General features: G+C 45.9%; 3 protein-coding genes across 4 annotated transcripts; 1 reads left to right on the forward strand and 2 right to left on the reverse strand.

The window, feature by feature from the left end:
* The first annotated feature begins 11,631 nt into the window (after positions 1–11,631).
* ALG1 (ALG1 chitobiosyldiphosphodolichol beta-mannosyltransferase) lies at positions 11,632–28,854 on the forward strand. 2 transcript variants are annotated; one of them, XM_084818894.1, is made up of 13 exons: positions 11,632–11,865; positions 14,458–14,535; positions 15,100–15,203; positions 15,867–16,015; positions 17,395–17,484; positions 18,397–18,513; positions 20,918–21,072; positions 22,299–22,337; positions 24,454–24,513; positions 24,817–24,927; positions 25,563–25,677; positions 26,461–26,536; positions 28,605–28,854. In XM_084818894.1, the coding sequence occupies exons 1-13, from the start codon at positions 11,652–11,654 to the stop codon at positions 28,755–28,757; spliced, it is 1,461 nt and encodes a 486-aa protein (XP_084675020.1). In that variant the 5' UTR covers positions 11,632–11,651; the 3' UTR covers positions 28,758–28,854. The 2 variants fall into 2 exon arrangements, with proteins under 2 accessions (XP_084675020.1, XP_084675021.1); XM_084818895.1 differs by having other exon boundaries at positions 20,948–21,072.
* Positions 28,855–35,629: 6,775 nt separating this feature from the next.
* On the reverse strand, positions 35,630–57,764 carry EEF2KMT (eukaryotic elongation factor 2 lysine methyltransferase). The gene is made up of 9 exons (XM_084817879.1): positions 57,607–57,764; positions 54,533–55,064; positions 49,316–49,378; positions 47,996–48,076; positions 47,032–47,133; positions 45,907–46,040; positions 44,256–44,563; positions 42,417–42,569; positions 35,630–39,364 (listed from the first exon to the last, which is right to left on the reverse strand). The coding sequence occupies exons 1-9, from the start codon at positions 57,762–57,764 to the stop codon at positions 39,264–39,266; spliced, it is 1,632 nt and encodes a 543-aa protein (XP_084674005.1). The 3' UTR covers positions 35,630–39,263.
* Positions 57,765–58,189: 425 nt separating this feature from the next.
* On the reverse strand, positions 58,190–98,007 carry LOC146336747 (ectonucleotide pyrophosphatase/phosphodiesterase family member 7-like). The gene is made up of 5 exons (XM_084819217.1): positions 97,704–98,007; positions 87,686–87,831; positions 80,442–81,068; positions 72,685–73,010; positions 58,190–60,413 (listed from the first exon to the last, which is right to left on the reverse strand). Exons 1-5 carry the CDS (start codon positions 97,957–97,959, stop codon positions 60,374–60,376), a joined length of 1,395 nt encoding a protein of 464 aa, XP_084675343.1. The 5' UTR covers positions 97,960–98,007; the 3' UTR covers positions 58,190–60,373.
* Between the last annotated feature and the right edge of the window lie 45,749 nt (positions 98,008–143,756).

A 143,756-nucleotide genomic window follows, 5' to 3' on the forward strand; every position in this document is an offset into this window, starting at 1 on the left:
GTGGAAGTGTGAACAGTTTGGATTTTTACTGCCAATTAAGAAGGCAAAGTGAGCTCTGATGTTTATAGAAACAGCTGTGTGTTGTGTTTCATTGTGTAAAAAGAAGTAAATAGGGGTTAAGACATGTCAGCCAAGAATCTAAAAATTAGATGTGTATTATGCCTGATGCAGGTATATCACTGACCCAGCTCCTAACCATCATTCGGAGACCATGAGCATTTCTACACGAGTGATTTATTGCACACTTGTGATTGGCCGCTCACAGAGGATTGCAGGTCCTTTACATGATGTCGTCAACCTCCAGGACATCTCCCACGCTTTCCTCCCTTTACCCTGCTTTCAAAAAGATCGGAGATAAAGTGACAAGGGACGCTAATCTGTTCTATTGGCTGTGTGTAATGATGGCAAAACACTATTGTCACAGTGCCATGTAGTGGCTGTAAAATGAAATGTATAGAAAAAATATAGAACTTGCCGAGGAAGGACTTCCCTTGATTCAAACCATGTGTCCGCCCGTGTAAAGGAGCCGGGCGTAATCCTGCAAAGAATCTGGAAGCAGAAAGCCCTGGTAAGGATGTGGGATTTCAGCCTCATGTGAAGAACCTCTGTGAGTCATCTCACCTTGATCCTCTCCTTTTGCACATAAATCCATGACGTTCCACTTCATTTCTGGCACTAACCATGGTTAGCATTATGCCTGTGCATTTACTCTAACCATGGTTAGCCCCAAACCACACTTTGCGACACCCCCCTCCTCTCCATTGCTAATTCAAGTAGGTGAAGGCACAACGGAATTCCTGCACCCCAATAAACCATCCTACATGTCACTCAATTTGCCCTCTACTGGAGTACTGGCTTCCACCTGTCTCTCATGTCCACCTGCCTCAAAGTTGGTTGAAGAATTCCGTGACTCTACAGTTGCTTGAACTTGTTCTCACTGCTTCAAGGTGGTGTGTATGTTTACCTGGTACCCTCCAGATGTTTGGGGTAACAACCCCCGTCATCCCTGGCCATTGGCCATACTGGCTGGGGCTCCAACCTGATACCCTCCAGATGTTTTGGATTATAGCCCCCATCATCCCTGACCATTGGCCATACTGGCTGGGGCTGATGGGAACTGTAGTTCTAAATTTCTGGAGAGTCACAGGTTGGAGAAGGTACACAAATGCCACTTTTCAGATTTGTCTAGCAATGAGGGTTGTCATGGACCCAACCATTCCTGACCAGAGATATTATCAGCCCTCCCAATGTAGAAATACACGAGGAAAAGCCCCCCAGAGCCTGGGTCAAATAACCTCATGTTCCCTGTCAAGCCAAAGTACCTCCCAAAAAGTATGTGTTCTGACTTAATTTATATGCATGAGTTCATAGCATTCCCATAAGCTCTTTTATATATATTGACATTATAACTCTTAGCGTCCAATCCAATTACAAGCCAGTAGCATAGCTGGGAAACAAACAAAGTCTTACGGTTACACTGATGCTTGCTCAGTGAAAATTAGTTGTTGTTCTCCTCAGATTCCATAGACCTCAGCCAATATTTTTTAAATCCCATCTTCTTAACTCTTGCAGGCCCAACCAAAACTAACAGCCCAAAATTCAAGCACTCCCCCTTATTCTGTCTTCTTCCCCTAGTCCTTTTTTAAATCCTCTTTTCATGGCTTCAGTTCCTTTTTGCAATTTGGGGAACTCCTCCAAGTCATTATCAGAGAGTTTTCTGAAGGCGGTGAGAAACTCAGGGTGTTTTCGTCTTCCACAAGTCATAATAACTGAACTGTCTCCACACACACACAAGGCCGAAGTACATCCCAGAATATCAGGGTCAGTTTTATGAGCAGGCCTGAGACCGGGCAAGGAACAAAGAAAATGCTGCGGTGCGCGATTAAAAGTCAGGCCAAAAATCAACAACATGCACCGCAGTGTGTTTTAGGTTATGTGTACACCAAATCTCTGCTTTCTAGCTTATGGAGAATGTGCCTTAAACAAGGAGATTGCTAATTAATAGCTCAAGATAGCCACCTTTGCAGGACTGAGTCCGGTTCTGGGCACCATATTTTATGAAGAACAACCGACAAACTGGAGCACTTCCAGAGAACAGCGCACCGCAATGGTGAGGGGTCTGGAAACCAAGTCATATGAGGAGTGATTGAAAGAGCTGGGTATGTGTAGGCTGGAGAAAAGAAGATGAAGGGGAGACATGAAAGTTTTCTTCAAATATCTGAAAGGTCGTCGTGCGGAAGATGAAGCAGACTTGCGGCAATAGCATGGAAGCAGGTTCTGGCTAATCATTAAGAGAAATTTCATGAACGGACTGCCTCAGGAGATGGTGGGTTCTACTGTGCTGGGGGTATTTAGACAGAGGCTCAATGGCCATCTCTCAAGAATGCTGCATATTTTATTTCTTTGCTAGATTTAAATCCTGCCTTTCCTCCAAAGAGCCCAAGGAGGACATTATCTTCCTCTTATCCATGTTATCCTCACAACAGCCCTGTAAGGTAGGTTAGGCTGAAAGTCAATGATCTCCCTCCTATGTGTAGAAGGGGAAAAAAGGCAAGAGATCAAGAGACAGTGGTTCAAGCTTCAGTGCTTTAGTTCAGGCTTTAAGGGCTGCTAGGCCTTGTTGCTGGAAAAGCAGTTTGCAATGAAAAGGAGCAAAGGTGGAAGAAATTTGCTCTGTGTTAATAATATTTTTAGAAGAAGGCAGTACAAATAGCGGTTAGCAACGTGTGAGTCTGTGACAGGCAGCCATGAAGGACAGCCTTGTGGTGATTTGCCATTTTCTATAATTGTTGCTTGACCCTTCTGTAGCTGCTGACTCCGCATTATCACTTGTTTGGGAATCAGTTAATCAGCTGATCAATAAGTCAACAAGAGAGCAATCCTGTGGGGATTGACAGCCGCCTCCGAACTCAGGGGCAACTGTCTATCCACTGCAGAGTGGGAGGAGCGGTGAGAAGCACATCTCCTCCGCACTCCAGCCGCCCTACTTTCGCGGCTAGACAGCTGATATCGGCTGTCTAGCCACGGGACCTCGGAGTGTGGGGTGGGGAGGCCGGACAACGCATAGGAAGTGTCGTACCGGCACTTCTGACCTCCCCGCCCCCCCAGGCACGCCCTTTCCCCCACTCCACGCTGCTCTTCCAAGTGTGGAGCGCGGGGCTGATCCGTGCTGCCTACGAGGTGGTGTGGGAGGGGGTGGAGGTCTGTTGTCTGGGAACCGACCAATCCTATGGCCATCTAGCCACTGACTAGCGGCCATAGGATTGCGCCCCAAGGCTATGACTCATATGATAATTGTAAAGCTATATAATGTGTTGCTTGGGAATGGAAGGGAAGGAGCTTTGTACCACAACCTGACCATTGTAGAAGGATGGGTTTCCTCCCCAACAGCTGTTGAGTTGTGATTTCCTTCGGCCAATAAAAGTCTCTGAAGGAACTGCACTCCGAAGCACATGAGTGGATTAATTTTTCTTCAGCATATGTTTCTATAGTTGGCAGATGTTTCTTCAACGGGAACTACAGGTTCTAGCCAACTGTGTTGTCCACTAGCACATCGCTGCTGGAATGGATTCGCCCTCCCACACAAATCTGCTCTGGAGGTGAGCTATTGTGAGCATTTCTACACCAGGCTAAAATCCCACAACTTTACCAGGGCTTTCTGCTTCCGTTTTAAATGCCGGATCATACTGGGATCCCTTTACATGTGCTTCCCCCCCCCCACATTATCGCTGTGCTCTAAAGTTTTCATTATACAGCCACTAGATGGCGCTGTGGTCTAGCTCCTCTTATCACACAACTTCCTCTTTTCAGGAGGAAACTCAACACACTATAATTTGATAGCTCATTATCTCCGATCTTTTTTTTAAAACGAGAGACGCCCTGGAAGTTGACAACGTCATGTAAAGGACCCACAAACTTCCATGAGCAGCCAATCTCAAATCTCAGGATAAAAGCTCTACTTTCTGCTCACCCTGGCTTAGAGGTGGTGGTGGTGGGATTTACGTCACTGGAACAGTGCAAGAAATAATTACGCCCTCCTTCAATGGCACTGTCTGTGGCCCCAATCCAAGTGCCTTCCCATGTTCTTTTAAAAAGAAATTAAAGAGACTGGCAAAATTAAGGAGACTGAACATAGATCTCCATTGTCTACTCCAGGGATGGGGAACCTCTTTCAACTGGAAAGGCCAAGTTCCATTTCAGAGAAGAGTTTGGGGGCTGCATTCCAGTGGTGGGCTGGGCCAAAGGCAAACAGAGGCCAGGCTGAACAACCATCATATTTTATCATGAAGCAGTTACTGCCACTTACTTAGCCTTGAAAGAGGCATCTCAATCTTTCAGAGTGGGAAAAGAACCAGTGCTAACGTAGGACAACTACCAAATGAGCAGCAGTCAGAGGAAAGGGGTGTGACCAGGAAAAGGGGGCATGACCCTCAAGATAATCCCAGAGGGCCAGTTTGGGACCCCAGGAGGGCCAGATTTGGCCAGTGGTCTGGAGGTTCCCCACCCCAGGTCTACTCTAATATGGCCCTTACAAAGTTGTGGGTATGAGTACCTGGCCAAGGAGCTTATACAAGATTTTAGTGTGTACATTTCACCAGCACCTTGGATAGCTCCTTTAGGGTTCTGACTGGTTCTGACTGAAACCTGGTGGGGATTCTTCACCCCACCAACATTGGAGCCACCAGCCTCTGCTGCATTTCACCCTGACAGCCTGGTCATATGTACGATCAATTGGAAATAAACCCCACTGTTTCTGTTCAATGAAGCTTTCTTTCCGGTTAAGTATGCACATGATTGCAGCCTGTCGCTCTTTACATCCATAAGGAATTAAGCAAGACTCAGAGGTTGCCGTAGAAGGCCTAATCTCTGGATACAGAAGGCTATTATTTTTGCAAGTTTTATTCTTTCTAAATTAAACAGACTTGATGCATCCTGCAAGTGGCAGCATATTGCTTGGGTGAGCAGACCGAATTGCCTTTAGGGCCCTTCCAGGTATACTAATTTGAAGATCTTCTGCTCTGCTAATCTTCCAGCCAACATAATTTTTAAAAATTTTGGTGTAGGATGAACAGAAACTTATCATTCCTCACCTCTAAAAATAACAGTTGCAGGTACAAGCACTGTGCAACATTAGTAGTAATCACAGGTTAAAGAGATATAATTAGTTTATTCTACTCCTCCTTACCCTGGTATTCTAGAAGCCCACAGGCACCATAAAACTAAGGGGACGTTCATAAATGACATAATGGACAATTCCACAACATGCACATTGTGTGTTTACACACCATTTTATTTATTTATTTCATTTATGTCTTGTGTGAAGGTTTGAGGCCTACCGAGGCAAGGAAAAGCAAAAGGTCAGGTCTAGAGGCCTGGGTTCTTTTGTTGGGAGGGGGTAACCCTGAGAGGAGCAGTTTCATTTCCCTGGTTAAGTTTCATTTCCCCTGTTAAGTTTCATTCCTTCAGGTTTGAAACAGTACTTTTGTTTTTGAGGATGGTGGGTATATAAAGAGAGTGAGACAGCCCGTAAGAGCAGAGTCAGAGAGACCAGAGCAGGAAGAGAGAGAAGGAAGAAGCAGCTTGAAGTGCAGCTAGGGTAGAAATACTTTTGTTTTTGCAACTTTTGTTTTCTCTTAATGCCTTTTGTCACTCACTCAGCTCTATTGTGTAAATACCTTTAGTTGTGATTTACTTGCTTTAATTTACCAGTAAACTGTTGTGGTTAAACTTGGTGTCTAGAGTGTCAATCACCCCACGCCTACAGCCCAAACCCCACGTTATTGGGAAGTGGAAGTTTAACAGGTACGACTCTTAAGGAGGCAAGGGATCCTTAAGGAGGTGCTCAGGGGGTCCAGCTCATAAGGGGAGCCCTGACATCCTGCCTTTCTTCTATGGAACTCTAGGCTTTTGAACTTGTGAATACAATTCTCATGGCAAAGTAGCAGGTTAAAAGACAACAGATGTAATGTGCTTATAAGGGTATTTTTCATTGGATGCATGAAATGGGCGGTGACATTTTTTAGGGAATATCTGTCTATCTATCATCTATGTATCTAGTCCTTTTCGGCCATTTGCTTGAACACATGAGGGCTAAATGTGAGTATCCTTACATGAAGATCTGAAGACGGTTTCAGCATGTAGGTCTGGAAAGGGTTTCTAAGGGTGCAATCTGATGCATGTTTAGACAGAAAAAGTCCTACAACTCCCAGCATTCCCCAGCCAGCATTTGGGGGTGTGGTAGAGGCAGAAAACTTAAGAACCTAAGAAGAGGCATGCTGGATGAGGCCAAGGGTCCATCTAGTCCAACATTCTGTTCACATGGTGGCCAACCAGATGCCTGTGAGAAGCCCACAAGCAGGACATGAGTGCAACAGTGCTTTCCTAGTCATGTTCTCCAGCAACTGGTATGGAGAGGGATACTGCCTCTGATATGGGAGGTAACACAGAGCCATCATGATTAGCAGAGAGAATTCTCTGGAGTAAGAAGTTAGAGGACAAATTTGGGACCACTGAATGCATGTTCCCACTCCTACTAGCTGAACTGCGCCCTTTCCCACAGGCCATCTAACACCAATGTTCCTGTGGGGAAAGAACATCAAATGCCGGCCGGTAGTTTTTGTTTTTAAGCCTGTGGTTCTTGCTGCATCCACAGTATATTTATAAATGTCATGAGCTTAAATTCAGGACTGGCAGCTAATTCCAATTCTGAGCCTTCTAGTGTGATATAGCAAGGCATGAGAAAGGGAGGGGGGAAGGTATCCCACACACCCTGACGGTGGCCATGTGTCAGTCTGATAAGGACTCTCTAGCCCAAGTCGAGTTGAAAGGGAAAGCAGGTCTGTGAAGTTGTCCATCGACATGGACAGCAGACTGAGCAGGCACACAGGTCACCTGGTCACAGCCTTCCTCACTATGGTGAGATGTCTTGAATCTCTAAAATAATTATATCTACATGTACATCTATACATAAAAATCCATATCCGTTTTTTTTTAATGCAAACCCACGTCCACTCGTATCCCCTTTTCTGGCTATGTGCTAGTCCTGAATTCATTACAAGGGCTCCTGTTCCAGGCTGGCTGGATTCCTGGACAGGAGTACTCTTCTAAAAAGACAGGTAGGCACCCTGGTGCCCTCCATATGTTTTGGACTACAACTCCCATAATTCCCAAACATGGGCCATGCTGGCATGGGAGCTGTAGTCTAAAACATCTGGAGGGTACCAGCTTGCCAACCTGTCTTTGGTGGTGCGTGTGTATGTACAGTATGTGATATGCTGAAACATGTCCTGCTTTAATAATAGTGATAGTAATGGGAATAGTAGTAGGACTAGCAGTAGTAATAGTAGTAACAATAATAATAAAAAAATACCTCCACTTGGTTCAGGTCAATAATAATAATAATAATAATAATACTTAACTAAAACTGCACTTCTGCCTTTGGATCATGTTGATGATAATAATAATAGATAACTTTAATAATAATAATAATAATAATAATAAACTATTAACAATAGCTAACTAAAACTGCACTTCTGCCTTTGGATCATGTCAATAATAATAATAATAATAATGATGATGATGATAATTTCATGCTGCCGCTGTTTTACTGTTGTTTTTTTTATTGTATTTCCCAATTTTGCTGGTTGGGTAACTGTTCTTGCATATGTTATTTTAGACTGAAGGGATCGCTCTCTCCCTCCCCCCCCACCCCTAAACCAGCCTTCTCCAACCTGGTACCTTCCCATCATCCCCAGCCAGCATGGCCAATGCATCTGAAGGATGATGGGAGCTGCAGTCCAACGCATCTGGAGGGCACCAGATAGAGAAGGCTACCCTAAATCTCCCCTTCATGGATCACTGCCTTGTTGTGGCGAAGGGGCTTGTGTAACTCAGTGAAGCCATAAGCTATGCCGTGCAGGGCCACCCAAGACGGACAAGTGCAGGGCCACCCAAGACGGACAAGTCATGGTGGAGAGTTCTGACAAAATGTGGTCCACTGGAGAAGGAAATGGCAACCCACTCCAGTATTCTTGCCAAGAAAACCCCATGGAACATATCACAAAGATAAAAGAGATGACGCCGGAAGATGAGCCCCTCAGGTCGGAAGGTGTCCAATATACTACTGGGAAAGAGCAGAGAGAATTTCCAAGTAGCGCCAGAAAGAGTGAAGCCGCTGGGCCAAAGCCGAAAGGACACTCAGCTGTGGATGTGTCTGGTGGTGAAAAGAAAGTCTGATGCTGTAAAGAACAATATTGTTTAGCAACCTGGAATGTCAGATCAATGAATCAAGGTAAGCTGGACGTGGTCAAACATGAGATGGCAGATTGAACATCGACATCTTGGGAATCAGCGAACTAAAATGGACAAGCATGGGCTATTTAATTCAGGTGACCATCATGTCTACTACTGTGGGCAAGAATCCCTTAGAAGAATTGGAGTAGCACTCATAGTCAATAAAAGGGTGGGAAAAGCAGTACTGGGATACAATCTCAAAAACGATAGAATGATCTCAGTACGAATCCAAGGCAAACCATTCAACATTACAGTAATTCAAGTCTATGCCCCAACCACTGATGCCGAAGAAGCTGAGGTTGATCGGTTCTATGAAGACCTACAACACCTTCTAGAACTAACACCAAAAAAAGATGTCCTCTTCATCATAGGGGATTGCAATGCTAAGGTAGGAAGTCAAGAAATAACCAGGATAACAGGCAAGCATGGCCTTGGTGTAAAAAATGAAGCAGGACAAAGGCTAAAAGAGTTTTGCCAAGAGAACACGCTGATCATAGCAAACACTCTTTTCCAACAGCACACATCACCAGATGGTCAATATCGAAATCAGATTGATTATGTCCTTTGCAGCCAAAGATGGAGAAGCTCCATACAGTCAGTCAAAACAAGACCTGGAGCTGACTGTGGCTCAGATCATGACCTTCTTATTGCAAAATTTCGGTTTAAATTGAAGAACGTAGGGGAAACCACTAAACCATTCAGGTATGACCTCAATCATATCCCTTATGAATATGCAGTGGAGGTGATGGATAGATTTCAGGGATTAGACCTGATAGACAGAGTGCCTGAGGAACTATGGACGGAGGTCCGTAACATTGTTCAGGAGGCAGCAACGAAATCCATCCCAAAGAAAAAGAAATGCAAGAAAGCCAAGTGGCTGTCTGATGAGGCTTTACAAATAGCTGAGGAAAGAAGAGAAGCGAAAAGCAAGGGAGAAAGGGGAAGATATATCCAACTGAATGCAGAGTTCCAGAGCATAGCAAGGAGAGACAAGAAGGCCTTCTTAAATGAACAATGCAAAGAAATCGAGGAAAACAACAGAATGGGAAAGATTAGAGATCTCTTCAAGAAAATCGGAGATATCAAGGGAATGTTTTGTGCAAAGATAGGCATGGTAAAGGACAAAGAAGGCAGGGACCTAACAGAAGCAGATGAGATTAAGAAGAGGTGGAAAGAATACACAGAACTATACAGGAAAGATCTCAATGTCCCTGATAGCCATGATACTGCAGTCACTGAACTTGAGCTGAACATTCTCGAGAGTGAAGTCAAGTGGGCCTTAGGAAGCATTACTAACAACAAAGCTAGCGGAGATGACAGTATTCCAGCTGAGCTATTTAAAATCCTAAAAGATGATGCTGTTAAACTGCTGCACTCAATATGCCAACAAATTTGGAATACTCAACAGTGGCCACAAGACTGGAAAAGGTCAGTTTACATTCCAGTTCCAAAGAAGTGTTCAAACTACCGTACAATTGCGCTCATTTCACATGCCAGCAAGGTTATGCTCAAAATCCTACAAGCTAGGCTTCAGCAGTATGTGAACTGAGAACTACCAGAAGTACAAGCTGGGTTTCGAAGAGGCAGAGGAACTAGAGATCAAATCGCCAACATTCGCTGGATGATGGAGAAAGCAGGAGAATTCCAGAAAAACGCCTATTTCTGCTTCACTGACTACGCTAAAGCCTTTGATTGTGTGGATCACAACAAACTCTGGTAAATTCTTAAAGAGGTGGGAGTACCAGACCACCTTACCTGTCTCCCGAGAAACCTGTACGAGGGTCAAGAAGCAACAGTAAGAACCGGACATGGAACAACCAATGGTTCAAAATTGGGAAAGGAGTACGACAAGGCTGCATATTGTCGCCCTGCTTATTTAACTTATATGCAGAGTACATCATGAGAAACGCCAGGTTGGATGAATCACAGGTCGGAATTAAGATTGCCGGGAGAATTATCAACAACCTCCGATATGCAGACGATACCACCCTAATGGCAGAAAGCGAAGAGGATCTCAAGAGCCTCTTGTTGAGGGTGAAAGAGGAGAGTGCAAAAGCTGGTTTGAAACTCAACATTAAAAAAACTAAGATCATGGCATCTGGCCCCATCACTTCCTGGCATATAGAAGGGGAAGAAATGGAAGCAGTGACAGATTTTACTTTCTTGGGCTCCAAGATCACCGCAGACGGTGACTGTAGCCATGAAATTAAAAGACGCTTGCTCCTTGGGAGGAAAGCTATGGCAAACCTAGACAGCATAGTCAGAAGCAGAGACATCACCTTGCCGACAAAGGTCCATCTAATCAAAGCTATGGTTTTCCCAGTAGTAATGTATGGCTGTGAGAGCTGGACTATAAGGAAGGCTGAGCGCCGAAGAATTGATGCTTTCGAACTGTGGTGCTGGAGAAGACTCTTACGAGTCCCCTGGACTGCAAGGAGGTCAAATCAGTCCATCCTAAAGGAAATCAACCCTGAGTGCTCATTGGAAGGACAGATCCTGAAGCTGAAGCTGAAATATTTTGGCCACCTAATGCGAAGAGAAAAGTCACTGGAAAAGACCCTGATGCTGGGAAAGACGGAAGGCAAAAGGAGAAGGGACGGCAGAGGATGAGATGGCTGGTAGCATCACCGACGCAATGGATATGGACTTGAGCACGGTCCGGGAGAGAGCGCAGGACAGGGACAGGGAGGCCTGGCGTGCTCTGGTCCAGGGGGTCACGAAGAGTCGGACACGACTGAACCACCACCACAAATTTTTAAAGAATCCACTCCTTTGTTTTCTGACTCTGCAGATTTGGGCAAGTAATTTCTGAGCACTCTACTGCGCACACAGAATATAATGGTACGTTAATGAAAACATAACCTGCGCCAAAGCATAAATAATGCCTGTCTTGATTATCGGAACGGCTGAAGAACGACAACCCTAAACCTGGGGTGGGCAGAGCGTAGGTACCTCGCCAGACGGTGCCGACTTCAACTCCCAGAAGCCCCCGCCAGCACGGCCGGTGGTCAGGCATGCTGGGAGTCGAAGTCCCAAACACCCGGCGAGCTGCTCCCTGCCCTGCCCGGCCCTGCTCTAGCCCATTACAGGGCGGCCGCCCCCCTCCTCGACCGTCCTTCCCGAGCCAGGCATATCGCTTCAGTTCGTTTCAAAGCGGCGGGGGGGGGGGGGAGATTCCGCCCTTCGCGCCTCGCTCCCGCCCCAAGATGGCGGCGGAGTCGACAACGGCCCATCGCCCTCACGGGGCGACCCGAGGAGCCGCGCGTCCCGGGCCCGGCCTGCAGAGGGCGCGCGCGGGCGGGCGGGGGACGCCGCTCTAGCCCGCCGCTCTAGCCCGCCGCTCGCTTCCCCCGCTCGAGATGGCGGCCGCGGCTTGGCTGGCGCTCTGCGGGGCGGCGGCGCTGCTGGGGCCCCTGTTGCTCCTGTTGCTGTGGCAACGGGCGCGGCCCGCCGGGGCCGAGGGCCGGGCGGCGGTGCTGGTGCTGGGCGACCTGGGCCGCAGCCCCCGCATGCAGTACCACGCCCTGTCGCTGGCCCGCCGCGGCCGCCGCGTCGCCTTCGTCGGCTACCCGGGTGAGTCCCGCCGCCTCCCGGCTCCGGCCCTTCCCGCTGCTGGGCGGCAGGGCAGGAGAGGTGCCGGGGCGCAGGGGCCTGGCAGCCACGCCTCTCCCTGCCCCGCCAAGGCTCGCTCCCGAGGCGGCGCTGGGCGGGAGCCCTGCGCTCTGCGGCGGCGGAAGGCGCTCTGCATGCGCTCAGAGGCGCCCCGATTCGTTATGCGTTTATTACACTTCTGTCCTGCCTTTCCCCCTCTTGCGAGGAGCCCGAGGTGACTTACATAGCCCTCCTCCTCTCCTTTTTATCCTCACAACAACCCTGCGAGGTAGGCCATTGGCTGGCCCAGAGTCTCCCAGTGAGCTTCCTGGCTGGGTGGGGACTTGAACCCAGGTCTCCTGACCCCCAGTCCAGCGCTCTAACCACGACACCACGCTGGCTCTCGATGTGGTTTTTTCAGTCTTGATCAGGCAAGGGAAAGCGATGGTCAGTTCTAGATTCCTTTTTCTTAGAGGTTTTGCTGGGTCACCCCAGTCCGCAGCCACTGTTGCCCCGCAGTGTGCTTGTGGCGCTCCTGACCGTGTAGGGTTCTCCGTTCTCGTCACCGAGTGGCTGGCACAAAGTCACCCAGTGAGCTTCATGGCCGGGTGGAGACTTGAACCCTGGTCTCCTGAGCCCCAGTGCAGCACTAACCACGACACCACGCTGGCTCTCGATGTGGTTTTTTCAGTCTTGATCAGGCAAGGGAAAGCGATGGTCAGTTCTAGATTCCTTTTTCTTAGAGGTTTTGCTGGGTCACCCCAGTCCGCAGCCACTGATGCCCCGCAGTGTGCTTGTGGCGCTCCTGACCATGTAGGGTTCTCCATTCTCGTCACCAAGTGGCTGGCACAAAGTCACCCAGTGAGCTTCATGGCCGAGTGGGGACTAGAACCCAGGTTTCCCCAGCCCCAGTCCCAACACTCTAACTGCTACACCACAACTGGGGCTTGCCCTGTAGTGGTTTATTTCCTAGCATGCCTGCAGGGCCTCAAAGTTCTGTTCTAGAGAGGAGGGTTCTCTTCCCCGGGGAGGTGCTGAGCCTTCTTGGGTCCAGTTTAAGTTTTCTGCTTGCCCTCCCGAGGACAGACAGACTGGCTCTTTCTTTGCCACCCTGGACTAAAACAAAGTGATGCTTGAATAGCTGCTGAGATATGTTAGAAGACCCTTCCGAATGGCCTTCAAAATACTTTGGGTTTCTGAATGGTAGACCATAGGCCACCTGGTGCCCTCCATGTGGACTACAAGCCCCATAATCCCCAGTAACTAACCATGCTGGCATGGACTGACGGGAGCTGTTGTCTAAAACACCTGGTATGGGGTGAGATGAGCTGTCCTCAACCTGGTGCCCTCCAGATGTTTTGGACAACACCTCCCAGCATTTCATGCTGTCTGGGGCTGATGGTCTAAAACATCTGGAGGAAACCAGGTTGGAGAAGGCTGGTTCTCTTGATAATGTAATTTCCCTTGTTCATGAGAAGGAAGAGGTCCGCTTTTAGATATAAAATGAAGTAATTTATGCTGCTACTAATACATTTACAGACCTTTGTAGCCTTCTAGACTCTCTGCTGCAGCAGGGCTTACATCCCCCCCCCCCGCATCGCTTTCATTGTGGCCCCAATATTCACTGTCCATTGTCTGACCTTCCTCTTTACAACTGTCTCAGATTTGACTACTGCTATCTTTGTCAAATGCCATAAAATCCTTGTTCTTCTGCCCACAGTGTCCAGCCGTCCTGCCTATCGCATGTTGATTGCCGATTCATTCCATGTATGGACATTCATTGCCCCCACCCACATTTTGGTGGGCTCAGGCTTCTAGAAAGCTAGAACGGTTTATTTCAAAACTGAGGAGGAGGCTGGATTTTACAGTATTATGAAATAACAGGAGCAATCCAACTGTAGTATTTAATGCTTTTTGATGTATCAAGTTTGTCAGAGCCCCACCTGTTTGGGATCTGTGAAGTGTAAATTAAATTAAAATAAAATAGGTTGTTGGCTCTCTCAGGTCCAATATGCCATCAAAATAAGTAGGACATCTAGTTCACACATTGCGGGTGCAAACCTATTGAGATATATGTCAGCCTCTGAACTCTGAGGCTGATACCTATCCAATGCAGGTCGGGTGGAACACAGAGGGGAGCCTCTCCTCCATGCTTCCCCCGCCCTGCATTCTTGGCTAGATGTGTGATTTCGCTTTGGAGAGGGGCAGGAACAGGCCTGGAGACCACATAGGAAGCAACATAATGTGGCTTCCATGGCCTGTTCCCCTCCCTGCTCCTGGGAACGCCCCCCTTTCATCCTCTTCGGGCTTTGTTTTACAAACACAGAGAGGCAGCCACTGCAGTTCTCCCTGTGCAGGCTATGAAGATGAGGAGGCGGGGAGCACAGTTGCTGAGCGCTGTCTACAAGCTCAGAGCTAGTAAACAGAAAAATCCTGTGGCTCTCTAGACAGAATCTACTGGCCATAGGATTGCTCTCTGAACTTGTCTTTGCATATCTCTCGTATCTTGGTTTCGCATTTGTGCTTACGTGGGTCCTGGATAGACGTTCTTAGAATTGTTTGCTTCTCTTCCAGGCACAACACCACACAGTGAGATTATCAGTAATGGAAACATAGAGATTGTTCACATTGCTGAGCTTAACATCTGGCAAGGTATGGTGAATGTTGCAATGTTACTTTACCATTTTCAAAATAAGACTATTTTGATAGAAAAGGCTAGGGGTGGGACAATATGTGTACTGTATATGTGTACAGTATGTGTACTGTACAACTACAGTGAGGGGCATGGGGACAATTATATGGGAGAATTGGGGGGATGTTTAACCCTTCCTGAGTTCACCAATCTTTTCCCTCCCCTCCACACCCTGTGCATTTCCCCTTTTCTGGGCTCTGAGGCCAGAACAAGCTCAGCAAGGGACAGACAGACTCAGGAGAAAGGACTATTGGTAAATGCAAGAAAGGTTAAGCATACCCAGTCCCCCTCCGACCAGTTCTTCCTTACAAAGATTTGGGAAGCTCCCATGCAGCAGAAAAACACGCTGTGCCAGACTGTGCATTCCATAGCACCATATTTCAGGAGATATGCTTGTCAGCTGCCAATAAGTTAGAAAATGTTGATTCCTTCCTTGCTTCTCCCAGTGTCCCCTCCCCCGTGGAAATCTTTCTGGTTTTTACGCAAGTTGCTTCAAAACTTGACAACAGTTTTTCCTTTTCCAGTTGGGCCCAAGGTTTTCCAGTATATTGCAAAAGTGATTATGCAGAGCATCCAGCTGTTGTACACAATGCTGACGATAGCTAAGCCAGGCTATGTTCTTCTCCAGGTATATATGCAAGATAGATATACATCAAAAAACAGAACTTCCTTGCTTCCTAAGTCTGTTTAAAACATAGCACTGTATTTGCTTCCAAAGCAGCAATCATGGAAGTTGGGAACTGTTTCTTTAAAGCAGAGGTGGGGAACTTCTTTCAGCCCAAGGGCTGAATTCAGTGGTGGGCAGAGCTGAAGACAAAAGGGGGTGGGGTCAAAATCCCCCCCCCTCACATATTGTATCTTAAGGGTGCAATCCTATGCATGTTTTGACAGAAAAAAGTTCTTCAATTCCCAGAATGCCTCATGCTGCAAGGATTGCACCCTAAAGCTATTACTGCCAATAAGTCTTAGGAGAGGTGTTTCAAACTTTTAGAATGGGGAAGAACTACTCAAAAGCTGGGAAACAACCATCCTGTTAGTGATTTGGGGATGGGGTAGGGACAGGGGAAGGGGGCATGGCCCTCTGGAGAGCACTGGAGGGTTGGATTTGGATCTGAGGTTCCCCATCCCTGATTTAAAGTATGTCTAAGGCATTGAGTCAAAGGCGTTGGGGGAAAGGTGGTTTGTGAGCAAGGACTTAAAGTGGGGGCGGGGGGCGGGGAGAAAGCAAGAGATCTTCTCTATTGGTATTACTCTGATATATGCTCTCTTCTCCCCTGCATTTAATGACCAGAATCCTCCAGGTCTGCCCAGCATAGCTGTTACCTGGGCATTTTGTCTTTTGCGAAACAGCAAGCTAATAATTGATTGGCACAACTACGGGTATACTATAATGAGCCTGACACACGGAAAGAGACACCCCATCGTTCGGATTGCTAAATGGTTTGTACAAGGGCTTTTTATACTTATGGTGCATGCTTGGCTAGTGTGTTAGTAGACCACGGGGATTCTATTATTTAAAAAAAAAAACACGGCTGAAGTTGCTTCTGTCCCAATCACATCACTCCCCCACAGTGGTTTTGAAAACCCTAAGAAGGTGGCTTTGGACCAAAGCTCTAAGAACAATGTTCTATAAAGTCCTGTTTGATATATGTCCTTTATGCCCCTTTGTGACTGTTTCAGAAGGGCTAGAATATAATGAAGGATGCACTCTGCCTGCTTAATGCTGCAGGCTTATGAAACTATCCATTAATAATTGTCCTCATGTCATGTATTTCTGAATATGAATATTTAGCTAAATTTCTGAAAGCTGCTCCTGTATTTATACATAGCGTGCATGGCTTGTAAATAAAATTGCTGGGCACTTGGATTTCTTTAACTTCTGTTATAATTAACATGGGCTCTGATCCAGTTACAGTTAGTTGTGCCTAAGTCTCCAACCCTATTTACACTGAACTGGATCCAGACTAAGTTAATGATGGTGAAAAATTGGTCATGACATAAGCTCCGTTGCTTTCCATGGGAACTAAGTGCAGCTAACTTAATCTGGATCCAGTCCACTCAGTGTGTCTTGCTTCCGAGTAGATATACATCAGCCTTTCCCAACCTGGTGCTCTCCAGATGTCTTGGACTACAACTCCCATCATAGGCTACAGTGGCTGTGGGTGATGGGAGGTGTAGTCCAGAATATCTGGCAGGTACTAGGCTGGGGAAGACTGGCATAATATAATGGCATGAATCCCATTAAAAGACAGATTTGGGCCATGGTAAGGGGCGGGTGCCCTTCCAGGTTTGAATTTATTCTCAATTCTGTTGTTATTATTTTTTTTATTTCAAATATTTTCTCAGTATTTTTTTAAAAAACAAACAAGTGGGTTAGCCAGCAACTCATACTTCTGTCTTTTATGAGTATGTCAAGCCATTACATTCCTAGGTTATAAGAAATACTGTGTTGTTGTTGTTGTTGTTGTTGTCGTCATTATTATCATAATTCTCCTCCTCCGCCTCCTCTGTTTATTTATCCAAAGTATATATTGGCCACTTTTTAGGTCCAAGACTTCACAAAGTGACATAAAAACAAGAATGATACAAGCTGTGGCAAGAATATGAACATATATTGCCTTTCTGTGCTTCTAATGGGATTGAGAAATGAAGGAAAGCACAGACCCTAATGTTTGTAGTCATGTGATTTTTATTTTTGCTTTTTTAAAAATAAAAAATAGCATTGCAGCTGCAGGGGAAACATATATTTCTGTGCAAATATATGAAAAAAATTAGTCAATTCAGTATTCAGTAACTGATGGGAGCTCCATTTCTTTCAGGTATGAAGAATTCTTTGGCCGTCTATCTCACTATAACATTTGTGTGACTAATGCAATGCAAGAGAATCTTCAGGTGAATTGTAACATCAGGTAAACTAGTGGCTCAAAATTCGCTATGACCAGATGGGCAGAATATGTTGTGATGGAATTTACTAGGCCATTTGCCTCATGGTTAAGTCGATTGTATAGAAATATCCAGTGGAATCACAGATCCGGTTTGCACGAAATGGTAATTGTACATTAATTAACCAACAAATTGCTGAAATCTAGCAGGAGTGAGGACTCTGCCTCCGATGCGCTCGTCGCTTCTGCTTTCAATTAACCTACGATAGCCCGTATTGTAGATTGTGAGCATGACATCCGTACCTGGATACTTTGCATTTTTAGGGGTTAAACAACCCAGAGTTAACCCAACAACAAATCGTAGGTTAACTCTGGGTTGTTTAACCCCTAAACAACTCAGAGTGTCTCGGTTCAGATGTCACACTAACAGCCTACGAACGGGGTGGTCATAGGTTGTTAACTGAAAGTGGAATCAACGAGTGTGCCAGAGGCAGCGTATTTGTTCCTGCTTATGCCCAACAACCCATGAGTTGTTACGTGTGTACCAGCTCATGCCTTCCTCTAGCACCTAATAGTCATATTTTGGGTGTTAGGTTTGTCAAGGGGGTTATTCACATTAAGCCTAGAGGACATCAGCCTAATACAGGTGATCTTGTACCACAAAGTTGCAGTGTACGGACTGGTCCTGTGTGCATTGGCCTATTGAAATACGATGTCCAGTTTGTGAATATTGAGTGGGGGTGAGCCCTGGGGCATAACTTTGCTCTTTTACCACATGTGCCTTCTCACCTCTGTAACATAACATCTGCCCTGAGCTTTCCTGTCTTAGTGAAAATATTTTTCAAGGGCACTTTTTACAGGTGAAATCATTCTTCCTTAGCACCTTTTTACTTTCAGTTGTTTTATCTTGATTGTCAGTTTGAACCCATTGCATTACAGAGCAATAACCCTCTACGATAAGCCAGCTTCTTTCTTTAAGGAAACACCTTTGAGCAATCAGCATCAGATGTTCGTGAAACTCGCCAAAGACTACGCTCCATTTAAAGCCCAGCTTGTGTAAGTTAAAACAAGTTGCTTGTTTGGAACTGGGGCATTTGTGATGTATTCAGCACATGGATTGAGGACCTGAGAAGCCAGTGCAGAACTTTTCCATCCTTGCATCTTTTAAGATGCGTGTAGGGAGGCAAGGGGAAAAGGTAGCAGAATATGTGAAACTTTAGATGTATGAATCACAGATGCATGCTTGCTTCTTTATCTTTCAATGCTTGGCCTAGTTGACATCCCTTACTGTGATCCCCATTCCTCCTTCACACAAATGAAGTAACTTATATGAGCAAGAACATTTCACAGACATCTGATTGCGCAAATGTCTCACAATCCCACCTCCCCCTTTTTAGGAGGAAGAATCACATGAGTGGAGCCTCTATATAAACAGGTATTGGTCTGGTGCTCATCTGTGTAGTGCAGGGGTGCACAACCTTCTCAGCCCCACCAGTCCTATTGAGCATCTGCCGAGGTTGCAGGTGCCACCCACACACTGACACCACTCACTCATATCCAACTCCTGACCAGGAGTGTTTCAGAGGCCCAGCACCTGCTTTGGTTCTGTGGCAGGAACCATAGAGCCCATTCCTAGAGCTGTTTTCCTTTTTTCCCTGGAGGGCTGCCAGACAGGGCTTGGGGGGCTGCCTGACACCTTTGGGCCACACGTTTTGCACCCCTAGTGTGAAAGGAAGCAGCAGCAGGTTTCTTCTCTGCCTTGCAGAAGCTTAGTAATCTGTGCAGACTAAGGCTTGAACTCTCATGCCCTACTTGGTATTTTAGCCTAATTCAACCTGGTCAGTAAGCCCACCCAAGTTACTAGCCTGCAGAATTTTTTACTAGCCAGTTAAGCTAGCAACCCACATTTTTGTGCTCACCATAGAGAAGCCCCCTCTTCTAGGGCTGGCATGGAAATGCAGGCAACTTGTCTTTTAGCAGGCTCATAAAAGAAATGGCCTTCTACCAAGCATACTGATGGAGGAGAGTCAGAGCAGTCTGTCACTCCTCTGCCAGTCCGCTGCATTTCCGGGACGGTCCTGGAGGAAGAGACTCTTTGTTCCACAGCTAGCACAGAAACCTAGGATGCTGGTAGAGGAGGGATGGAACAATCTGTCCCTTCTCCACCAGAATGCTCACTTGCACACAATGGGCTGCTGTTAACCTAAAGGGCATGCTGTGTGAATTCCGTGAATTCACCTGACTGGAATTCCTGTCTGCCCATGGCTCCCAGGAGACTTGTGTTAAGTACAAAACTGGCCTCTCTTGGGAAGTGTCTCTACCTCAGAATGTGGTGACCATATTCTGAAGTAGAGACATTTACCAAGAGTTTGTTTGGTATTTGAGTTGATATTTAGGGATGTGAGAGTTAAACTGTGGTGTGTTGATTAGTGGTGGTTCATTCAGACGTGCGAGTCATTGCTTTATGCTATGCTCAGCAAGCAATAAATATGCACAGTTGTATTTATTTATTTCTATACTGCCCAATAGCAGAAGCTCTCTGGGCAGTTCACAAAAATTAAAACCAAAGAGCACACAATGAGACAATACAAAATATATAAAACATTAAAACCACAGTAAACAATAAAACCAGAATAAAACCTAGCAGGGATTTAAAATACAGATTTAAAACAGCAAAGCTAAAAGTTTAAAGAGCTAAAATGCCTGGGAAAATAAAAAGGTCTTCACCTGACGCTGGAAAGAATACAAAGTAGGCGCCAGGCGAACCTCACTAGGGAGCTCATTCCACAGCCGGGGTGCCACAGCAGAAGTGAACTTACCCTTTGTATCATTGTAATGGTCAAAAGTCTTAACTCGGAGTGGACAACACACGGGCCGCATGCGCCCCCAGTGCAGTCTCTGCTGCCCCCCCAGTGTAAATAGAATTCTTTAAGGGGGGAAAAAAGGCATCCGTAGCACTACAGAGTGCCAAAAAGGTCAAATTTATGCAAGCTACATTTGACCTTCTGAGCGCTCTGCACGCCGTAGTGTGGATACCATTTTTTCCTTAAAAAAAAAAAAAAGTTTTCAGGTTTCCTGCCGGACCGCGGCCTGTGGGGAGGGGAGGTGTCCGGGGGGAGGGGGGACAAAAATGGCCCCCGACCTCCCAAAGTTGCCCACCTCTGGTTTAACTGGTGGATCAGCTTTAATATTTTACTGCTTATATAGCAATGTGCTGTGGGTATTTGTCTTTTACAACTGAAGAATTGAGGTTGGAAAGATGTGGACAATCGTTGTTTTTTTCCCCTAAATATGGAACTCACTGTGTTCTTTATACCTACCATTATCTCATTTTGAGAGCCATGCCTTTTGGTCCAGCATGTGAATGAACGCTTTTTATTTTTGCTGTCACAGACCAAAATAAAAACGTGTAGCCAGCATGTGTATGTGCATGCATGTCTTCTATGCTTGTTCCTTGAAGGCTAGTCTTCAGAATACCGTTTCTTCTCAGAGCAGAGTCCATCCTCCCAGATAATGTTGAACAATCTGCCTTTACGCAACTTGACATCAGAAATGGAAGTGTGATGCAGTGCACAGGCCGGCCGGCCCTTCTCATCAGCAGTACAAGCTGGACAGGTGTGGACTCTAAAACCGTATTTATCTTTCTACACAGTATCTTCGAGACGACCATACATTAAGCAGTGATCCTCGAGCTAACTCTCAACCATACAATGTGTAATGAAAGAAGTGACAAGGCCTGGAGCAGAGTATGCTCCAGAATGGCTGGGAATCCTTTCTTAACTTAGTTGGAAGAATTTATTTTATTTAATTATTATATTTCTATACTGCCCAATAGCCAAAGCTGTCTGGGCAGTTCAAATACAGTTGACCAGTGGTTGGTTAATTGTGGTCACGCAGCAACAGTGGGAGATGGTTTTCTGTGGTGTTTGCTTATGTTGGGAGGAAAACTTTCACATCCCCACTTCCTTGGATTTCTTACTAGATGCGAATGTGTTGTAAAATTCTTCTTGTCATGTGGGCAGGCAGTATGAACATGCAGGTCCCCATGTGGGATGTACTGGTGACTTGTTCTGTGCTAGAATTTCACTATTACATCCCTTGTAGGACCACTGACAAACCCTTAAACAGCCTTTTTTCCCAGTTGGTAATGTTACCAAAAGTAAAGGTGAGAATTAAAGAGACCAGTTTTGAAATTGACAGAAGTAAGTAAGTGACCTCAAGTGCAGGGCGGTCTCATTAAAATTGGGTACAATTTTTGCTTTATGCCAGGGTTATATTTTCCCTGCCTACTCAAGTAGAAGACTTTTAACACTAGGTAGGATGAGATGGGAGATGTTTGGGTACAGTTAGTTATTTAGTATTACAGTTTTACTGCTGTGGTTAAAGGACTACTTGGATCTTCTTCCTTGGGCATGAAAATGACTTGGGCCATGTCTAATGTATAAAGTGCTATTGAAGTAAAAGTGTGTAGACTGTCAAAAAGCCTAAGGGAATCCAGCAAGGGCACACGGTGTCTTGCTAGCAGCCTGATTCTGTGCAGAGTTAAATTTCACAGTTTATTTCAGTGTACTTAGGCATGGCTAATGCTAACACAGAGTACACTGCATTTGAATTAATTTGACAAATATAGGGGGGAAATTACTTGACTGCCAGCTTCTATTAGCTTCAGTAGCTGTGAGCCCCTTTGGTGGTACAAGGAAGAAGCTCTGTGTCGATTGCAATGCTTGATCTATGTTATTACAAATGTGGCACTCAAAAGCACCTATAATAATCAGACCTTTTAGATGAAACTGGACAAGCTGTGAGGCTTGTAACTCTGGATGTTTTTGTTTGTTTTCTAGAAGATGAAGATTTTTCCATCCTGTTAAAAGCTTTAGAAGGTAGGTCACAAAGGACGTTTTCTGGATTTCTTACCCAACAAACCATTAGGTCAGCCCATGAACTAGTGAGGAGCAAATCTTGATTTCTCCTACATTGTTACCATTAGAAGGGGTTAGAAGAGCTGGCAACATAAGAACATCGGAAGAGCCATGCTGGATCACACAAAGGGTCCATCTACTCCAGTATTCTGTTCACATGGTGGCCAACCAGCTGCCTGCGGGAAACCCACAAGCAGGACATGAGTGCAGCAGCACCCTCTTGCCCATGTTCCCCAGCAACTGGTGTACATAGGCTCACTGCCTCTGGTACTGGAGGGAGCACATAGCCATCAGGACTAGCAGCCATTGATAGCCTTCTCCTCCAGGAATTTGTCTAACCCCCTTTTAAAGCCATCCAAATGGGTGGCCCTCACTACAACCTGTGGTAGTGAATTCTGTAGTTTTAACTATGCGCTGTGCGAAGTAGTTCTAGCACTTTCTTTTATCTGTACTTTTATCTGTCCTGAATCTCCCACCAGTCAGCTTCATAGGATGACCATGGGTTCTAATATTTTCATAGAATCATAGAATAGTAGGGTTAGAAGGGGCCTACAAGGCCTTCGAGTCCAACCCCCTGCTCAGTGCAGGAATCCAAGTCAGGGAGGATCCAAGTTCAGAGAGGGAGAAAAATGTCTCCCTATCCACATTCTCCACACCATGCATAATTTTGTATGCCTCTGTCATGTCTCCCCTTACCTTCCTTTTTTCCAAGCTAAACAAGCCCAGCTGTTGTAACCTTCTCTCATAGGGGAGATGCTCCATCCCCTTAATCATTTTAGTTGCCCTTTTCTGCACTTTTTCCAGCTCTACAATATCTTTTTTTAGGTGTGGAACCAGAACTGTACACAGTATTCCAAGTATGGTCGCACCATAGATTTGTATAGGGGCAATTTGATATTGGCAGTTTTATTCTCAATTCCTTTTCTAATTATGCTGCACATAGAGTTTGCCTTTTTTACAGCAGCCGTGCACTGGGTTGACATCTTCATTGAGACTCTTTCCTGGTTGGTCACCGCTAGCTCTGATCCAATCAAGCTGTACTTGAAGTTGGGATTTTTTGCCCCAACGTGCATCACTTTACACTTGCTTACTTTGAACCGCATTTGCCCTTTGGATGCCCATTCTCCCAGTTTGGAGAGATCCTTTGGGAGCTCTTCACCATCCCTTTTTGTTTTAACCATCCTAAATAATTTGGTGCCATCTGCAAGCTTGGCCACTTTACTGTCTAGCCTACTAGCAAGAAAACAGGAATACCAGTCTGGTCTCTTTTTTAAATGCTGGAGCTCATGTATTCTTAGGTGGCTGAAGTTGGGAACCCTGCATTGAATAGAGATGTTGCAAGCACTTGAGAAGAGGTGCTTCCACAGACAAACACCCCTCTTTGAATACCTGTAAGCAGAATTGTGACCAGGGCTGCATTTGGCCTGATCCTGTGAACCTTTGCCCCCGCTTTCCAAAGGCGAAGAACTTCCTTTTAGGCAGGCAAAGGGAAAAGCATGAGTGGCGGTAGTTGCAGGCTGTTAATCTTTTCTTGCAGAGGACTGGGACTACTAGTCCCAGCATCCCTGGTGGAACAGTGATGCAGTGCAAGGTGTTCCCACTGAGGAAAAGGTTCCCTAGTAGGGAATGGACTTGTTCCATTTGCCAAGCCAGCAATGCAGTTCTGGTTGTGTTGCCAAAGTACATTCTATGCCTATCTGTGGGGTTGGACTGTTTGGTACAAAGCGTTCCGTAGCTTGCCTTATTCCTATTCTAAGCTGTCCTGAGAACTTGGTAATAGGGCAGCATAATAAATACCTAAAATATTAATTACAAAGGGGGTGACCAGGATGTCCACTCTCTCCCCGCCCCGTGCCCCCTGGCCCAGTCATTTGTTGTGCAGGTTCACTTTAGGATCTGACTGAAATTAATCTAGGATGCAATTTCTTCCCACCTCGGGCTTTCTGTGAGAAACTCCTGTAGTTTTAAAATCTTGAACTTGCTTAAAATGCAAAGCTGTCTTTTGTGGCCCGCCATTTTTCTTAAATGATGGCTGTGGGGAAAATTGTAACTCTCACTCTTCTTGTTTGTTCCCCAGAATATGAACACTATTTCAGTGAAGGAGCAAAACTTCCTCCTCTAGTGTGTGTGATCACAGGTAGCAACTTTTAATTCTTCATTTCCTGTTCCTCTTGTGTCTTCAAAGCCGTTTTTCTCTTGCATTGAAGAAGCACGGAAGTCTCTATTTGCTCCAGAGCAGTGTGTGTACACTGGAGCCCTGCGGGGAGTGTGTTTTTCTTTCAGCACCCTGGTTTTACTGAGGTGCTGGGCTGCTTTGAGCTGTTCATGCTAGGCCACTTGCAAATTGTCAAGGGCCCTCTTTGAGTACTTACGACTCTGAGCATACAAATGCCCTTTTGGTTAATGATGGCCGATTGCATGCATTTTTTGTCTCCTGAAGGCAAGGGGCCTCTGAAGGAGCATTACAGCAAACTGATTGCTGCACTGCATTTCAAGCATATCCAGATCTGTACTCCCTGGCTGGAAGCGGAGGACTACCCCCTTCTGCTAGGTAAGGAATTCCTTAGAAGTGTTCACTGCTTCAGTGTGCTGAAACCATCTGAATACTGTCAGGGGGAGGCTCGTGTGCTCCTGGGGGTAGAGGATACTGCTGTAAGGTTTGGCCTATCCAGGATTCTGATGGCAGGAGCTGCCTTTGCTTAAACATCTCTCTAAGTGTGCCTGTTTAAAGTAGAACAGGAGCTTAGTCTCCGGCTTGCCTCTGCTTCCCTCTGCCTCCCAACCAGGAAGGAGAGGACAGGCTGGGCAGAGGGAAAATAAGATATTGCACCAGTCTTGACAGGCTGTTGTGTGTTGGCTCGAGCTCATCTATGGCCAAGCCTTGACAATGTTTGAACAATGGTTTAAATATTATAAGTGGGTGCTGTTGTTAGAGCTCGTTTACTGTTTCTGTCATTTGTTTAACCATGCTGGCTTTATTCAGTACAAACTCCTCCTGGGTAGGTATCATTGTGAAATCACGGTGCCTCCTGGTTTGAACCACAGGCACCTTGGAATGATACGCAATGAATTTATGTGGGGTTTTTTTCATGGGCAGCTAAGCAGGCTGCCCATTACTTCAGCAGCTAGTAATGCTTCGAAGAAGCATCTCCACAAAATAAGCCCCAGGCTTAATTTCTCTTACAGGCTCAGCGGATTTAGGTGTTTGTCTCCACAAATCCTCCAGCGGCTTGGATCTACCTATGAAGGTGGTGGACATGTTTGGCTGCTGCTTGCCTGTGTGTGCGGTGCATTTCCAGTGGTAAGAGTGCACGTACATGCGTGTTCCAGCTTGCCAAAACAACTTGCACGTGCATGGCTTAGATAATTTTAGAAGAGGATTAGACCAATTCATGGAGGGTAGATCTGTTCACAGCTCTTATTCTGGATAGCTTAATGAAACCTCTGTGTTCAGAGGCAGTGTGCTAGTTGCTTGGGGCCAACAGTAGGTGAGGGTTATTGCCCTGCTTGTGGGCTACCCGGAGACATTTGGTTGGCCATTGTGGGAAACAGGATCCTGGACTAAATAGGCCTTTGGTCTGATCTGACAAGAGTTTGTCCTTATATTCTTAATGAAGCTGCCTTGAGATTTGATCTAAAAGCAGTATCTAGGTATTCTGAGTGGGGAAAGCCACAAGAAAATAAACTTTTTATCGGCTCCCCCCTCCAAAAAAAAACACCAATTGGGGGGGGGGGAGTGATGTCCATGGTGGCTATGGAGTGTCAGTAGGGTCAAAATTAGCTGAGGCAATGAGTTAATAATGGACTTCCATTTACCACTGGATGTAATAATGATGGCTTTAAAAAGAGGAGCACAGAAACATATTCAGGGTAGGTCTAATCAACTTATCATATTAACCAGGAATGGAACCTTCTGTGGCTAGAGGTCCCTCTTAGTGTTCTTCTGCCTGTGTCAGCAAAGCATTCTAGGAGGAAAAGGCTGACAGACACAGTCTGATACACCATTAGGCTGGTTACTTGGGTGAACTGATTGCCCCAACCCACTAATGTGAGGTTCTCTCCATGCTGTGTTGTGTCTTCGCAGTTTACATGAACTTGTGAAGCATGAAGTAAATGGCTTGATATTCAGGGACTCCAGTGAACTGGCAGAGCAGCTGAAGGTAATGAAGTTTTGAGAACACTTCTTAAATTGATTCTTTGAGTTACATGATGGTGCTTTTATGGGTCAGACACATTTATTGCTTGGAAACATCAAAGAAAATGTGAAGCTGGAATGTATTTCCCAAACTTGCAGTACTGTGCAGAGTTTGTCAGTAAGATCTGTTGAGCCCAGTGGGACTGACTTCTGAATAAATGTGTATAGGGCTAGGCAGTCAGTACAGTCAAAGCACTAGAAGGAAACCTTTGTAGGAGGGAAGGAAAGTGGCACAGAGGGGAGAATGCTGGGCTACATGATCAGGCCCTCATGATTCATCTGTTGCTGGACTGTACCACTTTAGGTTGCAGAACAGAAGTCTCATGTTTGAATACTGCCTCACATTTAAAAAACGAAACATGCATGTACAAAATTAACGTGTTGAGAAGTTTGAAGCTAACCTTCCTGACACACTAGTTTTCTGGTTGCAGGGAGTCCTTAAATAATGGGGAACATTCAGGCATTCAGTCTGAATAGTGTAAATCTGTGCTTTTTAAATAAATAAAAGTTCACACAGGCTTAACATAGCCCGATGTTGTCTAAGAAAATAAATAAAACACAACCATGTTTTAAATTTTAAATTCAAATGTTTTAAATTTAAAAGTTTTAAATTTTAAACGTTTGCACCGCTGCTTCGTTTTATTTTGGGTTTTATTGCTTTGGTTTTGGTTTTATACTGTTGTTTTAAACTTCTGTATTATGTTTTATCATGTTGTGTTTCATGGTTTTAATAATTGTGAACAGCCCAGGGAGCTTCTGCTATTGGGTGGTATAGAAAGACAATAAGTAAATAAACCAATTTAGTTTGGATGCACTGAGTACAGAATCCCAAAACCTTCAAGCTTAATTATTTTTTCTTAGTACATCCTATATTTCCGTGCACCTCGTTCCGTGCACCAGCGTTCCGTGCACCTCGGTGTTCAGTCATGCTGGCCACATGACCACGGGAGCGTCTTCAGACAGCACTGGCTCTTCGGCTTAGAAACGGGGATGAGCACCGCACCCTAGAGTCGGACACGACTGGTTGGGGACACCTTTACTTTTTTGGGCCGTGGTGGCTTAGTGGTTAAGACACTGAACTGCAGACTGGAAGGTCGGCAGGTCAGCAGTTCGAGACCCGAGTGCTGCGTGACGGAGTGAGCTCCCGTCTTCTGTCTCAGCTTCTGCCAACCTAGCAGTTCGAAAGCAAGAAATTGCAAGTAGATAAATAGGTACCGCCTCGGCGGGAAAGGTAACAGCATTCCGTGCACCTCGGTGTTCAGTCATGCTGGCCACATGACCACGGGAGCGTCTTCGGACAGCGCTGGCTCTTCGGCTTAGAAACGGGGATGAGCACTGCACCCTAGAGTCGGACACGACTGGTTGGGGACACCTGTACTTTTTTACCTTTACATCCTATAATCTATAATATTATAATCCTATAATGATCCATTATAGGGCTGGCATGTATGAGTGACATACGTCAAAGTGGCACAATGCTGCGCAACATGTTTTAGCCTTTGCATGATCTCTAACCACCTTGGTATGGTTGGTAAACTTGTCTGTTGATAAATGGTCCCAGAGCCTCCAAAACCAAGCCTTGATAGATAAGTCCACTAAACTTTTCCACTGGGTTGTCATTATTGCTCTTGCTGTCGCTAAAAGGTGTAAAATATGCAGTGCAGACTTACAGGTGTAGAGCATTGGGGAAAAATGCCCGGCATGGTAAGTCTTTGGGAGCCTTGGAAATGTTTTGTTTTGGTGATATTTTTAATTTCCGAGAAGATCCCAAAATGTCTCTGCCAAAGGGCACGGCCACCACATGTGGACAAATGTAAGTAAACTCTTAACAATACTTACTGTGCGATTTTTTTAAAAAAAGCTGTTGCACCCAGGTAATCCAAATTCTGTGGAATTCTATGACTTGTGTACATTATGTCCACTGTACCTTTAGATGATTGCTGGTACAGGAAGTACAATCTTTTGAAATACAACATTTCCATTCTCTCACATGTTGTATTAATCTATTTCTCTCATTCTTTCTAAACTTTCAGATGCTTTTCTGGGAATTTCCTAGTGTTGAAGGCAAGCTCAATTTATTCCGAAGAAATCTTCGCACAGCCAAGCAGCTGCGGTGGGATGAAAGTTGGGAACAGACAGTATTTCCTCTGTTTAGCAACGGTTCAGCTGATGAACGTGGAAGTTAATTTATGACTTGTGCATTCCCAAATTTTGTAACACTCTGAGAGTGTCATGAATTAAAATTTCTTTACAAAAGAAAATAATGGTTTTATATGGTAAATAAAAAAAAAAAACTATTTGAAGCTTGGTCACAGTTATAGGCAACCTTTCCCAATTTAACAGTTGTGCTCTGGCCAGAACCAACCTGTTGAAAAAGGTAATGTACCTACTTACTTACTTACTTACTTACTTACTTACTTATTTATTTATTTATTTATTTATTTATTTATTTCATTTCTATACCGCCCACCAGCCAAAGCTCTCTGGGCGGTTTCTTCCTTCTTTGATTTTGAAATGCTTTAAGTTTTGCTAGGGTGGGTAACCTGTGGACCCCCTAAGTATTGTTGGACTTCCCTTAGCTGCAGCCAGTATGGCTGATGGTCAGGCATGATGGGATTTATAATCCAATAACATTTGCTGAGTTTCACTGGTGTCACAAAGGGGCACAGAAGAGGCTTTACAATGTATACTGGGGAAGGCTTTCCTCCCCCAGTACAACGGTTGTAGGGGTGAACTGACATTTGAACTTTAAATAGTGACATGTAAGCCAGCCTTCCCCAGCCTTGTGCCCTCTGCATATTTTGAACTTCCGTCCCCATCTGCCCCAGCCAGCATGGCCAATGTGGTCTGGAGTTGCAGTCCAAGACATCTGGAGGCCACCAGGTTGGGGAAGCCTGTTATAAACATAATTATCAAGCTTTATTATTTTTTGATTTGTACCCTGCCTTTCTGCAGAGAAAAATGGCACACGAGATACCTTGCGGTCCCAAATAAAACTTGATTAAAACAGTCATAAAACAAATGCATTCAAACACAGTTAAAAACACAACAACAGAATAAAGACAGCACCCAACCCATCAAATGCTTTCTTGAATAAAAACGTCTTTGCCTGCCAGTAGAAGGACAGCAGAGAGGGAGTGAACCCAGTCTCCCTCCTCGGGGAGTTCCACAGCCTGGGAGCGACCACTGAAAAGGCCCTCTTTCGCTTCACCGCCAGGCACGCCTTTGATGGCAACGTTCTTGAAAGAAGGGCCCCTCCCAAAGATCTTAAGACCCGATGTTGAAGGGAGATACTGCCTTACATTTTAAAAAATGTCTTGCCTTCTCCCAGCCTGCCCACTAGTATTTGAGCACCAAACAGAGAATCGTGTCCTGAACATGCACACTGACTTTTAGATACATTAATCTGCAAGGCATGTTTTCTGCAGTATCCGCATCTACGAGCAGAACCGACTGTTAGTGCAACGGGGAGCGAGCAATTATAAAATCAACCCCAAGCATGTGGAAACGCATGTTTCCGGAATGGGGCAGATCAGCGGAGCTTGCAGGAGAAAGCTCCACTGACCTGTCCTGATCCAGAAATGAGCCTATGTTTACGAGGTTAATTTTTTTGAACTACTGGCTCCCCGTTGCACGCTCGGCGAGTCCTGCTTGTGTAACAGGTTAAGAAGGAGAGTGATGGCAGTATTGGACACTGCCCATTGTGTTACAGTATATTTTGCATTTTCCTGCTCCCTTGGATAAAAAGGTGCACAAGTCATGCTTGTATTCAGAAAACTGTCTTGTGTATGTACAAGGTTCATTTCAGCATCTGCATTCAAGGTAGATTTTTTTTATTACAAAATCACAAACAAAAGACTTAACCCAAAGACTTCACTCCGCCAACAAAATGGTAAACTTAAAGATGTGGGGCAAAGGGTGGAAAAAGGCTTTGCCTCCATGAGACTCTCCAAAGAGAATTACTCCCTCATTTTGCTTCGCCCGAAGATCCTCATCAAGGCTCCTTTTACCTCTTTATTGCGCAGGCTATATATAATTGGGTTTATCATGGGGTTGATCATGGTATAGAAGTCAGATCACCTTGTCCTGCTCTGGCGTGTGCTGCACCTTTGACCGCATGTACATGAGCATGGCAGTAGTGTAGAAAATGGTGACCACTGTCAGGTGTGCTGAGCAGGTGGAAAAGCTTTCTGCCTACCGTCGGCAGAGGCGATAAGCAAGATGGCGACGAGGATGTGTATGTAAGAGAGCAGGATTAAAATAAAAGGGATTATCTCGGTAGCTGTGCCCCCCATAAACATTGTGCTCTCACTTACAGAAGTGTCGGTGCATACCAGCTGAAGCATGGCTGGTACTTCACAGAAGTAGTGATTGATGACATTCGAGCCACAGAGGAAGCCTCGACACAAACAGTGGAACCACCGATCCAAGAAAGGTGCTGAGCCATGACCCCAGGGCCATGCTGACACACACCTGGTTGTTCATGAGAGTGGAGTAGCGCAGTCACATATGGCGACATGTCGGTCCGGTAGCCATCACAGCTAGAAAGATGCATTCTGCCGCCCCTAAGAACTGTGTAATATACATCTGAGCCTCGCACAGTGTAGGGGGGATGGACTTCCTCCTTGCTAAAAAGTGCCGCAGATGTTCAAGAGGGCAAGGTTGCAGAGGAAGAAGTACATGGGTGTTTGAAGGTGGGGATCCAAGCTGGTCAGAACAATTACAGCAATTTCGCCAACCAGAGTTACAGTGTAGATCACTAGGAACAGCACAAAGTGGAAGACTTCCATTGCTGGGGAAAGAGAACCCCAGGAGAATGAATTCTGTGATGATAGTTGAGATCCCCTTCACCATTCTTAATTGATGAGGTTGACCCCTAGGAAAGATAACAGAATATTTTTTATAAGAGTGTGCACGGAATTGCCTCTGTCCTATATCAAACACGGTCCATCCATTTCCTACTGTTTGTTCCAACTGGCACCACTCTCCAAGATTTCCGCCAGCCCTGATTCTTGAGATCCTTTTAACTGGAATCACGGAGTGGGAGAGGGTCTTATATGCCATCTAGTCTAAGCCCTTGCTCAGTGCAGGAGAGGCAAAGTTAGCGCATCCCACAGGTGGCTGTCTAGACGAGAGAGCCCCCCCCCCCCGCTTTCCAGGTAATCTCCATTGTCAAACTGCTCTTACCTTTAAGCCATTTCTCCCAGATGTTCAACTGAAATCTTTCCTCCTGTAACTCCAGTGGGGATGGCCAGAAGCAGGACAAGAGCACTATAGCCTCCCGCTCATGTTCCTGAGCAACGGGTGTACATAGGCATATTGCCTCTGATATTGGAGGAGGAAGAAAGCCATCATACCTAGTAGCCATTGGTAGACTAATTCTCCATGAATTTGCTTAATCCCCTTTGCAAGCCATCCATTGCTACATCTTGTAGCAAATTCCATCATTATGCGCTGTGTGAAGAAGTCCTTTTATCTGTCCTGAATCACCCACCATTTAGCATCATTGGATGATTCAGAGTTCTTCTATTATGAGAGAGGGAGAAACACCTCTCTCTATCCACTTTCTCCCAACCATGCACCCATTTTATACCCCTCTGCTACACCCCAGCTTAATTGCTTTGTTCCTAAAGAAGATGCCCCAAATATTGTAACCTTTCCTCATATGGGAGCGGTTTCAGTCCCCTTGTAATGTTGACTGCCCTATTCTGCACATTATCTAGCTGTCTAATGTTCTGGAGCTCCAGCGACCAGAACTGTACACAGTATTCCAAGTCCCAGTGCTGTAGTTTTGATTAGCAGGGACGATGATGTACCCCCCTTCCCCAAAGACTTCTGTGTTCCTACTGAGCTTAGCTGCAATCCTCACTATAAGAATGTAAGAAGAGCCCTGCTGGATCAGACCAAGGGTCCATCTAGTCCAGCATTCTCTTCACCCAGTGGCCAACCAGCTGCCTGACGGGAAACCTACGAGCAGGGCATGAGTGCTTAAGAAATGTGTAATATTCCTGCCCCATAAAATCGGCATCTCTAAAGCCATGTACCACCATATCACAGTCGGGGTTTCATGGTGGTTCGTGGGGATACAACATGATTCCTCCTACTTGGATGTTTGGCGAAGGGCATGGTAAGGACCCATTTCGCCATGGGGGTGCTTGCATGAGGGCGAATCAGTGGGCAGAGTCAATGTTGCTTACTCAGCCCTTGCTCAATTAAAAAAGACAGCTCCTGTTAAATGTTAGGTGTTGCCAATTACAGAAATAAGACCTGATGTCCTCCAGTTGTGAGGGTCAGCTTGTATTTTGGAATGCCAGTTACTGTGGCTAAGCAACGGGAGGAGACCATCACCTTTATACTCTGCTTCTGAGTAGGGATGGTGGAGAATTCTGCCACAGACTCCGGGGGGGGGGATTCTTAGAATCCTGCCCCCCTGGAGTCTGTGGCAGAATGGACAACCCCACCACCCTGCGAAGTCCGACCTGGCTGGCTCCTACCTGGCACTACTGGGACTGGGTCCGGACGGGTCCATCTGCGGCCGGTCTTTGGACACGAATGGCGTCCTGCCTAGCGGACGCCATTGCGTCCCTTCCCCTTACCGTGATAGGCTACGCAAATCTTTATGTAGCCTATCACGGTAAGGGGAAGGGATGCAAATGGCATCCACTAGGCCGGTTGCCGTCTGTGTCTGAAGACCGGCCATGGCCAGAAGTCCGGCCATGGCTGGGGAGGATTCCGGGGGGGAGGACTGGATCACCTCCCACAGTAGACTCCAGGTAAGGGGGTTTCATACACCCCTACTTCTGAGATCTCACTAGAGGAATCCGGCCAGCCATTGCTTAAAACGAACAGCTTAGCTAGGCTCAATGGAGGCACGTGGCTCTGATGTCGGTGGGATGGAGAATCCACTCTGGGTTTCAGACAGAACCAGTCAGAACTCTAAAGGAGCCATTCAAAGAGCACCTTGGATAGCTTCTTTACAATTCTGACTGGTTCTGTCTGAAACCCAGAGTGGATTCATTGCTCCATTGACATCAGAGCCATCAGGTTCTACTGGCTAGATGAGATGGAGGTGTAAGAACATCAGACGAGCCCTGCTGGATCAGACCAAGGGCCCGTCTAGTCCAGCATTCTGTTCACACAGTGGCCAGCCAGCTATCGACCAGGAACCCACGAGCACAACAGCACCCTCCCACCCATGTTCCCCAGCAACTGGTGCACATAGGCACACTGCCTCTGACACTGGAGGTAGCACATAGCCACCAGGACTAGTAGCCATTGATATCCTCCAGGAATTTGTCTAACTGCCTTTCAAAGCCATCCAAAGTGGTTGCCATCACCATGTCTTGTGGTAGCAAATTCCATAGTTTAAGAAGGCCTTCCTTTTATCTGTCCTAAATCTTCCACCAATCAGCTTCATAGGGTGACCCTGGGCTCTAGTATTATGACAGGGAGAAAAAGAGCTGGTGGAAAACTGATATTCCCAGCAACATAGTGTTGTGAGCTTGTTGTTGTTGTTCAGTCGTGTCCGACTCTTCGTGACCCCATGGACCATAGCACGCCAGGCCTTCCTGTCCTGCGCTCTCTCCCGGAGCGTGCTCAAGTTCATGTTCATTGCATCGGTGATGCTATCTAGCCATCTCATCCTCTGCCGTCCCCTTCTCCTTTTGCCTTCAGTCTTTCCCAGCATCAGGGTTTTTTCCAGAGTTTTCTCTTTGCATTAGGTGGCCAAAATATTTGAGCTTCAGTATCTGTCCTTCCAATGTTGTGAGCTATCCCTGTTGAAATGCAAAGTATTTGGGGATGGCTTGACTTGGATGGGCAATTAAGACCCACTAACTTTACAAAAGGCTGGCTCTGGATGGAGAGAAAAAACCTGATAGAACTTGATTTCTGACCTTAAGATCAACTATTTTTTCCTGTTGCTAGGATAAATTCCTGCAAAATCTTAGCTGGTGATTGTCTGCTGTTTGGGAACAAGTTGTGTCCCTCCCTTTCTCATACAATTTCAGGTATCTCCGGGCAAAATCCTACAAGCTAACCACCACGCTGCCCTTTGCCAGCTTTCTATTCTATGATTTCCAGCTTTTCCAAATAAATGAGGTGTTGTGCTAGGTACTGCTGCTTTGTACATATTTTTCATCTAAAATTGACACACACATGGATAGATCTATACAGCTGCCTGCATTTTGGGCTCTCCTTGGCAACATAGCTTTGGGGAATGTCATGATGAGTATCTGCACTTCAAAACTTACAACTATATGACTTGTGTTGCACCAAGGTTTTATACAAAAGCATTACGGTCTTGTGCTGGAACTAGCTTTTCTATTGGCAACCGGACAGACGTCAGGGAATAGAAATCATATTCTCAGTGTTTTTGCTTTTCTCTCTCCTCCAACCACTGGTTTACCTGAAATAATGGTTTCTTTAAATCGTCATCACAGCCTCAACAAAGAGCCTGAATGCAGGAGTAGCTTCCTTTGCAGGTTTGCAGAAATCCAGGAGTAAGACTTGGAGTCATGGGAATGGTTGGCTGTATATGATCTTGGCTTGCAGCATCCTTGGAATCTCAAGGTGTTATGAAAGAAATGAAGTGACACTGGATTCACACTATTTCAAAGCAAAAGTAAAATCTAATTCCACTTGCAGGATGAGTTTATTTGCACTCCCTGGGGGTGCGGGGAAAGACTCTGGGGAAACGGACTTAGATTTCCTAAAAGGTCTTTGAAATGTGTTAACCATTATGGGATTTCGGGATCATAACTCAAATGCGTAGTTATCTTGGAGTGGCGCACAGACATCTGCATGCTCATCTAGGTGCATCTAACTTTGTCCCTCAAAGCCTGTGAAAGCGTCATTTGTCGTCTCCACTTAAAATTTAGTTTAAACACCTTTGGTGCAGAGTTGTTTTCATTGTGGCCTTCAGCATCATTGAGTGACAGGGTTTAGTGTGAGGAGGGGTGTAAAAGGGGACATCTGGCCACCCTACATGTGTCCTAGTTTACAGAGGTCTGTCTTCCGTTTGAAGGTGCCCTCCATTGAAGGGCTGTCCAGTCCAGGTCTGGTTTAAAGGGAAAGAACTGTTATTTATTTATTTAAAACATTTCTTGGCCGCTTTTCAGGGCAGAAGCCCTCCCAAGGCAGCTTACAACAATAAAATACACAAAAACAGTTAAAATATTAAAAGTGATAAAAACAATAAAAGCCAACAATAAAAACAGCAATTAAAGCCAACAATAAAAACAACAATGATGTTAACAGCAGCAGTTACCTAAGAACTCTTAGAAGGCCACCTAGGTTTACCACAAAGCCTTGTTTTAGTCCAGAGCACTCCCAAAGTTAGCATCACTGATGCAATGAATATGGACTTGAGCACGCTCCGGGAGACTGCGCAGGACAGGAAGGCCTGCCGTGCTATGGTCCATGGGGTCACGAAGAGTCGGACACGACTGAACGACTGAACAACCACAACTCCCAAAGTAGGTTGTCTCCAGGAAAATGACGGCTAAATCAGCTACGAAGAATGAACTGCTCTGTGCCCCATCAGAATAAGCCTTAGGCCAACATACATCCAGAAAATTCATGGCTGCCCCAGGGCTTAGTCAAACACATTGTACGAGTTTATTATTATGTGAGTGGAATTTGGGTTTGGAAGCCAAATTGGGAGACATTCCAGAAACAAACTTTTCGACCATTTCTCCAGAGACAGAATCTCCCTTTGTGGAAAATGTGTCATCCCATAAGGCTGATGGGTCCCTTAGCACCCCTTACCCCTGCTCTTAAGGAGCCACACCAGGCACTGACGGCAAACGGGTTGTGCTGTTTTCTTTATCGAGTTTTGGCAAAAAGTTTTATTCTGCTCAGAGCAGTGAGTTCTCAGATCGTTCCGGTTATAGCACAAGCACAACACAGGCGCACGTATTTACACCGGGTAGGGGTTAAAGAAGGGAAAGAATTGCCGTAACAATGGAACATACCAAACTATTGGTATGTTCCTGTAACATACCAATAGTTTGACACCAAATTATTCAGAGTGGTTTAAACAAAAAGGGATTGCGAGGAGCTCCAAAAGGATCTCTCCAAACTTGGAGAGTGGGCAGCCAAAGGGCAAGTGTAAAGTGATGCATGTTGGGGCAAAATATCCCAACTTCAAGTATAGCCTGATGGGATCTGAGCTAGCAGTGACCAACCAGGAAAGAGATCTTGGGGTTGTGGTGGTCAGCTCGATGAAGATGTCAACCCAGTGTGTGGCCGCTGTAGAAAAGGCAAACTCCATGTTAGGCATAATTAGAAAAGGAATTGAGAATAAAACTGCCAGTATCATACTGCTGTTATATAAATCTATGGTGTGACCACACTTGGAATATGGTGTTCAGTTCAGGTCACCACACCTAAAAAAGACATTGTAGAACTAGAAAAAGTGCAGAAAAGGGCAACTAAAATGATCAAGGGACTGGAACAACTCCCCTTCGAGAAAAGGTTACAACAACTATGAGTGTTTAGTTTAGAAGGGTAAGGGGAGACATGTTAGAGGTGTAGAAAATTATGCACGGTGTGGAGAGTGTGGATAGGGAGACATTTTTCTCCCTCTCTCAAAATACTAGAACTCAATGGGGTCATCCTATGAAGCTGATTGGTGGAACATTCAGGACAGATAAAAGGAAGGACAATGACTGGCAAACAATGACTGGCAAATGCCTATGTAGCCCAATAAATCCATTTGTCTTTACAAAACTCTTCATGTTTTTTTGCAGTAACAGCCTAACATGGTTACTCCACTGGTGATCTTTGGGCGTCTCTAGGGATGTTGGAGAATTCCGCCACGGACTCTGTGGCGGAATGGGGCAATTCCCCCCGCCACCCCACAGAACCCCCTGGGACAGAGCCTACTTGGTGGCGATGGCTCCAGGTTGTCTTCCGGCCGCTGCTGGGCTGCGGCCGCAAAAGGGGGCCGCAAAAGGGGGCCGCCATTTGCGTCCCTGCCAAGCCATGATAGGCTACGGATCTACGTAGCCTATCACGGCAAAAGGTGGAGCCTGGACAGCATGTACAACTTCACATCGGTGGCGGCAAGATCGGCAGCAGGGGTGATCAGGGGGGCCTGCGCATAAGAACTTGGTGGGATGTATGCGTGTGCAGGCCATGGACTGTACACTGGGATGTACAGATTTTGTTAAATCCATTCTGTCTGTGTTTTGGGGATTGTTGGGCGTCTTTCATTCCATCATCTGCTCATTGACTGAATCGCATTTTTTTAGGGATGTATGTGAATTTGGTTCCTTTTTGCAAATGTGCATTAGCGCAAATTCCCCCCTCCCCACAAGCAAAAAACTGGTCCGTAAGTCGGCAGAAGCCACACGATTTGGAAAAAACCAATCCACTGTGGTTAATCTGCAGGTTGGATTCACAGAAATCCAAACTCATTTGAATCCACTGTGGATTTCTCCGACAGCCCTAGCTGTGCATGTGTGATCTAAATGGATGTGAGCAAATTGTGGAGGTTAGAATGGAATTGAATCACAGTGTCATGTAGTGGTTAGTGTTGATCTTCGACTGGGGAAGCCCAAGTTCAAATCCTGACTCAGCCACGAAGGTGACTGGGGCAAGCCACTTACTCTTGGGCTCACCTACCTTACAGGGTTGTTGTGAGGATGAAAAGGATTGGCAGTGGGGGGGGGGGACTATGTATGCTACCCCGTTCTGCTTGGTGGGATAAAAGTGTAATAAACATACTTATTCAACAGCATGAATGAGTGACTTATCTTGCCAAGCCTGTTCTGGTTTCTGTTCTGGAAATCGCCCATTTCATCTCATAAAAAAACTGGAGCACATAACCTAAGTGCATATAAAATTGTCCGATGTGGATCTTCCAGGTAAGAACAGGGGGCTTTTATTTCAGTCCTGCAAATCTCAGATTTTGTCTTTAAAAAGCACACTGCTTGATTTCTTGCTTCAACCAACGAAGATCATACAACAACTGCAGTGGAAAATATAATCTAGACAGAAAGTTTGAAAAAAACAAATTGATTCAATCCTGCCCATTCACATGAAATATGTAAAAGAGCTTTCCCCAACCTAGTGCCCTCCAGATGTTAGAGTTAGACTACAACTCCCAGCATTCCTGACCACTGGCCATGCTAGCTGGGGCTGATGGGAGCTGGAATCCAAAACATTTGGAGGGCACAAGGTTGGGCAAGGCTGATGTAAGGCAAATGCCATGTATATCCTGTGAATTGTTATTATGAGAAGAATTCAGCATCTTGAAGCTGTTGGCATTTTTTTAAAAAATCAAGTTTCTAGCCCCCTGAGATTATAGAGTTAGGCCCCCACATCAATTAGAGTTAGGTCCAAAGAGTTAGAGTTAGGCCCAAAAAACACGTTTCTAGCCCCTGAGATTATAGTTAGGCCCAAACATCTCTGAGCAGTAAAAATATGCCAAGCATGTCATTAAAGAATGTAGCACAATACAACATGAGTCCTTATGAATGAATCCTGCACAATTCACTTGGTATAGATTATGATAGATTAGACAGCACACATTACAGCACAACAAACAACAGTACTTCTAAGGCACAGATGTTAGAGCCGCTTGTTTGCCTCCAGAGTTGTCACCACTGACAGAGTGCAAGTTGCAGTGATAGTGGCTGCCTGACTGGTTGAAATGGTTCCAGGTAGGAAATTTTGCAGGGGGCAACTTAAACAAACAGTCTTAAAATGGTTATATTTGCCTGGTGGTCATAAGGGAAAAGGTTCTTCTGAGGGCTGGGAAGAACTTGCCATCTGATTCCAACTTTATCTGGAATGAGAAACAGGAAAAGAGTGGTCACACTTGAGATGTTTCCGCAATATTTCTTATCCCAGTGTCTTGGTGGATTTTAAAGATTCAAATTACCCATTCTCATTTCCTAAATGGAACTGATGCGTTAGGAATCCCCTGTTGTTCCAATGGCAGACTGTGCCTTCAACAAGGTGCCTTGACAGGGTGTTTGGCCCAAAGTATCATTTTGAGCCAATAGACCCCCAAAGTGGAGTTATTTCCAGGAATGCTACTGATAAAATTAGCTATGAATACAGCCTTTGCAACTCAAAATACTATACATCAAGGCACACATGGACTCCCCAGGGCCTAGTCAAACACAACTGTATGAGTTTATTATCCGAGTGGAATTTGGGCTCGTAATCCAAATTGGGGGAAGTTCCATCAATAAACTTTGTACAATTTCTTCTGAGAACAATTTCCCTTATGGATAATGTGTTTCCTCTTAAGGCTGATTGGTCCTTTAGCATCTGTTACTTCTACCCTTAAGGAGCCACTCTTGGGCACTGAATGGAGTCAGTTATTTTCTTTTCATTATTCAAACAATAAATGTACCCAACTCAGTTCAGCAAAATAAATCCAGTGCGCGCACGTGCTTACTTATTATGCATAAAGTCGGAATCTCCTGTTGTTTCTAATACCTAAATTGCGTATGGAGTGCTTTGCATGCAGAGTTTGCCAGAGCCTTCAGTTCACATACATCTTTCCTTTCTTCTCTATGCTACCAATGCATGTTGGTAACATACTGCAAAAAGCCAATTTAGATATGATCGTATGTGCTTTCTATCTCTCTTTTGTTTGGTGTTTTACGAATGTGCCAGAGTGCACGAGCCCATCAGAAAAGCAGTGCACAAGAAAGAAACTTGAAAACAAACCAATAACTTTGTTTTCTTGCACTATTTTATCACTGCATGCAGCTGTCATGCTCATCAATAAAACAATGCACCAAAAGAAACTTGATACACTGGCCTTGTAAATAAGGCCACAGAAGTTACTGGCCTGCAAATAATTTTAATTAGATTGCTGGAGGCTGGCAGAGGATAGATGGAGAGCTGCATTTCCATGTTGAGCACAGGGGACAGAGGGGACAGAGTGCTCTATCCCACTCCCATCAGCCTAGTCACTAATCTGCATGGAATTCCATGCATTTGCCTCCATGCAAATTCAGGTCACCTCTGGTGAACAGGCTAGTAAATACAAGGCTGGTACAATTGAATTGTCCCTCTGCAGAAGCCTTTTCTGCTATTCAAATTATTAATACCCTATTTAAATCTCTTGCATTCATCTATCGAGTGGGGAATGAATACACAGCACGCTCTCTTCTCTCTGACACACCATGGCCTATTTGATAACTCCCATCCTATTCCCGCTCCCCTTCAGACTCTTCTCGTGTGGCTAAGTTTAAACCTCACTCTACACAAACAGCAGAGCATGTGATAAAGCAGTTCTTGGACAGTCCAGGTGGGGGAGCTGCATGTTTTCCCCCATGAGGACAAGGAACATGTAGAAGGCTAGATTAGAACTCCACTTCCTAGTTTTCTACGTGCAGGGAGTTTATTTTTTCACATGAATGACAACATGATCCCCCACCTACAGCATCCAGTAGTACAGTCCACGAACATGCGCTGCTGTTTGTGTAAAGTGTGTGTGGGGGGTCTCAGCTGAGCCTCGCAAAAGGTGTCTCTCCTCATCTGCTGCTGGCGTAGAGTCACCTGCATGCCATTCTTTTTCCCTTCCCTCCTCCAATTTCTCTAGAGTTGACCCACTATCATCCCAGCAACTACCACTATCCACAAAGCACCATTCATGTTCACTCCTTTATTGCATTTCCCCCTCAAAACAACACTGTGAAAGATAGCTGATTATTATGGGGGTTGGACTCAATGGTCTCGTAGGCCCCTTCCAACCTTACTATTCTGTGACTATTCTGTGACTATTCTGTGATTGTTCCAATTTACAGTTGTGGGGGCTGAGAGCGGTTTGGACAAGGTCAGTTCAGAGGCACCCTAACCCTCAGCCTTGTGTCTGCATGAGCCGCCTCTTCTCTCCTCCTTTCTTCCTGCACAGCAGTTTAAGCCTTCCTGGATTAACTGTAGTTTCCCAGTATATCTGGATCAGAAATCTATGGTTACCAGGATCAGAACAAACCAGGACCTGAAACCATGATGTGAAGATGGTTTCAGATCCTGGTTTGTTCTGATCCTGGTAAAACACAGTTTCCCAGTTGGGATGTGCCAGGGTTCTCCTTATGACCTGGACTCCCTGAGCAACTCCTTAAGGATCTCTTGCCTCCTTCAGAGTCCCACCTTCCTATTTTAAACTTCCCTTCCCCAATAATGTGGGGTTTAGGCTATAGGCATGGGTGATTGACACTCTAGACACAGGGTTTTTACCACAACAATTAAAGCAAGCCAATCACAACTAGAAGTATTTAAACAAAACACCTGAGTGATACAAAAGGCATTTAAGAGAAAACAAAAGTTGCAAAACGCAAGTTCTTTTACCTTAGCTGTACTTCGACTTCTTTTCGCTGCTTCTTCCTGCTCCCGCTTCAGTCTCTGGTCTCCCTGACTCTGCTCTTGCTGTCTTTATATACCCTCCTCCCTCAAAACTGAAAGTACTGTTTCAAACCTGAAGAATGAAACTTAACTGGGGAAATGAAACTGAAACTTAATCAGGGAAATGAAATGACTCCTCCCAGAGATAACCCTCCCAACAAAAACTCCAGGCCTCTTAAGCCTGACCTTTTTTCCTTTTGCCTCTGTAGGCCTCAGACCTTCACAGGATGTAATGGGAAACTGTGGTTTAATTAACCCAGGAAGTCTTCAATCACGGTGCATGGAGGAGGAAAGAAGCAGAGCATGCAGGCAGAATATTCATGTTTCACCCCAAAGAAGCCAATGAGTCCATGAGTGGGGGCTTTCGCATTCTTAGCAGAATGGTTAATCTGGGCCCAGCAGTGTACATTCTCTCTGTAGCTTCCACCACAGGAGGATGAAACCCCAGCGCACAAACTGGCCAAGGGACCTACCAAGTTCCATTTGGAAGCAGCAGTAAGTATCTGGATTTCGAATGGTGAAGGCAATGTAGACTTCTGGGGACGTCTTCCCATCATTGTTGCAACTGGACAGTTTTTTCAGTATACCAATAAGGGACTGTGTGAGCTCTGGATCATAGACCACATCTGATTTGGAATGGGTGCATTCGAGGAAACAAGAAAATGAAAAAACAAAAAACAGAAAAGGAATGAAAAATGAAAACTGGAGGAGAAACCCACGGCACTGAGCCACCCACCGCTGAGTGGTTTCAACTGCAGAAGAAGGGAGGGCGTCTACTCAGGCTGTGGGGCTGTTCACACAACATGCTAACCCACACTCAGTGGTTGAATGTGGGTTGTTTTGAACCATGTGTTGTTTGATGAACTGTGGGTTATCGTGCTGTCTGAACTCAGCTAGGGTGGCTTGTTAACCATGCAGGGCAGCTTATTTTTTTCAAACAAGCTACCTTGAGAACCCATGGTTTGTTGTTGGGTTGTTCAGGGTAGTTAACAAGCCACACAGCATGGTTAACAAGCCACCCTGGCTGCGTTCAGACAACATGCTAACCCACAGTTCAACAAACAACGCACAGTTCAAAACAACCTCCAGTCAACCACTAAGTGTGTGTTAGCGTGTTACTATGAACGCTCATTCCAGTTCAATAAATCCTTAATCACTCCCACTAATAGCAAACTCAACTGGTAAGTGCCGGCAGGGTTGGATATAACAGCAGGGATTTCTCTAAAGCAAGGGTGGGTAACTTGTGGCCCTCCAGATGTTTTGGCTGACAACTCCCATCAGCCCTAGCTGGCATAACCAATGGTGAGGGATTATGGGAGCTGTAGGCCAAAACATCTGGACGGCCACCTATTGCCCACCCATGCTCTAGGGGGCAGGGCTTGGAGGCCAAGCCCCACTGCCTGGAAGAATCCAAGAGGCTCTGCAGGCTGGTTGCGGAACCTCCAAGGGCTTGATGAGGCCCACCGATTGGAAGTTCCCCATCACTGCTATAAACGATGGTGGATGAAAAATAAATAAACAAACAGAAGCTTGGTCTTTCTCTGGCTATTAGAAACCAACTGTAGAATGCGGCTGTGACATAACCCTCCCTCAGGTCCGCCTGCCTCCGCTTTGGGACAGGTGTTCTCACTGTCCTACAAGCTTTAGCCCCTAAATTCACCAGGTAAAACAGACACCCAATATGCTTAATTGGTTCCCTTTACCCAACAAGGACAAGTACCCAAAAATATGAACGCTATTGGTAGCACAGAAAGATGAACAAGGCGTGGGATTTTATAATTTAAAAACAAACAAATTAAAGTGTATTTAAGACAAGAGATGTTATATCTTACAATTAATCACTCAGTCCTCGGCCTTACCCTGCCTCCTCTACCCGTTCTAACTCCTATTCCCACAACCCCACTATCTAGATGTAGCTTCATCAAACCCTAAGGCCCCGTCGAACCCCCTGACTTCTCCTGCCTTTTATAAACTCCGTCTCCACACACACACACACACACACACACACACACACCTCTCCCAGCTTTCACTCACTCATCACCAAACAGTACACCCTAACTTACCTGGGTTCGATGTAACACAGCAAACACATATAAACATGACTACAAACTCCACATGACAAGCACTGTGATTTTTTCATGGTGGTCTTCTTTAGAGTACAGGAAGACTCACTAGAGATGTGGGCATGAAGGATTCCCCCATGCTACAGAGAATGTAGCAGCGTGTATGAGCACGCTGAAACCTTCCGACGGAGTAATCAAGCCAAAAGGCATTTAATTTTTGTTACAGGATCATCGGACCATGCACTGTACCTGCGGCAATGACGACATCAGCCTGCAGTTCTGCAAGCTGTTCTTTTGTAACCAGTGGCCAATCCAGGTCTGCTATGGTGATGCTGGGGCCCTGTGATCCAGCACGCTCCGCCTTCTGGGTTTTGCACACTGTGGTGCTGTGTTGGCAAAATTTAGACTCTGGAAAGAAGCCATTCAAATGGATGTTCTCCGACAGCTGTTGAAGGACGCTCTGGTGGTGATCGCTGAACGTATATGCCCTGGGATGGCAAACTTTGCAAATGGCGATTCCTGTCAGTCCAATCCCACTTCCTAATTCCAAAATTCTTCTAAAAAAAAAAAGAGAGGTAAAAACAGCAATAATTTAAAATGAGCAAAATGAGCAAAAATGTAGGAAGTTTGTTTCCATATGTATGTATGTACGTATGTATTTCATTTCTGTACTGCCCAATAGCCAAAGCTCTCTGGGCAGGTCACAAAAATTAAAACAGAGCGCAGCATAAAACATTATAAAATATAAAAGTATTAAAACCACAATATAACAATACAACCAGAATAAAACCTAGCAGCAATGCAGAGATTTCAAATACAGATTTAAAACACCAAAGCTAAAAGACTAGGAAGCTAAAATGCTAAAATATTGGAAGAATAAAAAGGTCTTCACCTGGTGCTGGAAGGAGTACAATATAGGGGCCAGGCAAACCTCTCTAGGGAGCTCATTCCATATATGCCCTTCATTCTTTTTTTCTGGCTCAAATTTGTTTGTTCGGGCCCTGGATCCAATCTACGAGCTAGCTTGCGTATGAACACATCAGATTTTCTAATACTGAGCCTATCTAGTCTCTCTTCACAAGCACTGGCTCTCCATGTCTTGGGCAGGGAACTCAGGGCAGTGGGCTAGGAAAGATCTGTTGAACGGGTGATGCCGGGGACTGAACCTGGGATTTGTTGCAGGCTGTGAAGGAACAGAACTGTCTTCCATTTTTGTATTTAGTTTTGTTTTTTTGGATACTATGGGGCTAAATCGTGTGTGTGTGTGTGTGCACGCGCGCGCTGGTCAGTTTCAACCAAAAGGTCAAATGCTTAGTTAGGTTATAGGAGACAGCCTGCCTGCAGAGGAGGAGGAAGAAGAAGAAGAAACGGTTTGCAGGAGACTCAACTAGAGGTCAGGGGAAGAAGTCAGGAAAAGAAATTTAGGTCAAACGGAACAAGAAACTACCCTCCTGATTGGTTGGAGTTCAGGAGGGAAAATAACTACTTTTAACATTAAAAGCTTAAGGCTGAAACAGAGAGAGACAGAGAAGCTCGGAGTCCTAGGGGAAAGAGAGCTGCTGGAACTGGTTGAGAGACTACTGGACCTATGACACTAAGACATGCCTCGGATAAGAGACTTGGATAAAATAGGGACCCGGTTGAGTTAGGTTAGCTGAGTGCATTTACCTTTAGTTGTTTTATTACTCTATTGCTCGTATGGTTTTGTGTGTGTATCCATTCAGATTTTAAACTTCTACCTATTTAAGTTTTTCTTCAGTAAAATTCTAAAGTTTGTTGTTTGAAACTTTCTGATCTCTTTTCTCTTTGGGTTACCCACCCGACATCTAATGTCCCTCCTGCCCGCCCCGCCACACTACCCAAAGTAGATAGTAGACCAAACACAACAAGAAATGGTCACCTGTTGCTGAAGACTGCAGAATTCTCTAGTGCCCACTCGGCCAGGTAAAGACCAGCATCCCACGTAACGAGGCCTGTGGTCCCTTGCGAAACGATGGCGATGCTCTCACAGAGTGTAACAGCGTCTCCCGAGGGCTACAAGAAATGTATTAGAACAAGCGTCGCATCATGTTTTTAAGACAATAGCAGTCGTTCCACTTGATACTGTGCTCGGTTGAAGCACGTTTAGTCAAAAGGAATCCAAAAGCCACAGAAATGGTAATACCTTTATTAGGACTTACTAAAATGTCTCAGAATAGCATGCAAGATTTAGAATTCTCCAGAATGACCCACATATTGATTTCTTTATTATTATTATTATTATTAATTGTTATTATAATATTATTATTATACATAGCTGTATCTAGCGGTCGAGAGCTGGTACCTACTTCCCACGGCTAGCAACTTCCTGGACACTTGCAAATATTGCCTTCTCCCATTTCTAATATTAGTCAGCTGATGTGGACATTTTGGTAACATCCTCCCCCACCCCCACTGAACAACTGAAACAACTGGGAACAGCAAGGACACGCAACATGATTTATCTGTACAACCTTCACCACACTGGAATCCTTTTCCCCAAAGGACTGCTCAGATCATAACAGTTTCAGGAATGGATGTGTGGCTTTTAAAAAATAACTCGGGGCACAATCCTATGCATGTTTAGACAGAAAAAACTCCTACAATTCCCAGCATGCCCCAGCTAGCATGGCTAGTCAAGAGAGATGCTGGGAGTTGTAGGACTTTTTCCCATCTAAACATGCATAGGATTGCACCCTTAATGGATGGAGTTCAAAGGGGTGATTCCAGAAACTGGCTCAGGGTTTTTGAAAACTTGGGCTTAGAAATCCAGCTTGGTCCTCTTTACACCAGATGTAGAGACACAAGTGGAATTTGCAGAACTTTGGAGAGTGCTTTTTGCTTCCAGGGAGGGAGGAGAGATGGTTAGCCATAACATAAGCAAGTATTGATATGTGGCCCCCAACAGATGACCTAGACCCTGCCTCTGAATCAAGTAAGACTGATGTACAGGACACAGGCACAACAGGTGGGTGTGTTGTCCACATTAGATTTTTTTTTTTTTTACCAATAAATAGTTTTTAAAACAGTGTGTCGTTTCCTCAATATTTAAGACGTCCCCAAGCGCTTCGTACAGCTGATCCAGAGGTTCGGCCGCTGTAGCTTCATGCTGCATGAAAGGGAGAAAGCTGGAATGAACGTGTGATCTTTGAACATCACACAGGCAGCAAACAGAGCTATATAATCACCTGTGGAATAACAGCTGCCCGTGTTTAGGAAACCAAGGCAGAGCCCTCTAAAGCACTAGAGAATTGTATGCAGTGCCTTTGAAACCAGGTGCTGTCAGAAGTTAGTGTTACTAGTAGATTGTTGGATGATACACAATAGATCAGCAAGTGTTTCTAACTTCTCATATTTTTTAACAGAAAACAACTAGAAGGCAGCAACAGCACAGAAGATTATGCAGAAATATACAGAAAAATACACAGAAACGAATGGAATAATATTTATAATGGAATATGAAGAATGGGACTCTGCGAAAGCTCGCTAGAACAGAATAGTCATTTCTGTCCACCTAAAAGTGAGCAGAACTGGGCCAGGCTGACCTTACTTGGGGAGGCATTCCAGATTGGGGGTGGCACAGATGAAGAGGCCTTGTCTTGGACCTCTACCGACCATAATTTCAGACAGAGGAGGGACCTGAAGCAGGGCCACAAAAGGAGAGGAAGTTTTTGGTAGGCACTTATGGATGATTCCCAGATTTGCTGTTCCCAGGCTGTTTAGGGGTTTAAAGGTCAAAACCAGCATCTTGAATTGAGCCCAGAAACAAACAGGAAAACTGTGAAGCTGGTATAAAATCAGTACAATTTAGTCTGATTGACTGGTTTCAATCAGGTAACCGTGTTTTGAAGCTTCTGGACTGTCTTCAAGGGGAGTCCCACAAAGACCACATTACAACTGTCTAATCTGGAGGTGACTACGGCATGAATGACTGAACTCTCTGATGTCGGCTGGAGTAACCCCAGTATCACCTTTTTAATGAGCTCGGATAAGAAGCATCTTCGGTACTTGACTGAAGGTGGGAACCTCAAGGACAGCGGGTGAAGAACCGTCTGAAACAATCAAAACAAGAACAGATGTCATCAACTAGAAGCCAACTGAACCGAGTCAGGTATTTTTTTAAAAAAACAAAACCCTAAACCAAATTAAGTTACAGGTGAAAGTAACATGTGCCATTTTTATAACTGCATGTTAAAAACATGCTGCAAAAGCAGCAATTTAATTTTCGGCATTTAAGGATGAAACAAGCAGTCAGGCCTGAATGCAAGTCAACGGAACCTACTAAAATGAGATGAGGTTTTTAAACCACTTGTCCACACAAATAAAGGGGGACGCTCCTATCAAGACTGTATCACATCAGAATGCAAGCGTGGGACCGAATGATCAAATGTTCCCCCCACATTATGAATTCATAGAATCATAGAATAGTAGGGGTGGAAGGGGCCTACAAGACCATCGAGTCCAACCCCCTGCTCAATGCAGGAATCCAAGTCAGAGCATCCCCAACAGATGGCTGTCCAGCTTCATCTTGAATGCCTCCAGTGTAGGACAGCCCACCACCTCCTTAGGTCATGGGTTCCACTGCTGTATTGCTCTGACTGTCAGGAATTTCTGACTTGTATTGCTCTGACTGTCAGGAATCTGGCTTCCTGTAACTTGAGCCCATTATTCCATGTCCTGCACTCTGGGATGATCGAGATGAGATCCTGGCCTTCCTCTGTGACAACCTTTCAAGTACTTGAAGAGCGCTATCCTATCTCCCCTCAGTCTTCTCCTCTCAAGGCTAACCAGGCCCAGTTCTTTTAGTCTCTCTTCATAGGGCTTTGTTTCCAGTCCCCTGATCATCCTTGCTGCTCTCCTCTCAACCCTCTCCAGCTTGTCTGCACCCTACTTAAAGTGCAGTGCCCAGAACTGGAATTCCCGGCCTACTGAAAGCTAGCATTTCAGGGAAAAGGCAAGGAGAGAACCCTTTATCTCCAACATTCAGATTTTCTTTTTTTTGACATGTAAGAGAACTTCAACATGTAGTTCTTCCCCTGCATTCTGGTGGTACAGTCCATGTAGGGTTATGCCACATGCCTTTTCTGAACATGTAGACCAGCAATAAGACTAGTGTTTATGCTATAAAGCAATGCAAAAAGCAGAGAAAGATCTGTTCCTAGGAAAACTGGAAGGGGATCTGTGACAGGTCACCGATCCCCCCCTTAGCAGCCCCACTGCCTCTGCTTCTCCACAATATCTAGGTTGTAGATGGAGAATAAAATAGCACTGAGTTATTAAGAGATATTTACCTCCTGCAAAATAGTTAGTAGTGCCGAGGAATCCTTTGAATTCTTCAGTATCTTTTCAAGATCCTAGAAAACAAGACACATAAATAATTGGGTGGAGGAGGGGGGAACACCAATGCAATCCTAGGGTGTGGGTTCAATAGGGATGTCAAAGAAATCAGCAATGGATTCAAAGGAGTTCAGATTTCTAAGAATATGACCTACGAATCCTGCAGAGGACCAGCTTTTTCCAAGTCATGAGAATTCCGTGGCTTTGCAGACCAGTTTTGCACTTCTGGGGGGGATTTGCGCTAATTCGCATTCCCTAATGCAGATTAACGCATTTGTGCAAGTGTGCATTAGTGCTGATGCGAGTTAGCACAAGCAGAATGGAATTTTGGTTAAAAAAAATCCGATCCCGTTAATGAATGGATGGCGGAATGAAAGACACTTGATAATTTGCAAAACACAGATGGAAAGGATTTAACAAAATCTGTATATCCCTAGAGTTCAACCCTTCGCCACCACATGAAAAATAAATACACCCCAACACAAAAGCAATGTGACTTTTGCTCAGCCCCATTATAGTCACTGGCTTTCTTCTCCCGCTTGGGGAAAAGGGGTGGGGTCAGAGCCATCCACCATATCAATCTTTATGACAATCCCAGAAGTTAAGCCAGTCCTGTTATCTCCATCCATATTGGAGATGTCAGCGGCAACAAAAAGAAGAAAACTATGAAGCTGCTTCCCCCATAACTTCTTCCCTGGCTGGCATAAGTTTCAGACAGCCTCTCCTAACCGGCGCCCTCCAGATGTGTTGGACCAGGGCCATGATGACCATGGAATGCTGGGATTTGTAATCCAACACATCTGAAAGGTGCCTGGTTGGGGGAGGCTGGTTTAGGAAGGGGTGGTTCCTATGCCAAAGACACTTCCCCTGTCCCTGCCACCCAGCTGCTCTGCCTGGGTATTTTCACACCCGTAGGTTTCTCAAGTGCTAACCACTAATGCTGGAAGAGAGGTATTTGTAACACAAATTAGCATTCTGGCTAACGTTGGTTTTACATTCACACTACAATGCCCCATGGAAGAGTCCCGACCTGACTTTCTCATGGATGCTCCATACAAAGTGTGACAGATTGTCCTTGTCTAGGGTTATGATGACATGGGATTTTTGTATTACGTTTGATCATGGAACAGCACAGCAGAGACAATCTCCCATGCCATATTCCAGGAGCAAAGTGTCACCAAGGAATGATAAGTTTACAACAAATCTGGTATTAACACACAGAGTTTTTAAACAGAAGACTTGGAGATCAGGCATCTCTTTTCATCTTTTACTTTAAAATCTTAAGCAGTTTCTACATTTCATGATATAAAAGCATAGACCAAATACAAAATACATTGTTATAAACAACTGTAAAGCATTCTAAGAGTAGATCCAGGAGCATTGCCTTTAACATAGTAAAATATCTTGCCCAATAAAATTTCTCAGCTGAAGCAAAATGAAGCAGAGACATCAAGGAGACAAGATTTTGGTCTCTCATGAGGTCAGATGTTTGGTTCTGTGAGAACCGATGTTTGGTTCTGTGAGCATAGGTGGAATGTCCTGGTGGTTTGGTACTTTGGTTCTTATGTTTACATGATTCCTTATTAGCACTGCTAATATAATACTTCTCCAGAAATTTAGAGCTGGACTTCTTAACATTGCAATATTACTCTTTTAAGATTCCCAGCTGTGATTTGGGGGTAATAAATGTTCTTCATTATCTTGTCAGCTTTTTTGAGTCACACTTCCTTTCAGAACAGGATAACATCTATTTCTCTCCCACAAGTTCCACGTTCACATGTTCATCACCATCTGAAGTTCTGAACATGTACAATTGTCTAGTAAGCAGTTATCCTTTCCCCCAACTTTCTTATCTAAAGCAACGGTTGGTCTTTCCCCACGTTCAGCTGGGAAATTTTGTCTTCCCCATAGCAGGCTCCGCCTAGGTCAGTGAAAGGTACAGTCAAAAGTCACAGCATGTCAGCACAACTGCTTCTGTTGGAATGCCGCCATTAGAATCAAACTGATTCAAACGTCGCGTGACAATACATTTTCATACATCGGCTGTTTCTCTATGAAAATGGTCATTTAGGAGAGTTTAGCAATTTATGAGAAAAATGTAGGCGGCCAATAAATTTGTTTTGGAGAAATATTTGCAAGGTAGCCTATTACACAGGTTGGTGGACACAACAGTGTGACAACACCAGCTTAGCATTTGCTGAATTTTCCGAGTTTTCCGTTCAGTCCGGCTGAGGCACATCTACTTTGAGTTCATGGCCAGGTTAATCAGTCTAATTAAGTCTAATTATGGCTTAAGGATAGCTTTTCCATTTTAAGCCTCTACTCTAGAAGAGGATTAGGCAGAATGTGTTATCCCCAGGAGAGCTGCCAGGAAAGGTCAGGCCTGAGTTACCTTAGGGTCATGCTGGGATTTTAACGTAAGCTGGGGTGGAAACAGTATTGCGCAAAATGTAACAGGAGCCGTCTTGGAGGGAGGCACGGAGGGAGACAAGAGTCCCGAGTGCATCAGGGACACAAAATGATCCTGTTCTTACTGGACTCTGGGCCAAAACAGATGTGACATGGCGATCCATCGCTGGATCTCCCAACTTTCTCAGGCTTTAAAGCAGGGGTGCCGATCCATCACCACCTTTCCCCTGACTGCTTGTAGGTTCCCCGGCTTTTGCCGTTTTCGCCCCCATTCTAAAAGGTCGAAATGCATTTTATTTTTTATTTATTTATTTCATTTCTATGCTGCCCAACAGCCGACGCCCTCTGGGGTTTCGAGGAAATGCCTCTCCTAAGGCTTCATTACTGGCAGGAAATGCTTTAAGCCGAAACAGGCTGGTACTTTTCGGTCCCACCTCCTTTGCCTTCACCGTGGCCTGGAGAGCTTCTCCGAAATGGAATTTGGGGCCTCAGGCCGAAAGAGGTTCCAGGCTGAAAGAGGCTCAACACCACTGCTTTAAAGCAACTGGAAGGGAGGTGGTCCCATCTAGGTCACAGCACTTGGGGTGAGGGAAGGGGGTGTTTAAACCAGGAGTGTGTGGGAAGATAACCACTCTACCATGCCACCACACCACGGACACTCGTGCGCTTCTTCTTCCCAAGCTGTCTCGCCTCTCTCCCACGCGTCCTCTCTATACGACAGCCTTCCCCAACCAGGTGCCCTGTGGATGAATTGGACCACAAAACCCATCGTTGTAGTCCAATACATCCGGAGGGCACCAGATGTTGGGCACTGTCGTCTAATACATGTGGAAAGCACCAGGTTGGAGAAGGCTGATAAAGGATACTGGGTGGAGCCACAGGGGAACGGCATCCAAACCTTGAACTGGGCTCGGAAACATACAGCCAGCCAACGCAAGCAGGCCAGAACGGGTCGTCTATGCTCATTGCTCAGACCTTCTGGTCCCACTTAATGAAACACTGGTTGGGAGGAAGATGGTGAAACGGGGAAGCTTGCTGGGAAGAGAGAGCAAACACTGCAGGCGTAACGCAGGCGCTTTACTGAATTAGTTTTATTTTAATTAAAATAAAAGAGCCAGTGTGGTGTAGTGGTTGGAGTGTTGGGCTGCGACTTGGAGGTCCGGGTTCTAGTCCCCACTCGGCCATGAAGCTCACTGGGTGACTTTGGGCCAGTCACTGACTCTCAGCCTAACCTGCCTCACAAGGCTGTTGTTGTGTGGATAAAATGGAGAGGAGGAGGATAACGTAAACCGCCTTGGGTTCTTTGCAAGAGGGAAAAAAGGCGGGATATAAATGTATTTAAAAAAATTTAGTTATCGCCTGTTTTAAAAACACACGCACCATTTTTCAAAGCGGAATGCAAAGCAAAACAAAACCTAAGGGGTTGGATCCAGGTTTCGTCATACTTGGAGCAGACCCATTGAAAGCAATGGGACAACTAATGTATGTCCCATTGATTTAAATGCGTCTACTCTAAGTATGCTGAAATCTGGCTCTACCTGCCCCGCCCCCCCAGCCAAAGAGTAAAACATACATTTCAAATAAATCAGATAAAAACAAAACACAAAAGCAGCCCCTCTACAATCTGGATTAGATCTCCCATCACCCCCACCCAATGACCACGATGGTGCAGGCTGACGGGGCCTGTAGCCCAACACATCTGGATCGGCACCTGGTTGGGTTGGGGGAGGCTGGTATAAAAGGGGTCATCTCCAAATACCCCCCACAGACTCAATGACCACGATGGTGCAGGATGATGGAGCTTGTAGTCCAACAAATATAGACTGGAACCTGGTTGGGTTGGGGGAGGCTGCTATAAAAGGAGCAATCTCCAAATCCCTCCCCCACAGACTCAATGACCACGATGGTGCAAGATGATGGGGCTTGTAGTCCAACACATCTGGACTGGAACCTGGTTGGGTTGGGGGAGGCTGCTATAAAAGCAGCAATCTCCAAATCCCTCCCCCACAGACTCAATGACCACGATGGTGCAAGATGATGGAGCTTGTAGTCCAACACATATAGACTGGAACCTGGTTGGGTTGGGGGAGGCTGCTATAAAAGGAGCAATCTCCAAATCCCTCCCCCACAGACTCAATGACCACGATGGTGCAGGATGATGGAGCTTGTAGTCCAACACATCTGGACTGGAACCTGGTTGGGTTGGGGGAGGCTGCTATAAAAGGAGCAATCTCCAAATCCCTCCCGCCCAGCGTGGTGCAAGTCGATGGGGCCTGTAGTCCAACACATACGGGCTGGCGCCTGACTGGGTTGGGGGAGGCTGATATAAAAGGGGCGATCTCCAAATCCCCCCCCCGCCACCAACTCAATGACCACGATGGCGCCTGCTGACGGGGCCGGTAGCCCAACACATCTGGATCGGCACCTGGTAGGGTTGGGGGAGGCCGATATTAAAGGGGCGATCTCCAAATTCTCCCCCCGCCCCCACTTTGTTTCAAGCAACGAGGGCGGGGGGGGCGTTCAGCCGCGTTCCCCCGCCCCTTCTCGCAGCGCAAGAGCCCCCCGCGCGTTCACTCCGAAGCAAGCGCGGCCCCTCTCCAGAAAGGCAACGTCGTGCCCCGCCCGCCCCAGCAGCGCCCCCCCGCGCCTCAATCGGAAGCAGCCCCGCTCCCCCCCGCACGCCCCCCACCCCCGGACGGGCGCAGGAGCCCCCCCTCCCCGCGAGGAGCCGCCGGGCGGCGCGTCCCCGGCGCCGCGCTCACCGGCCAGGGGAGCTCGCCCAGCCGCTGCCCGGCCCGGAAGGCGCGCTGGAAGCGGCGCGCCAGCTCCCCCTCCGCGGCCGCCCCTGCCGCCCCTGCCCCTGCCTCCGCCTCCGCCTCGGCCGCGGCGCGCCGCTGCGCCTCCATGGGCGGCTCCTCCTCCAGGCCGCGCCTGCCCGGCCCCGCGGGGCGGGACGCCGACTCCCATCCGCCCCAGCCAGCCTGGGCCAGGGGCGGCGGAGCCGCAGTCCCGCGCGCCGTCCGCAGGGCGCCGGGCTGGGCGCCGCGAAGCCAGCTCCGCTTCCCTTTCGGAGCCAAGCGCGCCCTGCCCTGCCCTGCTCTGCCCCGCGGGCGGGCGGCCGGCGCAGAACCGGGGCCAGGGTGCTTGGGCGCACGGGCGGAGCGCCCCGCGGCTTGGTCGCTTAGCGGAAACGAGAGCAGCCCCGCAGCGAATCCGCCCGCGGGAGAGCCAGCGTGGCGCAGCGGTTGGAATGCCGGACGGGCGAGGCCCGGGCTCTGCCCCCTGGGGCAACCGCTGCAGGCGGAACGCAGGCGCTGTGCTGAATTGGTTTTATCTTGATGAAAAGGGCCAGCGTGGTGTAGTGGTTGGAGGGCTGGGCCGCGGCCCGGAGGCCCGGGTGCCTCAAGCCCACTGGGTGACTCTGGGCCAGTCACTGGCTCTCGGCCTAACCTGCCTCGCAGGGTTGTTGTGAGGATAAAACGGAGAGGAGGAGGAGGGCCATGTCAGCTGCCTTGGGCACCTTGGAGGAAAGGCTGGATATAAATGTAATGCTAAAATAAACACCCAGCATCCTAGAGAAGAGGGGTGGGTCCTGATTTAGGCACGGTCTTCAAGCCCCTGAAAATGCTGGCTGGGGGATGCTGGGAGTTGTAGCCCAGTGCATTTGGAGGGCACCAGGTGGGGAGAGGCTGCACTACACAGAGGGTGGGTGGAGGTGAGGGTGGGGGGAATGATCTTGCTGAATGGTCCAGGGCAGAGGGAAGGGGGGTTCTGGGCAGAGGCAGTTATTCGAAGTGAGCAGAGCCCTTCCATCAATGGCAGGTGTATCTAGGGGGAAAGAAAACAGAAACAAACCAGAGGCATTGATATAGATCCGTTAGAAAGAAATGCTCTATGCTGTCCCCTCTCCTCCTTCCATTCAGAGAAGGCCCAAGACAGACAGTTGGCCTGAGGCAGAAAATCCAAGTGATGTCCCAGACCATGGGAGCAGAATGACAGAGTCAAAGGATACCTTGTAGGTTATGTAGTACATCCTCCTGTTTGATGCAGGGAATCAAGAGCTAGAGCATTCCCAACAGATGGCTGTCCAGACTGCGCTTGAAGACCTCCCAAGACCCCTTTAGGTAATTGGCTCCACCGTCCGACTATATTTTCTCCTAATGTTCAACTGCAATCTACCCTCCGGTAACATAATCCTGTTAGTTCTAGTCCTACCTGAAGTGCTTCAGCTGAGTAATTTTAGACCTTGGACTTAGGGCACAATCCTATGCATGTTTAGACAGGAAAGAAGTCCTACAGCACCCAGCATGCCCTAGCCAACATGGTTGGCTGGGGCATGCTGGGAGTTGTAGGACTTTTTTTTCCTGTCTAAACATGCATAGGATTGCACTCTTAATGATTTTGTGGGGAGCCCCTTCAGATGACCAGGTGTATTACTTCAGTTGTGAAGCTCACAACGAACACGTCTCTTCCCCTCACAACCACCATTCCATGCTTTAGCCAACCCAATTTTTAAATTACTTTGAGCATGTGCCGTTTTGCTTTGGAAACTCACGGAAATCCTAGCACCCTCATGATGACAGGTAGAAAATGGAGTTTGCTTCGGATGCCCTCATCACTTGCTGCTTTCTGGGGTACCCTGGGCTGTGGCTTCCCTAGACTTTGGCCCCAAAGTCCAGCCCGCAGTGCCCCACTGCCTGCCTGCCCTCAGGACCAGCAGAGAAGTGGTCCTTGACCTCTTTTATGTGACAACCCTCCAGCGATTTGAAGATTCCTATCTTGGTGTCCCGTCCCCTCCCTTCTTCTCCAGGCTAAACATATCCAGTTCATTCAACCTTTCTGCACAGCACTTTGTTTTCCATACCCCTGTCCAGAGCTGGCCCTATCATTAGGCAAAGTGAAGCAGTTGCTTCAGGCAGCAGATGCTGGGAGACGGCAGCAAGGTGTTGGAGGAGAGAAATGTGGGCCGTGCAGCCAGCTCTGCGCCCCCTAAGTTAGCCTGCCACCTTCAGGTGTGGTGGAAGACGTCCCATCATCAGCATTGAAGAGAGATTTGTCTGCCACTCCAGTACCTTTTGGACCTGGGACGGGCGGGGGCACCATCTTGTTTTCTGTCTCAGGCAGCAAAATGTCTTGGGCCAGCCCTGCCCTTTGTTACCCTCCCCTGAGCCCTTTCCAATTGCTTTACATCCTTCTATAATTGGAAACAGGATGCCAAATGAGGCCTGATAGGTATGGAAAAAGTGAAACTTAAGTGGTTGAATAATAATATGGATTAATTAACAATAACAAGAGAACAATTTGTGATCTTTTCAATGACACTTCAAAACCCGTCTCTCAAGCTAGGTTGCCTCACTTTTCCTTACAGTATTGCTAGCTTTGCCCCCATTCCTCTGCCAGGGTGCCCAGGGGTTGGGTCGCCCTGCATCTAGAGCCCAGTTGAATGCAGCAGCCCGGGTGCAGATGTCGTGACAAGCCAATGGTGGGCACATGCAGAGTGCATTTCTCGCCCGATGGAGCAGCTGCAGCCACTCCCCAGTCTGGGATCAGGTGGAAGGAATTCTTGTCCAAATACAGCGGCTTGGGGCCCATATTTTATAGGGGTGGGGAAACAGGTTCAGATGTTGTTGGACCACAACTCCCCTCCTCCTGGACCATTGGCCCTGCTAGCTGGGGCTAATGGGAACTGGAGTTGAACAGCATCTAGAGGGTCACAGTTTCCCCTGTGCTGTTAAGAAATAAACCAATTGCTGGTAGCTAGTGAGGAGAAAATGACCCCCTGCAAGGAGCGGGGGTCTGAAATCCGGCACGCTGAATCTGACACATCAAATCGCACATCAGATCTGACACCTCAGGCTTCAAGAGAGGTGCGGGCATTGTGTACTTGTACTTATGTGCCACCTCCGTGGCACAGAAAGCAAAACTGACGGATTCATCCATCCCCACAGCCTGCCGTTTCACCCGCTGCGACTGTCGAGGTGTATTTTGAACCATTACCCTCCTGTGGGGCTCTAAGGCTTTAACGAGAAACACCGCTGAGTTTGGCTCAAAAGTTGGCACAGAGCAGGACTCTCGCTTTGTCAAGGAATCTAGAATGCAGCAGGGGGCACAGAGCCTCCAGCAGTGTGTACCGGTGGGAGGATGCAGTTGTGACCTGCATGATAAAGAAAAAAGTATGATAAAAAGAAAGACACTGCAATCCTACAAAAACGTTCCTGGGGGTAAGGCCCCCTGAACACAGTGGGAGTTACTGCTGGGCACGTGTATTATGTTGTAAGGATGTGAACGAGTGTGTTGCTATTTTTATATCTGTGAAATGTTTGAGGATGTGCGTGTTTTCTTGAGATGGACACATTCCTGCCAGATGTATCTGCTCCAAAGAGTTTGTGTATAGGAAACACACACACACACACACAGATGTGGCAAAAAGAAATCTACTTTGTTGTAGTCCCATGTCCCATATACAGTAAATCAGTGAAGCCTGGTTTATACATGCAGCAGGAAAAAAACTCCATGCAAAAAAATAAAAAATAAAACCTCCTCCTCATTATTGCAAGGAGAAAGGTTCTAGGCCAGTCCTTTCAGTGCTATGCTAGCTGGTCTCGTTTGTACATTATACTAAACCATGGTTTAGTGTGATGTGCATAAGCTGGAATAAACCTGAACAAGCTCCCGACTTGTATAACCTCCCCTCCCCTCCAACAAGAGGAGGAGGCCTTCAGTGACATTTAGTTGAGTTTCCACAGAATCCTGGCTCAGAATCCTGGTTTAGCGCACCATAGAATCCTGGCTTAGGGCGCAATCCTATTCAGATAGGCGTCCGTCTCCGAACTCGGAGGGGACCGCCTATCCAATGCAGGGCAGGAGAAGCACGGAGGGGATCCTTCCCTCTGTCCTGCATTTGCGGCTAGACAGCCGATTGCGGCTGTCTAGCTGTGGGAACAGGGAGCGGGGAAGGAGGCTGCTGTGCAACACATTGGATGTGTTGTACAGGCATTTCCACCCTCCCCGCCCCGCAATGCCCCCTGGAACACCCCTTTTTGGCCACTCCGTGCTCCTCTTGCGAGCATGGAGGACAGGGCTGTTCCTTGCTGCCTCCGAGGCAGTGTGGGCAGAGGTCGGTTCTCCGGGAACGACCTCAGAGTGCAGGCTCCGAGGTTGGTTCCCGGAAAACAAGATATCCTATGGCTGTCTAGCCGCCGTCTAGTGGCCATAGGATTGCTTGAACTATAGAATCCTGGCTCAGAATCCTCCTTTAATGAACCAGAGGTTAGGGTTTATAACAAATTCAGATTACTTTAACAAGCCAGCTTCATAATCCACAGTTTGAAGTTGGCTTGTTTTGAAACCGACCAGTAGGGGTGTACGGATTACTCACCCCGTTCCGGTAGGGCTGTCTGCTGGGGGAGGGAGGCGATCCATCCCTCCCCCCCGGAATCCTCCCTAGCCAGCTCCGCTTCATGGCGAGCCCACAGAGCCACCGGCTGGGCCCACCTGCAGCCAGACCTCTGTCCGCTGCCGGGCTGCGGCCACCATTTGCAACCACGGCAAAGAGCAGGGACGCAAATGGCGCCCGCTACGCCATTTGCATCCCTGCTCTTTTCATGATAGGCTACATAAATATATCCGTAGCCTATCACGGCTAATGCAGGGACACAAATGGTGTAGCGGCCGCCATTTGCATTCCTGCATTAGCCATGATAGGCTACGTATAGATTTACGTAGCCTATCACGGCAAAAGGCAGGGACGCAAATGGCGTAGCGGACGCTATTTGCGTCCCTGCTCTTTGCCGTGATAGGCTATGTAAATACTTATGTAGCCTATCACGGCTAAAGTAGGGAGGCAAATGGCCACAGACTGGGGCAGCGGACAGACCGGATAGCCGCCAAAAGGTATGGTCCATCCTGGGGAAATTTTGTGGGGTGGCGGGGGGGGAATGCTCTGTTCCGCCACGGACTCTGGTGGGGCCAGATTCTAAAGAATCCAGCCTTATTGGAGTCCGTGGTGGAATTCTCCTAACATCCCTACTGACCAGCTTGTTATAAGCCACCATCTCTAGTTTGTACATGACCACAAGCCAAGATTCAGTGAAAAGGAAACAATGCTACTGAAGTTCTCCTCCTGTCTGCATGGGTGTAGGAGAGGGAAGAGGAGAGCATCTAAGCATGAGGCTTGCTGGGGTTCATTCCAGCTTCTGGACATGTTTAGCATGACATGCAAACAAGGCTCTTTTCTACTTGCAGAGAATAATGTATGTGATTTCCCACCTGTGTTCCAGTGCTCAAATTACCGGGGGGGGGGATGGCCCTCCATCACCTTTACCCTTTTGTGATGACCTATTTTTAGAAGGCTACAGGTGAGCCATTATTTGACTAAAACTGGAGGGAGTACAGGGGATGAGGCTTCTGAATTTCACAGAAGATTCCCTACCTCTCCCCCCATAATTCCAGCACTGCTGTGGTCTGAAGTGGTACATTCCATTCAACCACTGCAGAGGACTCTACCATCTCATTCACATCTCAGTCTGTTGTCTGCATAATGTAAGCCTTCGATGGCTTCATTCCAGTGCCAGAGTGTCTTCTTTCATCAGGAAAATGACTCATCATAAGTTGGTTGATGGACTTCTCATTACTTCAGGAGTCCTTTTGCCCACAGTGGATGGAAGCATTAAAAAAAAACACACAGATATGATTTAGAGAGAATAATGGATTCAAAGAGAGTTTAACATTAACTATTACATTCTGTGTGTATGCAAAGGTGTGAGGATATTCACTATTGCAGATGGTGCGGTTTGCAAGGATGTCTTACCATTTTATTTTAAGGGCACAATTCTGGGTAGCCAGGGAATGCTGGGAGTTGTAGGCCTTTTCTGTGTCTAAACATGCATAGGATTGTGCCCTTGGGTGTTGTTTTTACAGCTTCAGAGTCTCCTTCACTTACTCAGGCCAAGCAGTCATATCAACCCACAATCCATGTTTATACATACTTATTATTGGTGGATAAATATGATATGCAGGGTTTTAAGCAGGAATGGGATAGGGAACTGGATTGTCCCGTTTTGCCTAAACGATGGATCTCCACTTTAGCCTCTATATCTGAAGCATCTGTGGATCTTAGGTTGCATCTTATTCAGGGAAAACTCTTGTTTCGTGTCCGCTGGACGCCGCAGCATCTCTTTAATAAGGGTCTGCTTAGTCGGCTAATTGCTGGAGGTGTAACACAGCTAATGCTTCTTTTAACCATATGTTTTGGCAATGCCCAGTAGTTCCCTCTTTTGGGGAGGAGGTTATTATATGGATAAACTTTGTATTGGAACTCTCTTTAATATTTACCGATGTACATGTCCTCTTAAATTATCTGCCTGCTTCCTGGAAGTTAAGGAATGGTCAGCGCAAATGGATTCTAAAAGACTGATATTACAACACTGGAAGGATAAACACTCAGCTCCTAGAATGCAGTGGATTGAGGACCTTACAGTGCTTTCAATATTTGAATGGGTGGCATGTAGATGCCACCTTCAAATGGATACTTATTTGAATATTTGGTCCTCTTTGGTTGAAGCCTATGTATAATTGCTAGAAAGTTGTATGGATTTCATATGTATTCATTGCTGTGGATATATATACAAATCCATGTACATATATTAAAAAGCCAGAAAAAAAATTAAAAATTGAAAGTTTTTTTGTGGGTGCCCATGCATCACATGGGGGACACCTTCAGGGACACCATTGGAGGTGCCCACGGGTGCTTTGGCACCTGTGGGTGCCACGTTAGGGACCTTTGTTCTAGACTCTCCCCTCTGTCCAACTGCACCATTATTTCAGGATCCCCTTCAGCCTTATCCATCTGCAGGCAGCCCTGGTGACCATGTTAGCAAGATGGCCACCACATGTTTGAAATGTGTATCAAAACGTGGTATTGATGGGTGGTGGCTGAGTGAGCAACAGCCTCAAATCCTAGTCTCAGCTGGCTGTGCTTCACCTTTCTTCCTCTTGGCCCCACCTGCTTCCCGTAGGTTTTCCACTTTCCTGCCAAGCCTTTTCACAGAATCATAGAATAGTAGGGTTGGAAGGGGCCTATAAGACCATCGAGTCCAACACCCTGCTCAGTACAGGAATCTAAGCCAAAGCATCCCTGACAGATGGCTGTCCAGCCTCGTCTTGAATGCCTTCAGTGTGGGAGAGCCCGCCACCTCCCTAGGTAATTGGTTCCATTGTCGTATTGCTCTAACAGTCAGGAAGTTTTTTCCTGTTGTTCAGCCAGAATCTGGCTTTTGCGGTAGGCTGAGCAGGGATTGCCATAGCTGTTGTAGAATTTCCAAGAAGGGCCAGCTTGACAGATTTGGGCTCAGAATTTTGGGACATGCAGATATGGCGGACAAAGGGAGAAGATTAATCTACTGTAGTCTTCCCTAACCTGGTGCCCTCCAGATGGTTTGGACTACAATTCCTCTCAGCCACTGCCAGCATGACCAGTGGTCATGGATAATGGAGGTTGTAGTCTTCAATATCGAAGGCACTAGATTGGAGAAGGATAGTCTACTGGTTGGTAGCATCACCAAACATTGGTCGGTAACATCACTAAATGAATGGTTTTATATTCTATATAATGTATTTTAATGGTTTTTAATTTTTGCAAACCACCTAGAGAGCTTTGGCTATGGGGCAGTATAGAAATATAATAAAGGTGCAACCCTATGTGTGTTTAGACAGAAGAAAGTCCTACAACTCCCAGCATTCCCCAGCCAGAATGTTGGGAGTTGTAGGACTTTCTTCTGTCTAAACATGCATAGGATTGTGTCCTAAATGAATGAATGAATCACCACTGCACCCTTGATCTGGCTTGAGAGTCCATTCCTCCTAGGGAGGCCGTGCACGCATCACCGAAAAAGCGGAAATGCAAGAAAAGAAAACCACTTTGTGATTGATTGCTGGTTTTCCTTATGGTTGAGGAGGTCAGCAAGAAAAGAAAAGAAGGTGAGCATCCAAAGCAGATCACAAAGAAGAGAAACAGGTTCTCAGATTGCAAAAATAAATGTATTCTAGGAAGCCTAGGGACTAGACAAAGTTGTTTCAGTGGCCAGATCTGGATTGTGTGTGAGTGTGGCAGGGAGAGAATCAATTAGACCATTCCCCCTTTACAGACCGTTTTATTCCTGATCAAAGGTATCTCTTGGATTGCCACAGCATGTGCACTTGTTTGTTTCCAAAAGTTCTTACTAATAATTAATGGACTGTTGCATTGGACTAGAAGTATCAAAACTGACAAAGAATTGTTTTTTGTTTTTTTTTTAAAGATTTTACGTCATTCACCCTGGTAAAGCTGTTTATGAAAAGTCCATTGCTTTCCTATTTCACAGTCGACAAAACCAGCAAAAAACACCCCCAACGACAAACCGCCACATATGTGCAAACTTTGAAAATCTGTTTTGAATGAGTGCGTTCCATCACAGTTTGTGTACATCACTGCGGCTTCTAACAGATTGTCAGAGTCATTTCTCCCTGCTTTTTATCCAGAGATAGATGGTATGCTGAATAAAACATCTGCTACCCTATTGTTAATTAGGAACTGGAAATGTTTTTTTAGGCAACGGAGGGGTGGGGGAAAGAACCCTCAATTGCGTATTGTTGTATGGCAGCCGTGCCCAACTTGGTTCCCTTCAGATGTGTTGGACTACAACTCACATCACTCACAGCCAGCACAACCACTGGCCATACTGGCTGGGGATGATGGTGGTTGTAATACAACACATACCTGAGAGTGTGTCAGACTGGCAACTTCCTGTACTCCTGGTCAAGAACAGAGGGAGTATCCCAGATAAAGGCACGTGCTTTTCTCCCAAGACAAAAAGGTGCTGTAGTAGGGCCAGGGTTCTCAGGGTAGGGCTGGCCCTCCCATTAGGCAGAGTGAGGCAACTGCCTCAGGTGACAGGTGTTGGGCAGGGTCAACAGCAGCTGCCCAGCTCTTCCTCCTGAGCCCTCTGGCCATTCTGCTCTGTTGGAGGACAGATCCATATGTGTCACATGGCCTGAACTGGGGCTTCCTAAACCAGACTACTGCCTCAGATATAGTGGAGGACTCTCTCTCTCATGGCCAGGGCTGAAATAGGGGTCATCTGCCAGTCCAGTCAGCTTCTGTCAGGCCCCCATCTTGTCCTTTGCCTCAGGGAGAAAAATGTCTTGGACCTGCCCTGTCTCAGAGTCAAAGCACTGGGTCTTTCTAATTAGCAGGGGTGATGACCAGTGGCGTCGCGGAGGCAGGGTTTGCAGGGACGCTGCCCCGGCACTTTTTTCATGAGCAGGGACTCTGATGTCATCTGCCACCCCCCTCAGGATGCCCTGTTCCCTCTGAGCTTAGCTGCGATCCTCGCTGTAGCTGTGGGGGGAATGCATTTTCCAAGCAACAATATATTGTTCCAGGTTGGAATGCAAAGTATTCGGGATGACTTGGTCTGGAATGGGCCATTAAGGCCGATTCGCTTTACCAAAGACCTGCTCCTGGTGGAGAGGAAAACTTCTATAGCTGGTTTGTTGATATGGATCCACACGGCTGCCTGAAATTTTTGGACTGCCCTTGGAGACAGTCACAATGAGCTCCTGCATTTCCAAATTTACCACTACACCAGTGTGTGTGTGTGTGGTTCAACTGAGCTGGGTGTGTGGATGTTTCTGTTGGAGGGGGAGGGGGAGATATAATGAAGGAGCTTAGGGGAGGCTAATGGGTAATGTTGGGGTGCTAAGGGAGTGTGCAAGGGGGCTGTTTAAATGAGAAGGGACCTGTCAGTGAGGGTTGAGTTGAGAGGGTGAAGCTTCCATAGAGCATCATATTCTGAAAACCTAAAATGTTTGTGTTTGGGTGAAAAAGATTTTAACACCCCTGCCTTTTTTCTCAGGCATCCAGTTGAAATACCCCCACCTTACTCTCAGCTGCACTGTTTTTGAATCCCGGTTGAAGGCTGTATACCTTACGAGGTTACGAGGCATGGCTGTGAGGGGGCCTGGCCGTGACTGTCACCAAAGGACCCTGCACTTCTAGATTTGTCACTACGCTACTGGTGATGACATCGTCTGCCATCCTCCTCAGGCTTCCGTGTTCCCTCTGAACTTAGCTGCAATCCTTTCCATGTTCCATGTTCAGTCGTTCAGTCGTGTCCGACTCTTCGTGACCCCATGGACCATAGCACGCCAGGCCTTCCTGTCCTGCACTCTCTCCCGGAGCATGCTCAAGTCCATATTCATTGCATCAGTGATGCTATCTAGCCATCTCATCCTCTGCTGTCCCCTTCTCCTTTTGCCCTCAGTCTTTCCCAGCATCAGGGTCTTTTCCAGAGAGTTTTTTCTTCGCATTAGGTGGCCAAAATATTTGAGCTTCAGCTTCAGTATCTGTCCTTCTTAGTTTTTTTAATGTTGCGTTTCAAACCAGCTTTTGCACTCTCCACTTTCACCCTCAACAAGAGTCTCTTTAGATCCTCTTCACTTTCTGCCATTAGGGTGGTATCATCTGTGTATCTGAGGTTGTTGATAATTCTCCTGGCAATCTTAATTCCGACCTGTGATTCATCCAACCCGGCGTTTCTCATGATGTACTCTGCATATAAGTTAAATAAGCAGGGCGACAATATGCAGCCTTGTCGTACCCCTTTCCCAATTTTGAACCAATCGATTGTTCCATGTGTGGTTCTTACTGTTGCTTCTTGACCCTCATACAGGTTTCTCAGGAGACAGGTAAGGTAGTCTGGTACCCCCACCTCTTTCAGAATTTGGCACAGTTTGTTGTGATCCACACAATCAAAGGCTTTAGCGTAGTCAATGAAGAAGAAATAGACATTTTTCTGGAATTCTCTCGCTTTCTCCATGATCCAGCAAAAGTTGGCGATTTGATCTCTAGTTCCTCTGCCTCTTCGAAACCCAGCTTGTACTTCCGGTAGTTCTCGGTTCTCATACTGCTGAAGCCTAGCTTGTAGGATTTTGAGCATCACCTTGCTGGCATGTGAAATGAGCGCAACTGTACAGTAGTTTGAACACTCTTTGGCGTTGCCCTTCTTTGGAATTGGAATGTAAACTGACCTTTTCCAGTCTTGTGGCCACTGTTGAGTGTTCCAAATGTGTTGGCATATTGAGTGCAGCACTTTAACAGCATCGCCTTTTAGGATTTTAAATAGCTCAGCTGGAATACTGTCATCTCCACTAGCTCTGTTGTTAGTAATGCTTCCTAAGGCCCACTTGACTTCACTCTCGAGGATGTCCGGCTCAAGTTCAGTGACCGCACTATCATGGCTATCAGGGACATTCAGATCTTTCCTGTATAGTTCTTCTGTGTATTCTTTCCACCTCTTCTTAATCTCATCTGCTCCTGTGAGGTCCCTGCCTTCTTTGTCCTTTATCATGCCTGTCTTTGCACAAAATGTCCCCTTGAGATCTCCGATTTTCTTGAAGAGATCTCTAGTCTTTCCCATTCTGTTGTTTTCTTCGATTTCTTTGCATTGTTCATTTAAAAAGGCCTTGTCTCTCCCTGCTATTCTCTGGAACTCTGCATTCAGTTGGATATATCTTCCCCTTTCGCCCTTGCTTTTCGCTTCCCTTCTTTCCTCTGCTACTTGTAAAGCCTCCTCAGACAGCCACTTGGCTTTCTTGCATTTCTTTTTCTTTGGGATGGATTGAGTTGCTGCCTCCTGAACAATGTTACGGACCTCTGTCCATAGTTCCTCAGGCACTCTGTCTATCAGGTCTAATCCCTGAAATCTATTCCTCACCTCCACTGTATATTCATCAGGGATATGATTGAGGTCATACCTGAATGGTTTAGTGGTTTTCCCTACGTTCTTCAATTTCAGCCGAAATTTTGCAACAAGAAGCTCATGATCTGAGCCACAGTCAGCTCCAGGTCTTGTTTTGACTGACTGTATGGAGCTTCTCCATCTTTGGCTGCAAAGGACATAATCAATCTGATTTCGATATTGACCATCTGGTGATGTCCATGTGTAGAGTCGCCTCTTGTGCTGTTGGAAAAGAGTGTTTGCTATGATCAGCGTGTTCTTTTGGCAAAACTCTATTAGCCTTAGTCCTGCTTCATTTTGTACACCAAGGCCATGCTTGCCTGTTATCCCGGTGAAGTCTTGACTTCCTACTTTAGCATTCCAATCCCCTATGATGAAGAGGACATCTTTTTTTGGTGTTAGTTCTACAAGGTGTTGTAGGTCTTCATAGAACCGATCAACCTCAGCTTCTTCGGCATCAGTGGTTGGGGCATAGACTTGAATTACTGTGATTTGAATGGTTTGCCTTGGATTCATTCTGAGATCATTCTATCGTTTTTAAGATTGTACCCCAGTACTGCTTTTCCCACCCTTTTATTGACTATGAGTGCTACTCCAATTCTTCTAAGGGATTCTTGCCCACAGTAGTAGACATGATGGTCACCTGAATTAAATAGCCCATGCTTGTCCATTTTAGTTCGCTGATTCCCAAGATGTCGATGTTCAATCTTGCCATCTCATGTTTGACCACCTCCAGCTTACCTTGATTCATTGATCTGACATTCCAGGTTGCTAAACAATATTGTTCTTTACAGCATCGGATTTTCTTTTCACCACCAGACACATCCACAGCTGAGTGTCCTTTCGGCTTTGTCCCAGCCGCTTCACTCTTTCTGGCACTACTTGGAAATTCCCTCTGCTCTCCCCCAGTAGTATATTGGACACCTTCCGACCTGAGGGTCTCATCTTCCGGCATCGTATCTTTTAGCCTTGTGATACGTTCCATGGGGTTTTCTTGGCAAGAATCCTGGAGTGGGTTGCCATTTCCTTCTCCAGTGGACCACATTTTGTCAGAACTCTCCGCCATGACCTGTCTGTCTTGGGTGGCCCTGCACGGCATAGCTTATGGCTTCACTGAGTTATGCAAGCCCCTTCGCCACAACAAGGCAGTGATCCATGAAGGGGAATCCTTTCCATAGCTGGGGGGAAACTGGATTTCCCCAGCAGCAATATACCGCTAGGGGCCATCCCTGATGAAATGCAAACTATATTGGGGTGGCTGGGTCTCGAATGAGCAATTGACCCATTCGCTTTACAAAAGGCGTGCTCCTGGTGGAGATGGAATCTGCTAGAACCGGTTTGTTGATATGGATCGACCCAGCTGCCGGTGCTTCTGGAATCTCCTTGGGGGCATAGCCGTGAGGATCCTCATGATGATTGTCTGCATGTCAAAATGTACCTCTGCAGCACTCTTCTTCCTACTGCCTGTCAACACTGGCTGCTCGGTCTCCCCAGCATGAAGCACGGTGCTGGGCAAATTCAGCCTTTGCAAATTCCTATTTGAGAGCCAGCGTGGCGTAGTGGTGAGAGTGCTGGACTGGGAGCCGGGAGATCTGGGTTCTAGTCCCCACTCGGCCCTGGAAGCTCACTGGGTGACTTTGGGCCTGTCACAGACTCTCAGCCCAGCCCACCTCACAGGGTTGTTTTTGTGAGGGTAAAATGAAGAGGAGGAGGAGGACAATGTAAGCCGCCTTGGGTTCCTTGCAAGAGGAAAAAAGGCAGGATATGAATGCAATAAATAAATAAATGAATAATAAATGACTTGAGCTGCAGCTCTTCGAGCAAAGTGTGGCACAGAACTTAGCTAATCCACCAGGCAGAAGCATTGTAGCCATTTATGGACATATCAGGTCAGGTCCCCTATTCTGAAGAAGAGATGTGCAAATGTCCCCCCGACCCGTCAGATTCTTTGAGTGACCTGCAGTGGTGCAGGTAGGTCATTTGAGACCCTGGGCCAGTGGAGGCCGGTGGCTCCGATGTCAGTGGGTCGGTGAATCCGCTCCGGGTTTCAGTCAGAATCAGTCAGAACTCTAAAGGAGCTTGCAAAGCACCTTGAATAGCTCCTTTGGAGTTCTGACTGGTTCTGACTGAAACCCAGAGTGGATTCACTGCCCCACTGACACCAGCTTCCAGTACCCTGGATGTAATGGTCTTGTGGGCCACATTTAGATAGCCACATGTATGAAGCCCACAACTCACATTTCTCTTCCCCCACACACATATAGATGCCACCACCATACCATGGTTTACAACTGTTTCTGCATTCCTGATATTCTACGGGGGGGGGGGGAGGCCTTTTCAAAAAGCCCTGTTTGCCAACCCTGATTAAAAAAAGAAGTCATACTCTGAGCATATGCAGTTTTGCATTTTAAACTCACTTAAATCATAGCACCATCGTAGAATCATAGAAATAATAGAATAGTAGGGTTGGAAGGGAACTACAAGGCCATCGAGTCCAACCCCCTGCTCCTTGGTCAATGCAGGAAGAGTCCATTCCTCCTAGGGAGGCCGTGCATGCCTCCCCGAAAAAGCGGAAATGCAAGAAAAGAGGACAAAAGAGAATGCAGATTTGTATTAAAAAGTTGCATATGCTAATTCATCAGTACAGATGCCAATTTAGGGATAATTCCTATTAATTTCAACAGGCCCATAATACATCTCCCCATAGCAGGGAAGATTGCTACCAGGTGATCTGTGTGCTTGCAGCTGCTAACTGTTGATGGGCAACTTCAAGGCCCCTGGGCTCTCCTTTCTTTGCGTCATTTATTTTTAAACTGGATTTGGACCTGGCAGTCCTTCAGACAGGACTGCCCTTAGACAGCCCTGGAAACATGTTAGCAATACCACAAAAGGTGTATGAAAAACACACTTTGTGATTGATTGCTGCTTTTCCTTATGGCTGAGGAGGTGAGCAAGAAAACTTATATTCATGACTATAGCAGTACAATGATTCTTTGACAAGCTTCCGCCAAGCTTTAAAAACTGGCTGTTCAGATGGGCATTTGGGATGGGTTAGGGTTTTTTTAGAGCAGTGTTGGGTTTTTGTTGTTCAGTTGATTATGTAAATTTGTTATTAGTATTGTACGCCGCCTAGAGTGGCCAGGTAGCCGGTCAGATGGGCAGCTATTAAATCAGATTGACAGACAGACAGACAGACAAAATGGAGTTTGCTTCTGCTGCCCTGATGGTAAACACACTTAGAGAGCAATCCCATGGCGAGGGAGTCGGGGACCTTGGGAAAGTTTGGGAAATCCCTCCGAGGTCAGAGACGATGCTCTGACCTCGGAAGCGGGAGTCAGAGATCTGACACCAGACCCCTCACCCTCACAGGTGGCTCGGGGATTTGCACATTTTCACAAGTGTGAATGTGAATTTGCACCAATGCAAATTTGCTCAACTTCAGGAGATTGGGAAAAATCAGATTCTGCCAATAAGCAGACTGTGGAATTAAAGGCACCTGCGAAATGCGGACGGAATGGATTTTACAAACGCTGTACGTCTCTGCCTTGAAGTATGAGTGTACCATATTTCAGGGCTCTAGGTCATTGGGAAAATCTCACTACTCTGATAATCCTATAAGTCTTTCCAACCCAAGTGTGTGTGTGTGCGTGCGCACGTGTATGTGAATGCATGCACATATGTGCATAATGGGACAAATATTAAGAAAAGGGGGAATGTTAAGAAAAACAAGGAAAATGGTTCACATCATGTTCATTAGGAATGGTGTGCATTTTGCAGTGCATCAAATTAGGGCATGGTTTCACTGTTCCACAGTTTGCAGTGTGGATGTCTCTTTATGGGCTCCATCATTTAGAAGGGAAAATGAAGATATTTTATAGTGTCACAAGAAAAAATAAAATAAAAGATGGCTCTCACCATTGCTGGCTGATTGAATCCATGAGAACATTTTATACGGATGCATGTCGTTTACTAATACATTTTCATAGAGTTTAATAATGCTTGCATTGATATTTCATTCCAGAATAACCAATGTGTGAGTGAAACATGACTAAATTATGACTGATTCATTGATGTTTTGGAGTGTGAATGTGATTTGTGAAGATGCGGATATTTTTACAGGACTGAATAAAATGGGATTTGCAATGAACGGCTTGCTACCTGTCATTTGCTGACCTTCCTCTTGGGGATAAGAGCATTGTTGTCCTTTGCTCTAGCATAAATAGTAGCCTAAAGTGGAAAAGTAGCACATGATCTGAGGGATGGCTAGGCTAGAACTCCTCACACTGACATGCTAGCTTTCTAGAAGCAGGGAGTTCTGTTTTTTTTAATGTAAGGAAGCATTCATACCTGCAATTTCCCATCTGCATTTTGAAGAGGTGGAATCCCAGGAGGGGGCCGTTTTGGGGTGCAAACACACCTGCTCTCATCGGCTCCAGCCTCTTAGTAGTTTGCATATGAAAGGAAGCAGGAAGAGGCTGCTGACTGTCAGGGTCTTGTCTGACCATAACTCTGAGGGGATCTCATCCGAGAAAGAGGAGTAGGACCCTGCTGAGATCTCTGGCACAACTGGTATTTTGATGAACCCTCTGTCACAGTAGAGCAGCACGGGTTACCCAGCCCCAAGCCACCTGATGATCCCAGACACTGCATCTAGACCATGCCTGGACTACCACACAGTGCATTTGCACCCCATCACCCTAAGCCCACCCCAGGAACTGAGGCATTGTCGTGTCTGGAGAGAAGCTCAGAGTTGGTTGAGGAGCACTCATCTGGCTGTGAGAAGACTTCACTATCAGGGTTCTACTTGGGAGGAGGGAGATGCCAGGGAAGAACCTGAGGCACATTAGGACCCAGCAGATCACCAGGAAGTAGGAAGAGTTGACTGAGAGGATATAACCCTTCCATTCTCTCCTGGACCTTTGCTGGGATAACAGCTCTCCTGTAGGGCCCAACTCACTCTGCCCCAGGGTATGGCCAACTGGCCGTGAACACTGACATGCTCTTCAATAGCACCTACTGAGAACTCTTTGGTGTGCTCTTTGCTTTGAGGGCCAATTTTGGACCTGCTTGTTCCTCTGTTTCTTTCCCTGCTTTGCAATGAAAACCTGCCCCCGAGTTCTTTCTGGTTTGTTTGCCTGTCCCCTGCCAGCCCCTTATTGTCCTGCTGTAGCCTGAGCGTGTTTGTTTGGCACCTGGATTCAGCCCATGCCTCATCTTAATCTTTGTAAATCACCCAGAGCGCTTCAGCTATGGGGAGGTATAGAAATGTAAATAATAATAATAATAATAATAATAATTAATAATATACATGTGAACAGGCATTTAATGGTGTATGATGGGGCTTCTATGTCTGCTGTTTTTGAACAGGTCTATTAGGGAATATATTGTTTGCTTAAATTGCTTTTAGTTGCTTACATGGTTTTAATTTTTCTGTGTTAAAATTTTAGACTGTTTTTATTATGTAGTATTTTGTAATGCTGGTGTATTTTTACGAATTGCTGTAAACTGCCCAGAGAGCTTTGGGCTATGGGGTGGTATAGAAATGAAATTGATGATGATGATAATGATGATGATGATGATAACAACAACAACAACGCATGCAACCATCCCAGCTTACATACGAATGCATGAAAACTGCCAGATTCTGAGACGGATTGTCTGCCCGCTGAGCCAGGTAGCAGCTCTCGAGCATCTCAGACAGAGGTCTTTCATAGCCCTGCCGCTAGCCAAGACCCTTTTAACTGGAGGGGCCGTGGTCCAAACCTGGGACCCCATGATGCACAAAATGCTTCTGCTCTTCCACTGAGATGTGCCCACATGGAACACATAAAGATGACTTAGCCTGAGCCAAAAAAACGGTCCATCAACCCAGTCCTCCAGAGTCTTCTGCAGAGGTCTTTCTCAGTCTTGCTACTCAGCATCCTTTCAACTGGAGATGCTACAGAAGATTGAACATGACCCCTTCTGGATGCAAATCATGTGTCCTACCTTTGAACTATGGCCCTTCTGCAAGCATCCACTGCAATCGGACTGCCAGGCATTGGTCCTATCAACGTGGAGGGGGTATGTGCCTACCAGCCCTCTCCATAGCATACCCACTTTCTGCTCTAGGAAGCAAAGAAGGAAACATAGCTTACCTCTTCTTTCGCTGAATGATCCCATATGTCACAGCTACAATGGGTATCAGAACAAGTAGGACACCAATAGTACTAACAACAATGATGGGGATGAGGAGATTCTTTGTGGGACTGAGCATGTCTCGAGTAAATGCCAGAGAACCATTGTTGGGTTCTGGTTGGATGCCCAGCAGCTCACACATCAGTGGGTAAATATGGATGCTGTCGAAGGGCTCCGCTAAATATCCCTTCTTGAAAGCTGGACCAAAAGCTCTAAAGATGGTCTTCATATCCATGCCTTCATTGTCAAATCCATGGTCACCTTTGTTAAAATAGATGATAAACCTCTGAAAAAGATCATAGAACAAAAGAAATAAATCCTCCACAGCTTATTGCATATTGAAATGCTTTTAGAGTTTTGGAGGAGATTGCCTTTTTAATGATTCCATCTGTGCACATAATTAAGCAACATGTAATTAAGAGTGCAATCCTATGCATGTTTAGACAGAAAAGAATCCCATAACTCCCAGCATGCCCTAGTCAGCCATGCTGGCTGCAGAATGCTGGGAGTTGTGGGACTTTTTCTGTTTATGCATAGGATTGCACCCATATGTATGGAATTCATTATGGGATTCATCATAAGGTGTGACGATGGCTACTAACATTGGGGCTGGACTAAATTTTTAGGGATAATTTATCACCGGTTTCACCCACCCCAAAGTTGGTTGTTTTGTTACAGCTACATTTTGGGGTTGAAGTGAATGGCTGCCATTTTGCAAGCAGTGCTTTTTGAATTTGGGGAAATTTAAAGTGGCTATCTTCAAATGAAAGAAGCCCATGAAAAATGGGTGCCGCCTTTGCCACTCAGTGGGGGCTGCCGTTACAGTGGACAGCACTTGGTCTGGACTTCAGTTCCCATCAGACCCAGTCAGCACAGTCAATGATCAGGAATTCTGAGTGTTGTGGTCCAAAATAGTTGTGGTCCTCAGATTCAGGAAAACTGCTATAGATGGATGCTAATTTTTGTGTTAATGTGTTTGACTACATATAGGCTTGGATCTAGATTTAGTCATGCTTAGAGTTGTTGTTGTTGTTGTTCAGTCGTTCAGTCGTGTCCGACTCTTCGTGACCCCATGGACCATAGCACGCCAGGCCTTCCTGTCCTGCACTCTCTCCCGGAGCGTGCTCAAGTCCATATTCATTGCATCGGTGATGCTATCTAGCCATCTCATCCTCTGCTGTCCCCTTCTCCTTTTGCCTTCCGTCTTTCCCAGCATCAGGGTCTTTTCCAGAGAGTTTTCTCTTCGCATTAGGTGGCCAAAATATTTGAGCTTCAGCTTCAGTATCTGTCCTTCCAATGAGCACTCAGGGTTGATTTCCTTTAGGATTGACTGATTGGACCTCCTTGCAGTCCAGGGGACTCGTAAGAGTCTTCTCCAGCACCACAGTTCGAGAGCACCAATTCTTCGGCGCTCAGCCTTCCTTATAGTCCAGCTCTCACAGCCATACATTACTACTGGGAAAACCATAGCTTTGATTAGATGGACCTTTGTCGGCAAGGTGATGTCTCTGCTTCTTACTATGCTGTCTAGGTTTGCCATAGCTTTCCTCCCAAGGAGCAAGTGTCTTTTAATTTCATGGCTACAGTCACCGTCTGCAGTGATCTTGGAGCCCAAGAAAGTAAAATCTGTCACTGCTTCCATTTCTTCCCCTTCTATATGCCAGGAAGTGATAGGGCCAGATGCCATGATCTTCATTTTCTTAATGTTGAGTTTCAAACCAGCTTTTGCACTCTCCTCTTTCACCCTCAACAAGAGGCTCTTGAGATCCTCTTCACTTTCTGCCATTAGGGTGGTATCGTCTGCATATCGGAGGTTGTTGATAATTCTCCCAGCAATCTTAATTCCGACCTGTGATTCATCCAACCCGGCATTTCTCATGATGTACTCTGCGTATAAGTTAAATAAGCAGGGTGACAATATGCAGCCTTGTCGTACTCCTTTCCCAATTTTGAACCACTCAGTTGTTCCATGTGTGGTTCTTACTGTTGCTTCTTGACCCTCGTACAGGTTTCTCAGGAGACAGGTAAGGTGGTCTGGTATTCCCATCTCTTTAAGAATTTGCCACAGTTTGTTGTGATCCACACAATCAAAGGCTTTAGCGTAGTCAATGAAGCAGAAATAGACGTTTTTCTGGAATTCTCTTGCTTTCTCCATGATCCAGCGAACGTTGGCAATTTGATCTCTAGTTCCTCTGCCTCTTCGAAACCTAGCTTGTACTTCCGGTAGTTCTCGGTTCACATACTGCTGAAGCCTAGCTTGTAGGATTTTGAGCATCACCTTGCTGGCATGTGAAATGAGCGCAATTGTGCGGTAGTTTGAACACTCTTTGGCATTGCCCTTCTTTGGAATTGGAATGTAAACTGACCTTTTCCAGTCTTGCGGCCATTGTTGAGTGTTCCAAATTTGTTGGCATATTGAATGCAGCAGTTTAACAGCATCATCTTTTAGGATTTTAAATAGCTCAGCTGGAATACTGTCATCTCCGCTAGCTTTGTTGTTACTAATGCTTCCTAAGGCCCACTTGACTTCACTCTCGAGGATGTCCGGCTCAAGTTCAGTGACCGCACTATCATGGCTATCAGGGACATTCAGATCTTTCCTGTATAGTTCTTCTGTGTATTCTTTCCACCTCTTCTTAATCTCATCTGCTTCTGTGAGGTCCCTGCCTTCTTTGTCCTTTATCATGCCCGTCTTTGCACAAAACGTTCCCTTGAGATCTCCGATTTTCTTGAAGAGATCTCTAGTCTTTCCCATTCTGTTGTTTTCTTCGATTTCTTTGCATTGTTCATTTAAAAAGGCCTTGTCTCTCCCTGCTATTCTCTGGAACTCTGCATTCAGTTGGATATATCTTCCCCTTTCTCCCTTGCTTTTCGCTTCCCTTCTTTCCTCCACTACTTGTAAAGCCTCCTCAGACAGCCACTTGGCTTTCTTGCATTTTTCTTTGGGATGGATTGAGTTGCTGCCTCCTGAACAATGTTATGGACCTCTGTCCATAGTTCCTCAGGCACTCTGTCTATCAGGTCTAATCCCTGAAATCTATTCCTCACCTCCACTGTATATTCATAAGGGATATGATTGAGGTCATACCTGAATGGTTTAGTGGTTTTCCCTACGTTCTTCAATTTCAGCCGAAATTTTGCAACAAGAAGCTCATGATCTGAGCCACAGTCAGCTCCAGGTCTTGTTTTGACTGACTGTATGGAGCTTCTCCATCTTTGGCTGCAAAGGACATAATCAATGTCATCTCTTGTGCTGTTGGAAAAGCGTGTTTGCTATGATCAGCGTGTTCTCTTGGCAAAACTCTATTAGCTTCTGTCCTGCTTCATTTTGTACACCAAGGCCATGCCTGCCTGTAATCCCGGTGATTTCTTGACTTCCTACTTTAGCATTCCAATCCCCTATGATGAAGAGGACATCTTTTTCTGGTGTTAGTTCTAGAAGGTGTTGTAGGTCTTCATAGAATCGATCAACCTCAGCTTCTTTGGCCTCAGTGGTTGGGGCATAGACTTGAATTACTGTGATGTTGAATGGTTTGCCTTGGATTCGTACTGAGATCATTCTATCATTTTTGAGATTGTACCCCAGTACTGCTTTTCCCACCCTTTTATTGACTATGAGTGCTACTCCAATTCTTCTAAGGGATTCTTGCCCACAGTGGTAGACATGATGGTCACCTGAATTAAATTCGCCCATGCTTGTCCATTTTAGTTCGCTGGTTCCCAAGATGTCGATGTTCAATCTTGCCATCTCATGTTTGACCACCTCCAGCTTACCTTGATTCATTGATCTGACATTCCAGGTTGCTAAACAATATTGTTCTTTACAGCATCAGACTTTCTTTTCACCACCAGGCACATCCACAGCTGAGTGTCCTTTTGGCTTTGGCCCAGTGGCTTCACTCTTTCTGGCGCTACTTGGAAATTCCTTCTGCTCTCCCCCAGTAGTATATTGGACACCTTCCGACCTGAGGAGCTCATCTTCCGGCATCATCTCTTTTGGCCTTGTGATACGTTCCATGGGGTTTTCTTGGCAAGAATCCTGGAGTGGGTTGCCATTTCCTTCTCCAGTGGACCACATTTTGTCAGAACTCTCCACCATGACTTGTCCGTCTTGGGTGGCCCTGCACTTGTCCGTCTTGGGTGGCCCTGCACGGCATAGCTTATGGCTTCACTGAGTTACACAAGCCCCTTCGCCACAACAAGGCAGTGATCCATGAAGGGGAGATTTAGGGTAGCCTTCTCCATCTGGTGCCCTCCAGATGCGTTGGACTGCAGCTCCCATCATCCTCCAGATGCATTGGCCATGCTGGCTGGGGATGGTGGGAAGGTGCCAGGTTGGAGAAGGCTGGTTTAGGGGCGGGGGGGAGAGAGAAAGCGATCCCTTCAGTCTAAAATAACATATGCAAAGGCAGTGATCCATAAAGGGGATGCTTAGAGTAGGCCCATTGAAATCAATTGGCCTTACGATAGTCATGATTAACTTGCCCCATTGATTTCCAGTGAGTCTGCTCTAAATCTGACTAAGTCTGGATCCAATCTATAACATGTAATTTTATTCTTTTGCCACTGTTGTCCACCACATTCTCTTTATAGTGTATGTTACTCCACAGAAAGGATTCACTTGTGGTTTTGGGGTGGGGTGGAGCTGTTTCAGAACAAGAGAATATTTGAGCTGCAAACATGCCTAGGCCAAGTCACTGCAAAAATGGCTCTCTCTAGGAGGAAATCTATTTGCTGGGGAAAGACAAACAGATTTGGTGTAGAAATGATTCGTACAGAGGTTTGTCCTCATAACCCCTCTCCGTTGACAGTGCTGATGGCAAGATGCAGAAACCCTTCAGATTTGATGTTCTAGCCACTATATGTCACTGTTGCTCCACCAGAAAGTTGCAAGCTAGGCATGAAGATCACACACACGCACAGTTTCCATTTCTAGCTTTTCACTTCCAAACGTAGATATACACTTTAACAATGTAATGTGTAAAGAGGTCCTTTGAGCTGCACTATTCATGAGTCTGAAAACTGAACTTGAGGGGCGATCTGTATAGTGAGTAGGAAAGGCTATGAGGCTGTCCTCTTCAGATGACTCATGGGGTGGTGGTGGTGGTCATCCTATGACTTAATGCTCCGATTCTCCCACATCAAGAATGGCTCTAGCCTTTTTCTGGACAGGGAGTATTTTTTTTAGGTGGAGGCATATCACTCTCTCCCCTCTCCTCATTTTGAAGAGGTGCTGTCCAAGCAGCAGGGCTGGCATCAAGGGTAGGCATGGTTGGGCACCTGCCAAGGGCCCACAACCCAGGTAGGGGCCTACTGAGAAAAGGCCTCCTGGAGTTGCTTCTGCTCTTCACCATGGCAACCTGCTTGTTCACCTGCCTCTCGCTCTGGCCCAGACAAAGGTGGCAGTGAGGGGGCGGAGCAGGAGATGCCACTGCCTATGTGCTCACTGGCTCTCTGCCTGTCAAGCAAGCAAGTGGGAGCAATGACGAGGAAGAGGAAGAGGATGAGGAGCAAGGGCAGCTGGTGGGAAGGTGAGAAGGTAGACTCACTGAGGGAAGGAGCTAATTGAGAGTGGTGGTGGTTCCGATGCCAGAAGGGGTGGAGGTGGTGGTTCTGAGGCCAATCTCAGGACTTGGGCAGGTTCGTGTGGATACAGGCAGTCCTTTTAATAAGATGGTCCCAAGCTTCAGATAAGGTGGTCCCAAGGCTTTTCAAGGCTCACCTTCGATTGAGTCTCTAATCTGGATGTAACCAGAGTGTACATAACCGAACACATAGATTAGCTTTCAGGCTCTATTCACATGACAATTTTGATGTGGCACCTCGAACACTTACACATTGTTTTCCATAGAAAGCATGTGCCAAGAGCTGCAGTTCACTGTTTTGCCGATGGCGTTGATTGGTTCTCTGCCATATGGCATGCCTGTACGATTGCTGGCCATGTGGGGACCTTCATAAGAAAAGGTCATCGTGTGAAAGTGAGAGCTACAAAGCCACGTTCTGTGGTCACCACCTTTCCCCTCTGATCACTTTCAGCCCTACTTCAGGCATTCTGGAGGGGGATGGAAGGAAGCTGGAGGGGCTTTGGATAGCTCGCATCCTGGCCTCTCTGGTCTCCTCCCCTCCCTGCCCACCGAAATGACTCCTTTCCCCCTCTCTGAGGTCACTTTTCCGATCTCGGAGGCCAGCCGGTGTGGTTCTTTCCATGCCAACTGCGAGGAGCAGCAGGGGGTTGGATCTCCGAATCCCCTTTCCGAGGTCGGAGCTATTTCTCTGACCTCGGAGGGGGGATTCCCCAGTATCCTATGGCCCCTCAGACAATGTCTAGAGGCCACAGGATTGCTCCCTACACTTTGAAAAACCCTTTGCCTGCTCATCCCGGTCTAAGCAAACTCATATCTGCTTTAAACATAAAACAGTTTGCATTGACTTCTCACACTGGTAGCTGACACGCACTAGTAATTAGTATTACACTGTACTCCATCACTGACCTGCAATTATATTAGGGATGGCGGAGAATCCTGCCACGGACCCCAGTGAGGCTGGATTCTTAAGAATCCACACCCCGGAGTCTGTGGCGGAACGGAGCAATCCTCCCCGCCACCCCACGAAGCCTGCACGGACCGGATCCTACCTGCCTCTGGTGGGTCCGGATCCAGCTGCTGCTGTCCTCCATCCGGTGTGTGGCCGCGAATGGCATCATGCATAACAGACGCAATTTGCGTCCTTGCGGGTAGCCGTGATAGGCTACGTAAATATTTACGTAGCCTATCACAGATACCCGCAGGGACGCAAATGGCATCAGCTACGCCATTTGCGTCCCCGCTTTAGCTGTAATAGGCTACATATTCCATAGGATTCCGGGGGGGGGGGGAAGAAGGGATCGCCTCCCCCCCGGCGGACCCCTGGCGGACCCAGGTAAGTGGCATTTCATACACCCCTAAATTATATTTACAAGATGGTGGAGAGCCACCCATCTATTGGAGATGCCCAAGCTCTGCATTTCCTGCATTGAGCACCAGAGTGGACTAGATGACCTACAAGCCCCCCTCAAACCTTATGATTCTATGTGACAATCAGTGGAGGCTGGTGGCTCTGATGTCAATGGGGTGGTGAATCTGCTCCAGGTTTCACTCAGAACTCTAAAGGAGCTATCTAAGGGGCAAAGCTATCCAGGAGTTCTGACTGGTTCTGACTGAAACCCGGAGCAGATTTACTGCCTCACTGACATTGGAGCTACCAGCCTCCACTGCAATATTTGAGAGTTTGCTGTTTTTAGGGCAGGTGTAGACAACCTAGCGTCCCCCAGATGTTGTGGACTACAATGTCCATAATCCCCAACTACTGGCCATGCTGACAAGGCTGATGGGCATTGTAGTCCAAAACATCCAGAGGACACCAAATTGTCCCTGTTTTTAGGGCATCTGATTCCTGATAATTCATAAAAAACAAACAACCCTACAGCCATTCTAAAGCACTAAAATGTCAAATGTTGAGGTCAGAGATGTTGCAGTGCTAGTCTTAATAGTGAAAATCTAGGGCTGCAGCCAGGGGAGTATGTCCTGTGTCCCAAAATATTTAAATCCCCTGCTCAGGAGGAATGAAGGGTAAGTAAATGCGCTAACTTTGCAGAACTCATTCTGCTTCCAAAGATCCAAGTATTCAAGAATCCTGGCATGGAGGGAAAACCATACCTTCGGTTTTGTACCGAACTTACCCCATTGACGCTGTAACCAGAATCTCCATAAAGCAGGAGTGGCAAAACACGGTCATGTTTAGCATAATGGAAATGTTCAGGAAACTCTTGCTTTTTGTACACCTTTAGATGAGGGTGGGCATTTTTCAAGGCCTGGTAGATTTCTTCTTCTTTTCCCGGTTTGGGGAGTATCATGCCAAAGCCACCATAGTCTACAATGTCAAACTTCACCAAATCCCTGAATTTAATATACTTGGCCAATACGATCTCTTCAACGGCCGGTGTCTTTTTGACCGTGGTCATGCCATGATCGGATGTAATGATGACGTTGAGGGTATCTTTCAAGCCATGTTTTTCAATCGCTTCTACCAGGTAGCCAAAGGTTCGGTCAACTTGTTGGATCATTTTTCTCCTGGGTTCAGTCTCCGGGCCGTACCTGTGCCCTGTATTGTCAGGCTCACCATAATAGAGGGTGACGAAATCAAAGTCTTCTTTGGTGAACCAATCCATGACAATGTCAATGTTCTCTCTCCATTCTGTCTCATTGCTGTCGGGGTGAGTGAAGGACTCAACCAAGCTTCTGTGGACTACCTGGCCACTGTAATTGGCTCCTCCTCCTGGATAGTGGAAGGAGGCTGTTTTTTTCCCCTGGTGGAAAAAGTGAGATTAAAAAAGGAGAGGTAATGGCAGTGGTGCAGTGGTAAATTTCGAACAGCACGAGCTCATCATGACAGTAGCCATGAGAATCTCTAGTCACGCCCCCAGAATACATACATACACACACACACACACACACACATATATACATACATACATACATATATATATATATATATATATATATATATGTCAGGAGCGCCCTAGCAGCCTCTTTCAGTACACTACAATAGCAAACTCAAGACACAGACGAAAGAATTCTTTTCAAGGCTTTAATCCTTTTGCAATTTAATGACTCTTTCAGATGCTAATCACCAGCGACTAAGCAATGAACAGCAGAGTGGCCTATGCTCTGAGTAGGCAGTTGATCCCCATTTGAAGGAGAGTCACTTGAAGACCCTGAACTAATGGGCTAGGGAGAGATCCTCCCTCTTTCCCTTGGGTCCACGGGAGGCGGCCGTTGCTTGCGCGCCAAACGGGCGCTACGCCTCCTTTCCATGCCCTCCATCGCTCATTGCTCCCTGCGTCTGCGTCGAGCATCTAGCAAGCCCCCCTCCCGCACTCTCTCACTGCTAGGATCACTATCTATCTTAGGAATGCTGTCAGGAGGAGTCTGTGCCAGCTGCTGTGCCTGTGAGGGATGAGCTGGCTCCTCTCCTGCAGATTGTTGATCCTCCTCAGAATCAGAACTGCTCTGGGGTTCTATAGGCTCAGTTTCCACCCTGATATCATTCATATATCCTGAATGATATTCATATATATCATTCATATATCCGGGCCAGGTTACCTGAAGGATCGCCTCCTCCCATATGTGCCTGCCCGGACCTTAAGGTCATCATCAGCGGCCCTTCTCCGTGAGCCCCTGCCAAAGGAAGTGAGGCGGGTGGCTACTAGGAGGAGGGCTTTTTCTGTTGTGGCACCCCGGCTCTGGAATTAGCTCCCTAGTGAGGTTCGCCTGGCGCCTACATTGTACTCCTTTCGGCGCCAGGTGAAGACCTTTTTATTTTCCCAGGCATTTTAGCTTTCTAAATTTTTATCTTTGCTGTTTTAAATCTGTATTTTAAACTCCTGTACTGCTGCTAGGTTTTATTGTGGTTGTATTGTTATATTGTGGTTTTAATGTTCTATATATTTTAAATTGTTTTATTGTGTGTTGTTTGGTTTTAGTTTTTGTGAACCGCCCAGAGAGCTTCGGCTATTGGGCGGTATAGAAATGAAATAAATTATATATATATATATATATATATATATATATATATATATATATATATATACACACACACACATACATACATACATACATACATACACCATGGTGGCTTAGTGGTTAAGATGCTGAACTGCAGACTGGAAGGTCTGCAGGACTGCAGTTTGAGCCCTGAGTGCCGCGTGATGGAGTGACCTCCCGTCTTCAGTCCCAGCTCCTGCCAACGCAGCAGTTCAAAAGCAAGAAATTGCAAGTAGATACATAGGTGCCGCCTCGGCGGGAACGGTAACAGCGTTCCGTGCACCTCGGTGTTCAGTCATGCCGGCCACGTGACCACGGAAGCGTCTTCGGACAGCGCTGGCTCTTCGGCTTAGAAACGGGGATGAGCACCGCACCCTAGAGTCGGACACGACTGGCTGGGGACACCTTTACCTTCATATATATATATATATATATATATATATATATATATTCCACATATATCCTGTGGAATTCCCTGCCTTTGATGGTCAGGCAGGCACCAATGCTGTGTTCCTTCTGCCGCCTCCTGAAGACATTGTTATTTTGAGAGGCCTTCTTTGCATGACCAGCTGTGATTTATTAAATTCGACCTGATTGGGATTTGTCTTTAAAGAAAATGTTGTAACTGTTTTAACCTGGTGTTGTTATTTTTTAAATCTTTGTCGTTCATCGCTCCAAAATCTTCTGATGTGGAGTGGTACGGGGGGAGGGAGAGAGAGTGATGCTAATTCGAATGACACACGGAACAGGAATTTTAAGAAGCTCATGCAGCTAAAGGTTAACCGGGTGTAAGTGGTGTTGTGTATTTCCTGCAACACACACACAGACACGGACCTTGTTCGCACAGTAAGAATATTCTGTTAACTGGTGGTGTAGCAGAGCGGGAATGAAGGGGAGTACAGCCCTGGAGCTTTTTTCAGTGCAAGAACTGCTGCATCAGCTGTAACTGACCAACGCTACTTTCTCTGATGATGAGGTGATAACAAGGCTTTCAAGTTGTACTGTTTGTGGCAGATTAGCATGGAGGAAGTCAGAGAATGAGGAAAATAAGCAGAGGATGGATTGGTGGGGGCTGGTGACTCTGATGTTAGTGGGACATCCCAAAATGCTTTGGATAGCTCCTTTAGAGTTCTGACTGGTTCTGACAGAAACCCAGAGCGGATTCACCACCCCACTGACATCAGAGCCACCAGCCTTCACTGGGCTGCCTACATCTTTCCCTTTTCGTTGAGGTTCCTACTTCATTCTAGCAGTTTAAATGCTGATACTGCTTTCTGGAAAGCTTTGCTAAAGGCTGAATTTCAGCTGGCTCAAGATCTTTTGTTAAAGCTCCCTGTGTTTTACAAGTTGAACCTATGCAGTCAAAGAAGGCACCATTGAGTTCAATGGAGTTGACTCCCTTGGTAACTAGGCAGATACAACTGCACTTTGACCCCATAAACTTAATTGTGAGGATTTATTAGTGATTGATTGGTTTGTTCTGGACGTCTGGGTTTAATGATGGAGTTTTTTTTAACCAGAGAGTTAGCTCCTTTAAGGATAAGTAATAGAAAACAGGATATAAATCAGGGGTGTTGAACCTCTTTTAGCCTGTTGAACCTCTTTTAGCCTGTACCTGGTGGGGATGGTGCAGGCGCCTGTCTTGGTCCAGGATTCTGGCAGACCGCCCAAACCCATGGCTCCCGAGCCACTCTCACTGAGCCCCTGCCCCCACTGGAGACAAAAATCTGGCAGGAAAATTCCTCCCGTTCCTAATTCCAAGAAAACAATTTAATAACACTCTATGAAAATATAATTATGTAGAAACAAGAGGGTATTTACTGTTCTTGCCTCCCCATTTTATTAACATAATCAACTTTACTAGCAACCATAAAATTGCAATATTACCAGTTTTACTGGGAACATTATTTCCTGTTATTATGGTTCCTTCCTTTTATTGCGACTATCATAGTGATCCTTATTATTGCTGAAAAGTTTTGCACTGTGACAGCTGGTAGGTTTGTTGGGCTGACCCCCCCCCGCCCCGCGCCTCAAATCATATCTTTTGCGTACTCAAATTAAAGTGCTTTGTAACTTCAGCTGCTCCTGCGTTTCACTTTGAAGACTGTTTTCAATTTGACATGAGCTAGATTTAACCTTTAGCTGCATGAGCATTTAAAAATTCCCATTCCGTGTGTCATTCGAATTAGCATCACTCTTCTCCCTCCCCCACCCTGATGTAAGGGCAAAGAAACCGTAGCTACATTCAACATTGCTAAGAGAAGTTGCAGATGTAGTAGAACTAAAGAAGGAAGGAAGGAAGGAAGGAAGGAAGGAAAAGAAAGGAAGAAAGAAAGAAAGACTCAAGTGATATTGTTTGGCTGGGGTTTCATAAGACTGCTGCATCTCTTGACATTCTGTTCAGTCTTGGACTAAGTATCATAACGTACCTTTAGAGAAATACTTCAAAGTCTTTAAGGGCGCAATCCTATTCAGATAGGCGGCCACCTCTGAAGTTGGAGGCGACCACCTATCCAAAGCAGGGCAGGAGAAGCATGGAGGGGATTGTTCCGTCTGCACTTCTCCTGCCCTGCATTTTCGGCTAGACAGCAGGGTTGCGATTGCGACTAGACTAGGTTGCGACTAGACAGCCAATTGCGGCTGTCTAGCTGCAGGAGGGCAGAGCAGGGGAGGAGGCTACTGTGCGACACATTGGATGTGTCGTACAGGCATTTCTGCCTTCCCTGCCCCAGGATGCCCAGACATGCCCATTTTCGGCCACTCCATGCTCCTCTTGCGAGCGCAGAGGATAGGGCTGTTCTGAGGTTGGTTCCCGGAAAACCAGATATCCTATGGCCGTGTAGCCGCTGTCTAGCAGCCATAGGATTGCTCCCTCCATGATAGATCGATGCATCACAAAATAAACAAATAAACTACATTTATTACATTTAATCCTTGGATTGCCAAAGTAACATTTGTTGGCATCAAATTCCACTGCTCTGCACTGAATTAGACACATGCTGCCAGCTGCAAAGCAAGAGGTACAAGAGCTGTCAACCAACGAAGGAATGTTTTGTTGATTTATCATCTGCTTCCTAACTGATTAAGCAATTAATTTATCAACTAATGGCAAATATATCTGTATAATAAGAGAGTGTGACTGGGAATTTCTGGCAGCCAAACCCCAGGGGCCTGTTGGACTGATCTTTTCTGTGCTTGGGCACCACCACAGCAGAAAGTGAAAGAGCTACTCACTACAGCTACTGAGTCAGGTGACCTAGGGGCTAATGGGGTTTCACTTAGTCCTATAAAGCCTTTGTCTCTGGCCTGGTTCCTCAGCATGAACAAGGTGTCTTTTAGGTAATGGCAAAGCTATCATCAGATTATCCTTACCCATTTCTCTGCCTCTCCGTTTCCCTTTTTGTTGACCTTCCCTAAGCCTTGTCAGAGATCGCAGGCCCTAATAACGACCAATTACCTTTTCTTTTTATTCCTATATGACTCGGTTTTGGTAAAGGAAGGTGAGGTATGACGGAACTCCTTTTTTCTAATTTCACACAGCCAACAAGGGATTACCCACTGGCATAGAACTGAGAGGCAAGTGAACATACTGACCTGGTTTGCACGTAATGACAACTCATGGGTTGAACAACCCATGGGTTGTCATGAACAAGTGGGTGAGAATGGGTGCACTACCTCCCCCACGCCCACCACGTCTGCTTTCGAATAGTAACCTATGATTGGCTCGTTCGTAGGTTGTTACCGTGATGTCTGAGCCCAGGTGCTTTGGGTTGTTTGTAGGTTGGTTCACGATTAGTGCAAGTGCGAATTTGCACAAATCCTGCACAATTTTTTTTTTTAAATGGTCTGCAAGTTTGTGGAATCAGCGCAATGCAGAAAAAGCTGGTCCTCTGTGGAATCCACAGGTCAGATTAATAGAAATCTGAACTCATTTGCATCTGTTGTGGGTTTCTTTGATATCCGTGGTACCTCTCTAAGCAATGTTACACATGGACTGCGGGAGAAATTTGAAGGCCCTATACTTCTTGTCTTCCTTCCCCCCAGCACATAAAAATATAAGCTGAACCTGACTGGATCAGACCAAAGGTCCATTTCTTGTCCAATGTTGTGGACCAGCCCTATGCTTCATGGAAGCTTACAAGCATGTCACAAAGAAGACAGGCACGCTCTGTGGTTTGTCCCCAGAATCTGGAACTGAGAGGTAGACAGTCTTTCCACATGGAGGTTCCATGTAGCTAAAATAAATTGCAGCTCAGGACTGCAGTACCTGACAGACCGTCTCTCCCAACCTGAATGGACCCAGACACCACGATCAACATATGAGGCCTTCTTCTGAGTGCCACCTCCAAGGGAGCCTCCGAAGGTGGTAACAAGGAAGAGGGCCTTCTCAGTGGTGGCCCCCTGACTTGCTCCTCACTGAAGCCTGCCTGGCACCGACACTGTCTTTTTGGCACCAGGTTAAGACTGCTCTCTACTCCCAGGCATTTAATAGCCCCTGATTTAATGGCATTTAATGGGGCATTTCTGTCTGCTGTCTTGAACAGGTCTATTATTACAAAAATGCTTACTGCAACTGTTCTTAGCTGTTTAAATTGTTTTAAATTTTGTAATTTTTGTAAAAAAAATTTAGGGCACAATCCTATGCATACGTATTTAGACAGAGAAAAGGCCTACAACTCCCAGCATGCCCCAGCCAGCAACGCTGGCTGGAGCATGCTGGGGGTTGTAGGCCTTTTCTCTGTCTAAATATGTATAGGATTGTGCCCTTAGACTGTTTTTTTATCATGAAGCTATATTTTGTAATGTTGTTGTTGCATTTTTTTTATGAATTGCTGTAAACAGCCCAGAGAGCTGAGCTTCGGCTATGGAGTGGTATAGGAATGAAATAATAATAATAGATTATCTATATTTTTGGATCACACGACCCTAATCCAAAGGTCTCTGGGTGTTCTGATGTGCATACATATGACTTCTACTCAGCACAGATTTCATGTGATGCGCAGGGAGGCCATGTCAGATTTCAGTGCGGGGGGGGGGAGGGAAGATTCTCAGCAAAATTTAGAATAGGGATGGGCCACATGTGGCCCCCCCGTCCCCCAGTGTGGCCCCAGCTACCACCAGAAGGCTAGATTGTACTACAGTGAATTTGTTACGAGGGATTTGTATTACTGTGATAAATACTACAGAAATATTAAAGACCTAAAGCAAAATATTTTGGTTCACTTATTCTTCAGCAGCTCTGAAATGAATCTATCTATCTATCTATCTATCTATCTAATCTATCCATCTATTCATATTCTTTCTTTCTTTCTTTCTTTCTTTCTTTCTTTCTTTCTTTCATCAGTCTGCCCATACACACACCTTAGTCCGCATCTAGTACCTGGTTTTGAGCTGTAATCCAAAGTGGTAGAATTCCATTGTCCCACCACTCAGTCTTGTTCTGTGTTTCTTTGAAGCCATACTTTCTCAGAGTCTCTGTGTTGAACATCATATTATGGATGACCCCATGATCTTCAATCCAGCGGCCTAGAAAATTACAAACAAAAAATGATGAAAAGGTCCAAGGGGAAGGAGGCATTCTAGGATTTCTGTGACCATGGACACGCTGCTTGGCTCTTGGGCCTCTCTGCTCCCTTGCCAATACCCCAGTTTGGGTGTGACTTGAAGTGATGCAGCATGAAGAAAAGTATACTCTTTGGATGGTATATTGCAAAAAGCAGTGTACTTTAAGAGCATTTCTTCTGGCTACTTTTTTGTTCCATATAATAACTGCTAGAGCTGTGTAGGGATGTACAGATATTGTAAATTCCATTCTATCTGTGTTTTGTGCATTGTCAGGTGCCTTTTGTTCCATCGTCCACTCATTGGCAGAATCGGATTTTCCCCAATTTTCTGAATTTGCACAAATTTGCCCTTGTGAAAATCAGCAAATCCTCCCCAAAATGTGCATTTTCATATTTTAGCCTATGGGGTAAATGCACATTTTCAGCCAGTGTATTTTATTTTACATATTTTTTGGTGACTGAAGTCGCATAAAACTCCGGAAAGTTAAAAACAAAGAAAAAAGAAAATGGTCAGCAAGTCTGCAGAATCTGTGCAACTCGGGAAAAGCCGGTCCACTGCAGAATCCATGGGGTGGATTCATAGAAATCCGAACTCATTTGATTCTGTTGCTGATGTCTCCAACATCTCTACAGTTCTGTAATCAAGAGAAACCAAATAATAGCCTTAAAAAAAGGCAGCAGCAAAGGCATTTGTGGCTTTGACGTGCATGCTTACTACATTTGCCCATTTATTGTTTGAAATAATGCTGCATAGAAGCCATGTGCTTTCTAGAAATGTAGATGCTTGTGACGAGTAATTGTTTGTGGTCTGTGGTCACATTGAGAGGGTGCATTCAATTGCCTCCCCCAATTTGAGCTCCTGGTGACTACTGGGGCCAGTCTACCAGCCTCTTTCGGCTGCCTTCAAACTCAGGGGATGTGGCCATGTAAGTCAACTAATCTAAATAAGGACTGGAAACCATTTCCACTTTTGTTCTGTATATAGCAGGGATGGGCAATTTCGTTGGATCCTAAACCCTGGAAAAAACCTGTGAGCTGCACTTTACAGGGCACCTCCTCTACGCACTCCACGGGGAGCCAGAAAAAACTGTTACTGTGCACTAAAACAGTCAACCTTAGCTAGAGAACAAGTGGCATTTGATCCTCTAAGCAGTCTGTAGTGCTAAAACTACACTACGGGGACTGCAGGGTCGCATGTGACTTGCAGGCCACGTGTTGCTCATGTCCCCACAGGCCGTGCTATGAAGCACCACTGTTTCTTTTCTTTCTTTCTTTCTTTCTTTCTTTCTTTCTTTCTTTCTTTCTTTCAGAAGTCCTACTATAGTCAATGGGTCTTACTCCCAGGAAAGTGTGGAGAGGTCTTCAGAAATCAATTCTCTGTGATGGAGATTATCTCGAGGTTACTGCTTACTTTAAAGAATGTGAACTACTCAAGCCAGGCAATTCTGTAGGTAGATGAAATGAGAGATGTGGTGTAGGAGATCGGCAATTTAGGAAAGAATAGGAGAAAAGTCCCTTTAAATATGTTCAAAAAGTCCCTTTAAATATGTTCAAAAAGTCCCTTTAAATATGTTCAAATAGGGGATGTTCCTTTAAATATGTTAAAAAAGGAGACAAGTCCCTTTAAATATGTTCAAGACATGGCATTCACGTACTTGGGGTTGGTTTCCCCCCCCCCCTTCAGTAGCTCTCTGCACTGAATTGCAAAGTAGAATTATATTATTTCAGCCAAACCTCAAGCACCAGCTTCCTTTCGAAAGCTGATAGTTAAAATGGATTCCTGCTCCTTTAAGCACCAGAGTTTCTAGCACCTCCACAAAAGAGCTGGATCATGCCTCTAATTTGGAGTTGTGAAATAATTTCCCCTCAGGCAGCTGGGCTACTGATCTTTGATTTCCCCCCTTTCTTCAATACTATGCTGCTTGGCTCACTTTCTTGAGTGATCTGAACCCATCTGTTGCCATCTTGGATACAGAGCAACTTTTGATGTTGGGCCAATATGTGTGAGCCAAAAAGACAGGAAGACTCCACCATTTCACCCCTCCACACTTTATTGGCACACGCTGTACAGCATCCTAGAATTAATTTGTAGCAAAGATAATCCTTTTTTCCAATCACATTCAGATACTAATGAAATCATTATCTGAGTAATGTATTTACTTTATGGGAAGTTGCTCTTAATGAGGAATATTAATTAAAAATTGTTGGATGGTTTGTAAGCATATAAGCGTATCTGCCTGTCTCTTTTAATTAATTCCCAGTAAATAGTGAGTGCATATAAACACGTAATTGCATTACAGATTTTTAGAACTTGTTGAACATAGTCAGCCTTAAAAAAATATATATCTCTGTGTTTCTGAGCATGAAATCCCAAGGAAAACCCAGCAAATGGTCTTCCATATTGTACAAATGCAGGGGTGTCACACCTGTGGCCCATGGGCCAAATTTAGCCCTCTGAGCTTTCTCAAAGGGCCACATCCTATTGCCTTGGCCCCACCCCCTTTCCTCTGACTGCCAATCATTTCTGGTTTCCTAGCTTTTGTGCATTTTCCCCTCCATTCTAGAAGGTTGAAATACCTCCGCTGAGACTTAGTGGCAGTAAGAGTTTCAAGCTAAAATATGTGGGTATTGTTGGTGTTCTGACCCTGTTCCTTTTGCCTACAGCCCCATTCGTACTGTGTACAGTTCTGGTCACCACACCTAAAAAAAAAAAGACTCATAGAGCTGGAAAAAGGGCAGAAAAGGGCAACTAAAATGATCAAGGGGCTGGAGCATCTCCCCTATGAGGGAAGGTTGCAGCAGCTGGGGTTATTTTGCTTGGAAAAAAGGAGGGTAAGGGGAGACATGACAGAGGCGTACAAAATTATGCATGGTGTGGAGAATGTGGATAGGGAGACATTTTTCTCCCTCTCTCAAAATACTAGAACTCGGGGTCATCCTAGGGATGTATGGATTCCCCACCATCCATTCCAATGGGGAATCCGCGGGGGGGGGAGGTGATCCGTTCCCCCCCCTGGAATCCTCACAGAGAGGCTCTGCTTTGCAAGGATTCCGCAGAGCCGAAGGCGGCCCTGCCATCCGTATGCCCAGGATTCCCCCGTTTTTTTTGGCTCCCCGAACTTATGTAAATAATACCTTATGTACCACCGAAAAATCCTTTTCGTGTGCCTGCCGCCGGTCTCTGTAAGAGTAAGGCCTTTCGTGGGGATTCCCTATGTAACGTCCGGTCACCTGACCTCACCGGACCTGACTTGACCTCACCGGACCTCACCTCACCTGACCTCACCTCGCTTGACCTCACCGAACTTCACCTCACCTCACCGGACCTGACCTGACCTCACTTCCATAGACAATAAACAGAAAAGATGGATGATTTCCGTGGACTTCGCGACTCAGCCCCAGTGAAAGAAAACCTTGGGAAAATGCCTCGTAAAAAGGGTAAAGCTGTTCGCGTTCTTCTTCCTCCATTTCCGATTTATGGATTTATTTTCGTGATTATTTTCTTAAAATCTGCTGTTCGGCAGACAAAATAAAAAAGGGTCCGCGTGAGCTCCGATCCGGGTCGACCGGGCCGCCACGTTCCGAGGAGGATTCCGCTGACTAGATTTGTCAGAATTCGATCCCATTTAAAATTCGGGCGGAATTCTCTGACATCCTATGCAGCTGATTGGTGGGAGATTCAGGACAGATCAAAGGATGGACTTCTGCACACAGTGCAGAGCTAAATTATAGAATTCACTACCGCAGGATGTAGTGATGGCCATCTGGTGGCCACGCCCCTTTCTCCCAGCCACCAATCATTTGGTGCATTCCCAGATTTGGTGCATTGCCCATTCTAAAAGTTTGAAATGCTTCTCCTATGGCTTAGTGGCAGTACGAGCTTTAATATGCTGGCATGGGGGGGTTGGCTCCACCCCTTTTGCATTTGGCCCTGCCCACCAGTGCAATGCACCCCCTGAGAGCTTCTCCAAAATGGGATTTGGCCCTAGGGCTGAAAGAGACCCCCCTATCCTGGAAATACAGGATACCATCAAACAAAGGTTTGTCCCCTGACAGCTCTTCAAATAGAGGACTACCTTTGGTAGAGTAGGACACATGACCACCCTAGGCATGCTTCAGAGTCCTGGGCTTTCAGATGAGTGAAAGAGACCAGTAAGATATGGGCAACATTGTCAAGGCTTCGAAGAGCAGAAAAAGATGAAACCTGAATGAGATGAGTTGGAAGGAAGTGGGCAAGTCTGCGACCTGCCTTGGCAGATGCAATGGAAGAGAGACGTGATAGTTCAGAGCCACTGTGGGCAGAGGGCATTGCCCACAATTAAAAGCTGAGCCATAGAATCTTTTGTAAAAAGACCCAGTTTAGAGTATTCTGCTGAATTAAAAATGATGATGTACCAGAGCATGAGTCAGAACATCTGGCAGGGAAGAGAGAAAACAACAGTGTTGGTCTTAAGAACAAAGTTCTACATGACAGATATTGAAGCTGACCCTATAGTCATGTCCTGAAAGGGAAGTCATGCAAAAATGCGTGACTTTGGTCAACGGAACAGCATGAGCAATGGAGCTCGATGCTTGCAAGCTTTGATTCTTGTCTTAAATCCTTTGATCTGCACTCAGGGCCGGCTCAGTCACTGAGGCAAGTGAGGCAACTGGTTAGGGGGCCTACGTTCCAGAGGTACCTCCACTTTTGGAGGAGGAGCACAGGAATAGCTTAGTAGGTGATAAGTTACATGATGTCCCCGGTGTTCTAAGGCAGGCATGGGCAGACTTCAGGCTTGCAGGATCTAATTTATTCATTTAGGGTGCAGTCCTATGCATGTTTAGTCTGAAAAAAGTCCCAAACTAGCTGGGGAATGCTGGGAGTTGTAGGTCTTTTTTTCAGTCTAAACATGCATAAGATTGCACCCTAAATTAATTTGTACTCCACCTTTCTACAAGGAAATGGCACTCTAACGACAATATGAGACAACATTTAAAATAAACAACACATATAATTAAAACAATAATAAATCAAATACATTAAAAACACCATTAAAAATAAACCCACCACAACAATAAGAAAATAAAAACAGCACCCAACCCATCAGACTAGCTTACAATACATGTCAAAAACCTGCCTGAATAAAAATGTCTTTGCCTGTCGGTGGAAGGACAGCAGAGAAGGAACCAGCTTGGCTTCCCTTGGCATGGAGTTCCAGAGCCTGGAAGCAGCCATTGAGAAGGCCCTGAAAGGATCTACTTTGATTTTTATTAGCATCTGAAGGTCCATCAACTGGATCCAGGTGCAAAAAGGTGATGGTGAAAGAGATGAAGAAGAATGCAAAATGGTTATGACCTGCATATACAAACACAAATCTATATCTGAGTTACTACAGACCAGGGACCCTAAGAGTCTAACTGAGAGAAATAAAAAGAGAACAGTGGGAGGAAGTGACAAATAGTGATGTTGGAGAAATCTGCAATGGAACAAAATGAGTTTGGATTTTCATGAATCCGACCAGTGGGATTCAGCAGTAGAGTGGCTTTTCCCCTGTTGGGCAGATTCTGCGACTTTCGGACTGTTTTTCTAAGCTTTGGGAATTTTGTGCAAATTTTGTCAGACAAAAAGACACAGACTTTTTTTTTCAAAACTGGTGAAAGTGTGCATTCCCCCCATAGGCTAAAGCGTGAAAATGTGCATTTGGGGGGCATTTGTGCATTTTTGCAGGAGCGAATTTGCGCAAATTCAGAAATGAAAAAAAAATCCAATAAGTTGCCACCCTAGCCCCGCCCCCCAGCTTGAGATCATGGGGTTTTCTTTGGTGTGGTGCCACCGAATTTCAGCAGCAAAATCAGTGGCATGGTGGTAGCAATTTCATTGGTGGCGGGGAGAACTTAAGCCCCTATGGATCCTGGGGTGTGTTTGGAAATTGGCCCCTGGACTCATCAAAATTTCCTTGCCTTAAGCTTAAGGTATTACTCTTCCTTTGTGCATCCACTATTATCCTTCCACCTGCTCCTCCTTTGTCTCATCCAGTGGTGCTTCTTCTCCTATCTCATTCTTCCACTCGCTGTGGGCATAGTCTGTTATGTTTCATAATCTGCACTCTCCTTCTAGGTTTTTCTAATGATGTCAGAGAATTCTGCCACGGATCTCGGTGAGGCCGAATGCCAGTGCATTCGCCCCCCCGAAACCCGTGGCGGAACGAAGCCCCCGCCGCCCAACCCATGAAAGGTGCGCAAAACGGAGCACTTACCTGCTGCCATCCGCGCTGACTTGCGAATGGCGGCCACGTCTGCGGCCGCCATTCGCTTCCTCATCATAGCCATGATAAGCTATGTAAATAATTACGTAGCCTATCACGGCTAACGCAGGGACGCCATTTCCTTTTTCTTTTTCACCGTAATAGCCAACATAAATATTTACGTAGGCTAAAACAGTGAAAAAAAGGGAACGCAAATGGCGGCCGCTGTAGCCGCCGCCATTTGCGTCCGTTGTTGTTTTTTTTGCTTGCCGTGATAGGCTACGTACATATTTACGATGCCTATCACGGCAAAATACAGGGACACAAATGGCGGCGGCTACAGCAGCCGCCATTTGCATCCCTGCAGGCTGCCCAACAGCCAGATATCCGGCTGTGGGCAGCCCCGGCCAGCGGCTCTGAGGAATCTCTGCGGAGCGGAGCTGGCTGGACAGAATTTTGGGGGGAGGGACGGAGCGCCTCCCCCCCCATGAATGTCACCCTTCGAAAATGTAAGTGACTTCCGTACATCCCTAGGTTTTTCACCATAAACCTTTTCTTCAATCCATCTAACACAAACCCTTTATGCTTCAGACTCTGAAATCTACTACTGTGCACCGGACCTTAAGTCAGGAGATTTTGCCAAGAGATTCTGGCTCATTATCCTGGTTAATTGATGCCTCCCTCTAGTTTCTCAGTGCCCCATCTTGGCTCCATTCCTGTTGGCACTCACCACCTGAATTCACTAGTGGAGTGAATAATAATACAGAATAGACTAGTACGGTCCCAGTGTGGATGAGATCACACTTTGTAACATGCTTAGCGTAACAGTTAATCCAGCCCCTTAGTCAAAAGTTACTAACATTCAAAGCCCTAAACGGCTTGGTGTATTGTGCTTGCTTAAGTTCATTATTGGTGCAATTCCCATGCTAGTAAGCCTCCGAGCATGTGCAGATGAGTCAAAAGGCCGATAACAGCCTTCTCAGCACATTCCTTACTAACGAGTAGAAAGCCTTGTCAGGCTGTGCCTGAGAAGTGAAGCTCTGTGTTTATGCTGAGCTGCAGGTGGCTGTGCTGAGAACCTGGTGTGGTTAGTCCATGCTGAGAATGAACGCGAGGGGCACTTGCTAGCGTTGTGCTGCCTCATGGCTAACATGTATAAAACCCATTTGACCCAATGGCTCATGGTTCAGAGAAGCTGTCTGATCCAACCACTGGGTATGCCTGTGTGCTGTAAGTTACCCAATACAGTCTCCTTGTAAATAAACTTTTGAATCTGATTTATCACTATCTTGGCACCTCTAACCTAAGAGTTCAACGCCCACTGCAGGGACAACACACTTGGGGCCAGGCTACCCAAAGGACTGTCTCCTCTGACATGCACCTGCCTGGACCCTAAGAGCAGCTTCAAAGGTCCTTCTCGGGGAGCCGCTGCCAAAGGAAGTGAGGTGGGTGGCTTAGTAAGAAGAGGGCCTTTTCTGCTGTGGCACCCTTGGTGTGGAATGTGTTTCCCAGAGAGGTTCGCCTGGTGCCTATATTGTGCTCGTTTCAGAGCCAGGTGAAGACCTTTTTATTTTTCCAGGCATTTTTTTAGTTTGTTTTACTTTTGGTTTTGTATTTTAAAGTTTTGCACGGCTTCTAGCTTTTAGCTTCTGTTTGGTTATTATTTTTACTTTTATATTGTAGTTTTAAAAAAAATTATTCTGTATTTTATTGTCTTCTATTTTATGGCTTTAATTGGTGTCAGCTGCCCAAAGAGCTTCAGCAATTGGGTGATATAAAAAAGTAATACATAAATAAATACTCTTTATTACTAAGTAGGAATAGCCTGAAGATACAATAGAGAATAAACTGGTATGGATGGCACACTCTCCATTATTTCACATATGAAATCAGTCAGGCTTGTGTCTAACACCCCTGTCATGAAAAACAAGGACCAGTGTGCCTGAGGACACCCTTACCCCCAATTACCACACATTGCCAAAGGCTCTGCTTTAGCTGTCATGTGCTATATCCATCTACTTTTCAATAGCCAAGTCGTCCATGGATTGAAAAGCCAAGATAGTGTTAAAGACATACTAGAAAAACATAGAAGACACAACAATAATCAGCCTACAAAGATGTTATCAACACCTCGAAATACACCTCAGCAGTTGTGGTGTTGTGTGAAACAGCAGGCTGGGTGGTGCCTAGTATTTTAGTGTTCACATGCATGGATTTAGGTGTGCATGCACTGGGGAGAAGATACATCACAGACGAATAGCCCTGCTGGATCAGAACACGGGCCTATCTAGTCAACCATCCTGTTTCCCACAGTTAGGGTGTCAAGGGTAGGTATGGTCAGGCACCTGCCAAGGGCCCTCACCCCAGCAGGGTCCATTGACAAGAGCCCCCTGGAGTTGCTCCTCCTCTTCACCATGGCAACCAGATTGTTCACCTGCCTCTCACTCTGGCCCAGACTACCAGGGACTCCTTCTCACTACCAGAGAACTCTGGTAGTGAGGAGGAGCAGCAATATTATTTATTACATTTATTTATTACATTTATATCCTGCCTTTTTTCCTCCTTAAGGTACCCAAGGTTGTGTGCATAATCCTCCTTCTCCTCCTCACTACTTTATCCTCACAACAACAACCCTGTGAGTTGGGTTGGGCTGAGAGTCAGTGACTGGCCCAAAGTCACCCAGTGAGCTTCCACGGCCGAGTGGGGACTAGAACCTGGATCTCCCAGCTCCCAGTCCAACACTCTCGCCACTACACCACACTGGCTCTCGCCTCCTTGCTGTTGCCTCCTTGCTCCCTGACTCTCTGCCTGTCAAGCAAGGAACTGGTAGTGATGATGAGCAAGAGCAGCTGGGGACAAGGGTGGTGATAAGGTAGACTCAGTGAAGGTGAGGGAGAAGATGCCCATGGAGGGTGTCTTTCCCAAGGGCCTTCAAAAAACTGGTGCTCTGCTCACAGTGGCCAACCAGAAGACTTGCACCTTCCCTCAGAAATGTAACCCAGAGAGACCCCGGAGAAAGAGCTGAACCCTGAAAAAAGATAATTCCAGTAAGTCATGCTAAACCAGGGGTGGGGAACCTTTGGCCCATGGGTCAATGCAGACCTCTCCAAACCCAGATATCTAGACCCTGCTGAAGCCCTACTATCTCTCCCCGGGCCATGCCCTATTTTCTCGGGCCCCATTTTCTCAGGCTCTTTTACAGACTCTGCCCTAATTATTGATATCCTTTACTCCATCCTGTGGTGTCCACCAACTACAAAGTTGATAGAGGGAACCTTGCGCAACTTGGGAAAGGAGACATTTCTTTTTTCTCCGAACCAAGGCAAGAGTCACATCCATAATTCTGTCCACTTTTGGCTCTGGCTGCACCCATTACTGGAATGTGGAACCAGACAAGTCTCGACTGAAGTAATGCTGACTTTGACAGGAAAAAGGGTTTCCCCATCCCTGAATGAAACATTTTAAGAAGGCACAACCTCCCAAACAAGAACTAAATAAACTAGGGGCATAATAGGAATAGGGATTTACCAGGAATGGAAACCAGAAAATAGGGACTGTCCCCTGGTAAACAGGGACAGCCAAAAGATTATGGGATGGGTGTATGGCTTACCCGTGATGGTTGTGAAATGGGAAGGCGAAGTCATGGTCACAAAGGGAGGAGTTATGTATTTTGCTTTCACTCCTTCCTTGACTAAGTTGTCCATGTTTGGTGTTTCTACATCCTGGTCATAATCCCACCGGAATCCATCAAAGGAGATCAAGAGGAGTTTGTGGCCATTTCCTTTTCTCTCATTCTGGATAACTGGATTGCACGCAACTGCAGCCAGGAGGATGAAATGGAGAGCGAGTGTGTTTTGCATCTTCATGTTGAGCTGCCAGGCAGTTGAAAGAGAATGTTTTTACTCCTAGCCCTCTGCTTTTCTACTCTCCGGTGTATTTTAATCTAGAAGAGCAAAGCTCAACAGAGATAAGATTATTCCTAGCTGCGTCGCCATCTTCTTGATATCGCCAGTTTTTATGGAATGAAACAGGCCAAATGTTAATAACATTATAAATATATATATCTATATATATCTATATATATCTATCTTTTGAGATCTCTTAGTTCAGGGGAATGAGAGCATAAAAAGCAAGGTAAGGCAAATAAATTATTCGTTGATGGATGAACACAAGGGATGAAGTATTTAAGTGATAAACCGGTTAGATGAAAAAAGACCTTTTGATGAACTGGAAAGGTGGCTTTGATTAATTAGGCAGACCATTAAAACTGTATTTTTTTAAAATACAAGGACATATAAAAACTGCAGATGTCAAGGACCACCTTAGACAAAAACACCAAAGAGTCTTGTGGCTCATTAAGACTAACAAATTTATTATGGTGTAATAAGTTTTTGTGGACCGCAGTCCACTTCATCAGATGCATGGAAAGTTGTCCTGAGTTTCAGGTAGGATGGAGGAGAATTTGGGGAGGGGGGTTCACATTTTAATGTGAACCTATCAAATTCACATTTCCCAATCCAATAAACGAATTGAAGTGCAGTTATCTGTTGGTATTTGCATTTCTCTGAAAGCTGTGATGCAGTTCTCCAGTCAAGAAATGCAGACAAAAATGCATATACTGGGTGTGTGTGTGTGCACAAGAATGCATATATTAGTGAAAAGAACACACCAAAATGAATTGTTTGCACAAAATGCATATATTCGGCAAAATTGTGTATATTAGGAGAAATGCACACAAAAACGCTTCTGAATTTTCATGCAGACTTAATCCACCCTGCAAACTGATGTGGAAATGGGATGGAAGTTTGGAAAAATGAGGAACTGATGGATTAATCCAGTGCTAGTTACAGGTATATATGCACATAGTCGTGTGTCTCTGGGATTGTAAAGGGAGAGGGATACTTTTTCTAAAATGATGCTAGCTGCTATAACACAGATATGCATCTTCTAAAAACAAAGAAAGTGGGCTTTTTGCTTTAGAGCAATTTTTTTTTTATCCAAATGTCACTTCGTGTAAATGTTATTGATGAAGTCCTATACTCACTTACCTGGGAGGAAGTGCCATTGAAGTCAGTGGGGATTGCTTCTGAGTAAACATGTTTAGGATTGCACTGTAAGTCATTAAGGACACAATCCTATTCATGTTTAGACAGAAAAAATTCCTACCATTTCCAGCATTCCCCAGCCAGCCACTTAATTGCATAACAGCCCTAATAAGCAAGAAATAAGAGACAGGGTTTTCTTCGGAAGGATAGCTGGATTAGATAAGTAGTCCAAACTTGCTATGGAGGAGGACTTCTGCCTGATGAGGATTACTGCAATTCATTGATCCTATAGGGTGATTCATACTGTGTTTCTTGCTGATGTGGGGAATGGAACTGGAGAATGTGGGGCTGAACTCTTATCATTCCCTTTAATTCCGATGCTCTGGCTATGACTGTCGTTGCTTATGTAGCCAAGACAGCATCACTAGGCATGGCGGAGAAATCTGCCATGGACTCCAATGAGGCTGGATTCTTTAGAATCCGGCCCCCTGGAGTCCGTGGCAGAACGGACTACTCCCCCACCCCAAAATCCTCCCCGGACGGACCCTACCTGCTGCCGGCCAGTCAGAGTCCATCCGCTGCTGCCGTCCATCCGCTGGCCCAGACTGCAGCCGCAAATGGCATCCAGCGTAGGGGACGCCATTTGCATTCCTGCTCTTTTCGGTGATAGGCTACGTAAATATTTACTGCTACACCATTTGCGTTTCTGCTCTTTGCCATGATAGGCTACGTAAATATTTACATAGCCTATCACTGAAAAGAGTAGGGATGCAGATGGCGTCCCCTACGCCAGATGCCATTTTCGGCCTCAGCATGGCAGCGGATGGAAGTCTGGCTGTGGACGGGCCCAGCCGGTGGCTCTGAGGACACGTCGTGGAGTGGAGCTGGCCGGGCAGGATTCCAGGGGGAGGGACGGATTGCCTCCCCCCACCCTGTGGACGCTTGGACAGGAATGGTAAGTGGGATTCGTACACCCCTAAGCATCACCCACGAGCAAGAGGGAGGCATCAGTTTGGGGGAACCCCAATATCTGCAGACGTACAAAAAATATTTAGAGGCAAAAAAAAAAACCCCTAATGGGGGACCCCACAGACCTTACTCTGTGGCCATGGCAGTGGAGGATGGTGGTTCTGATGTCAGTGGGGCAGTGAAGCCCCTCTGAGTTCCAGTCAGAACCAGTCAGAACCCTAAAGGAACTATCCAAAGTGCTGAACCCTATCCCCAAAATAGATTCAGCCACTTGGAGAGCTCCTTTAGAGTTCTGACAGGTTCTGACTGAAACCCAGAGCGGAATCACTGCCCCACTGGAATAGGAGCCACCAGCCTCCACTGGGCCAAGGAATGCTGACGGACTGTTAGGGGGAAAAGAGTGCCGTTGCTGCACCAAGCGATTTCCAGAGATAACAGAAAATATGGGAGCAAAGGCCCTGTGGGTGCGGGCAGACAGAAAGGGAAGTTCCTGGCCAAGTGAGAATGACTGGGTCCGCCTTTTGAAAGATGGAGAAGAGAAGCACAGGGCAAGGTTCCTTGGTCCTCTCCATTCGCAGTCACACACTCCAAGGCAGCAGGCGTCAGGCTCACTACTTTATTAGTTAGCTACCAGGTTCTTTACACATGCAAATCCTCGGAGGCTCTCAGGCTACAAAGGAAAACAGCTACCCCACACAATTGTGGATATCAGTAGAGGAGCCAACTGGGAATCAGAGACATTACCGGCAGTTTGAACAAGAACGTACCAGCCAGAATAACTGGGCGGGGGATGCCCCTCCCTTGCAGTTGTGCCCCCCTATGTAGGATATCTGAGCTCAGCCTCTAACTTTGCCCGCTTAGCTCTGCACCGGACTCTAGCATCCTTCAAGTCACATCTCACACTCTCCTCCTCCTCTGAGACCTGAGTTCTCACAGGGGAGAAAAGGGGGGGCTCCAGGCCAAGCCACCTGTGTGCCTAGGTCTTGAGAAGAAGGCCTTGCCATATCTGAGCTTACCAGGGAGGGAGCCTCCCCCTGTTCTGGGTGTTCCCATTCTGAGTCTGAGATGCTAGCTATCTCCACACGCTCAGACTCATTCCTGACACACAGACATCCTGGGCAAGGCAGATGTGGCACAACACGTTATGGTACTTTCTGGGTTAAAGGGAGAACAGGAAAGAGAGGTGCCATCTTCATACTACCAAAACAGGAGATTAATTTTGGGTGGAACACTCCATAGAGAGTCAATAAAAGTCAAGCTGCTTAGCATTAGCTAGAGGTAAGAGGGCATGCAACACCCATAAGCCAAGTTTCACCATTAGGTGGTAACAAAATGTTGCAGTACAGAGTGCTCCTGTCCAGTGTTCCAACCAATCAGCCACACACCCCTGTAGGACCTCCATCCCCTCTCCCACTCAGTTTTCTGGTTCTGTCCTCCAACAGTCAACCAGCATTCTGTCCCCACTGTCCATGCTCAGTCCTGTGTTCTGTATTTGGTTTTTGTTTTTTCGCCCTTAGATTTTTTTTCTAATTATTTTTTTTGTGCTTCTGCAAACCTGCAAGCTGCCTGATACTTCTCTGTTATGCATGGATTGGGCCATTTTAGCTGCAAAGGGTTCCACACTCAGAGAATGGGTTTGCTATTAGTATAAAGGATTCCTCCAATTTTAGGGACCCTCTCTCGAGTGGCTAAATTGAGTGCTCTCCAAATTGTTATGCAAATCAATGACACATATGCAAACATATGTGTAATTGATTTGCATCAATTGCACATATGCAGAGATGATTCCATTGGAGTGCAAAATTCTAATCGCTACCAAATATATGTATATATGGTAGGGATTAGAATCCCTACCCCTAAAGAATATATATTGCTGTATTTTCTACCTTCACTCCAGGGAGCCCTAGGTGGTTTACGCAATCTTTCTCCTCCCCATTTTATCCTCATAGCAACCCAGTGAGGCAGGTTAGGCTGAGAGTCAGTGACTGGCCGAAAGTCACCCAGTGACTTTCATGGCTGAATGGGGACTAGAAGCTGGTGGGGACTAGAACCCGAGTGGAGTCCCTAGTGGGGACTAGAACCCACATGGAGTCCCTGGTGGGGACTAGAACCTGGTGGGGATTAGAACCTGAGTGGAGTCCCTGGTGGGGACTGGAAGCTGGTGGGGACTAGAACCTGAGTGGAGTCCCTGGTGGGGACTAGAAGCTGGTGGGGACTAGAACCTGAGTGGAGTCCCTGGTGAGGACTAGAACCTGGTAGGGACTAGAACCCGAGTGGAGTCCCTGGTGGGGACTAGAACCTGGTAGGGACTAGAACCCGAGTGGAGTCCCTGGTGGGGACTAGAACCTGGTAGGGACTAGAACCCGAGTGGAGTCCCTGGTGGGGACTAGAAGCTGGTGAGGACTAGAAGCTGGTGGGGACTAGAACCCAAGTGGGGATTAGAACATGGATCTCCCAAGTCCCAGTCCATAACTCTAATCACTACACTTCATTGTATTACATGAAACACGTTGGATTTACAGTGAACATTATGCCCTGCCCCCCAGGCCTAAAGCTGGGGTGAGGATCCTGTGGCTGGTCAGATGTTGTTGGACCTCATCAAGCCCAGAGAGAATAGCCAATGGTCAGGGGCAATAGGAATTATAGTCCCACTTCTGGAGGGCCAGGAATTCTCCATCCCTGCTTTTGATGATACTCACCACTAGAGCAGTGGTCTCTTGGAGAGAGATTCTGAAACTCTTAACTGCTGAGCTTTCACCTTTGATTCCTAATGCACTAACTAGCCAACATACTCCGCAGTTGACTGGCGACACCAATTGCATGCCAAGTAAGTCTTTCAGGAGAGCAGGGAAGAATCCACTGCATTTGGAAGATGGGAAGGTCAGTAATTAAGACTATGGCTTGTTCTAGGAAAGGAGAGTGAAGAAAATTAAACTGCCAACAATGAATAATGAGAAATCTTTGATGGAATTAGTGATGCTGAACAGGGGCTTAATGCTTCCTGATTTCCTCTCGAGCCGAACGTTTGAAGAAAGAAGAGAAAGAAAGAGAGAGAGAGAGAGAGAGAGTTGGCGAAGAATGAGCATGCAGAGAATCCAACCAGGGATGCAAAACTGTGGGTCAAGCAGGAGCCATTTGGGAAGAAGACAACATGGGCCAGACAGATGGATCAGAGCTATTCTGTCTCTTAGGGCTGCAAGTTCTCATCTGTAGGCCAATAAACTGTGCATTTTTTTTTTTTTTTTGGTATTGGTGTGTTTCTGTAATAGCGTATGCTCCAACTCACCCTGTTTACCAGGGACATCAGAACCATTGCTCTATCTAGCATTGGCCTGTTTTGGACTACAGGTCCCAGCATTCCTGACCATTGGCCATGCTGGTTGGAGCTGATGGGAGGTGAAGTCAAAAACATAGGGTGGGCACCAGTTTGGAGGAGACTGTTATGCATGCAGTGGAGGCTGGTGGCTCTGATGTCATGGGGCAGCAAATCCACTCTGGGTTTCAGACAGAACCAGACAGAACTCTAAAGGAGCTATCTAAGGTGCTGACACCATTTGGGGGATAGGGTTCAGCACTTTGGATAGTTCTGTCTGGTTCTGACTGAAACCCAGAGTGGATTCACTGCCCCATGACATCAGAGCCACCAGCCTCCATTGTATGAATTGTACAGCATCTTGTAATTTTTCTAAAGTTCTGAAAGGTGGGTTAAAAATCTATCTCTCTACCTCCCTACCTCTTTATCATCTATCATCACCCTAACACTAACCTTGACCATTTGGAGAGGCACTAAATATGCGAAAATGGTCATTATTGCGTGGTTCGGACTGACCTTATGAAATGTAAGGACTAGATCACATGGCATGAGGCTGGTCAAGGAGCCACCATGGCTTGTCAACCATCCTGCACGTGCCAGTTATGTGCCAGCCCAATTTACATAATTACCCTCACTTGGCGTTGCTTATTGCGTCTTTCGAACCTGGTGCATGTGGCTTGTTGAGGTGGTTAACAAACCACCCAGAACCCATGGCCTGTTGTGAGATGGTCTATGCACCACCCCAGCAGGCCACCCTCACTGGGTTCAGATGACATAAGACGTTGTGGCGGGGGTCTTGAATTGGCAACCTGACATCTGCCAAGGTGGGCTGCATTTCTGGTGTGAACCAGGTCACCATCTTCTTTCTAGGCAAGGCCACTGTAATGAAATCTGACCCTTTTGGGGCTCACTGCATTTCCCCAAGCCCCTGGCTCGGTTTGCGTTGGCGAGCTGAGCTGTGGTCAGCTTCCTGAAATTCAGGAACTTTTGCGTCTTTCTTTAATTGTAAAATCATAATTTACACAACCTGAAGCCACAATTTGCGTGAGTTGCCTGATTTTCTGCCGTTGATGGGCATCATCAGCGCAAATTGTGGCTGTAAATATGCTTAACTTGCAAAAATGGTGGCCGTAATTTGTGCATATTGTGGGTGCAATTTGCTCAAGTTAAGCTTTTTCCCGGAAAATTTGGGCAAGTTATGGCCGACAATTTACATAACTTGCACAAATCGCAGCTGCAAGTTTTGAAAATGACAATTTTATGATTACACCCCCCCCCCCATTAAAATCCGCAAGCTGGCTGGAGTTGACATAGATCGAGTCAGGCCATCTTGCATGTTAGCAAGGTGGAGACCAGCGGGATGCGCTGCTGAAAGCTTAGCAAACTTGACCCCCTGGAGGGATTCCTCTGACATCCCTATTTCTTTCTCTTTCAAGGTTGTCTTCAAGGAGCCTGCTAATTTCCTTAGTGGAGGAAAACAAATACAACCTTAACTTTAGCTTTGATGGTGCTTGGGTCTACCAGAGGCAAAAAGTGTCACTTTTCAGGGATTATCGACCTGTTTCAAAATAGCCTTCCTCATGGTTAATCATTAATGAAAGGGTCACACTTTTGTCCCCTCCGGAAAGACATAGTACGCAGAGAGGGACATCTCCCTCCACCGTCACTATCCATGACAATCATCCTGACATCAACAGAGACAGGTCCGTGTGCCCCGATTGTGTTTTGCATAGATCAAGACATTTAACCTGTCGATCCTCATTATGTCACCCCTGTTCCTGAGGAGGAGGAGGAGTTACCTCTATATTCAGTGTGTGCCCAGCTGAATTCAGAGGAAGTGGGAAGGTGAACCTGGGACAGGAAGAACTTTCAGGCTGGAACTGAGTCAGAGTCCAACTCTGCTTTGGATTTTTGAGCTTGCAAGTCTACTTCTGAGAATAAAGGAGAGCGGGACAAGTGTAGAAGAAAAACAGAAATGGAGCAGTACTAGAAACAGGGAGAAATTTGTTCAGTTTGCATATTGATGGGAACGTATCTAATTTTACACTTTCAAACCAAGGCGTGAATGAAACTCAGTTATCCTTGGAAATTCACACTTCTCTGAATTTTGCAATGGAGTTCTCCAATGAACAAAAAAAGTGTACAAAAATGTGTTTATTAGGGGTTAATATACTGCATTAAGAGTATAAGAACATAAGAACAGTGCTGGATCAGACCAAGGTCCATCTAGTCCAGCATTCTGTTCACAGCTGCCCACAGGAATTATATTAGGAAAATCTCTCTCTCTGTCTCTCTCTCTGTCTCTCTGTCTCTCTGTCTGTCTCTCTGTCTCTCTCTGTCTCTCTCTCTCTGTCTGTCTGTCTCTCTCATATTAGCCACACATCAGCCAGAGAGGGAGCAGTTGCAGAGAGCTCACTTCACCCCTCCCTGCAAGAAGGAACCCATAGGTCCAACTATATGATAAAACATAATGACAAGGGGGAGACCAACCTAGCCCCATACGTTGGCCAGAGAATGAACTACTGCAGGGGGCTTGTTTCTCCATTCCCTGCCAGAAACAAAACCTATAAGAACTTGGAAATGAAGAACTGGAGCCTGTGTTTTGTTTTGTTTCCTCCTCCCTCCCAATCCCTTTTCCTTTTGTGTCATGTCCTTTAGAGTGTAAACCTGAGGGCAGGGACTGTCTTAATATTAATCTTTGTAAGCCACTCTGGGAGCCTTCTTTTGGCTGAAGAACAGGGTAAGGTTGCTGTAAATGAATAAAAGGGTAAACAAAAAGGTGCATATTAAGATACCTATGCACAAAAATGTGTACACATTTTCATGTAAACTAACACAAAAATATTCTCAAAGTTTGGGACTAACCGGGTTTAAGCCTGGAAAAATGAGAAACTGAGAGAAAGCGAAATTGACAGGTCCATCCATCATAGAATTACAGAATCATTGAATTGTAGGGCTGGAAGGGGCCTATAAAACCATCGAGTCCAACCCCCTGCTCGATGCAGGAATCCAAGTCAAAGCATCCCTGACAGATGGCTGTCCAGCTTCATCCTGAATGCCTCCAGTGTGGCCCATTACCTCCCTAGGTAATCGATTTTGTTGTCATATTGCTGTTGTCAGGGTGGACACTGAGCCCACAGAATCCCAGAGTAGTGCTGATTCTGAGGAAGAACAGCCACTTCTGGGAGAGGGGCACGCTCATCCTTCCCAGGGCCAACAGCTGGCAGAGATTCCTCCCACCGGCATTCCTGGCATAGATAGCAGTCCCGGGAGTGAGAGAGTGTGGGAAGAAGACTTGCTGGATGCACAACGCTGATGCAGGGAGCGGCGCCAAATGGAGGGCGTGGAAAGGAGGCGTAGTGCCCAGTTGGCGGGCAAACAACGGTTGCGCCCAGAGCATCCAAGGGAAAAGGGGAGGGACTCTCCCTAGCCCATAAGTTCAGGGTCTGCCAGTGATTCTCCTTCAAACGGGGACCAACTGTTCCAACTTAGGGCATAGGTACTCTGCTGCTCATATCTAGTTGCTAACAGTAGAGTTGTTAAGTTGTAAAAGAGGAATAAAGCTTTGAAAAGAATCCCTTTGTCTGTGTCTGGACTTGGCTACTGGATTAGACTGAAAGAGGCTGCCAAGGAGCCCTTGACAGCTGTAACAGTCAGAACGTTTTTCCTGATGTTCAGCCGGAATCTGGCTTCCTGCAACTTGAGCCCATTGTTCCGTGTCCTGCACTCTGGGATGATGGAGAAGAGATCCTGGCCTCCCTCTCTGGGACAGCCTTTCGAGTACCTGAAGAGCACTGTCCTATCTCCCTTCAGTCTTCTCTTCTTGAGGTTGAACATGCCCAGTTCTTTCAGTCTCTCCTTACAGGGCTTTGTTTCCAGTCCCCTGATCATCTTCGTTGCCCTCCTCTGAACCCTCTCCAGTTTGTCTGTATCCTTCTTAAAGTGCAGTGCCCAGAAGCATCCTTAAGCAGTGCTTGGTCACACCAAAGGCTGATCAAGTCCATCATCCCGTTTCACTCAGGGGCCAACCAGATGCCTCTGGGAAGCCCACAAGGAGGGCATAAAGGCAACAGTCCTCCCCTGCTTCCAGCAACTGGTATTAAGTGTTGTACTCAACATGGAGGCACCATAGTACAGCCATTTGGCAACATGACCAATAGTCAATGATAGACTTGTCCTCCCTGAATTTGTCTGACCCTTTATTAGAGCCATCTAAGCCAGGGGTGGGCAGACATCAGACTTGCAGGATCTACTATCTCCGTAGACCCACCCTTCTGTCTATATTTCACATATTGTCAGCCACCTTTTGTTCTGCTGTCTGCTCAATGATGGAACTGGAGTTTTTTAAACCAAAATTTCATTCTGCTTGCACTAATTCACATTAGTGTTAATGCCCATTTGTGCTAATGCACACCAGTGCAAGTTTGTATTTGTTAATGTGAATTAATGCTAATGCATTGTTAGAGGTTCCCCTATGGGTGCGTTCACGTTCTGTGGGTGGCAACTGAAGAAAAGGACTTCTCTGTTATGACACCCCATTTTGGAAGGCTCTTCCCAAGGTGACTTGTTTTAGTGACCTCTGGACTCCTGACGAGCCCTCTGCTTTTGGACTGCCCTTTTTCTGGACTGGAGGAAGGGAAGCTGAGGAGAAAGAGTTGAAAGGACACCAAAGGGAGAAGAGAGAGAAAAATCTTACATGATGTGTTTTTGACCTCAAACTTCAAGAAATGGGCTGTTTGGTGACTGCTCCCAGGTTATGGAACTCCTTCCACCAGCAGACAAAGACTTCTCTGATTAAGCAGGTCTTTGGCATTATCTGTAACCTTTGAACATGCTAGCCCTGTTCATAAGCCTGCCAGGGGGAGAGATCAAGAAATATGAAAGAGGAGTTGAAAAATTCACTGGAGTACGAAGATAAACTTTATTGATTGTTTTGTTGGCTGGGACTCAGAGAGCCAAGCAGCAGCTGGCTACCCTGATAGGCCCTGTCAGCATTCAATGCAGCTGTGCCAGCATTAGCCCCCACTTCACCTGAGAGCAACTTTACCTCATGATATCTGAAAGTGAGAAGGCAATTCTTGAGCCTAAAATTGTGAGACAAACCTCCTTTTTCCCCCTTCGATGATTACAGCATGTCCCCGAGCCTGCTATCCTGCCTGTAGACCCTGCTTTCTGCTTGGAGCCCTCTTTAATTTGCCTCGCTGAACAAAATTGACTAACAGCAGGATTTGGGACAGATGAAAGGAGGTACAGCTACACAGAAGGCCTGAAAATTTACTGCAGTAAGGTATATTGATATTCTGCTGAGGACTGTGGAGTCACTATACAGGGACTATATGTTAAACCTATTTTAATATATGTTAATAACATATTTTATTCATATTTTACTTATTTGATTCAAATTATATGTTAGCGTTTTAGAGTTTTAGAGTTGATAAGCTCAAAATATCATTTTTAAGTTCTCCAACATTCACAGAAACAATCTCAAATTAGAAAGCTCATTTTAATTATTGTAATTAGTTCAATTTATTTTAGCCTGTTGCACCTATCTTAAATTATCTTCTAATGTTTTATTCTATTGATTTTAGTTGTTTTAGATGTTTTAATTTTTAAGTTTGGAAGTTATTGTTGTTGCTGCTGAGTTTGCCCAAGTGGGTTATGGTGCCAAATGTTATAAGATACTAATAGGGTAGTGTATAGTTTTAAATAGCTTAGAAATGGTATATACAAGGAGGAATTATAAAGAGCTGGGCCTTTCGCTTGCATTCTTGCAGGCAAGCATACAGGCAGGCATGGTCTGGGAGAACAAAATGAAGCAGGACAAAGGCTGATAGAATTTTGCCAAGACAACTCACTGTGCATAACAAACACTCTCTTCCAACAACCTAAGAGACGACTTTATACATGGACTTCACCAGATGGTCGACACCGAAATCAGATTGACTACATCCTTTGTAGCCAAAGGTGGCGGACATCTATGCAGTCGGTAAAAACAAGACCTGGAGCTGATTGTAGTTCAGATCACGAACTTCTTATTGCACAATTTAGAATCAGACTAAAGAGAATAGGGAAGACACACAGATCAGTTAGATATGAGCTCACTAATATTCCTAATGAATATGCAGTGGAGGTGAAGAATAGATTTAAGGGACTAGATTTAGTAGATAGGGTCCCGGAAGAACTATGGACAGAAGTTCGCAACATTGTTCAGGAGGCGGCAACAAAAAACGTCCCAAAGAAAAAGAAAACCAAGAAGGCAAGATGGCTGTCTGCTGAGACACTGGAAGCAGCCCAAGAAAGAAGGAAAGCAAAAGGCAACAGTGATAGGGGGAGATATGCCCAATTAAATGCAAAATTCCAGAGGTTAGCCAGAAGAGAGAAGGCATTATTTTTAAACAAGCAATGCATGGAAGTGGAAGAAGATAATAGAATAGGAAGGACAAGAGACCTCTTCCAGAACATTAGAATCATCAGAGGTAAATTCCAGGCAAAAATGGGTATGATCAAAAACAAAGATGGCAAGGACCTAACAGAAGCAGAAGAGAGCAAGAAAAGGTGGCAAGAATATACGGAAGATCTGTATAGGAAGGATAATAATATCGGGGATAGATTTGATGGTGTGGTCAGTGAGCTAGAGCCAGACATCCTGAAGAGTGAGGTTGAATGGGCCTTAAGAAGCATTGCTAATAACAAGGCAGCAGGAGATGATGGTATCCCAGCTGAACTGTTTAAAAACTTGCAAGATGATGCTGTCAAGGTGATGCACGCCATATGCCAGCAAATTTGGAAAACACAAGAATGGCCAACAGATTGGAAAAAATCAATTTATATCCCCATACCAAAAAAGGGAAGCACCAAAGAATGTTCAAACTATCGAACAGTGGCACTTATTTCACATGCCAGTAAGGTAATGCTCAAGATCTTGCAAGGTAGACTCCAGCAATTCATGGAACGAGAATTGCCAGATGTACAAGCTGGGTTTAGGAAAGGCAGAGGAACTAGAGACCAAATTGCCAATATCCGCTGGATAGTGGAGAAAGCCAGGGAGTTTCAGAAAAACATCTCTTTCTGTTTTATTGACTATTCTAAAGCCTTTGACTGTGTGGATCATAACAAATTGTGGCAAATTCTTGGTGGGATGGGGATACCAAGTCATCTTGTCTGCCTCCTGAAGAATCTGTATAACGACCAAGTAGCAATGGTAAGAACAGACCATGGAACAATGGACTGGTTTAAGATTGGGAAAGGAGTACGGCAGGGTTGTATACTCTCACCCTACCTATTCAACCTGTATGCAGAACACATCATGCGACGTGCTGGGCTTGATGAAGCCAAGGCTGCAGTTAAAATCGCTGGAAGAAACATTAACAATCTCAGATATGCAGATGATACCACTTTGATGGCTGAAAGCGAGGAGGAGCTGAGGAACCTCATGACGAAGGTGAAAGAAGAAAGTGCAAAAGCTGGGTTGCAGTTCAACCTCAAAAAAACCAAGATTATGGCAACCAGCTTGATTGATCACTGGCAAATAGAGGGAGAAAACGTGGAGGCAGTGACAGACTTTGTCTTTCTATGCACAAAGATCACTGCAGACGCTGACTGCAGCCAGGAAATCAGAAGACGTTTACTTCTTGGGAGGACACCAATGACAAATCTTGATAAAATAGTTAAGAGCAGAGACACCACACTGACAACAAAGGTCCGCATAGTTAAAGCAATGGTATTCCCCGTAGTAACCTATGGCTGCGAGAGCTGGACCATAAGGAAGGCTGAGCGAAGGAAGATTGATGCTTTTGAACTGTGGTGCTGGAGGAAAATTCTGAAAGTGCCTTGGACTGCAAGAAGATCAAACCAGTCCATACTCCAGGAAATAAAGCCAGACTGCTCACTTGAGAGAATGATATTAAAGGCAAAACTGAAGTACTTTGGCCACATCATGAGAAGACAGGATACCCTGGAGAAGATGCTGATGCTAGGGAAAGGGGAAGGCAAAAGAAAGAGGGGCCGACCAAGGGCAAGGTGGATGGATGATATTCTGGAGGTGATGGATTCGACCTTGGGGGAGCTGGGGGTGGCGACGGCAGACAGAAAGCTCTGGTGTGGGCTGGTCCATGAAGTCACGAAGAGCTGGAAGCGACTGACCGAATAAACAACAACAACAACTTGCAGGCCCCAGTTAAACACTGAGTAAAAGCACAGACTAAAATTACACATTTTTTCTCTAAGCTGGAGCCTTCAACAGCTCAACAGGCAAATATGCCACAGAGCTCAGAATCCCATCACCAAACTCTGATTGGTTCGATACCTCCCCCTGAACTTAGGACTACAGAACAGGAGAATTGTTTAGAAAAATATGACCTGGACTCAGATGTGCCGCAGGAGGAAGGGGCTACTTTTGCTACTGCCTATGAGGAATATTTTAGCCCCCAGCCCCAGGCACTTTTAAAACCTTCCCTGGACTCAGTTTGCCTTGATATCATGGGGACACAAAATATGCTGTTTGCAAATATGTTGCAGTTCCTCCTATGAGATATTTCAGATATTAAACAATCAAATATAGAATCTAAGCAAATTCTGAGAGATCTAATGGGTCTGGGTTTAGATCCTTCTCTTAAGTTACTCTGGGCTATGGGTTCTGCCCCACAGAAGTGTGATATTGGTAGGAAAAGTTGTGTTCAAGCCAGCACACAAACTTATCCCCTAGAAGCTCCAACATGGAGCCAAGCAAGGGCTGATATAACGAGGGAGCCCACAGTACTGGGAGCTAAAGAAACAATTCCTAGCCCTTCTAGCAACACCAAGAGAAAACTTGGGAGAAGACCCAAGAGAGAAGCCCTGACTCAGAAAAATTCCCGCAGGGGCAGTAAACCTAACAAGGGAAAAAAGATGCTAGCATCCTGCTAAAGTACTTCTAATAGTCATTTTAATTTTAAGGGATTGTTTAGACTCATGGACAACAAAGTTCAGGAAAAAATGATAGCCCTAACAAGGTAAATATGGCTCAGATCTCTTGGAGGAAGAAAAACTCTTTGTTGCATCTTCCTGCTCTACCCCCGGTAGGGATGTACGAAAGTCACTTACCTGTTCGCGGATTATGTTGATGGTGTGTGTGGGGGGGAGGCGTTCTGTCCCTCCCCCCGGAATCCTCGCTGGGGGGGAGGCACTCCGTACCTCCCCCCCCGGAATCCTCCGCGGCCGGCTGTGCTCCGCGGCAGCTCCGCGGAGCAGCCGGCCAGGCCCGGCCAGGCCAGAGCCATCCGCAGCCAGATTTCCGGCCACAGAGGGCTCTGGGTAAAAAAAACAAACACCCACGTACGCAAATGGCGGCGGCTATGGCCGCCGCCATTTGCGTTCCTTATTTTTGCCCTCTTAATCTACGTCAATATTTACATAGACTATGACAGCGAAAATCAAGGGGAACGCAAATAGCGTAGCGAGCACTATTTGCGTCCCTTTTTGATTCCCTGTTTTAGCCTACATAAATATTTGCGTAGGCTAAAACGGGGAATCAAAAAGGGATGCAAATAGCGCCCGCTACACTATTTGTGTTCCCCTTGATTTTCGCTGTCATAATCTACGTAAATATTTACGTAGATTAAGAGGGCAAAAATAAGGAACGCAAATGGCGGCGGCTGTAGCCGCCGCCATTTGTGTAGGCGGTTTTGTTTTTTTTTAACCCACCCAGCCATGATAGGCTACGTAAAGATTTACGTAGCCTATCACATTGTGTGTGTGTGTGTTTTTTTAACCTAGTCATGATAGGCTACGTAAAGATTTACGTAGTCTATCACGTCTTTCTTTTTCTTTCTTTCTTTTTTTTTTTTTTTTGCAAGAGTGGAAATGGCAGTGGCGGCAGCCGGTTGGAAGACCAGCTGCCGCTGCCACCGCCGGAGCTGCCGCAGCCCAGAAGATCTGCTCCGGGTGAGTCTCATCCCGGGGGGGATCCGCGGGGTGGCGGAGGGGGTGGCAGGCCGTTCCGCCACGGAGTTCGGGGGGCTGACTGCACTGGCATTCGGCCTCACCGTGATCCGTGGCGAAATTCTCTGTCATCCCTAACCCCCAGTAGTCAAGGACCCTGACCCACAGGCAGCAATTACCGACCTTTTGTCACTCAACCCAGCTGATGTAAAATTACTACCTAATGATTCTCCCCCACCTGGAGGCCTAGGTATAGATGGAATTATCTGCACGACTAAATTGCCTTTGGCAGCAAACCCATCTATAACACTTCTAAAATACCAGCTGGTCTTCTGTAATTTTCCAAGGCCAAGCAGTGAATTGTCTTAAACTGAAAAGTATTATTTTTTACAAATCCTTAGTGACATAGGGCTACATTTTCTGTCAATTTTTGACATAGAGGATGTTGAAGATCTGTCCTTTGACTACCCTAATTTTGGGATAAAAACAACCTTCGCTAAAACCTCCACTGTGCACTCTATCCTCACATATAGGGGAGCTTTTGCCAATGTTGGGATACAGGTGAAAATACATTTTTTAAACACCTGGACCCAACCTTTGATTGAAGGATTGTCTGTGAAATGTCAGGATACTGACACCTATAGACAAGAGACCCTCCTGACTCTGACCCCCTTTGTCAAAGAACAGCCAACTCAGATAAACTTTGACTCTAACAATTTAATAAATCTAGATCATGATGATAATGAGATTAGAGTCAAAGAGTTAGATTTTACCAGGCATACAAATAAGAACCCTCTCTGTATGGCCCACTGGACTGAGAGCCAATATGATATAGACTCTGGTGAAGAATTCTCTCCAATTGAACAACCATTTACTTCTGTGATACCTGAAGAAGAAGCTTTAATTAATACATTCTATGACCTGCCATAATGTACAGTAATGGAACAACAGTCAATTACTACCAGGCTCCATGCATTGTTGAAAAGATTAGCTGAAGGCCACCCTGCTTTGGACCCTTCGCAAAAGCCTCTTCAGGTTCCAGCTCTACAATCAGATGATATCAGCCACACAGGATTACTGAAACCATCTAATTTAAACTCCTTGGAGAAAAAGGCTGCAGATGAGCAAATCGCAATACAGCCGCAGCACTGCCTAACACCATCCTCCTTGCCACTTTCTGCTATTAAGCCTCTCAAGTTCACCTCTTTAGGAAAATCAAATTTAACTGAGCTGGGATTCTTTCAAACCAAACTTCAAAAAATTACAGCAGAAATAAATTTACCACCCCGCCTTCCTGCACAGCCTCTGAAAAAAAGGGCCACTGTCCTGCCCCACCTTCAAACACCTTCAAACCATGCAGCACAGAACTGTATAGCTGACGGACACTTCATAGGGCTAGAATTCGCATGTGAACAGCGGTCAACTCCACCCTCTCAGACCCCAGCAATAGACAGGCCATGTGGAGATAGGGATAGTGGAATTATATCTGAAGCAACAGGACTCCACAAACAAGCCGCTGTCAGCATTAAGAGAGCTGGTCCATGCTGACTATCTTCCTCTCCACAGGTTGGCACTGCTATTTCTATTACATTACTCTCTTGGAATGTTGCAGGATGGGCCTCCAAGCTGGTAGATGAGAATTTTAAAAAAATTTGCACTCAGTTTGAAGTTATTTTTATTCAAGAAACCTGGGCTACCACTATGACTGTTCCCACTTTTCCAGGATACCTTGTGTATACCCAACCAGCTAGCAAATCAGATGGTAGAGGCCATGTCCGGGGCGGTCTAGTGACTATGGCTTCAGTGGATAATAACCCAAATATTTTACAGCTTGATGTAAGTGATAGTAGTAACATCTTAATTCTTCTGGCTGATTGGCCTTCAGGTCTGACCTTTTTTTTTTTTTTTTTTTTTAGTAAATGTATATTCTCCCCTGCAGAATTCAAAGTATGAAGATACCTCCATATGGAATGAACTTGGTCGGGCCCTCTCTACCCTATATGAAATACAGGCTGACCCCAAAATCTTGATAGCAGGTGATATGAATGCTAGAATAGGACAAAACAACTGTAAAATCAGTGAGAAAATGGGACTTACTCCAGACGATCTAGCTTCTCTCCCTACTAGAAATTCTAAGGATTTGGGGCTTAATAAAGCTGGTCAATTCCTCTTTGCTCTTGTTGTTAAGTTTCACTTATATATATGTAATGGGACATATATAGACCCAGATTTGAACTTATATACATATATTGGCCCAAGGGGCAGGAGTGTGATAGATTTTATGATCCTCTCACAATCGGCTCTATTCTTTTTCAACAATTTTAAAGTCCTGACTAGACAAGAGAGTGATCACATGCCAATTCAGATGTGTATTTCGTTACCAACTGGAAAAGTTCCCCTCATTTTCGCTTCTGCAAATAATTTAATAACCCAGGGAGAAAAAAGACTGTGTTGGAATGGGAAGCTGCAAGAAGAAATAAATTTATTTTTAGCAACCCCCAAGATGTTATCTTTGAGAGAGGAATTTTTTACCTCCCTGGACCCCCTGGGAACTTATGGGAAAACAGTGAAGAACTTAGACCATTTGTGGTCACTACTAAAGCTCCTTTTCCAAGCCTGCACACTAGTCAAGGCTGGTTTGATAAACAGTGCACTGCCCAGAAACGTAGGCTGGCAGGAGCAATCAGGAGATTGAGGCAAGAAGACTCCTTAGAAAATTTTACTGTCTACATCAGCTTGTGCAAAGAGTATAAAAATCTCCTGTGCCAGAAAAAGAATGAGTATGTATGACAATCCTGGATGGAGCTAGGGCTGGCAATTCTAGAAAGGGATTCAACTAGATTCTGGATGTTAGTGACAAAAGGGACAAGGAGACATCATGGCTCTATTGATAATCAAATTACTTCCTCACAGTGGCAAGCTCACTTTTCAGCCTTGTTTAGATAATCTTTTGTTGGGACCCCATCTGATCCCCTTCATGGCAGGGATTTTTTGTCTTTCTCTTCCCTCCCTGATTGGGAACCAGTAACCTGGGATGAAGTGCATGATTTGATAGCCTCCCTGCCTCCTAAAAAGGTCCCTGGAGAGGATATGCTTCCTGGTGAATTGTTTAGATCTAATTCTACTTGGTGGTGCCCAATTCTTGCTAAAATGTTTACTTATATAAACCAGCATGGAAAAATCCCCCAGGGCTGGAAAGTGAGCTTTGTTGTTCCTATTCACAAGAGAGGCTCTAAAGCAGATCCAAATAATTTTAGACCAATCAGTCTGCTTAATGTTGTTTCAAAATTATATACTAAATATCTTTTACACAAATTAGAGTCATGGGCAGCTGAAAACTTGATTTTAGCTGAAGAACAGGCCGGGTTTGCAAAGGGGAAATCTACAATAGACCAGTGTTTTGTTCTCCATCACCTAATACAGAAATATTCTCAGCATGATAGAAAAGAGTTATTTGTTACTTTTGTGGATTTTGGTTCAGCCTTTGACCTTGTAGATAGAGATCATTTGTGGCAAAAGCTATCTGCCACAAACATTGACATAAGGCTGTTTCTTTTAATCCAAATGCTCCACTCCGACACTACTCTTAGAGTTAGGCTTGGGGCGAATGGATTGTTATCAGAAAGCATCCCAACTGATAAAGGAGTGCATCAGGGATGTTTATTGGCCCCTTTTCTTTTTAATTTTTATATTAACCTCATTGTACAAGAACGGAGAGGTTTGGAATGCTTCCCAGCTTCCCAGTTTAACATTCAGGATGTTAAACTCTCAGTCCTCCTATATGCGGATGATATCGCAATGATTTCCACTACATTAATTCGTATGCGAAGGCTCTTGAGAAAGTTGAGTACATTTTGCACAAGAGAGCATTTGTCTATTAACTATGCTAAGGCTAAAATTGTAGTATTTGGGAAGAAAAGGAAAACACATTTGTGGAAGTTGGAGTCCATTGAACAAATGAACAACTTTAGATATTTGGGCCTAAATTTCAACGCCCGATTTTCGTGGAGACAACATCTAGATGTAATTAAGTTGAAATCATCCCAGTCTACTCAATCTCTCCTTCAGTTCTCTTGATCACAAGGGGGAAGTTTGGTTGCCCCTGCAGTTGAGATATTTCAGAAGAAGGTAGTTTCACAACTGAAGTATGGGGCTGAGGTATGGGGGTACATGAATGCCACTATTTTTGAGGTGGTTCAGAACTCTTTTATGAGATCTCTCTTAACTGTCCCCCGGAGTACACCTGGGGCCCTTCTAAGGGCAGAAGTAGGATTGATTTCAGTTAAAACATCTATTTATGCTGCTCTGATGCAATGAATATGAACTTGAGCATGCTCCGGGAGAGAGCGCAGGACAGGAAGGCCTGGCGTGCTATGGTCCATGGGGTCACGAAGAGTCGGACACGACTGAACGACTGAACAACAACAACAACAACATGCTGCTCTCGCTTTGCATTGGCTCAAGTTAACCCATATGAGCGATTCCCACCTTCCAAAAAAATGCTTTCAAGAGCAACTTCAGACCCCATCCCAAAAGTCTTGGGTAAACCTGACCAAACCTATCTTGCAAGCTTATGGAATTGATACTGAGTCCTTTTCTTCTTTCCTTTCTGATAGAGTAAAGCAGAGGCTTAAAGAAAAAAATTATCTTTATTCTAAGTGGATGGATTTGGTTACAATCTCACAAATGCCTTATTCTTGCTGGTACCTATTATTTAAGACGTCATTTGGTCTGGAGAGTTACTTTACAACTCTGACTGTGCCTCACTTACGGAAATCATTTACAGCATTGCGTCTACAAGGCATGCCTTCTGCCTTCTTGGAGGGAAGATTTGACAATACCCCAGTCCATCAGAGACTCTGTATCTGTGGGTCTGGGGAGGCTGAGGATGTCTCTCATTACTTACTAAGATGCCCTCTCTATGGCCATCCTAGGCATACATTTCTTGCCATTATTTCCCAGAGCCTCCTAAATAGAACACCTTTAGAACAGATATGTGTCCTTCTTTCTGGCACTGATGCTTTCACCACTGCCCAGGTAGCAAAATTTGCCTTGGCAGCAAGGAAAATATGTGCCAAAGCCCAAACACCCTACTAGGGATGATTCTGTTGGATGTATGAATTTATGTATATACAAATATGTGACTGTACTGTTCTCTCTCTCTCTCTCTCTCTTTAATGTACATTGTGGTGGCCTATGGCTTTAAGCAATAAAATATCATATCGTATGCTAATGCACACTTGCACACTTGTGCTAATGGGCATTAGTGTAAGTGCGAATCAGCGCAAAACCCTCCCCCGCCCCCAAAGTGAAAAACCAGTCTGTATGTCTGCGGAATCTGTGTGACTTGGAGAAAGCTCGTCCAGAGCTCATAGACATCTAAACTTATCTGAATCCATTGTGGATTTCTCTGACATCCCTACCTATGGCCCCTGACCATTTTTCAGCCCCCGCCACCACTGTTCACTGAAAGTTTAGCAGCACCCACCCTCTGGAACACCCTCCCTGTGCAGTTTGGGAGGCAGAAAATATGGCATCTTTCAAACGCCTCCTAAAAATGCACCTTTTCACCCAGGCTTTCCCTGGGCTGCAACTGCTGCTGGGTTTTACTTCGTTTTACGTAGCACTTTTAAATGTTTAGAAGTTTTATATTATGTTTTGTTAAGTTGCATTTTATGGGAGAGCCTCAGCTATTCGGCAGTATAAAGATGTAATAAATGAATACATACTTCCATGTTTTACTAGGATCCTGAAATCCACCAGCCAGAGCCTGCCTGATCGCCAAAGACACACACTTAAAATGAAAGAATTCAGAGCCCAGGCATTTGTTTTGAGTACCAGAACTGAGCAGAGCTCACAGGCCTTTCATGCCAAAATCGATGGCTGGATACCCCAACTGTTCATCATTTCAGCATCTTAATTCAGGGCACAATCCTATGCATGTTTAGATAGAAAAAAAGTTGTACAACTTCCAGCATGGCTGTCTGGGGAATGCTGGGAGTTGTAGGACATTTTTCTGTCTAAACATGCAAGGGATTGTACTCAGGATTTGGTGAATCTATTGATTTTGGTTTCTCCCTGGTTCTCATTTTCCCAATAATAAATTTGGTTCACCCTGAACCTTGAGAATTTCTCCAAACTTAAAGTTTGGTTTGTCACAAATTTTGAGAATTCTTTAAAAGTTTGCATGAAAATTGTAGGCATTTTTATGCGCAATTTTTGCAAGCAATATTCTTAATATAATGTTTTTTTTAAAACATTATTTTCACAAATACATGCATTTGTGTGTGCACTTTCCCCCAATAGACACATTTTTTGACTGGAGAACTCCGTTGCAAAATTAGGAGAAGTGCACATTTTGAACGATAACTGAGTTTTGGTTTGCGTATCATTTCAAAAGTGCAAAACTAGGTAAGTTTGCATTAAAATATGTACCAAATGAATTTCTCCCCCATCTCTAAGAATGACCAAGATAACATCTCTGATGGGCTTTGAACACTGTGAAATGCAATGAAGTTCTAAACATATTATTCTCATACAGGTACAATGGCTGTATAAAATCTTAAAACAAAAATGATACAAGCGTCTCTTGTGAAAAAAAGTCCTGGTGTGCCAACATGGCACCTCCAAAAATCCTGGAAACAGCAATTGCCATTCTGGCCTGGGCTCGGACTGTGTCTGGAGCAAGATAAACTGGGCAGGTTCCCAATCCATGGAGGTTTCCAACCACATTAATCTGAATGTGAGTAGAAACTCTTTGCAGACCTTCATGCTCAACATGGGAATGTCTCTAGAAGAGACCACATGCCCAGGCATATGATAGGGGAGGCTTGCATGCATGACCCCCATGTCCCTCTACAGTTGGATCGAGATTGAGCCATACTTAGAGTAAACCCATTGAAATCAATGGGACTTCAGCTGGTCATGAGTAAATTAAGTCCCATTGATTTCAGTGGGTCTGCTCTAAGTATGACTCAATCTGGGTCCAACACCTACACAACGTTTTGCCTTACACATGCAGGCAAATGCCTGCATTGGGCTCTAATAGTCTTCCCCAACTTTGCCCCCCCCAGATGTGTTTGAACTACAACTTCCGTCATCCCCGTCTGTGGGTGAGCATCAGGCTGTGCTAGAGTGACTGGATCAAGGTCACCTAATGACCTTCATGGTAGAGGGAACCCAACTCTCCTCCAACTAACCCTAAGCCCAGAGAGCTTTAACTATTGGGTGGTATAGAAATGAAATAAAATAAATAACATTCCCCACCAGGGATGGGGACATATGGCCTCCCATCAGCTCTACCAGAATAGCCCATGGTGAGGGATGATGGGAATTGCAGTCTCACAACTTCTGGAGGCCACATGTTCCCCATCTCTGCATTACACCATCACACGTGTCGCTTCCTCGCCAAAGTGGGTGGGGAATGGACTGAAAGGGTCCACAATCTACCAACATGGCCCAGGCTCTTCTTAACATTGTCCTGATCTCTCCTTCTTTCCCAGCTGGCTCCAAGAAAATAACACCGACTCTTAAGTCTGCCACATGTTTTGAACACCTGCTTAAGACAAGGATGGGGAACAGGTGATCCTCCAGATGTTGTCGGACTGCAACTCCCCTTATCCTTCACTATTGGCTATGGCTGATGGGAGCTGCATCAACATCCCATCCAACAACATCTGGAGGGGTACATGTTCGCCATGCCTGGATTAAGATGATCCAAGCCAACAGGAATGCATCCAGGGGCAGATAACATGGTGCCTTTGATCTTAGCTCATCTTGAATCCCTTTCTTTCCATGAACTGAAATGGCTTTGTGAAGAATTTTGTTTTTGAAGATGCTTCTCTATTTGCCACACACACACAGTGTGTGTGTGTGTGTGTGTGTAAAGAGAGAGAATAGCTCCCTGTCCCCTCTTTAAAGCCTCCTGATGTTCCAGAATGTGAAGAAGGACCATTAAAAAACAACACCACCCAACCCCAAACCACCATCACCCTCTTCTCCAAATGTATCCCTTTAACATCTTTGACTCTAATCCATTATCCAAGGCCATCGTGCACACTACATCATCGGAGCGATCTCCTTTGATGGCTACAGAGCTCATTTATAAATTATTCATACCTCTTTTTACATCACTTACTGTGGCACCAGCTGGGGACAAACAAATATTACAGACATGGCACCGATAAAAAAAGGGGGGGGGGAAGAAAAGGAAAAGAAAAGAAAAGAGAAGAGCATGTATAATCAGTCTTTAAAAATTCTTTCTACCCTGCCAAGGTTTGTGCATTGCAATTGAATACTAACTGCCACTGCCACCAGGCCCCTCCTGTTTTTAAGGGCTCCCTTGCTACCCATGGTGTTCTTGCTTTTTGAGGCTCTTTTGCCAAATTGCCACCCATTTCCAGATGCCATGAATATGATGGATTCATTTTGAAAATGACCCAGCTCCTCCACCCCCACCCATCACAGTTCCCTCCTCCTTTCCCTGGATTAGTCTGAGGGCCGATCTCAGTTAGGAATGTATGATAAATTTGTTTGAGTTCATTTTTTGATCAGGATTTGCCCACTTTGCACTTTCTGGACTGAATAGGAACTTGGAGACAATCTGTGGCTGAAGTCCGTACATTTCTGAGCTTTCAGTGTGATTTGCAGCCCCCCCCCCCCCGCCCAGTGTTTGACTGCAATTGTACATTTGAAAAACATGCATAAAAAATGAGTACTTTTGAAACATGCACACAAATATGCTCCAGTCAATGGGAGAAGAATGTGTGCATCCCAAAGATGCGCACAATGGATGGGCACATTTGAAAAAAAAAAATGCATGGAGTTTCATGAGGAAAAACAACAGCAGCAAAGCTCACAATCTGATACAGACTCGAGTCAGAACGAGCTTCAGGATGGAATTTGGAGAACTTTGGCGAGCTCAAGTTTTGCTGATTTGCACATCCCAAATCTGAGCCTTTGTCATGGTCTGAGGTGTCCTGTCGCCACCAGAGTTGTCCTCCGAGGAGAGGCCAGAACTGTCAGAGCCAGGTGGCCTCTCAGGAGACCCTGGCACTGGCCAGGACAGTCCTGGACCCTCAGGGGTGATGCCTTTGCATCTGCCTCCTAGAGAGGGGGAGAGTTTGGCCTCTGAGGCAGAGAAAGATGCTAAGCCACCATTTGGCTCCAGAGAACGCCGGAACCTTAAGTTCCATGGTGGGAGAGTTGCTAGGCAAAGGAGTGCTTGCTTACTGAAGAGGACTACTCATGAGTTGGGCCCTCTTTGTGAGGAGGACATCTGACAAGCCTCTAACAGGAAGCAGCTGAGCACTGAGTGGGGTTCCAGTAGCTTTAGCTATATCAGCTCTCACCGGTAACTGGAGAGCTGTTAGAAACAACACCTTTGCTAGTTCTAGTGTCTGCTAGGTTGTTTGCCTTGCCTGCTCTGTGCTACTGACCCTGGACTGTTTCTTGACCCTGCTTCTGAACTCAGTAATGTACCTGACTGATTTTGTGTGTTTGACCTCTTGCCTGTTGCCTTGACCACTCCTGCTGTTGCCTCTTTCCTGATCCTTGTTGTCTGCCTGTGTTCTGACTTCTGTCTGGATTTTGACTATTGTATTGCATTGCTCCCTGTACTTGCTTGCAAAGAGCTGACACTCAGTCTAGGGCCCTCCAGATGTGCTTCAATGTAACTCCCACCATTCCTAGCTAGCATGGGAGTTTCAGTCTGACACATCTGGAAGGCACCAGGTTGAAGAAGGCTGCCATATCCAGTTTAGTATCCTTTCTCCCAGGGGCCAGCCTGGTTCCTCTGGGAAGCCCACTTGCAGAACATAGAGGCAGTAGCTCTTTGTATTGTTGTTTCCCAGCGACTGTTATTCAGAGACATGATGCCTCTGATCCTGGAGGTAGCAGATTAATTGTATTTATATTTATTTAAGGGACCAGGGTATCTGAGAGAGTGTCTTCTTCTTTACCAACCTGCCCAGTCACTGAGGTCATCAGAGGGCATGTCTCTGGTGGTTCCACATGGACCCATGGCCTGGCTGGAGTCCACCAGGAAAAGAGCCTTCACTGTGGTGGCCCCCTTCCTGTGGAACTCCCTGCCTTTGGAGGTCAAGCAGGCACCAACATTGCAGTTTTCAGCGTCTCCTGAAGACACTGTTATTTCAAGAAGCCTTCCTTGAGTGACCAGTTGTGGTATCTTAAGTTCAGCATCTGCTGCTTTTAGAACATTTTACTTGTTTTAATAGGGCACTTTATTCTTTTATCTTTCTTGTTCACCGCTCCAAAATCTTTGATGCGGAGCGGTATGTGAATATTGTAAATAAACAAATAAAATAAATACATGTTTATAAAGACACTTCTATACCACCATTCAGCCCTTACAAGCCCCCCCCTCTCCATTTTATAAAGCACAAAACTGCAAAACTGAACAATCACAGAATGGAAACAGAACTAAAACCAAACAGGGTTAAAATGTTCCTTTTCAAAAGACAACACACCATTAAAGGCCAGGTAGAATAAAAATGTTTTCATTGCTCATGTGAGAGTACTCAGGGATGGGGCTAGTCTAACTTCCCTTGGGAGGGAATTCCAGAACTGGGGTGCTGCCACGGAGGAGGCCCTGTCCCACTCTCCTACCAACTGAGCCTATTTTAGTGGTGGGACATACAACAGAGCCTTGGAAGATTATCATAGCCTATGGGTAGGTTTATGTGAGAGAAAGAACTACCCATATCCTCCACTAATTTGTCTAATCCTTAATTTGTCTAATTCTGGGGTATGCAACCTAGTGGCCTCAAGATGTTTCGGATTACACTCCCATCAGCTTCAGCCAACATGGCCAATAATAAGGGATTGTGGTAGTTCAAAATATTTGGAGGGCGCCAGTTGGCATATCCCTGGCCTGATTCTAATCGGGGGGTGGGAACTAAATCAGTTGGAAACATTGGAAGATGCCTCTGAGATACGTCAAAAGGCACATATGCGAAAAGAGGTTGTATTAAAAGAAGGTGGTAACACGGAGGCCTTTCATTGAGGTACCTGTCCATATTCCCACCTCATGAGAGGCACTGTGGTAAAGTGGTTAGACTTAGGCCGGGATTAAATGCTATATTCCACTTGTGATGCTTGGAGTTCCCATTTTGCAATGTCTTTGCTCACTCAGTGGCTGAAGGTGGCAATACTGCAGCCCCCTTGAAGAAGATAACCTCCTCCTGCTTATTGGTAATATTATGGTTCCAAATTGTGAATAATTTCTGATGACTCCATTCCCAAACTTGCTTGTAGCTGCCTTTGGAGAAGAAACCGTGTGGCAGAGAAGGTAGCGTGTCAAGAGAAAAAGCACCGTGCCAGTAACTTTGGCCTTTAAAAAGGGAGAGATTTTTGAGGGGGATAAAGGAAGCAGGATGCTTCGGGGTGCTTTTTCTCCATTTATGGAGAGCTCTCTGGAAAATGGTTCTCCAGTGGCTGCTACTTGGGATGATCCGGGGAGAAGGCTCTCCACAAGCCATTTCCATAAATGTCATCACAGAACCATTGTATTGGAAGGTACCTCAAAAATCGTCGAGACCAATCCCCTGCCAATGCAGGCAGTTCGCTGTTACAGCACTCTCTGATAGGGTTAGGGGTGGGTGAGAATTGTATTCAGATTAAATTTTTGAATGAGAATTCATGAAAATTCACACACTTCTTCATAAATGAGATGGAAAGAATGCTTGCAGGTGCTCACAATGGGTGCTTGAGGTCAGATGGCTACCCTAAGTGTGGGAAGGGCTGCTATGGGAACATTATCATTATCATTATCTCTATACCCTCATAGCTGAAGCTCTCTGGCCCATCTGCATGGAAGGACTCACAATTCTGGTGTTGTAGCAGGGGCTTTTTATAAACATGTGCACCCCCCCCACTCTTGTATGTGTGTGCATCTCCCCTCCCTGCCCCCAGCCTCAATACAGACCACAGAGCTTCAGCTATTGGGCGGTATAGAAATAAATAAAAAAAATAAAAAGCTTACTCTCCTTTCTACTGCAAGTTCATGGTTTTCTGGCTGATGGCAGCATTTTATGTGTGGACGTTGGAGATGTGAAGTTGTGAGTGACTCAGCTAATTTGTGCTGAAGGCATGTTGCTGATCTCGAGCCCCTGCTTTGATAACGAGTCAGACTTCGATCTTCTTGGTATCGCTGAGATAAAGGGTATATATGCTTAGCCTTCAACCCAAATCCAGGAATTTCTATCATTCCAATCACATTTTCACTTGCTCATACAGTTTTTTGTTGCTTGTTTGTTTAAAGAGGGATCTTTTGCTATTGCTTAGATTTAGAAATAATTACAGATATCGATACAACTGAGCAGAACAAATCTGTTGATCACACCACAATAACAGAAAGATTAGATAAGTTACATTGCAGAGTTAATATTTACATTAGAGTTCATATATATATATATATATATATATATATATGCCAGAATGGCAGGTGTTCTTGTAGTTCTAGTTCTGGAATCAATTAATCTTTCTTTCTTTCTTTCTTTCTTTCTTTCTTTCTTTCTTTCTTTCTTTCTCTCTCTCTCTCTCTCTCTCTTCTTTCTTTCTTTCTTTCTTTCTATTAAATCTTTCCTTTTTAAAAAGAGGAATTGTTTTAACATGGTGTTCTATTCTTTTATCCTATTTTGTTTCTCGTATTATTCACCACTCCGCAATCTGTCTAGATATGGAGCGGTATACAAATGTTGTAAATATTTATTTATTTGTTTATTTATTTAACTGCCTTGTGCCAGGTCATATAAGATTACTAGCCCCAATCCACTGGTTCCCTGGGGACAACGAAGCACATTCATTGTGGATTTTTAGAGGCCTTCTGGTTTCCTCTTGCTTGAGTGTTCTTGAAAACACAGACTTAGCTTGCAAAACAAGAGGAGTAGAACCATGCTCTTAGAAAAAGATTATTGGTGAAAGCTTAGGTTCCATTTAAGAGATGGGGTGGGAGTTGGGGTTGAGTGCCGGTGCCTGCAGCCTATGTAGAGCATACCATTTTCTCACTTTGCATATAGGTTGAGGGAGTGTGCCAATTGAGTTCCTAATACTAGAAGAGAATCTCAATGTTTGGAGAGCAGACTGGGTTCCATTACTCCAGCATTCTGGTACAAGCCCTCTTGAACAATGGATGGGAACTGAGCAAAAGCATTTCTGTGTTCCCCTTAGTAGAGAAAATGAGTGGGGCTGGTCATGTATGAGCACAGATACGATTGTCAACTGACCAGAAATAAACCTACCGTGTCCTTTATGCCTTTTTTCTTTGGGGCCAGCCAGTTGCCAGAAAAGCAAGGAACAAGGTTCATTTCCCCTATCTCAACCTGTTTTTGTTTTGGTAAAGTTCCATGCTTTAGGGCAGGAGTGGGCAACGCATGCCCCTGGGCCACACGTGGGTGTATGGATTTTGTTAAATCTATTCCATCTATGTTTCGCGTATTGTCAGTCATCTTTTGTTCTGTTGTCCACTCATTGATGGAATCAGAATTTTTTTTAACCAGAATTTCATTCTACTTGCGCTAATTCACATTAGCATTAATGCACATTTGTGTTAATGCGCATTAGTGCAAGTGTGCATTAGTTAAGGTGAATTAGTGCTAATGCGCACTTGTGCACTTGTGCTAATGGGCGTTAGTGCAAATGTGAATCAGCGCAAATCCCCCCCCCCCCAGTGAAAAACCAGTCTGTAAGTCTGCGGAATTTCTGTGACTTGGAGAAAGCTAGTCCAGAGTTCATAAAAATCTAAACTCATTTGAATCCATTGCAGATTTCTCCAACATCCCTACACGTGGCCCCTGACCGTTATTCTACCACTGCCACAACCGTTCACCTAAAGTTTAGTGGTGCCCACCCTTTTGAAAACTCTTCTGTGTGCAGTTTGGGAGGCAGAAAATGTGGCATGTTTCAAACGCTTCCTAAAAACTCACCTTTTCACCCAGGCTTTACCTGGGCTATAACTGCTGTTGGATTTTACTTTGGTTTTACATACTACTTCTTAATTTTAAAGTTTTGTATTATGTTTTATGTCATATTTTATGGTTTTATTTGCTGTGAACTGCCCAGGGAGCCTCAGCTCAGTCTCAGCAGTGCAGAAATGTAACGAACAAAGATCTTATACAGGGCTCCAGCCCACCACCTCCTACTGGGAAGGACCATTGCTCAATGGTAACTTTGTATATAGAGGGACGCAGTGGCTTAGTGGTTAAGACGCTGAACTGCAGACCGGAAGGTCGGCAGGACAGCAGTTCGAGACCCGAGTGCTGTGTGACGGAGTGAGCTCCCATCTTCAGTCCCAGCTTCTGCCAACCTTGCAATTCGAAAGCAAGAAATTGCAAGTAGTTAAATAGGTGCCACTTTGGCGGGAAAGGTAACGGCGTATCTTGCACCTCGGTGTTCAGTCCTGCTGGCCACATGACCACGGAAGCATCTTCGGACAGCGCTGGCTCTTCGGCTTAGAGATGGAGATGAGCACCACACCCTAGAGTCGGACACGACTGGCTGGGGACACCTTTACCTTTTTACCTTTTTTAGCTTTGTATATGGGGAGCAACAGCACACCCCAGGTATTTACACACTCAACAGTTCTTTGGTATAACTTACAGGAACACGGATCAACAACTTTGCCTTGCAAGGGAACATCAACTTAAACGGTCCATGGTCCAGGTAACTGGCACAGTCAGAGAGGCCCAGAATTGTCCTGGCCTCTCGTGAGGTTGTACAGGTTCAACTGCTTCTACTAGCTTTTGTCCCCAAAGTGAAATCATTCCCTTTAGTTCCTCTCACATGGCTTGCTAGCATTGAGGCCTTCTGGGCTTGCCTCTTAAGGAGGCAATACACAAGAGGCAGTGTGCATGCTTTGCATTCCGCAGGTCCTAGGTTCAATCCTCAACATCTTCAGATAGGGCTTGGGAAGTCCCCTCTCTGAAAACCTGGAGTGCTGCCACCAGCCAATACAGGCAATGCTGAGTGAGATTGAGGGTGGGCAGAAGGTAGATCTCTAGATGTTCTGGACTTCAACTCCCAGAAGCTCTGGCCAATGGTCAGGAATGCTGGGGGTTGAAGTCCCAAACATCTGGAGATCTGTTTTCTGCCCACTCCTGAGCTAGATGACCGGTGATCTGATTGTATAAAGCAGCTTCCTCTGGTCCTAGTTGCTGGGTGTGATATTGGAGCACGAAAGCTGGTAATGTACCAGTCTGATATGGACAAGTGATGGGGCTATACTGGTCTCCTCCATTCTTGCCCCTTTCCTGATAGTCACTCTTATATAACCAGTGCCACAGCCTTAAATATAAATTTACTGCTGGATTGAAACTTCTAATCATTAATATGTGAATAATGTAATTCTGAGTACACTTTAGCTGATTTTGGACTATAAAGTCCCTCTCCAGTTAAGATTTCTGGCAGGCTTGCTCAAATGGCCCCTTTCTTTTAATGCTAATGATGTAAAAAGTGAAATTTATTGAATCTGAGCTAGCACTAATGTTCAATAAATCACGCCTTCGGAGATTTTAGGTGAAGTTGGCGATAAATACTAGCTTTAAATTACCATTTATGTGAGGCTGGCAAATTGGAGGACTCTTTTTCTTTCCCAAAGTTACATGCTCAGGATGTGACCTGATCACCCACAGATTGCATTCTTTCCAATTCCTCCTCAACTGCTCATAAGAACCAATCTCTCCAGAGAGTGTTGGACATGTGTTGTTAACAGCTGGGGAAATGGAGCAAGTGACTGAAATAAAGAGAATCCTGTTCAAGAGAATTGCTTAAGTTCTGGCCGTAGCGGGCTCATATACACAGATGAAAAATACCCGGAGCTGGGGAATTGTTATAATATCCTTCCCCACCCCTTTATCAGTGAACTCTGACAGAGCTATCCAAGGTGCTTGGACCTATTTTGGGGATAGGGTTCTGCAGCACTGTGGATAGCTCCTTGAGAGTTCTGGCTGGTTTTGACTGAAACCCAGAATGGATTCACAGCCTCACCAAAATTGGAGCCACCAGTTTCCACTGCATAGCGGCTATCATCGGACATTGGGGGGGAATTGATCCGCACTGATCTTTGCTCTTGGCCGACCTGAGATGAGTGTTGGCTTGGCGGTGAGGCAGGGTGAATTCCTCGCCTTAGTTGGCAGAGTGGGAGAATCCTAGAATCGTAGGGTTGGGAGGGGACTGCAAGACCATCGAGACCAACCCCCTGCTCAGTGCAGGAAGCCTGATTCCCAGGCGGTGTCCCATCCAAGTACGAACCAGGGCTGACCCTGCTTAGCTTCCCAGATCAGAAATGATCAGGCATATCCAGCCCTTTGGAGCAGTGAATTCTTTGCTCCCCTGCTTCCCACCGAGACAGCCCTCCACTGCCACCTTGTTCCAGCAGGGTGGCACTACACCAGGTGTTTTGGAGAGCCCTACCGGCTGATGCTCCTCTGTGGCATTTGCTGCAGCAGGAAGGTGAGGGCAGCAGGGCTCTCCGGATCTCTCCAGATCCCACCAGCTCTGATCCCCCGCTGCGGCAAATGCCACAGTGGTGTCATGGCCCAAGGACTGGTGTCCCCCACAGCCTAAAGTTTCCAGTGGCAGTGACTCTGGGGAGACAATCAGAACCAGTTCCTGGTCCTTCTGAAGTGGGGCCCACTGCTTCGGACCCCATGTTTTGTCCACACAACCCCTGGGCAGTGCCACAACCCTCTTACTCTGAGGAGTGGACTTTGGACTCCTCTAGTGAACAAAGAGACCCTGATGAGCACTCCCCAACTGGCTCCCCCTTCTCCATCCTTCGTTCCCCAGGAGATGTCAACACCTGCAAGAAAAGGCGGGTAGCCCTTTAACAGCCAGATGGAGCATCTGAAGAGGTGGAGCTTCCAGGGAGACTCTCCTGGCCTGTCTATAAAATCCTGCCACTTGCCCTCAGACTCTGCTGGAGTAGCTTGTTAGTTCTTTAGGTCTGTGGTTGCTGACCAAGGTCCTGGAAACTAACCTCAGTTCCAGATATGACCAGCTATCTTGACCACACAGAGCCTCCTTGCCTGAGCTGTTGCCCAGGACAGATGATAGATTTCCTGATGGAGTGTGATAAGTGGGAGAGTGACCGATAAGGGTCTCTGGAGTGGTCACCTGTCCTCTGCCTTGCTCTGAGGATCCTCTCAGAGTGAGCCAGAGGATGGGTGTACTCTCTGAAAAGCCATGAGTTTGGAAAACATGGCTGGCATAGCACTTCGGAGAGCTGGCTGGGCCCAAATTCCTGGCTCTGAGGGCATCCTTCCTCCGAGCCAGGCATTGTGGAAATGGGGTCTCCCAGGAGATTGGCTGTGGGACAGGCTACAGTCCTTTCTTCTTTGATGGCCTTACTTCATCCAAGACTTAAAAGCATTTCTAGAAGGGGTGGGATACATCTGGATGTTGGGGGCTCACATTGCCTCCCAGCCCCCATTAAATTTGCTGCTGTTGTGGCAAAATTGCAGTTCTTTTCCTGTTGTGGCAAATTCAATTGTGGCAGCCGCAACAGTTGAAGGTCACAAAAAAGGCTTGGGGGTGGTGGGGGATGCTGTGTGCAGCCAAGAGGCTGCATATTGCTTACCGCTGGTTTATATTCTGGCCAAACCAAGAGGAACCAAGGAACTGAATGGGTGGATGGAATTCTACTGGAACCTGGGAGGACGATACAATATGCTCTCAGCTGTTTTTCTACAGTCATAGAATCCTAGAATAGCAGGGTTGGAAGGGGCCTACAAGACCATCGAGTCCAACCCCCTGCTCAGTGCAGGAATCCAAGTCAGAGCATCCCTGACAGATGGCTGTCCAGCCTCATCTTGAACACCTCCAGTGTGGGAGAGCCCACTACCTCCCTAGGTAATTGGTTTCACTGTCGTATTGCTCTAACAGTCAGGAAGTTCTTCCTGATGTTCAGCCGGAACCTGGCTTCCTGTAACTTGAGCCCGTTATTCTGTGCTCTGCACTTTGGGATGATTGAGAAGAGATCCTGGCCTTCCTCTCTGCGACAACCTTTCCAGTACTTGAAGAGCGCTATCCTGTCTCCCCTCAGTCTTCTCTTCTCAAGGCTAACCATGCCCAGTTCTTTCAGTCTCTCTTCATAGGGCTTTGTTTCCGGTCCCCTGATCAAGCACCTTGTCCAAAGGGTCAAGCGGACTGCAGATCAAAAGGCTAGTCTTGGACCCCTGCTGCAGAAAGTGAGCCATGGAGATGAGAAATGTGTCAAGCATGGTGGTGACTCCTTGGCATAATGGTAAATTAACCCCATTAATGTGTAATTTATGCTGTGAAGTTCCTACGCTGAGAAGACTTTTCACTGAAAACAAAGCACCTATTAGGGGAGTTTCCCCTTGGAAGCATTAGCTCTTTTCTAATGCGTCTTTGAAAGGGGGGGGGGGTTGCTGTGTGAAAGAAGAAAATCAATCTGTCTTTCCCCTAGCAGTTATTGCCTCCGCCCTGGAGTTGACAAGCGCAAGGATCATTATTACACAATGTTTTATTCAATGCTCTTTAATGATATTGCTTACATTGAATTTGCTAGAAAAAGGCGTTCATCTCTAGGCTAAGGCCTTCGTGGAGTTTGCTTAGTGCTTGCTGGTTGTTTGGACAGAATTGTGGCACAATGATGGCACAGTGATGGCACAATGATGGCACAATGATGCACAGTTGGCAAAACACCCCCTCCACCCCTAGACAATGTGAAATAATTAATTCAGCATAATTTTTTTTTAAAAAAATCTCTTGTATCAGAAGTAACCATTCTGCCAGGGAAAGGGGAATTTACAGCAGGCCCTCTGTTTCAGCACAAAAAGTCAATAGTGCTCTTCCTTCAAACACTTCTGTTAAAAGGGTAAAAAGGAGGAACCTGGGAACTACAGACAAGTCAGTCTGACATCAATCCCTGGGAAAATTCTGGAGCAGATGATAAGGCAATCCATCTGGAAGCACCTTGAAAACAATGCAGTGGTTACTCGAGCCCAACATGGATATGTCAAGAAAAAATCCTGCCAGACAAATCTTGTATCTCATTTTTTGGTCAGGTCACCTCCCTTGTGGACCGTGGGAATGCTGTAGACATAATATACCTCGACTTCAGCAAAGCTTTCGACAAAGTGCCCCATGATATCCTGATGAGAAAACTAGCTCAAAGTGGGCTAGATGAAACAACGATCCAGTGGATCCACAGTTGGCTACAGAATCGGACTCAAAGAGTGCTTATCAATGGGACCTTCTCAAGCTGGGGAGAGGTAATGAGTGGGGTACCACAGGGCTCAGTCCTGGGCCCAGTGCTCTTCAACATTTTTATTAATGACTTGGAGGAGGAGGTGCAGGGAATGCTGATCAAATCTGCAGATGACACAAAATTGGGCAGGATAGCTAATACTTTGGAAGACAGAAACAAAATTCAAAGTGATCTGGATAGACTGGAGCACTCGGCAGAAAGCAACAGAATGACATTTAATAGGGATAAATGCCAAGTTCTGCACCTAGGAAAAAAGAAACTAAATGCACAGTTACAAGATGGGGGATACGTGGCTCAACAACACTACAAGCGAGAAGGATCTTGGAATTGTTGTCGATCACAAGCTGAATATGAGCCAACAATGTGATGTGGCTGCAAAAAAGGCAAATGCTCTTTTGGGCTGCATTAATAGAAGCATAGCTTCCAAATCCCAGGAAGTACTCGTTCCCCCCCACTCAGCACTGGTTAGGTTTAAGCTGGAGTACTGTGTCCAGTTCTGGGCACCACACTTTAAGAAGGATGCAGACAAATTGGAGTGGGTTCAGAGGAGGGCAACAAAGATGATCAGGGGACTGGAAAAAAAGCCCTATGAAGAGAGACTGAAAGAACTGGGCCTGGTTAGCCTTGAGAAGAGAAGACTGAGGGGAGATAGGATAGCGCTCTTCAAGTACTTGAGAGGTTGTCACAGAGAGGAAGGCTAGGACCTCTTCTTGATCATCCCAGAGTGCCGGACACGGAAGAATGGGCTCAAGTTGCAGGAAGCCAGATTCTGGCTGAACATCGGGAGAAACGTCCTGACTGGCAGAGCAATACGACAATGGAACCAATGACCTAGGGAGGCGGTGGGCTCTCCCACACTGGAGGCATTCAAGATGAGGCTGGACAGCCATTTGTCGGGGATGCTCTGACTTGGATTCCTGCATTGAGCAGGGGGTTGGACTCGATGGCCTTGTAGGCCCCTTCCAACCCTACTATTCTATGATTCTATCCATGACTTATACCCTATGACCTATTATAAATGGACTTCTCAGATTTCAGATGCTACAGTCTGCATGGCTGTAGCAACATGCCTGATAGAGGGCTTGGATCCCACTGCTAACACCAGAAAGCTATCCCTTTGTTTCTATCAAAGGAGGTGCCTAGGATGTCTCCTGCTCACACTGGGCCTGTAAAGCCTGTAAAGCCTGTAAAGAATGCATGCCTGACCTGGAGAACTTCTTGTTGAACCCTACCCCACAATTGCAGATGGGGTTCCCTCTCCCAGACTGCTCTGAGATTCAGCCAAAGCTCTATCCTGGCAGGGGTGGGGAACCTTAGGCCTGGGGTCTAGGCATGTTGGAGAAATCTGCAATTGATTCAAATGATTCTGGAGTTCTAGGAGACCGATTTGTAGATTGTGTAGCGGGCCAGCTTTTTCCGAGTCATGCGGATTCTGCCGACTTGAGCATGCTTTTTTTTTTTTAAAAAAAAACAAAAACAAAAACTTGGGGTGGACTTGCACAGCTTCACACTTGTGCTTATGTGCATTAGCGCAAATGGAACAAAATTCTCACACATCTCCAGTGTTCCCCCCCCGCCCCGATTCCATCAATGAGTGAATGATGGAACAAAAGATACCTGACAATCTGTGAAAAAAATTAAAATTAAACAAAATCCATATTTCTCTTTGGGGTCCCAATCCAACCTTCTAGGGTTTGCCAGGTGCCCCCACCCCTTTCCCCTGGCCCCACCCCCTTTCCTGGCCCCACCCCTTTTCTCCATCTACCAGTTGTTGGGGCTTTCCTGGCTTTTGTGCAGCTTTATCCCCATTCCAAAAAGTTGAAATGCCTCTCCTAAGGCTTAATTACTCGCAGTAAGTGCTTGAAGCTACAATACTTTGGCCCTACCCCCTTTGCCTTCAGCCCTGCCCACCACTGGAATACGGCCCGCAACAGCTTCTCTGGAAATGAATTCTGCTGTCTGGCTGAAAGAGGTTCCCCACTCCTGCCCTGTAGTATGCTGGACTTGGGGGAATATTTTTGGCCTCCCCCTTTTGCCTTTAGCCCCGCCCACCACAGGAATGCAGTCCCTGAGAGGTTCTCCAAAATAGAATTTGGCCCTCAGGCTAAAAGAGGTTCCCCACCCCATATCTATTCCTTGGGCATGTCTCATAGATATCTACAGAAATGTGTTTTATATCTCTCCCTGAACATAACAGAACAGAAATATCATGACCTGGCAGAAGCTGAGTGACCATCTAGTCCCTGAGCAGCATCTCAAGAGACAGGGTAGAACCATCTCTCTGAGAAGAAGTGCTCAGTTGCAGAGATCGACCCTGTTCAGATGTCACACTAAGACATGATGGTTAGGAGTTTTGAGCTAACCATGGTGGCTTAGTGTGACATCTGAACAGGGGTCTGACCCAACCATGGTGGTTTATTAACCATGGACTAACCACGCTCCCTAACCACTTGCTGAAACATGGTTTGTGGATTCTACCATGGCTTAGCATGATGTCTGAACAGCCTCCTAGGGATGTATGAATCCCATACCTGCCAGTCCGGGGGGCGGGGTCTGCAGGGGGGGGAGGTGATCCATTCCTCCCCCCGGAATCCTTTTCAGCTGGCTCCACTCCACGGCAATTCCGCAGAGCTGCTGGCCGGCTCCGAAGTGCCAGCGATATGGCCGCCATGCCGTATCGCTGGCTGAAGGGAACTACTGACTGCGGCCGCAAATGGCGTCCGGGATGCCATTTGCATCCATGCTTTTCATTAATGCGATAGGCTACGCAAATATTTGCATAGCCTGTCATGTAAAAGCAGGGACGCAGTTTACGTGACCTTAAACTAAGGCCTTTATGGCAGCAAATGGCTTCCCGGACGCCAGTCAGTCCCCTTCAGCCAGCGATACGGCATGGCGGCCATGTTGCTGGCAATCCGGAGCCAGAGGATCCAGCTGAAGAGGATTCCATGTGGAGGCGGGGGTAAGTCTTCCGTTCCGCCACGGACTCCAGGGGGCCGGATTCTTTAGAATCCAGCCTCATTGGAGTCCGTGGCGGAATTCTCCGCCATCCCTACAGCCTCCATGGTTAATTTGCATCTACCATAGAGCTCTGTGGCAAGAGCATCCAAAGAAGGTGTAGCTGCTCTAGCCTGAGTGGCAGATCTCTATGGTCAAGATCTGCCTAGCAACACATGATGTGGCTGCTGATCCCTATCCATGATAGCAGAGAAGCACCCGCAGAACTGTGGCTCACGCTTGCCTGTGCTCTGGGCTGCTGCCACGATAGGCACGCTCCTTCCCCTGTGAAGGGCATACCTTCTGACTGTGATTGAGGATCGGCAGAGAGTGGCAGAGAGCGGCGGGGAAATGGTGGTGGTATGTCCCTGCCACTGGCAGATCTCCTTTGGCTGAGATCTGCCCAGCAGCACATGATGCAGCTGCCACCAGTGCCAAGCGGCTGAATGGTTGCCACGAGCACAAAGGCTGCTGGGATGCCTGGCCTCCCATGCGGAGGATGGCAGCTTCCTGCAGGAGGGAAGGTGGTTAGGCAATGGTTAGGCCAACCATGTTGCAGAACACAGTTAGCTGCACGTATGGTGGTGGCAATTGCAGTGGTTAGCAGTAACCGCCATGCACCATGGTTAGCCTAACCACCCTTCCCCAATGTGCATCTGAATAGGGTTGGAGCCTTCTTCTGAGTAAGGGGCTTCTCATGAGCAGGGCCCTAATCATGAGGAGGACTTCTCCCAGAAGCCTCTGATGTTCTGCAGCTGATCCCTCCAGCTTCTAAACCTAAATCCTCAGCAAGGAGAGCTGCTGGAGCAATGTCTTTACACCAGCTCCGGTCTCTGGTTGTCTTACCTCCCCAGCCCTCCTGCTGCAACTCCTGTGTGGAGACCCTGTGTTGCATTGTGACTTGGTGTTTGCACTCTTCCTTCTTTGGTACTGTACTCTTTGTTTGAACTTGGCTGGCCTGACCCTGGCCTGCCTTTGACTCTCAATTAGAGCCTTTTCCAGCCTTGACCCCCATGCAACAGGACAACATCCAGAGCCAGTGTGGCATAGAAAGCCAGTGTGGTTTAGCGGCGAGAGTGTTGGATTGGGAGCCAGGAGAGCTGGATTCTAGTCCCCACTCGGCCATGGAAGCTCACTGAGTGACTTTGGGCCAATCACTGACTATCAGCCCAACCTACCTCCGGGGTTGTTGTTGTGAGGATAAAATGGAGAGGAGGAGGATTATGTAAGCCACCTTGGGTTCCTTGCAAGAGGAAAAAGGTGGGATATAGATGCAATTAATAATAATAATAATAATAATAATAACAACAACAACAACAACAACAACAAGACATCCTGCTTTGTAAACTTCCTGTGTTTTCCCATTGTTTCTTCCATCTTTTATTCTTACCTGAAAAAAATCTTTCAAGGAGGAAAAGATGGAACAGCCACACAGTGCCTTTTGATTGGTAGGAGCTCTTCATCTGGCAGCATCCCAGGTCTATCATTTGCTAGTAGCTATGTATGGAACCTCCATGCTCAGAGGCAGTATATCTCTGAATATCAGAAGTGAGCTATTTCCTCCATGCCCTGGTGGTGAATGTCCCAGAAGCATCTAATAGGGATGTGCAAACTGGCAAAATTCGAGCTCAACAAGGTTCTCTGAATTCCACCACAAAGCTTGTTCCAACTCGTGACTACATCAGATTGTGAATGTTGTCATTTCCTTTTTGCATAAAAAACCACATGAATTTTCATGCTCATTTTCCCAACTGTACTGTTCAATTGTGCACAAATCGTGCACAAAAATGTATGCATTTTTCTCCAGGTGGTTAAAGTCTTTGTGCGCATTATCCCAGCACATTTTTCCATGCACATTTTTTTGAATACATTTTGTTCTGCGAATTGCATCGTAAGGTCAGAAATGCAATGACTTCAACTGCAGGTTGAATTTGCCGTTCAAATTCTGGAATAAATTCTGGTCAAAAATGAAACATGGGTTTTTCATACATCCCTAGGATATCATTGGTCTTTGTGAGAAACATGAACTGGACTAGATAGACTTTTGGTCTGATCCAGCAGGGTTCCTCATATGCTGCACATCTAAAATTAAATTTTGAATTTCATACTGGGGTAGTGACAGAAATTGCGTCAACGTCGTATCTTTTGAATTCAGGAAGGAAGGTGGTGGTGGTGGAGGGAACCTCTAAAAGTGCTAATGAATCTGACAAACCTCTTCCAATTTCCTTCACAAGTGCTAATAACTTTTATTTATGGCAACCTTAATGTCTCCCCATATGGCAAGAATAAAAATAAATGGAAGAGCACATCTGGCAGATTTATTTCAGATTTATTTATTTTTATTTCCTTGCTAGCCCCATCCTCCAAGATTCATACCCTCCCTAAGGTGTTGCTGTCCTAGAAGAAAGCAAATGCTTTTCTAGGTTGACAGTGCTGGCAGGTGATGTGAGTTAAGAACAGGATGATGGATTGGATCATTGCTATTATCATTTATCTCATTTATAGCCCACCCCTGCCCCCAAGGAGCTCAGGGCAACATACAGTGGGGTGAAGGCAACATACAAGTCCTCACAAGACCCCTCAGAAATAGGCTAGATGGAGGGCCAAAGTGGATGTTACACAATGCCTGTGGTTGCTGTCCAAAATGGCAGCCATGTGTCCATCTCCCAACATCTAGTAGAAATCCCGACATCATCCCTTTCCCTCCCTCCACTCCACATCGTTGGTTGCCCATGGAAGGGGCCAGAGAAACACAGACCAACAGGAAATTCTATTGGGTGGGGAGTGGGCGGGGAGAGCTAACGCATATTCCATTTTAACTAGGGCTGTTCACTTATTCCACTTCCATGTCATATGTGTGGAGGAGGGAGGTGAACCCCAGTGTCCACATACTCTCTGCTCCCTTGACATCGGTGCGTTCAGCAGGCCATAGGAAAGAGGAGCCCATAGACAGCTAGACTATATGCATAGACTTTCTACCTGATCAAGAGCCCTGAATGTTTAGGGTTCCCACTTGGGAGGAGAGCAGTGATGTCATGGATGTTCTCCTCAGCCCTGCTTCTGAACAAACTTCTGGGGTTCTTAAAAGTGCTCCTCCAAAGAAGCAAGTTTTTAATGCCCCCACCCCGAATCCTTCTCCAGCTTGGATCAATATAGAGGCTGGAGAAGGCTTTCTGGCTTGCCTCCCACCATGGAATGAAGAGACAAAGTCTCAGGATGCTGAAAAATGTTCATCAGCATGTTTGTCTTGGAAACATATCTATCTTCAGAGATCTCAGCAGGCATTTTTTTTAGAACTATTGACCCCTGAAGAAGGCCCACATACAAGATATAGGGCCAAAATGCATTGGGCTACTTCAAGGAATAAAACTATATATTTTTTCACCTTCCTGAGACTTTGGTCTCTTCACTCCATTGGGTTATTTTGGATGATCTCCAGTTTTGTCTGATGCTGATTCCCTCCTTCCATACCTGCCACCCCCCAAACACCCTTCCCCTTACTGAACTGCAAGTAAGGGTGTCAGGATTCCCTTTATGACCTGGACCCCCTGAGCCACTCATTCAGGATCTCCTGACTCCTTAAGAGTCCCACCTTCCTTCTCTTAAATTTTCCCTTCCCAATAATGTGGGATTTAGGCTGTAGATGTGGGGTGACTGACACTCTTGACTCAGGGTTTAACCACAACAGTTTACTGGTAAATTAAAGCAAGCAAATAATGACTAAAGGTATTTACACAATAGAGCTGAGTGATACAACAAATAAAAGTTGCAAAACACAAGTTCCTCTACCCTAGCTGCACTTGGACTTTTCCAGGCTGCTTCTTCCTACTCTCTTTTCAGGTTCTGGTCATCCTCTCTCACTGGTCTTCCTCTTTCTGGTCTCTCTCTCACTGGCTCTCCCCCTTTATATCTCTCCTTCCCCCAAACCAAAAGTACTGTTTCAAACCTGGAGAAATGAAACCTAACTCAGGAAAATTAAACTTAACCAGGGAAATGAAACTACTCTTCTCATGATTACCCCCCCAACCCCAATCCTCTAAGTCTGACCTTTTCCTTGCCTCTGTAGGCCTCAAACCTTCACAAGGGGAATGGAATGGAGACAGTGGTGGTAGGAGATTGCTGAGTGGGGAGAAAGAAGTTTCCTTCCTTCCTTTCATCTCCTTTCCAGTTGCATTGATGTGTGTCATAGCAGCTGAGGCCTGAAAGAGCCATGGCCCTCAGGGAGTGGTGCTGCTAGTGCTGGATTTTAGGGCCGAAGTCCAAGGCCTCACAACCTCCCCCATTCCACTGACCACACAGAAAGCAGCAGGTGATGAAGGCAACAGAAACACACTTCAATTTATTCCTGTAATCACGATGGTGCTATGACTGGAGTGAGTCTAAAACGAAAAACTCAGAGGTTGTTGTTTTTAATCAGGGCTGGTGAACAGTTTTGTTGATGTCCTAGCATATCAGGTATGATGAAACAGTTGTAAAGCCAGTGTGGTGCAGTGGTGAGAATGTTTGACTGAGATCCAGGTTCTAGTACCCACTTGGCCGTAAGAACATAAGGAGAGCCCTGCTGGATCAGACCAAGGGTCCAACTAGTCCAGCATTCTGTTTGCACAGGGGCCAAGTAACAACCAGCTGCCCATGGGAAGCCCACAAGCAGGACATGAGCGCAACAGCACCCTCCCACCCATGTTCCCCAGCAACTGATGCAAATAGGCATATTGTCTCTGATACTGGAGGTAGCACAGGGGCATCAGGACTAGTAGCCATTGATACGCTTCTACTCCAGAAATGTGTTCAACCTCCGTTTAAAGCCACCCAAATCAGTGGCCATCACTACGTCTTGTGGTAGTGAATTCCATCGTTTAAGCCCACCGGGTGACTTTGGGCCAGTCACTGATTCCCAGAAGCAACCTACCTGACAGGGCAGTTGGGAGGATAAAATGGAGAGGAGGGGGAACATGAAAGCCACCTTGGGTTACTTGGAAGAGGAAAAAAGGTGGGATATCAATATAATTAATTAATTAATTAATTAATAAACCATGGAATAGCAAGGTGTGGGGAGAGAAGTCTAAAGGCCCCCTCATGCCCCCCCCCCACAATGAGACAATGAAGTCCAGGGTCTAAAATGATGTAGCTGAACCACTGCCCTCAGGAAGGAGTCTTCCCAAGCCCAACCACAATGGTAGTAGTCCTTGAGGAACATCCAAACTTTTCCCCTCTAAATTCTCCATTCCTGCCCAATGACTCTTTTCATCCATGATCCCCCAAACCAGTCAGCAGATAAGCCAGGGGTGTGGAATCTTGGCCCTCCAGAAGTTGACATTGCTGGACTCCAACTCCCACAATCCCAGACCATTGGCCATCAACATCTGGAGGGGACTAGATTCCATACCCCTGACCTAAGTGGTGGGTTGTTTCCGCCACCCCTAAATACGTATGGTGTGTCTGGGAGTAAGGAAAGAAATATCCTTTCAAATTCACACCTGTCCCTCCATAATTCGGGAGGAGAGGTTCGAGAGGCAGAAAATATGGCATCTTACAAACACCTCCTGAAAACATACTTGTTCACCCAGGCTTTCCCTGGGCTGTAATTAAATTAATCCTGCCTCTCCCTATTTATGCCTGCCCAAGGAGTGATATCTGTTGGAGGGGACCTCCCCTGCATCCCATCAGTGTGAGTGGGACATGGAAGAGGGCCTTCGCTGCTGTGGGACCCTGGTTGTGGAATGCTCTCCCCTTGGAGGCCCAATTGGCACAGACATTGGTCACATTTCGGCGCCAAGTAAAAACATGGCTTTTTACCTTTGCGGCCTAAATGCATTCCCTAAAGTAGCACACTGTTTTTACTGTTTTATTGTTTTAGATTTTAATTGGTATTAGCTTGTGTAATGGTTTAATATGTTTTTAGGTGTTTAAATTATTATTTTTTTTTTACTGCTTAAATTGATTTTATCTTTACGCCACCCTGAGATCTCAAAGATATAGGGTGGGTTATAAATGTCTTAAATAAAATAAATAATATAAATTACTGGTCCTTGTATTGCTTTTATTGTAATTGGTGTTGTTTTTAATCTTGCATTTGAAATGTGATTTTAATATTTATATGCGAACTGCTTAGGCATGTTATCCTTGTTGTTGTTCAGTCATTCAGTCGTGTCCGACTCTTCGTGACCCCATGGACCATAGCACGCCAGGCCTTCCTGTCCTGCGCTCTCTCCCGGAGCGTGCTCAAGTTCATATTCATTGCATTGGTGATGCTATCTAGCCATCTCATCCTCTGCCGTCCCCTTCTCCTTTTGCCCTCAGTCTTTCCCAGCATCAGGGTCTTTTCCAGAGAGTTTTCTCTTCACGTTAGGTGGCCAAAATATTTGAGCTTCAGCTTCAGTATCTGTCCTTCCAAGGAGCACTCAGGGTTGATTTCCTTTAGGATGGACTGATTTGACCTCCTTGCAGTCCAGGGCACTCGTAAGAGTCTTCTCCAGCACCACAGTTCGAAAGCATCGATTCTTTGGTGCTCAGCCTTCCTTATAGTCCAGCTCTCACAGCCATACATTACTACTGGGAAAACCATAGCTTTGATTAGACGGACCTTTGTCGGCAAGGTGATGTCTCTGCTTCTTACTATGCTGTCTAGGTTGGCCATAGCTTTCCTCCCAAGGAGCAAGCGTCTTTTAATTTCATGGCTACAGTCACTGTCTGCGGTGATCTTGGAGCCCAAGAAAGTAAAATCTGTCACTGCTTCCTTTTCTTCCCCTTCTATATGCCAGGAAGTGATAGGGCCAGATGCCATGATCTTAGTTTTTTTAATGTTGAGTTTCAAACCAGCTTTTGCACTCTCCTCTTTCACCCTCAACAAGAGGCTCTTGAGATCCTCTTCGCTTTCTGCCATTACGGTGGTATCGTCTGCATATCGGAGGTTGTTGATAATTCTCCCAGCAATCTTAATTCCGACCTCTGATTCATCCAACCCGGCATTTCTCATGATGTACTCTGCATATAAGTTAAATAAGCAGGGTGACAATATGCAGCCTTGTCGTACTCCTTTCCCAATTTTGAACCACTCGGTTGTTCCATGTCCGGTTCTTACTGTTGCTTCTTGACCCTCGTACAGGTTTCTCAGGAGACAGGTAAGGTGGTCTGGTACTCCCATCACTTTAAGAATTTGCCACAGTTTGTTGTGATCCACACAATCAAAGGCTTTAGCGTAGTCAATGAAGCAGAAATAGACGTTTTTCTGGAATTCTCTTGCTTTCTCCATGATGCAGTGAATGTTGGCGATTTGATCTCTAGTTCCTCTGCCTCTTCGAAACCCAGCTTGTACTTCTGGTAGTTCTCGGTTCGCATACTGCTGAAGCCTAGCTTGTAGGATTTTGAGCATCACCTTGCTGGCATGTGAAATGAGCGCAATTGTGCGGTAGTTTGAACACTCTTTGGCGTTGCCCTACTTTGGAATTGGAATGTAAACTGACCCTTTCTAGTCTTGCGGCCATTGTTGAGTGTTCCAAATTTGTTGGCATATTGAATGCAGCACTTTAACAGCATCATCTTTTAGGATTTTAAATAGCTCAGCTGGAATACTGTCATCTCCGCTAGCTTTGTTGTTACTAATGCTTCCTAAGGCCCACTTGACTTCACTCTCGAGGATGTCCGGCTCAAGTTCAGTGACCGCACTATCATGGCTATCAGGGACATTCAGATCTTTCCTGTATAGTTCTTCTGTGTATTCTTTCCACCTCTTCTTAATCTCATCTGCTTCTGTGAGGTCCCTGCCTTCTTTGTCCTTTATCATGCCCGTCTTTGCACAAAACGTTCCCTTGAGATCTCTGATTTTCTTGAAGAGATCTCTAGTCTTTCCCATTCTGTTGTTTTCCTCCATTTCTTTGCATTGTTCATTTAAGAAGGCCTTCTTGTCTCTCCTTGCTATTCTCTGGAACTCTGCATTCAGTTGGATATATCTTCCCCTTTCTCCCTTGCTTTTCACTTCCCTTCTTTCCTCAGCGACTTGTAAAGCCTCCTCAGACAGCCACTTGGCTTTCTTGCATTTCTTTTTCTTTGGGATGGATTGAGTTGCTGCCTCCTGAACAATGTTACGGACCTCCATCCATAGTTCCTCAGGCACTCTGTCTATCAGGTCTAATCCCTGAAATCTATTCCTCACCTCCACTGTGTATTCATCAG

The sequence above is a fragment of the Heloderma suspectum genome, chromosome 12, assembly GCF_057233095.1.
Source record: "Heloderma suspectum isolate Gila_16-S chromosome 12, 16-S_ref, whole genome shotgun sequence".
NCBI lineage: Eukaryota > Metazoa > Chordata > Lepidosauria > Squamata > Helodermatidae > Heloderma > Heloderma suspectum.

What these genes read in the sequence shown, in the direction of transcription:
- EEF2KMT (XM_084817879.1), bottom strand. Translation starts at nt 57,764, where the DNA reads ATGGTTCAAAATACACCTCGACAGTCGCAGCGGGTGAAACGGCAGGCT. An exon ending in TCTGCAGTCTTCAGCAACAG is followed by an intron (nt 44,564 to 45,906) that starts GTGACCATTTCT and finishes TTTTTTTTTTAG; the next exon opens with AAGAATTTTGGAATTAGGAA. An exon ending in TGATGTCGTCATTGCCGCAG is followed by an intron (nt 42,570 to 44,255) that starts GTACAGTGCATG and finishes ATTCCAAATCAG; the next exon opens with ATGTGGTCTATGATCCAGAG.
- ALG1 (XM_084818894.1), top strand. Translation starts at nt 11,652, where the DNA reads ATGGCGGCCGCGGCTTGGCTGGCGCTCTGCGGGGCGGCGGCGCTGCTG. An exon ending in CAGCAGTACAAGCTGGACAG is followed by an intron (nt 21,073 to 22,298) that starts GTGTGGACTCTA and finishes TTTGTTTTCTAG; the next exon opens with AAGATGAAGATTTTTCCATC. An exon ending in AACTGGCAGAGCAGCTGAAG is followed by an intron (nt 26,537 to 28,604) that starts GTAATGAAGTTT and finishes CTAAACTTTCAG; the next exon opens with ATGCTTTTCTGGGAATTTCC.
- LOC146336747 (XM_084819217.1), bottom strand. Translation starts at nt 97,959, where the DNA reads ATGAAGATGCAAAACACACTCGCTCTCCATTTCATCCTCCTGGCTGCA. An exon ending in CCATTTCACAACCATCACGG is followed by an intron (nt 87,832 to 97,703) that starts GTAAGCCATACA and finishes GTAATTTTCTAG; the next exon opens with GCCGCTGGATTGAAGATCAT. An exon ending in GGATTACAGCTCAAAACCAG is followed by an intron (nt 81,069 to 87,685) that starts GTACTAGATGCG and finishes TTTTTCCACCAG; the next exon opens with GGGAAAAAAACAGCCTCCTT.